A 144179-nucleotide genomic window follows, 5' to 3' on the forward strand; every position below is an offset into this window, starting at 1 on the left:
GCTGATATGCTTGAATGCTCTTATCGTATTAATAAAATTGCAGTTCCCAAATGGGTGCATGTGATATTTCCAGTGGATAAGGTGATGTATTTGTTATTTCCAGTGGATAAGATAATGTGTATGATACACACACTTATGCCCATTGAATACACATACACTGGTTAATAAGGCATTGATGCATGTGCATTGTTTATCCTGTTGATGAGATACACCATGATTAAGTAGCAAAGGCAGAGCATCCTTGACACAGAGATGTACACCTGGATAGTCATGGTACCGCACGTCACTGGCTGGTGAGCTGTCACAGGTTGTTCAGCATACAGGGGAAGGCAGCAAACATGCAGATTGATCCTCCTACAATAACAATAATCCTTGTACAACCATTTCTGGATCCCTCACAACACACAGAGAAACAGTTAAATAAGCAATTGGTTCTCATATGAAAACGAACAAAGTCGAGGAAAAATAAAAATACAACAACATTCATAAAGCTCCACACACTGAAGGGCACTGGGATCAGGCAGCCCTGCTGAACTGAAGGGCCTTTCATGCCACTTCATGTGTGCGTGCGAATTGTACCCCCATGAATTGCTAACTTGTCCTTTAGGAACAAGTTAGATAAATGAGATTCTAATATCAGAACTAATGCTCCTTTGAAGTGTCACTTTGCCTTTGTGCACTTCTGTTTCTGCATTATCAAAATGTCTTCCATGAAGCTTTATTATCACTGATAACACAGAACTAAGAGGCAAAATTTTCTATTCAAGGATTGAGTAGTTAAAAAAAACAATACTTCCCTGGATATCGGAAAATCAAATAGAAGACTCCAGGGCAAAAGGGCTAATTAAAAAAAAAAAAAAGTCTGCTTTACTATGAAAACCCTTGAGGGGAGATAAAAGCTGAAGGGAGGTGCATGCTTGAATAATAAAGTCTTAATGAGTTTGGTTCTGTGTCTAATACAAAGCATTGATTCTGACTGTTTGATGAAGTTAACTATTTGATTAGAAAAATTTAATTTAAATGGACACTGCCCACTAAGATCACTCTGTTGGAGAAGTCTGTATTGCTGTCACAAGTAACTACTATTTTTTTGAAGAAGAAAAGAGACGAGAAAAACATCCTTTGGGTAATCATTTTACTTCATACAGCTGGCAGACTTAGTTGCATGTCTTAGCTTCTCTCTTTGCTGTGTCCACTCCTCAAGTTTGTTTTGTTTCATCTTTCAGTGGCTCATAAGAGAAGATGGCTGGAGAAGTATAGTTTAAAAGAAAAAACAAAAGAGGAAGATGTGACTGTAAAGCATCGGCAAAATGTAGATGCTGGCTAGATAGAAGCCAGGGACAGGAAGCATTTCCATGACATTTTAAACACTTTACTTGAAACTGGGCTATTTCCAGTTTGAGAGTGCCCTATTAAGTAGGTGGGAATCAGACACATCATTCTCAGGGGAAATGTATTGTTTTATTTAGAAAGTGCAGAACAGGAGTGGGACTGGGCCACTGACACACCTCAAGATATTAAGAATAATGCTCAACTAGTCTTAATATCTTAAGGTGTTATCTCAACTTGAGGTTTGAGTTTCCTTTGTAGTAAATGGGAAGAACATGAGTCATCTCACGCCAATGCAGACATTTAAAAGAGGGCAAATGACTCATGCCTTACAAGTACCTACTTCACTGATGACAAAGGCCAGCTCAGATGGAGACATCTGATGTCAAGTGAGGTGACTCCCACCCTGACTGGGGAAACTACTGATGCAAAACCTGAAATTAGACAAATTAAAACAGACCTGTATAATATGTTACCCTAACTGGGGACTTGATGAGAAATTTTGTGTCCAATTGCTTTCTCACATCGATGTACATCAGCTGGAGAAGAAAGTCACCCTTCCTTAAGGGCTCTCCTGGTGTGCTTCTGCCTCATAGGAATGACCCCCTGGATCAGGTTAGCAGAGACAAAGTTGTGGGTTAAACCCTGTGGCACAGATTATGCGATTGTTCAGACTGGTGGCTGCAGCAGTTAATTTTAGTCTGAGCATCTGTGACAGCTATGCCAGCAGATACACCAATACATGATGTAGGAATATGAATGTCAGTAAGGCAGCAGGTTTTCAGAATTAAGACACAACCAAGTAGTTATCTCCTTTTCCAAACCCACCTGTCTTCAGTTATCATGCCTTGTCCTTCACAGACTCTGACAAGCGGTGACAGTGGCCACTGGCTCATTCACAGCTGGTGAGATCCAACAACAAGGGTCACTGAAGAGATCATCCAGAAACTCCTGTTTCTTGGTGACTGTAACACCTTCACATGCTTAGAAGGCAACTTCTGTAGCATCACCCAGGATCTTAACCTAATCATAAGTATCGACAAAGAGGGTTTTCCCCCAGGGTCACAATCTCCCTGAGTGGCCGGGGCCAGTGGTTGTCAAGTTTATCAGTCTTGACACCATTCCTTCAAATCAGCAGTAAATGCTGCAGTCCAAAGATAAACCTCTCATTTCGTCATCTACAAAGTTGTCTTTGGAATGAATGAAGGATTCAGGGCTCAGCCAAAATGACTGCATGTCTGATGCATGTTATTTCTGCTCTCCTCCCTGGATGGCAGTTTCAGGCTCTGTAGAGTTGCCTAACCCAGCTCCTGCCCATATTGGCTTCTGGGTGTGTGCTACATGAATATGTCATTTACACTAAGACTCTGTCTTGCCATAGTCTCCTCAGTGCCACAACCTTATTAAGATCTCAACAGCACTTCAACAAGCTTTCAGTGAGGACAGGCATCTCCTTTCACAGATAGTTAGCTTGGGGTAAAGAACCACTAGTGACCAAAACAGTGCTTTCAGAACACCCTGAAATCACCCTGCAGAGCCAGTCAAAATTAGTAACTGGGCAAAACTTTGGACACAGCATCTATTGACAAATCTGTGATCACAACTTTTGAGGCCAGCCTGGAGGGCAGAAGAGAGGAGAGGGTGCTTAAAGAGAATCAGTTAGCCACTTTTGCAGACATCTAAAATTCCTGTGCCCATCTTGTAGCCCTGAACATTCCTCACAGACTAGTGTGTTTTCATGTGACTGCATAAAGAGTTGATGCATTGGCTAAAATTAGCTACAACACAGCTAGGAAATGGGCAATGTAAAAAAAACCATTAATCATAATAATACTTGTCATAGTTTCCAAAACAAAACCTGTTTAACCATTCAAACGTCACAGGGAAATTCTGCTGTTAGGTCTCACCATCATTAAAAAGCAGACCCTGGTGCTGAAGCTGCAAGTGTTGTCACAGGCAAGCACATTGCTCTATCAACAGAAGAACAAATGGATATTGAATTCCTGCAGATTTGTGTCATATTTCCCCTCATCTGCCTCCAGCTATGCCTTCCACAGCATTTCCAGCTTCCGCCCAGGTCATCTGATAAAGTAACAAGGTCTATGGTGCTGTTTCTTCTGAGTCCATGCACAGATGGCAACTAGGGTTACAGAGATCTGATCTCTCAATCACTGTTTATCCATATAGGTTGAAATTTCACCACTCGTGCAAGGAGGGCAGGACAAAGGGAAGGGTCATGGCATGTGATTTTGCACTACTACAGAATCTGATATAGTACAACACTGCAGACACAAGAAACCGGAGCAGGAAAGGAACTGCATGTCAAATTTTCCCTTTTTTATATCAATAACAAGTGTTTTGAAATCCTCTATTTTAAAAACACTTTGGCATATTTGTTTTCTCTCTCTTAGGCTTGTTGGTGATGTTCAGTGTTGAACACAATTCTCTGTTTGCTCCATCCCTGGCAACTACTGAGTCCCACTTGCATGCCAGCAACTGTGGACAAAAGGGTTAGAGATCTAACTTGCCAAGTCCTACATTGCTTTAGTTCAGGGGCTATCAATTTTTATGAGCACTCACAGATTGTTTGGATCTTTTCTCTTAGCTGTTCAAGTGCCCAAATAGCAATATTGTTACTTATATTCATCAAGTCTCTCATTAATCCAAATCCTGCCCTCTAACAAAAAAAAAGGCCTCCAAAGGGAGGAGGTTTCTTCTGAGTCACTGGCAGAACAGCTTGTTTTCTGGTCTCACGGGCTCCCCAGCATATCTGGCCTTTAGTTCTCCCTCTTTCTGGTTTTATGAGTCCTCTCTTGGATTACAGTCAGCTGCCAGAGTCCTGCAAGGTGGCAATAAATGAACAAGAATGTCTGGGTATTTCTCTTAGAGCTGCCAATCAATATCAGTGCTTGTTCACGCTACCAAGTAGCACTGAACAGGAATTTGGGGCATCTCTCAGCAGAGAAAAGTAAAATTATGAATCTGTCCTTATTTTTGCAGTTTGAAGGCTGTTGGCCTGAAATAATTAAGCATTGAAATGTGTATGTTATAGCATGGCACAATAGCCAGCCATTCAATGACCTAGCTAATGAGGAAAGATGATCTCAATCAGTTTATGAGAAGCAAAATGCTTCCAGCAGTGTCCAGATGGCAAAACAACTTGGTGTTTGGTAGCATTTCACTTCCACATGACTGGGTGAAATCCTGTGTGAGAAACAACAATGTTGAGCCTGAGCCCTGGAAATCCTCACACATGTGCTGCACTGTCAGTGTACGGGCAATGCCGTCTCAGTCAAGAACAGAACTATGGCCTCACCTTCAAACACAGCAGCGACACTTGTGGTTGCCCACAAAGGCAAGTTACATTCAAAAGCTTCTTGCTGCTGGAATATGAGGATCACGGTGGGCCACTACTCTTGTGGTGCAAAGACTTGCCATTCTCTTGTGACAGTGATGAGTGTCTCTAATGAACATCGGATTTGCTCCCCTCCTTAGATGCCTGACCAGACGTGTTAGCATCACTGCTCACTTTCTGCTGAGCAGGACATTAACTCATTGTGACATTGGGAACAGTGAGATTTGGTTTATAGTTTTTGCTTGTTTGTTCTATTGTTTAAGTTGAGAGAACCGTAATGAGATAAAGTACCCTCTGGAAACAGCTAATTGGATTTGAATAGCTTAATTAATGGAGACAGTCACCTACATAATCTTTTTTTTCCCCCCAAATAATGGGGATCTGCTTTCTGCAAAGAGTCCAAATCAGCACACTTTATGATACAGTGCTGAGGTATTGGTTAACCATTAACATTATTAATGGTTGATGAGGAACTGAAAATAGTTCTTTTGTTCAGTTAAGATATATTTACATTCAAATGTCATGAGCCATACACCAAAATACTCACCACTAAGAACTGGGGAACTTTATAGTTTGCTTTTTATCTTTTCTAAAAAATACAACATGCTTATAAGTGAGAATTAAAATATGACAAAATTATCAACAATCAACTGATGTCTACTTTATGGTTGAAGTGCTGGTTGAAGGTCTTATGAAATGAAAACATTTTTTAATTTAACCTGCAGAAATTTTCTTGCGATTATTGTTAATTTGGATAAAGCTGATGAATTTACAGTTGTAGCATTCTGGGTCACACTTTAACTGTAGTGAAAGGAGAACATTTGTGCCAAATTCCTGCTGCCTGTTGGAGCAGGAAAAAGATATAGTCCAGGTATGGCTGTTCTCTAAAGTGTCACCTCCCATAGCATTCAGGAATCACCTGAACCAGATAGTGCTTAGCTGACAGTAAATTTGATAAAAGTCCTTCTCAGAATATACAGGGCACAAGGCAGTAGCAGAATACACAAGGCAGTAGCAGAATTTCCCCTCTCTCAGATTCCACAGGAAAGAGGTATCAGAAAACAAAGACTGCTATTTTAGGAAGTGGGAGTGAGGGAAGAACAACGATAGGACGGGACGTACACACAGCCGCTGGCTTGGGAGGGACTTGAGAGCTGCTGAGAGAAATATGTTGAGACACATTTTAATAGAAGCTACAGACCGTCCACGATTTCCTTTCAGCCTGCCATCTATCCTAAAAAGTATGCCTTGCCAGACTGGTATGGACCAAGGGGCAGACTTAAGGTTATAACACTGACAATTCTGGTGCTCAGTCATGATACTCTGTACTATTTTTATGATGTTATGTGGAATGTTTCTATGAAATACAGATCTTCTGTAAAGTTTCATAGGGTCTTCTTCTAAAGGAGAGCCATGCTCTCAATCTTAACAGCATTTCCATGGAACCAGGACTTCACTACCTTCTGAAGTCCCTGCTGACACCAAGGGAGCTTCAAGCTGTTGAGTCAGTTGGAATACTCTCACCTCCTGCCCATGGACAGGTATTGTTTAGCAGAGTTGAAACAGACATTTGGTTTGGCACTTACATGTTGCTAATTGTGGTGCTGACAGATTAGCTCTATCACCATGCTGTGAAATCAAACATGATCTTAATTGTCTTGCAGGATTTAGATTTTTTTAAGTGCTTAGTGCTTATACCTTCTGTATAGGTCTCTGGAGATCAGGTTTGCCCTGAAGATCAAGCTCAGGTCTCTTGCTTCAAGCACAAAGTACAAAAACAAGTTACTGTGCAACAGGGACATGTCCTCCCATTATTTTCCCTTTGATTAGGAGACAAAGGACTCTATGGCTGAACCTCTGCCACTTGCTGGATGTCTTTTTGGTTATCCTGCTAAACTGCACAAAACACTCTGACTTAATTTTCTTCTTCTTCTTTTTTTTTTTTTTCCCAGTTATAGTGGCCTAGTAGAGGGAGGAAATAATTGAATTGGTTGTTCAGCAGACTTCTGGACACTGTAACATGCTTTGTGAAAAGTCACATTGGCCTAGTGAGGTGTAATCAAGTCGTCTTAATGCCACTCTAACATTTCAGACTTCTGCAAGTCTGTTGAAACTGTATCCTCCTGCAAACAAGCTCAGAATCCCTTTAACCAATGTTATAGCTTTTTGAGGCAACAGACGCAGCTTCTAACATACGTGAAACCTAACCTGGCTCCTACTTGAGGGTATGGGTTTTTTCCAAATCTCCTGATTAATTTTCACCACCACATTTAATGCATTGGTCCTGAATAACCTTTACAGAGTAAATATGTTACATGTCTTCTGCTCTTGAAGCATTGTATCACAAAGAGGTTTTCTATGGAATATAACTGACATCTTCAAATTTGTCTTCTTTCCATAAATAAATCTATTCTAATGAGGTCTTTTGTGCCAAGAGCATTTTCTGTTCTCCAGTATTAATCCACTTGCAAGTCTCTTCAGGTCTGCAGAGGAATCAGTTGCATCATTGTTGGTGATCAGTCACAGCTTCTCTGAACAAACATGGACCATGGTGGTACTCAGACCCAGAAACCAATGTCAGGCTAATGAGGCAGTAAGAGCAGGTCTTTTTAGTTTACTGAACTCTGGGAAAGTGAATTCCCTTCTTACCCTCCCTAAGCAACTTGTTTTTTGACAGATAATGCAGAAAAATTTTGTCCCAGAGATACAGCTCTCTTCAGTATACCACCTGCACTTTATCAAGAACATTTGCCTACCAGAATGTCCAGGTTTCCTGCTGCAATGTATATTCATAAAAAATGGACAATCCATGCTGGGACAAGAAACCTGATTGCACTGTACACAGAAAAGGGATTTAAGACATAAGTGGAGACTGAAAAGGCCAGTCTGCTGACCAGGAATTGTACAGACAGTTCCCAGCAGATGTCCATTTCCCACAGCTAACAGAAATACTTGGGAAGCAGAAGATAATGTAGGACAGCCTTGAAGCCCTCTTGCCTTAGAGGGCTGAAAAAATAAAGAGTATAGCTTTTCCCACAACCTCACTCCAGGTACCTGACTCAGTAGGAACAGGGCCTACTTTTTACTTAGAAGGGGGCCTTCTGTTATATCCAGTCAACAAATTTATACAACTTATTTTGCAAATTTACCATCACAGAGATTAACAAAACCCAGAGGTGAAAAAAATTAATTTAAATGTAAATTAAACTCTTCCTCATCAGCCATTAAAACTACTGGTTTTCAAATGAACAGTATAAGCACATATACTTGACTATGTTTGAGGATGTACAAGAATAGGTCCTATGTCTGCAAAATGTCCATTTGCATAACAGCTAACTCTTTTTCTGAGAACTCATATCAGGAAACTATTAAAATAAAACACAAAATAAATGAATGAATATGTGTATGTGTGAAGGGGAAGTAAACTGACCATAAAACAAAACAAAAAGACATGAGCTCACTGTGGAAGGGCAGCTATTTTCAGTCAAATTTAAAAGAAACGCATTCTATTCAAGGCTTCATATGATGGTCTATTAAATTATAAGAGTGAAAACAGGTTCTGATTTAAGAAGAGATAGCACAGCAAGACGTGATGTGCCAGAAATGTAATTGTGTACTGTACGCTGATGCTTCGCTTGTCTTCAGTTTATTGGAGGCTGATCAAACGGGGAAGCTGATCATAGCCAGGAGAATCTTAACCCTCCAGAGTCCAATACTGTAGCTCTTGCATACAGCAGTAGTGTTTCCCCCCTGTGTAATCAATAGGGCAATTCACATTAGTTAAGAATTCACAGGAAGTAAATCTCCCAAAGTGCAGTTGTAGTCACTGGGGCTGGAGGAGAGAGCTGCCTCTGAAAATCAGGCCATAAAAATCAAACTCACAAATAATATAGGCATGGACAGTGTCCCTCTTAATGGCAAATGAAGCCTGGGTGTCTTGCAACTAAATATACATTGCAAATCTGGCTCCAAGTGTTGATAACACCAACCCTTACCTTACTCTGTTCCAGTAGAATTAACAACCCTCGTTCATCAAATCTCTTCATTACCTCCAAGGAGATTGCCTTGTCCCCAAGGTACTCATGACTTCTCTTGTGGCACAGAGGCCTCTTTCAGTCTCAGTCCCACATGGTTCTTTTGCGCCTTGGTTGCCAAAATGTGACATTCAGGCAGCTTGAGGAGAGGCAAAGAAATGTATGTATAAATAAAAAATGAAAGCTATTTTGCAGTTTAAATGCTATCTCAAACATAAGGTTTGACAGCCCTGGTATTTGAAGGGAAGAAAGGAAAGACAGATTTTGACTTCTGTGATCTAGAATGGCCAGTCTTTGGTTTCTTACAGTGTCAGTGAAGAAAGGCAGTGCCCAAGGAGCAGAAGTTGCAATACCAAATGAGGGGTTATAGTGGCCAAGCTCGGTGTAGTCTGTGGTGATCATGCCCAAAGTCCTAACAAAATCTTATCATGTAGGAGAGCATTAATTTTACCCAAATTTAGTCTCCTAGAAATCAAGCATCTAAGCAAACCTTGGCACAGAGCTTATCTTTATAATCAGTGGAGACTGACCACCACTGGCATCCTAAAACAGGAGTGTAAGCTGGGTGGGCTGAATGGCTTTTGGGAGATACCTATCAATGACCAATGACTATAAACAGAGGCTATCTACACCAGATAAGGTTAAGTGGAGGGTGCCAACCTTTTCTTCCTTAGTTTCAGGACTGATTTTTGTTCAGAAGTTTACCCTTCTAAGACTTTTAATTCCAGTCTGTAACACTGGAATGAATGAATGAATGCACAATGAAGGGAAAAGAGAGTACATTGCAAAAGAGACCTCCTTGCCCAGAGCCTTTCAAAATCACTTGAACCACAAGAAATTCAGGTTCTTCTCAAACTTTCCAGTATTGATAAGCTCTCCAGGTATCTCTGGAGTGAGGAAGGAGGGCTGAGTAGCCTACTCAAACTTTTTCTTCTCTACATGCTCTGAAAATGGACCTCCACACTGACAGGAAAGTGATTTATTGAAACCCACTTGTCTTCCATCCTTGTCTCGAGGTTTCCTCTGGTGCAGCAGGCACAGGCAGGTAGAGGGAGGTTCAAACTTCAACTTGCCAGCAGAGGCTTTTCCGTAGTCTCTCAGTGGTTAACAACAGCTTGTACTCATAAGCTATACTGCTTCAGCCATTCCAGTACAAACAAACTGGTATAGCCAACCTGGAGAGCACATACAGGATATACATTTATGCTGCACGAAAGAGTACTGAAAAAATACCTTAATTGGCTTTATAGGTTATCCCTCTGTGTCTTTTCACTGCTGAGTCAGAGAAACAACTCATTGATGCCCTACTGACAGCAGCAAGTGACTTTTCATTGGAAAAGAGATGCTCTTGGTGGCTTCTGAGGGGGTTGCAGGAAAATGTTGGAAAACTAACAGGTCCTTAACAATTGTTCTCTTATGGTTATAACCTTAGTGAGGACAACCTGAGAGAATCCTCACCATGCCAAAAAAACTCTGCAACTGTCCACGTTGCTCAGAAATTAGGACATATTGTATTTAGAGAGGAGTTGAGTAATGGACCCATTAAGCTTCAATTCATAATGCTTTGCTACTGAACTGTATGTATTGCTCAGGAATGGAACTGTTCAGGAAAAGTCACCCAGAAGAGCCAGCACATGGTTGCAAAGGACTCCTATTTACCAAGACAAGAACAAATAACTATTCTGAATAGGTAACAAATCCAAAGACAGCAGGAAAAATGGGAAAAGGAAGAAAGGAACTGAGCATTTAACTTGATAAACATCTCGGGAGGCTTTCCTGAGATCAGTTGATGAATACATGGGCTGTTTGGTGCTGTATTTACATCAACCTTTACCTTTCTTCTAGGTTCTTCCTCTTATGACAGGGTCATATTTGTTTGGTGTTGTCCACAAGGCAAAGGGCAGTTGATGATGGGTAAAAGATAGAGAGAAGACCTCAATAAACACTACTTGCAATCTGAGGGAGTAAATAACAGGCGTGACTCACTTTGAGAACAGTGAACTTTCTGAGCCACTGTATCCATTTTACCTGTAAGTCTGACATATTTGGTCATCACTACATAATTTTGCCTATGGTGGATGCTGACTTGCAGGTGTCTGGGAAAATAAGTTGGAGGGAAAACCAAATCAGGTGTTTTTCTTCTCTCGCATTCATGTTGCCAAAGGAAAATATAAGCAAAACATGCAAAACCTCCCAGGAGCCCCATGTTTCTGTTCAAATGGCTTTGTGCTTAGCACTGGTGGTGTTCTGGAAGCTGTCTGCTGTATATGATCCAGTCATTTCATCACAAGAATGTATTCTACATGCTATAAATACAATTTTTACTTCCTTCAAAGTTCTTTTTTGTCAATTTTCCTTTAAAATTGCTCACGTCCTTTGAATGCTGAACACTCTGTGTTTGACTTCACTACTGCATTAAACATAGTGAGGGCAGATCTAGGGATGTAATGGGACAACAGATTGGCCAGTATGTGCGCAGATTTGTAATTGCTTGTTCCTGCCTCCTCTGGAAACAATGAAGGAACAGAAGCAGCTGGCATGCAGAGGAGATGAGGCGTAACATCTCTCTAGGAGTGATGACTGCCCAAGCACCTCTGGCTCCGCCAGTCCTGGGCTGCACACTGGCGAGAGCAGGCAAGCTCAAACGGCTGTTTTTGAGGCTGTAGTCTGCTCTTTGGGCTGGAAGTCAGCTTAAAGAAGACAGAGGTTCTCTATCAACTGGCACCTCAGGAAGTCTTCCACCATCCCCATATCACCATTGGCGAATCAGAGCTCAAATCAGTCCAGCACTTTAATTATCCAGATAGCCTCATCTCCTCGGATGGTAAGATTGACGGAGAGATAGACAACAGGTTAGCAAAGGCATACAGTGCCTTTGGAAAGCTTCATAAAAGAGCTTGGCGAAATAAACACCTGAAGAAAAGTACAAAGATCAGTGTTTACAGAGCCATAGTGTTGTTTACTCTCTTATACGGATCTGAATCATGGGTCATCTACTGCCACCACCTGCGTCTCCTAGAATGCTTCCATCAACGCTGTCTCTGTACAATTCTAAACATCCACTGGTCAGATTATGTGACCAATACATCTGTTCTAGAGCAAGCAGCAGTCACAAGTATTGAGGCCATGCTGATGAGAACACAGCTGCGCTGGGCAGGGCACATCTCCAGGATGAAGGACCACCACCTCCCTAAGATCTTGCTTTATGGTGAACTTGCCACCGGCTGCCGCAAGAGCAGAGCCCCAAAGAGAAGATACAAGGACTCCCTGAAACAACATCTCAGCCTTGGCCATATTGATCATCATAACTGGTCTACTCTGGCCTCCAATCAGGAGGTCTGGAGACACACCATCTATAATGCTGCTGATGCTTTTGAGAAAGCATGCAGGATCACTCTCGAGGAGAAAAGACAATGCAGAAAGAATTGTGCCTTGCAGAATATATCTCCTAAGGAGTCTTTCTGCTGTGCCTGTTGAAACCAGACATGCCTATCTCGGATTGGCCTTTTTAGCCACCAACACGCTTGTAACAAATGCGGGTAGTGCCCTTCCCAAATCTTCATTTGCGAAGCCCAGCCATGATGATGATGATGATGAGTCTGTTCCTATTTGTCAACTATTTGTTACTATTGCCCAGCATGGTCATCTTGCTTTGATCCACAGTGTTGTTTGCTGTGTGTTGCTGTGTTCTCCATATGTTGTTTCTGAAAGTGGAGCAATGATGCTGACAGGGTTGGGTGTTAGACAACCTTGTAATTTGGCCCTTAGTGTGTTACAAGGGGAAAACAAACAGCATAAAAAGCACCAAAGTGTGGCTTAAACAAAAAGGCTTGATAAAGGCACATCTTTCTCCATGTCTTCAGCTGGACTTGCTGACTTCATTGACTTTAATAGGGTTATTCCAGTCTACACAGATGAGGATACAGCCCACTAGACTATGTAAAATTCCTGTGAATGGCACAGTTTATTTTTTCATTTGTTGGTTCTGCCATCTGGCACAGCCTTCTTGCATCCTTTTCCATTTGCTATCGTCTGAAGACATATTTTGTGTTGTCTTAGTGACAACTAAAAAGTGACTTCCACTTTTCCCTTGCCAAATATTAGCTTTATGACTGAACACTTCTTCTGATTCCTTTTGAAATCACTTCACAACATCACCTTTTCCCCCTGAGAATACCCTCAAGAATCTATTATGATGTTGTATTATGTTTCCAGGTACACTATGAGTTAAAAGAATACAGGTCCAATTTGGCACACATTTGTGCAGCTTCACAGCTTTAACAGGTCCCAGTGACTATAAATAAAAAAGGGGAACTAAATAATACACTCCTTCCTGTGACTCACATGTAGGTTCTTTCATGAAGGCTTGTGCTCATCTACTGAGTGATGGGATTTGGAATTCTCCTACAAAGATTCCCACATTTAATTTCCTTTCACTGGATAGCTACAAGAGGTTGTTCAATGTACAAAAAAAAAGTGTACTGCTGACCTCTTCTCTCTTTGAGACACACCTGAAGAAATGCATTGGTCTAGTTGGTATCTATCAGCTGACGGTTACAAACAAGAAATGTGGGGAGCAGATGCATCAGGGTGAAGCCTTTCAGTCCTGCTCTGGCCAGAAGAGTTAAGGCACAGCACAGGGGGTTACTTTGAGCCTTCAGTTGTCATGGGAATGGGAAATGTTCAGCAGTTCTTGGGTGGTCCTCAGAGTGTTCCAAGACCAGGGTTTTTTTAGGACATTATGTATGAGTTAAACCACTTAGAGTGACTAAACAGCAATTTGAAAATAGGTTATGAATGCCATGTTCAGATTAGGTGACCTCCAACAGCAAATAAAGCATAACTTTTGATCTTAAGATGAGTTCTTTCTCCCCTGGAGGGTGTCCTTTGATTCAGTCTGTGTAAAACAATTAGAGAACATGGTTAGAGAAAATGATATATATTGCAAAATACCAGGACCAGCAAGAACCAAACACAAGAGAAAACATTTAAGCACAAAGGCAGGGGTGGCAGAGGTGCCATACAGAGAGAGAGAGCTCTTCTCCATGTCATTGATATTTCTTTCACACTCGTACATATATCACTGAGAGATTCGGGGAATAAAGTGAAAACAAGGATGTGATGTAAAAAAGAGGAGTTATGATTCCCTAATAACTGACTGGTAAGCTGGTGTAGCGGGTCACTAAATGCCATGAATCATTTGCAGACCAAGATCAAAGAGTAAAGAGGACAAAGTTCACCTAGCTGGGCATTCATGCAGGGCTTTGATTACCTCAAGCATTCAACAAACCACTGTTTTTTTTCTTCTCATTTCTAATCTCTTTTCACCTCTGTTTCCTTCTAGACTCAGCCATGTACTTGTTAGTCTACCTTGTCTATTTTTTACTTTCGTGTTAATGAAGAAGCCAATTTACAGCTCATTTCAATTGTTTTTTACCAAGAGAAAAATCATGCCTAAGGATTTCTATTATTTTTTGTTCCCTTTCTTCCAAGTGCTGAACCTTGTATTGGGTGAAATAGAAAAAAAAAAAATCTCCTTTTGGGAAAAATAAGGAATGACTTTTCCTGTAGCTGATCCTATTTCATATTTTTGCCTCCAACTAAATGTAGTGCCTTGTAATTGAAAGACCTATGGAACTGGCAGTCAAATTATTCTGTATATACAGTTCATATCCAAACAGTCAGATATGGGCAACCCATAAACATAAATTAAATAAATCTGTTCAGCAGGAGAAATCTGTCTTATCCAGATATCCAGAGCTGTCAATATATGCCTGAGACCTTTCCTAAAATCAAAGTATGATGCACAGCAAACATCTTGGAAGAAGAGTAGCAATCAATACATCAAAGACAAGAAATGGAAAACAGGGCTGTAAATTTAAGCATCCCTAAATGCCAGAATACTTCTGAAGCAAGTTTGACAGAGCTCTGGTTTTTTTATGGATACAGCAAAGTCATACCTGAGATTTTCAAAATCCCCACTTGAAGCTGGAGTTGTCAGAGTCTACCTGACCAAGGTTGCTGTTGCCCCTTGACTACTTGCCCCTCTGCCTCATTACACTGCTGACTGGATTTTTTGTCTCTCCTTCGCACTGGCAAAAACATACCTAATCCTTCAGTGAGTTGGTTTGGGGAGCTAAATTGGAAGGAAATGCTTCTTTCCCCTCTGTTCCCCTCATGAAATGAGCTGCTAGTTTGTCTCCCTTAACTGGCTCCCTGTATCCCTGATATTTGTGTTTATCCCTGATAGCACAAATATCAGTGAAAAGAAGAACGGAGGGAGCATCCAAGGAAAAGTGGAAGTCATCTCCACTTAGATGCCATACTAAACTGCTGCAGAATTACAGCTTTAAGAACAAAATCCCACTCCCAGTCATGTATATGTGTGTATGTGGATATTTCAAAGGACGTACATGTTCACTTTACTGCAGTGATGTATGTTTGCTTTGATACAGTATTCTTGAAACACTTGGGTCACCTCGCTTCATGAGTTAGCCACATGGAACCACCATACTCTTTGGCATTTAATCTTCAATTAAAGTAAAAAAAATGCTCTTATCCATCATGTTTTTTCAGGAAATCTCCCTAGTAGGACCAAACTGTGCAGTGTTTCCTTTCTTCAGTCCAAAAATAGTCTGAAACGATACTGATGAGACATAAATGCTGCCCAAATTGCTTGTTTCTATTCAGGCTTTGACTCAAAACCTTATTGACAACATTATAAATGTCAACATTTCATACATAATACATGAATGCATTTTAGCAGATGGAGAGGAATGGAAATGAAGCCAAAATGCAGTTGAGGCTGGGTTTGGAATTGCTGGAAGGAGTAGGATGAAGAAAGGAGAGATGCCAAGAAGGAAGTAGAGCAGAAACAGAGAAAGGAAGATGGGAAGGAAGAGAAGAAGAATCACTCCTACTGAGTTCTGCTGAATCAAATACTAACAGAGTGAAAGGATAATAAATAGTACATTACCTTCTGTAGCAAAAGATGAGGCTTTGCCTTTGTTCATTCTTTGAAACTTTCTCTTTGAGACAAATAGGAGTTGTACTGTGGACAGAATGCTCACCTATGCTCATATTGTAGCCCAGTCTCCATACCCAGGGGTGGAGTTTGTTCTCTTCCACAGGATGAATAGGATGCCCCCTTGGTCAGAGACATCGTAACTAAAATAGCCTCTTAACCGCCAATTTTAGATTAGCAAGAGTAACCCACTGCCTAGAACTAATAGCTTTATCAATACTTCAAACTGCACTAAACTTCTGAAAGGGTTTTGCCATAATTAAAAATTATGATCATTCTAGATTAAATAGATATGTGATGCTACCATTCATCATTCAGGCTGTAAAAAAATTCAAACTTTTTCAGAAGGCTCATTGCTCTGCAGCAGAAACACATGCCACAGGGATGAACTGCCTGCAAAACGTTTGTTCCAATCTACCAATGCTAACTATATTTTTAGGGTCTAATGAAAAGATGCCAGAGGACAAGATGAGACACAATGTGAAAGCAAAGGGTAAACATAATTTTGCACTCTGGGGACCAGGCTACGAAGAACTATTATTGTTACCCATGCATCAAACAGGCACAGAATGCAATTTTCAGAAGTCCCTTTACATTTTCCAAAGAGGAGCTCATATGAATCTTCTATTTTCTTCCTTTTCCCATGTTGTTTTTGTGCTGAATATTCACGCTTCTTTTCTTAGAAACACAGTTCATTTGTCCCAAAGTGTCTGTATATAAAACATAAATATATTAATTCATGATATACCCTCTTCTCATGCTTTTCTTTCTCAAAATATAAAAGAACAACAACAATTCAATATTCAGAACAAATTTACCTAGGAAAACAAGGAATCTTTTCTATTTTAGATCCTTGATAGCTCCATTTTCGGAGTGGGTCAGTTGGTCTGCTTTTTGGTCTCAGATTTGCTTTCCTAGCCTTCAGCAACTGGTATGCACAAGTACAAGTCTGACAAATTTGATTTATGTTAAGAAATAATTTTTCTGTTGTCATAGAAACAACTGTGAGATGATCCAGGCAGGAGTAAAAAGTAACAATGAAAAGCAGGTTGTTGGTTTCGCCAGTAAAATTCTTCTCTTTGTTGATGTCCCACCAGCAATTTCCTTGCCCCCTAAGGCAGAAAGGGCAAAAAGATGGTATCTGGAAGGATGGTTGAGAGGAAAAATTTGCCCAGAGGGTGACTTTAGTGTCACAAGGCAGGCACATGTCCCAGCCCAAAGGGGGTGTGCAGCCAGTACAACTTCTCCTGCAAGACTGCAGCATGGTAAGCAAAGTAAATGTTTCGCTAGAACAGGGAGCAAAGCCAGACTAGAAATCCCCCAAGCCTGTTATAGAGATGTCCATGGCATGGTGGAGAGAGATAGAACAATTTCCTTCTCTTATGCTACGGGTTTGCTTCCATCATCAAGAGTGAATCATATCCATATTTTAAAGTTTACACAGATCTTGGCACTGCACTATGCATAAACAATTTCTACTTAGATAAGAGGAAGCATTCACCTGGACAGCGACAAATATAAGGGAGTAAAAGAACCAATGAAGACTGATTATCATGACATGTTCATGTAGAAGCATCTTCACCCACCCCAGCACTGCCTGCCCATGAGCTCCACGACACAGCGTGGGCAATTACAGCCTGCCCAACACGAATGCTCATTCATTGCCATTTTGGCAGAGAGAGAGCACAGGGATGTATACTGTGTATTACAACACCTACACTCTACTCAATCTCCACCATCAGTCATTGACATTTTAGGGGTGTTTATCCCCAAGATTTACAAGGGCAATGAACATTGCTAGTACTTGCCACTATGGCTGTCAGACTGACTTGATTTTATTTCCCAAGGGAAATCTGTTTCTGCATCTGCTACTGTTGGTTCAGTTTACAACAAGCTTTCAGATAAAAGGTTGTTGCTGTGGATCCATAGCCTCACAAAATGGCACAGCAAAAGTGTTGCTGCAAGAAAGTCAGAAAACCTTTAACATTTTGTGCAGCCTTTGAGTTCCTCTAAGTGAAAAGCCAGGGGATTTCAGTCCAGAATCCTCCTCTGCTGCAATTAGTACTGGGAACAGTCCAAAAAGAGGAGGACGTTCATAGATTACAGCTTCTTTTTGCTTCTAATGCTGATTAGTTGTAGTATGTCAATAATTAGAAGAGAATTTAGTGAACAAATATTGCCTCTTTTTCTGCTGCTGCACTGTCCAGACGGTATTATTTCCCCCCTATTATTTACCATTTGAAAATATTTGCCAGACAATCTCTTCAAGTCCTTTCTGAGCTGAAGCTTACTGGTATTAATTTTGCAAGTGTAAGAAACAGAGGCAGGTCTGGCACTGGTTCTGATTCCTGATGAAGTGAAAGCAGCTTTTAGCACTGGATGTGTCATGGATTGTGGAAAGTGAATTCTGAACTGATATTTTCCAATAGTGTCTGTAAAATGCATTCTTGTAGGCTTTCCATGAAGCATCCTCCCTGTTAATAAAGAAAAAAATACAGAATACAAGTGGTAGGAAGACAGCTGAAGCAAACTTGCCTGATGATTTAAGTGGATATTTGACAGAGTATTTTTGACAGGGACCACTGGAGCCTAGTTACAAGAATCTGAATAGAAAGCCTGGTCATTTGCTTCTTTTCTCCAGAGATGCAAAGGTGTGTGGAGGGTGGAAAATTATAACAGAACTTAGTTATTGTCATGATTATTTTTGCTAGATTATAAGAATGTGCCTATCTGCCACTTCTCCCATATGTGCACATGTACATGTCTCTTTTTATGTTCACTGCTTGTCCACAGCTTGTCTCATACATGCATCTCTTTATGTCTCATTATCACATTTCATTCCCATGCTCTTTATAGTGCAAAACTAGGTGTGTATTTGGTTATGAAAATGCTTGAGGCGGTTGAGGGCATTTTTGCATGGGAGATGCTGTATTACCATGTCAATCATTGCTCCTTCTCTTTCTTAGTCTTTGCAGATTAATCCTGGATGAGTCTCAGCTGGGATGCTTCTGGCACAGGGGAAGCTGAGATTTAGATAGCAGGTTCTCAGCCCAGGTCCACTGGCACATGATTTACATGCTGTTATCAAATTTGCTTTCCTGCCACCATGCTGAACATCGGGTTTAGAGCTAAGCATAATGGGTTGCTGGGGGAAGATGGTCTTTTCCAGTTGAACTCTTTCACTCTGGGCCTACACATAATCTTTTTTTTTTTTTTTCTTTTTCCTGAAGAGGGTTGCTGGCTATTAACCAGCCTAGCTGCCATAAAAGAAGTAGGGGAGGGAGATCACAGGCTTCTTCTCCAGCATTACTGTATCCACTGATTCTGGCTGGGCATGTCATTTCTACCTGTCATCCAGGCTGCTGCTGCAGCTTGTCCCCTGTGAATGTGAGTACTGATCAACTTTCTGCTGCCATAGTCTGCTGCTGAGATGATTCCCACTTTCTCTTTTGGCACGAGTTGTGTGTTTGGACCTGTGTTCAGCAGGGGATACTATTAAACATTGGGACCTAAAGGCTGCCGGGGTCTCTTGGAGGCAGCAGGACATGCAGAGATTATAATGGGAAAGACCTAGGCACCATAGGAATGGCTGGAAGCAGAACTGGAAAAGCAGCATGGCAGCATGCTCAGAAACAGTAAAACAAAACCCCTTTCATCTGTAACAGCAACGGCTCTTGAGCAACGGTGATTGCTGTGACCTGAAGTGTAGGCATCATGTGTTCAGCTGCGTAACCTACGCTCCCCAAAAGGCAGTGATTCCTGAAAATGAGAGCTTAAGTCACCTACCTGCTCAGATAGCACAGCCTTGAATGCTGCATCCTGGGGCAACTGCAAATCCAGCACATTCATCAGCTGTTGATAGAGGCTCTGTTACGGAGAGATGGAACCGGAGAATGGTTGTGGAGAGGTGAACAGGAGAATGCTTGCAATATTAGAAGAAGAGTGACAGCAGCAGGCAGGTCTGTGGGAGAGAAGGGGTGTTGCATTTGCTGGGATATGGATATAAAACGTGCTGCTGTCAAATCAAACGGTTCCTCTTGTTTATTTCCTTTTTTGTTTTTTTTTTTTTGTTTTTTTTTTTTTTGTACAAATAACCAGCAGTGACTTAAAGACAGGAAAACATAATAGTATGCCCTCCTTTATATTCCAGAGCGTCCTCCTTCTCCCTGCTGTTTGGCATCTCGCCCATTTCCAGCAGGCACTTTCAGATGCAGATTTCTCCCTGAATAGGTATGGCTGGGCTCTTTGTCCTCATCTCGCCTACCTTCATTAGCGGATCTGCTGTTGTGGGTCTTGCTCAGCTATCAGAGGGACCGGGTCTGGGTAAGAAGCAGAGCAGAAAAGGCCCCCTAAATACTGATTCATTACCATACAAATGGAGGGACACCCCAGCTATGCAGAGGGCGGTATCTTTATAAAACATACGTAAGTAGCATACAAAACCATGATTACACAGCGCTTATGCACCAGTTAAAATTCATCCTGAGTAGGTTGGATAACGCATATCCCTATATGCTAAAACGGATTCTCTTTGGATCCACAAATGGTTTATAGTTGTCTCCTGAGACAGGGGCATTGCCTGCGGCATGGTGGGCATATCAGCAGGGTAACGTATCAGCAAGCCAGAGAGCCGTGACAAGAAGACAAATGAGGATAGGCAACTGGAGTTGATCCCCCATTTGTCTGTTATCCTGGCTTTGGCTAAATATTGAGAGATGTCCGTTAAATGGCAACATCTGTGTCCGTGTGGCTCAAAGGCCAGCCATCCCTGAGGAGTCACTCGGGGTGCTAGCTGGGTTGCTACACCCAAATGTGTCCACAAATACAGACCAGTTCATCCACGTGTTTCCTTTACACTGCACTAGGCTGGGTCATAACCCAAAATCCTTCTGCTGTCAACAGTCACACTGGCAACTTGAGGAGGGACATTTTGCAGGAAAACCATTTAAAATGGGGAGTTTCTAGTTATGGCCTGCAGTTCATTTGAAACAAATGACAGAGTATCTTGGGTTAGTATAATGCTGAGACCTTTGGGATATAACCACAGCAGTTTTGACACCAAACAGAAATGATAACCAAATTGCTTGTACAGTTCTTCCACCTTTCTTTGCCTGTCCTCCTCTCCTCCTCCTCCATTTGAGTGGGTGATGGCACTTGAATGCAGCTGTGGCTGCACATGCTCTGGCTAGGTCGGCTGCACACTTGAATCAAACCTACTGTGGAGATGGATCCTGAGGGGATAAACCTTAACAATTTGGCCTAGGAAAACCTGGTTTGTCAATTCCAAATTCTTTCTTCCCACTATCAAAACATTTTCTGGGAAGCATTATATAAAGTTTACCTATGCAAACAGCCACACAACATGCTGGATTTGTAACCATATAATTACAGCTTCCAGAATGATATATTGTAGCCCTCTAAAGACCTGAACAGTAAGGTTACATGCACTGTGATGACAAGTACTCTGGAAGGACTTCAAAAGCACAGTCTGCTGTGGAGAAGAAGAGGAACTAATCACCTTTTCTATAACCTCTTTGATTTGTGGGGAGGAAAAAAAATTTTTAAAAAACACCATGTTTTTTGAAAACCAGCATAAGGCAATACTTGCCTATAGAAATCTGCTTTATATCCTTCTAGGTTCTCACTTTTCAGGCATATGCATTTGCTGGTATGTGAAAGACATGCAAGCCTCTCAGTAGCAACTATGCTTTCAGATCTTTATTAGCCAGTAGAACTGGGAGACTGGCACATTCCAGATCTGTAAGAGGAGGACAGGGAAAGGATCTTCTGGGCTCTGTGAGACCCAAAATTTTGAATATAATTCAGGATTTCTTGCAAATATTGACCAATTGACCTGCACGTTGGCCATGTGCCAGGTTGTAGCCTCATGAAGAGATTCCAGATTAACCCTACACCCCTCAAAGATGCATCTTAGTGAGATTTTTCTGCAAAGACTATTAACATGGTTCCAGTTATGTTTGACTCTGGTAAATATAAGGGCAGGATTTTTAGCATGTGTGTTACAGAAAGAGGTGAAGAGGTATGTCAAGCTAGTTTAACCACAATTTCAGCACCAGTCTGGCTAAATCTGTTTCTAAATCAATCTAGTTCTGTTACCTCTGTGACCAAACCACTCACAGAAAGGCCTTAAAAACTGAAGTGATAAACCCCCAAGGACCAGCAGTTTATAATGAAAACAACAGGGATGATAATTAAACTTCTACCAGTGGTCTGAGTTGGCAGTCAGTTCAGTTAGCAAGCAGTAATAGAGACACAGACCAAATTCTTTACTGCGTGTGTGGGTCTGATCAGCCTCGACAATGTTTCACCCTACCTCTCTAAAATGGGGTGAAAGACTCTATTCAGGAAACAGGCAAAGCTGTTTCCATCTGGCATATTGCTCCTTTCTCATGAGCTTTCTTCTACTGTTTATTAAGGAGCTGTTTTATACAAACCTCTCCACCCCATTTGCCTCTGGACTCCCATCTCATTCTTGTCTCATTACTTCAGTTTTAACGCCCACAAGAAATTTTAATAAGAATTAGTTTCCTATCTGAGAAAGCCCTAATACATACCACACAGTGATATTAATGTAAAATATTAGGTTCTGCACAATCTGATTTCTGGGCCTTTGTGATTAATTGTGACAGCAGCATTAACAGTAAACATGTTTGGTTTACGTCAGCTGCTGATTGGAAAAAATATTTATTTATTTTCTTCCAGTATAGGTTATATCTATAAATTGCCAGGTGAACTGAGAAGTGGCTTCTCAGGCCACTACAATCTCTACATGATGAAGTATTTCTATGACTCATTTTTTCAGATATATCCTGCAGTATATGAACTTACAAGGTATTATTTTTTCAGAAATACTTATTGCACGTTCTGTGGTTCATGGCTCTGCTTAGCAGGTGAGCATTAGTGGCAACTTTTTTGTGACTGGCATTTCCATAACATGGATACCATGGCTTTCCTGAAAGTTCTATATTTCCAAAGCTTTTCTTATCATAGGGATCTAGTACAAAAAGTATTCACCTTCTGTGCTTATTAACATACTTTTACTTACTGTGTGAGCTTCTTGCAATTTGTAATGTGTTTTATCCTGACAAAATGATTAAGAGGTAGGGAGTAGAAAGAGAGGAACTGAATGAACTAGAGTCAAAGTGACTTATAAGTTGTCCAAATAATCAAGCCAGATAGATGAAAATCAAGGACAAGTTTTCTTCTGACCAATGCTGCTGCTCTCCAAGCATTGTACCCTCTTTCCTGTTTCTTCCACTGGGAAAATATACCCTCTTTCCAGTTTTTTCCACTCTGAAGGTATTCTTCATGTAAATAATTTTTGATTTAATTTTATTTTTAATAATTTTTAGCATCCTTATTCAGCTTGGCTTTTTCTCTTCTCTTTGCAAAATGCCCTTCATAAAAATGGAAGTGCATTAAGATTTCTCCTTCAGTCTACACTGCAAATAGGGACCTGAATCAAAGGCCTGGATTGAGCACTATTAGTTGAGGCACATCAGATCAGGTGGGTTGCAGCTGATGAAAATGGCACTGTAATATTGTCAGACAGAACAAACTATCAGATCATCAAATGTGATTTTAAATGAAGTCTGAAATCTGAAAGGATTCTGGAAAGAACCATTTTCAGATAAAGGCGAGAATTATTCAAAATATAGTGAGGGAGTTAAAAAAAGATTTAAAAAGGCTCGTCAGCTTCTTCAGTTCAAGGGCTTTTATTATTATGCATTTGTGAATTTTCTAAAGCATTCTTTGCCTCCACCATCATTGTCTAAAACAGCGCACTACATAACCATCAGTGTGCATTTACATTTTTCTTTGTTGCTGAGGACAGCCAGCTTGAATTAGAAGCTGTTCATAGCCAAATTTTGAAGTATCAGGATATTAACTTGGATGTGGCAACGGAATAAAGCAGGGCTCTTTCACCCCTTCTAGCCTCACACGGGAGGGTGTTGAAGGGTCACACAGCTGCTTCGGAACTGCCACTGTTCCTGACTGACATATTTTTTGCTTTACTTGAACACATCAAGCTGTCTGGGTCCTTCTGTCAGCTCCAGGCAAGGATGCCAGCCTCTAAGATAAGGGCAGCACAATCAGGCAAGGTTGGTAGTTGTGTCAGCCACCCCAGCTTGATCTGCTGCAGCATGGGTTTGTACACTGCCAAAACCCTGTCATTCCTGTCTTGTGGGCAGCAACTGTTTGTAAAACCAGTCTACTGCTTTACCAAAGCTACTCCTTTACCCCAGACTGGGAATTTGTTGAAATCCTGAGTCACTGAGTCACTAAAAGGGCCAATAGGAGCCCTTTGATTTGGGTCATGGTCCCCCAACCCTTGTTGAAAAGTAGCCCTGACTCATGCTGGTTTTGTATGAACAGGAGTTTTCCCTTCACTAAACAACACTCCTAAGCACACGGCAAAAAATCAGGTGCGAGATTTAATCTTAAGTATGCAATGCTAAATTATTACCATTCAACCTAACTCACTGGTCTCCAAAATATATTCAAAATTTTATTACAGTAAATAGCGTTCTGCATAAAGCAAGTCAGTGCTGTTAGCTGGCAATCTATCTGTTATTGCCTAGTACCATAATGAAAAAAACCGCTGATTTCCATACAGTCTTGTTCCTAAAGGCTTAGGAACTAATGTCAGCTGAATATATTTGTACTGGATATTCAATCACTGCATCAAATATGCTCTGTAAACTAGTCACCTTTAAAATGTTAGTGGCATCTTCTTGAATAATTCACTACCACCAGATTGCATGTCCTTTGGGTCTTCTTGGAAGCTGAACAGGAAAGGATGGACAGGAACATGATATGATGACAGCAGTGTTGAAGTGATTTAATTCAATTCTATTAATATACATTTAGAACTTCCCCCCCCATGTTTTTAAATGTCTTCAGGGAATTTCCCTAAATTCCTGCATTCTTTTCATGGCATTTCTTTCAGTGTTTCATTTTCTTTCCCTTTTCATTTCCTCTTTCCTTTGTCCCCTTCATCTCCTTTTCCATTTTCTTTTCCTTTTCCTGTTCCTTTTCCTTATTTTTCTATTCTACTCTAGTCTATTCTACATTCTTGGCTTCACTATTCTATTGCTTTTTATTTCAAGGAAATTCTATACATGTGACACAGTTTTGCATGCTTTGCATGCTCCTAATCATTGTTATGGGTCAAATTTTGCACCCTATAAATTTGGATAGATAAATTTGGTGCAATTCCACTGATATTAATGGAATTTAAACTGGCATCAGACTCTAACCTGACATTTTAATGATTGATTTGCATGGTCTCAGCTGCGAGACAATTTGTCTTAAGCCCCCATTAAATCAGAAAACGAGTGTTTCTGACTGAATATGCCAATCATTCTAGCTTATCTAGTGAGAGATGCCACATGCTTTCTCCTACTTTAGCCTTACTTTTTGACAGCTACTTATGCTACTTATTGTCTAATTGGGTCTGCCAATCCTTCCTGCACATCCCAATCTGTCCAGCCCAGACACAAAAGTCTGAAACATTTCTAAAATCTGCATACTGTTGTTGATTACAAGAGATTAGGTGGGGCGGAATGCAGCCTAGATGTGACAACATGCTTACTTGTATGTAATTATTTCTCAGAAAAATTAAAAATTGCAAAAATTGAAGGAAGAAATTATATCTGAATACTTGGGCTTTCTGACTATAAGGGGAGGAAGGGTTTCTTCCTATGGACAGGAAAAAACTATGTTTTCTTCTGAGACTTTCACACTCACAAGGCAATAAGGGCTAAATCCTGCCATTTGTTGCTTGCTGTGCTGTGAAAGGTGAGGAGGTAAGAGCTATTCCCCAGGTAGTACAAAATGGTGGGAGATACAGCTTGCCCATGTGCCTCAATGCACAGTGCAGGGTTTCTGGAGGAAGAGGATCCCCTCACACATAGCAATGACTGGTAGGGTAAGACTTGCTTTGCCTCCATGCAGAGAGACAAGAAATCCCCTGTGCTGGGTCCTGCTGTGAAATTGTACTCACCAACACCAGGATTCTCTCCATGGAGGATACATCTGGCAACTTCTGCTTAACCTTATGGTTGTGGCTTGCCAAACAGCACGCCAGCATTTGGACTACAGTTTTTCAGTAGGGCTGGCAGAGCTCTGACATCCTCTGGGACCTGATCCAAAGCTCCTGGGATTTAATGGGGAAAAAAAAAGTCCATTGATCTTGGTGGCTTCGGATCTGTCCTTTTGCTCATCTCCTTTGATGATTTATACAACACTAACATGCATATTTCAATTCTGAAGCACACAGAGCACATGGTTTTAATCTAACCATTTCCCTGGTGACAGGGGAGGAACTGTGCTGGCAGCTAAGATACTGAAAAACACTCATTATTCTGTACATTATGATTACTTCTTACTTTCCCATGGAAGATAGAAATTACGATAAAAAAATCACAAATATTTTCTTTTACAATCTTTGCCTGCCCTTAAAGGCACAATAAAATATTAAAAAGTGCAAATTTTTGTGTGTGTGTAAAAATGATGAGAATGTTTTGTATTAAACTTGGAAGTAAGATAATATCAAGGACTAAAAGCTACTGTTAAACAAATGACCCCCTTCCCTAGAAAAACCTTAGAGTGTGGAATCTTCCGAATGTACCAGGAAATTCTCTTCTCGGGTTGGAAGGTGAGAACATTTCATCCTTGTGAAGTCTTTGTTTGTAAAATCAAGATTACCAAGCCATTGGCAGCAGTGGTCTATTAGTTATGTAGCTCCAGACCAAGTCCTACAATAGCAGTGACTAAAAAACAAACTTAAAATCAGCTCTAGATTGCTCATGTACCCAAGAGCAGTTTTCAGGGGCAGCCAGGGCTTGCTATGCTGTCTGGCTGTCAGACCTGATACCCTGTACATTTCTCTAAGGGATGTCCCCATAGCACCCAAGTTCATGGAGCCAAGCACCTCCTGCCCACTGGACAGAACCACAGACTGTCATTTTCATAAGGCAGGAGGGATGATTTGCTATATTTTTAGATTTTTCATTCCAATCCAACATATTTTTCTTCTTTGTTTCCTCATTGGCTAGTGCAATTTTTTCAGCACTAGATGTCAGTGTGGACTTGCAATACCAAATTGCTCTGTATTGTCAAAGACAGGAAGAATTGCCACCCAGAATGAATACAAGTTTTTCCAGCCTCAGGATGTGCTTCCTACAAAACAAGTCTTTTGTTTACTATTTGAACTCCACGTGGAAAGTGTACAACTCCATTCTGTCCTTGACTGGGATCAATATGGCTGTAAAAGGGCCCTATCTATTTTGTGACCATATCATGACTGAGTTAAAGAGGAGCTACCGTAAGTCCAGAGCAAAAGCTTTGTTTAGAAAATAACAAAGAATATAAGCGGTTCTGAGTTATCTTGATAAGTTGTGACCCTGCTAAGGTAGCATTGCATAGGTGCTCCATGGGGATGATTAGCCCTGTAACTAACAGTTTGCATCTCAACAAGAACCTACTGACAAGACTGAGTCTTTGCATTCCTACTGCCTAGAAAGACATTGCATAATCTAGAAATGTTTTGCTACACCAGCCTGTTGCAAGGACTGTTCTAACTGGAACTTGATTTACTGTTTGCTTGGCATTTTCTGAATACTGAACTGAAACCAGCCTGAGGCAGAGTAACCAGCCAGGAAGTGTACATTGGCTTTCTGAAGTGGTGAAATGACTGGTTCTACCATTCTTTGGAAAACATTTTCTTTCTTTAAGAATTTTAATTCCTTTAGTCTAAATTGTGAGTGGTCCCTGTGCTGTTATGGGAGGACTGAGGAAGATGCATGAAGCATCCCCACTCCCCTCATTTTGCAAGCAGCAACTAGAACAAGACACTGCCTCTCTTGCTCCTGGAGAAGTACAAACTGGGGAAGGGCAAAGTAGGGAGAGGAGGAAGTGGGTTCACAATTCTGATTTCTCATCTCTTATGGGTTCTGGCTTCTGTCAAGTGGATCTGAGCCAACACGACAGATGGAGCCTTTTACACCACTCTCGTGCTTGGTTTACACCAGGCGTGATGCACAGAAGCCGCGGCAGAAAATGTTTCTGGCAGAGAACACAAAGCGGAGCTCTCTGACATTCCTCCCAACTCGGTCTAGTTGCAGCTGTGATCTAGGCCTTCAAAAAAATTCAGTTATGTACTTTTGTATTCTTCACTATGCATTAGTTATTAAAGTATTACCCTGATGCATACATTAGTATGCCTTGCTTTTATTATACTTTAAGGTTGTTACTGTCCCTTTGAATTCTGTTGCACAAAGTCAGTGCAATGTGTGACTGCCCAAGCAGATGTGCTTAACATTCCTATGAGTAACTACCTAGGGTGTTTTTGTTTCTCATTATTAGGCTTATCAGTAGTAGACTGAAAGTAGGAGGCTATAGAATATTAATTAAAAATTAGTAAAAATATAAAACATTAGCAAATACTGTGCAAAAATAAGGACAAAGGTAATTTTTCTTCTGGATTCTGAGAAGTTAAGGTAATATTTGGCAGATAATACAGAACCTGAGAGAATACAAATTGTACTTGGCAAATCTAATGTCACATGGCTCTACCACCTGCTTTGACTCCTACATATTTCACTGTTATTTTTCTGTAACACTGTTTTCCATTTACTCACCTCTTCCTCTAGATATCTGGCATTCAGGCAATTAGTACCAATAACAAAAGATGTATCCTGTAAAAGAGCTTGCTTGAAATCACTTTCTGAAAACTGATTTAACTATGTCACATCTTGAAGTGCCTTCCTTATTAACTATGACAAACTGCTCTAGATAAGGCTCTCTGTAAAGCCAGCTGCCTCTCTAGTTGCAGAGGGGTTTCACGGTCACACCCCGCATTGCAAAGCAAATTAGTGTAGTTCAGGAATATAGCTTGAAAGACTAGCATTATTTCTCTCTGCCCAAGTAAAGGGAGCTTAGGTGACCGATAGTCCTCCCCCAACTCCTGAATCCACATTCAGCTGGCATTGCTGGGCACCAATACACGAGATCTGAAAATAAGAGAGTAAACATACTTCCCATATGCTGGTTTGTCCTCCACCCCCTCTTCTTAGAAATCACAGAAACAGAAAAATGAGCTCGATGTGACCTTTATATGTCAGCTCATCTGCCCTGGACTCACATCCCACGCCTTACCCAGATAAACATGCATTGATGTCACTTCATTTATGAATTGGTGCAAATGCCTGTAGTGTAGAAATGGGCATAGTCTAAGCAGCTACTTGTCTTCTGTTGTTCCTTGAGTATATAAGAAAAATGAGCTGCACAGTAGATTCTAAAGAAAGATAGCATTGGGGGAGCTATAGCTGCATGAAAGGTCAGTAAACTACACAGTAGGATAACTGATTCAAAGCTGATAACAAAAAATCCCCACCAACGAGCAAAACTAATAGAGTTTATGGGTGAACTGGTAACAGTACTGGCCTGATCATGTACTAAAATGGCAAGTTCATATGAATAGCATTTGATATTGCATTTGGTTACCTACACGGGTACTCCGTGGTTACAGTAATACAACTGTGAATGTAGAACAGCTTAGAAATTATTATGGTGAATGCCCTTTCCTATGAAAAATCTTAGACTGAAGTATATTTCTTAAAGTACTATTTTGTAGCATGTGATAATGAAGTGCACAGCAGAAGTTGCCATTTCTTGAAGTATGTTATTTCCAAGTATTTTTTTCTGTACCAAATGGTCAATCAATAAGGCCAGTCAAAATGTCAGCTTATTTTTAAGATCAAGTTATCTTTCCTGTGAACACCACTTTCCTCTACGGGTACCTCTAGTGTAAAAATTCAAGCATACTGTCTGCAGTGTGATAGAAATTTCAAAAAAGCATAAACTTCAAACAAAAGGTAGATGGCTTTAACAGAATTTTTATTAAGTAAGGATAAACTTCCTTATCCTTGTAAGCATCACCACACATTTCCAGAATAATTTTACGACCTAAACCTTGAGCTTGAAAGCTGCTTATTTTTTTTATTCCATGAAGACTGATCACAACATGTTGCAGAACTGTTTTTCATACGTCGGTGTAAGCATATGCATAAATCTCCATAGGATTAAAGTCAATACATACAAAAAGTTATTCAATGCAAATAAAAATCTAAGATACTGGATAACAGGGTCTCCTGCATTGAAATACCAGTCACTAGCCGAAGATTCACTGACACTAAAATATATCTAAAGAGATTCCTACAACAAGTTTATGTATACTTCATGGGTCACACTGAGAGGGATAATATGGGACCTATTTCCCTTAGGATACAGATGTGAATGTATAAAACCCTTGCCTGCTGGATGGCTTACTCTAGCTACAGATGGAAGGCATGTGTCTTTTACACATCTTATTTCAGAGGGACAAAGTGTTCTGTTTTGTTTTCTCTATGAGCAACAGAACACATCAGAAGTGTCTATTTTCAGGATCTGTGCAGAAGCGGTGCGCAGCACTTTTTATTTTAAACAGATGAAATACACAGTAATGTAAAAACTGCACTGATCTCTGCCAATCACATTGTGCACTTCTAGTTTGGTAACTGCTCAGAAAATCTAGTTGGCCAAACCCTTTTAGGAGCCCACACTAGCTATTATAAAATTAAGCTGCATGTTATGAGTCTGTGCTGCTACTTTTTAAATCTTTCTCCTTTAGAAAAGAGTGTCTGATCAGTTCTGAAGAGAATGAAACTCTGGCTGGCTTTATTAGTGCAGGGTCAGATGCTTCTGTCAGAAATGAAACCTTGCTTAAATCCTTGTTTCAGTGTCCCTTTAAAAGCCACCAAAGAAGGGGGCAGGGAGGGAGAGGGGGGCTGATCTGTCTGCATAGCTCACTGTTGAGTAAAATGCAGACCCCTGTTCCATTTATCAGCACACATTTTCCAAAATGTGCAATATTATGAATTGACGGCTAATTTTGTATGCCTAGGGCACACCTGCCACTTGGTATGTTCAAGGAAACTGGTCAAGAAACAAGTTCATTATTTTCAGTTGCTGATAGATGAGGTGGTGTAACCAGAACTGAAGTGGAGGTATGCAGCTTGTAACAAAGAACAGCAAGTATATTTGCCTGTCTAAACCAGTTTTTTCCCACTATCCTGGACAAGGAACAAGTAGTGCTTATTTAAGTATGAATAAGAGTCCCTAGATATGTTTCCACAGGAATAATAGCAGCATTCACCCATATAGGCCTATCAAAGTCAATTTTTATATAACTATCTGCTTTCCATTGAGTCCTTGAAATCTGTGGAAATATGGTCAGCACCAAGATATTCTGCTTTCTCTCTGTACTGTTTCTTCTCATCACTAGTTACTTTTTTTTAACTTAGGAATTTTTTATGCAAACTATTTCTGGAGTGTGTTAATGAACAAAGGGGTGGAGGTTACAGTGCCAGGTACTTGCCTCTACAAGACTAAAAGACTAGTAGACATTTGTTAGAAGAAACGTTAGCCTGAAAACCTAACTGTACTGTTGCTGATATAAAGCAAATTTCGATATGCAGAAAAATCTCTATTCAACCATTTTTAAGAGAGACGGGGAGAATAGAGGGGAGAAAGCTGGCTCAGAGGCATGACACATTGCTTTTCTGAAGATCTAGGTGTTCTTTGAGATATGTGTCTTGTTTAGACTCACACTTGATAGTGGGAGAGCTGCAAATATGTCCTAGATACAAAACAAAAACTGAAGCCTTCAAAAAAACAAATAAACAAACCAAAAGCATAGGAAACAGTCATGCTCTCTGAGAAGGGAACACAGGCTGGACTGTTGTTGTGACTTTTTTTCTGTCACATATCCTATGCTGTTAAAGGTAATTTTCTGACTGTTAGACAGTAACTGGCTAGATATCTTAAGAGCTTTTTTTCCCCCCATAGATTTTATATTTTAATCCTAAATTGAATAAAAGGTTATTCACAGTCAAATATAATCTGTATTTAATACCTGCTCAACTCTTAGATCCACTGTAAAAAAAATACAGAAAGTACTGTGGTACTGTGTAGCAATGTACTACTTTCAAAATGCTGTTTATTCTAGCAGCTGACCAGCTCTACTAGCACTCAGTAGTGGAAATTTTAAAAACTCCATAAAACTCTGAGCATGCTCCCTCTAAACCTGCTCCAATAGGGCTCAACATGCCACAGGCATTCTGTGAGCAGCAGAAATTATGAGTCATGTTTGCAACATCCCTTGCCTGAGCAGATTCTTGGAATCCAGCAAGATAGGAATTCCTACGGTAGCTTTCCTTTTGGTGGGAACATTAGGATCTCTATCTTCTACATAACCATTTATTTTCTATACAATTAATGTCTCTGAGATTTGGCTGAAGCTGGACAAGGATTTAAAAAGTAATCAGTGGTAGAGCAGACAGTGTATTCACACTGATTTTTTTTTTCTGTAGAAAACAACTAGAAAGTGCTCATGATTGATCTACTTTGGAGTATCTACCACTGCTAGGAGAGACTGCAGCTTATAATTCACAAGTGGGGATGACATAGCTTGGGACGGCAGATTATCGACCCCAGCTGTCTGCCCAGCACCCAGCACACAAAGGACCAAGCTGTTCATGAGACAGCTGTGGAATCACTGCCTCTTACTGAAACGGGCAATAGTTTACAGCAGCATCCTCTAAATGGGGTTCAGATTATTCACAGTGTCTCAGCTATCCAGAAAAGTGGTGTTGGAATGAAGAGTTGGGGCTAGTAATCTCTTGTGCCACCCCCAACTATGGTACCTCTTTTTGCAAATTCAGCTGTGAGCTGCACTGATGCCAGAACACAACCACACGCAGTTGTAACAGAGATGGTGAAAGGAGGGGGAAAGGGAGGCCTTTGTGCCTATTTGCATCTGAGGAGGAACATCAAATATGCCGTAAGTGTACATGTAATGTTCCATGTAAATGGAACATGTACCTGTAAATGTTAGGTTTGTACCTTATATATACATAATACATGTAATAATAACATGTAATACAGAAAACGTTACATAATACTTTGTGTATTAATTAAGGTTTTGATCAGTTTTATTGTGTTAATTGTAAATCAGCTTGGCTTCTATGCCATTGTGACACAGGCAGGAATGTAGTTGGGGTCCCTACCGAGACAGTATGATGGAGAGACCTGAGTCGGTGTGTAGCAGTGCTTCATGGTGACATACCTTGTATTAGAACAGACAGTAATCCATAAAAACAGTTTTCCTTGAATGAGTGATTGTAGGAATCATATTTATATAAATTCAGTGTACATGACATTCAACATCACATACCTTTAAAGAACAAAATAATTTTATGTCTCTGATAATTTTGTCAGGAGCAAACCAAGCCTGTTATCCACATGGATATTATTCACTGGGCCAAAATCTTCAGGTTAGTCAATTCTTGTGTAAAAATATGAGTTTTTCTCTGAGTGAGAGACTGAGGTCTACGGAATTTTCCTGTATCGCCTGTGAACCAGAGACACGAGATTTTCATCCTTCTTGTCCAGTTTCCCCATACGTCCCATATGTCTCCTGGTATGCCGTCATTCCAGGAGAGCCGAGACTGGCAGCAAACCGCCCAGGTTGGAAGCCCCGGACCCGGGAGAGCTCCCGACGGGGCCAAGCGGCCCTTATACTGCCCGCCCCGCCAGCCTGGGACTCGGGGAGCGGCCCAGCCGAGCAACCAGGAGCCGCCCCGGCCGCCGAGGTCGGGCATCCGGGCGTCTGCTGGAGCCGCAAGAGCAGAGAACCGGGCGGCAGGAGGGCACCCGCCGCCCCGGCCTTGCCCGCCCCGCCGAGCCGCCTCCCGCTGCACCGCTCCGCTCCTCCTTTACCTGCCGGGGCTCGAGGGGAGAGCGGACCCAGGGGCCGCCTGCCGCCCTCGAGCACCGCGCTCTTGCTCATTCACTCCTTTCCCGGCAGGGCAGCCCCTACGGGCAGGTGGACAGCGTGTATGTGTGTGCGTGCGTGTCTGTGTGTCTGTCTCCAGCAGAGGGGACCTCCTTACCCACCTTAGGGAGCACGGCCGGAGCCCAGGCGGGGCCTCACCTGGTGCTGCCCCGCACCTTGCGGGAGGAGCGGGGAGGGAGGCGGGGCGAGGCGGCGGGCCCGGCTCGTTGCGCCGCCGCCGGGGGCCGGTCTCCCGCCGGGCGCGGGGAGGGAAGGAGAGGCGGCGGCCCCCGCCCGCCGTAACCGCTCCGCACCCCGCCCGCTGGTGCCGCCCCCAGCATGGCGACACGGTAGAGGAGCGGCTGCGCCGGGCGACCGCCCCCTCCCGCCTCCCTCGCACGGGCACGGCGCGCCGCGGGCGAGCGAGCGGCCTCGGCGGCGCTGCTGCCGCCGGTGCCCCGCACAGGGCTCAGCGGCGGCGGAGGAGGATGGCGGCGGAGGTCGCGGCGGCGGCGGGCACAGCAGCAGCAGCAGCGGCGGCGGCGGGGCCAAGAGGCCGCGCGGCGGGAGCCAGCACCGTCCCGAGCAGCTCATGGTGGCGCCCCGGACCCGCCAGCAGCGGCCGCGCCGGGGCCGCCAGCTGAGCCGGATCCCGGCGGGCGGCTCTCCCCTCTCCACACCGACCCACCGAGCGACCCGTCCCCCTCCCCCGGCGAACCCTTTCCCCTCTCCCCGGCGCGACCCGCGCCTCGGATCGCCCCGCCGGGGCCGGACTGCCACCACCCCCCGGCGCCGCGGGGAAGGCGGCGGCGAAGGGCACCGGGCAGCGCCAGGCGGCGGCGGGACCATGGGCGCGAAGCAGAGCAGCCCCACCGCCGCCAATGGCCGCACCCGGGCGTACTCGGGCGGGGATCTGCCTTCCTCCAGCAGCAGCAGCAGCGGCGGCGGCGGCGCTAACGGGACCGGCGGGCGCTCGGCGGGCGCCGGCGGGCGGTACGCGCACCTGGCGGCGGCGCCTCACGCCGCTCCGGGCGGCGCGGCGGCGGCCGGAGGAGCGGCGGCGGCGGGGGGTGCCGCGGGGTCGGCACCCCGGAGCAGGTCCCTGGGGGGGGCCACGGCCTCTGGCGCCCGGGCGGCGCAGTCCGCCCTAAACATCCTCCACAGCGTCGGCCCCTACGGCTCGCAGGACTCGGTCAGCAGCACCCCGGAGGAGGGCGGCCGGGAGCGGCCCGCGGGGGGCGGCGGCGGCGGCGGCTCCTCCGGCAGCTCCTCCGGCGGGCCTCGGCTGGTGATCGGCTCGCTGCCCGCGCACCTCTCGCCGCACCTGTTCGGAGGTAAGGGGCGCCGGCCGGGCGGGGGGGTTTCGCTGCCTCTGCCGCCGCTGCGGGGCTGGGGGCGCGGGCGGTGGGATGTGAGTGTGGGGGGTCTTTCCCCGGCTCTCGGCCCCGAGGTGGGACTCCGGGACATCGCTCGGGGGAGAGCGGCGGCTCCTCCACGCTGGTGTCCGCCGGAGGGGGCATGGGTTTGGAGACGGGGCTCTCGGGCCGGCGTCTCCTATTGTCTGTAGGGAGGGCTGTGAAGGGGGGGGAAGTTAAAAATGAGACGAGCCTGGCGGCGGGGGAGGAAGCGGAGCGTCTCCAGCCGGCGACTTTAGGCTCTAATAGCTGTAATCAGTGCCTACTACTTACATAATTAGAATTTAATTGGATCATGTGTCTCCGCCGTTTATTCTAAAATCGGACCAAACTCCTCTTTAGGTACTGATTAACGTGTGGCTGATGCTTGTTCCTCTTTACGAGTTCTCTGTTCAGAAAGTCAATGAAGAAAAACAGAAGTTAAAATAAGTTTCCTTGTTCCTTGTTCCTTCCCCCCGCAAGAGATGAGTTGAGCCGGATAGCTGCTCGTGCCACTGGAGTACAGGCTTGCAGCACCGCTACCCTGTAGCCTTGAGGATGGGCACACGTGCTCTCGAGGCATGAGAAACATTCGGCTAAACTGAAATAACCGAGAAGCTGAGGCCCTTTCAGAAGCATATTAAACGTGGAGCAAGTAGTAGGTTTTTGTCTCTCCTGCGATACCGAGATGAATTGGGCTGTATAGGACGAGCATTTTGCTGCCCGTGTTCTTTAACTTAAAGTTAAAAATCTTCTTGGTTAGTTGCCAGCTGCTTTCAAAGTTGCTGACTGCTTTCAGTACTGCTTATTCTAAAGGTCGTTGCTTATATAGGTCAAACGTTAATGTGCAAGTTGATTTTTTAATGGATGCATTGAATTGATAATTCACATATATGCACATCTATTTTAACCTTTCTAAATACTAACTAACTTCCCCAAATGCTTTTTTTTTGGGGGGGGGGGAAGAAGAAGCTAATGTAAAACTCCAATGTTTCTGTGTTCTTGTTGATCCGTTTGTAAATACTATTTGTTGCAGGTTGGTTTTCTTGTCTTCTGTAATTCAAACAGTTTTTAGCCAAAGCAGAGTTGTCTGGGGTCTGACCCTCGCAGGGTATGTGAGGTTTTAGCCGTATGACCTGCCGCCTCTTGTTGGTGTGTTGATTTCGAGACACATAGCTGTTATTTCCTATTTCTAAAACTGCCTCATCCCAGTGGTCAAACCTTAACAGAAACCCGTCAAACCCCATTATAGTAATATTTTCTCTTTAGAAATTAAACGTAACTATTACCATAGTACTAAGCTACTCAGTAGGAGTGCTTTGTTGGAAGGATGCTCATTACACCATCAAGGTAGCTTGAGGAGGAATAAGGTGCATACGTTTCTCTTGGTGATGAAAGGATGCCCCTGTCATGGAGCATTGTGCAGCTCGGGCTAAGCAAAAGGGAATTATTAGAATGTGTAGCCAATTGTTGCTCAAAGGTGAAACTTTTTTTGTCTCCATTATATTACAACCTGACTTGCTGCCAGGAGTGAGTTGTTTAAATGTAAATGTGATGAGGATCAATAACCTTGAAAGTTTTGTTCAGATGCAGGAAGGTCTCTTCAAAGTAACTCTGAATTCGATCTTTTCTATGGCACATAGTAATTTTTTAATTGCTCTACTACAGTGTATTTTGTCCTTTGCAAATCTTTGACACTGTTATATTAAAGACTATAGAGGCTGAAATTATGCAAAGCTTGTTGCTTTTACCAGTGCAGGAAGAATGCCAGGAGGGGTGTACACTCTATCTACTCACTAATAAATAAGGAGTGCTATATGTGAAGAGCGTGAGTAGCAATTTTCAAGATACACTGCCCTTACGCGGTCACAAGATGGTCATGAATCTACTTCTTCGTTAAAAATTTCAGTATATCTTATTGGGATGAACAACTCTTTAATCATATAACACTGCAACACCTATGAAAGGATTCACTTGAAACATTATTCATTTTTTCAATTTAAATATTTTGTGATATCAGTGATACATCACCCCATATCGCACTCAGTGTTGCCATCCTTATTTAGTTGCATGCTTTGTGCTTTCTTGATTCCTTGTAAGAACTGGATGCTTGGAGCAAGTAGCCCTGCTGGAGATCATACATTAGTAACATCAGCATGGTGAAAAATAACTTGAAGCATTGTTTTTGTCCTAATGGTAACTAGCTCAAGCTTGTCTAGGTGTGGTATCTGGCATTTGTCTTGTGTATCATAAGCATGCTTGAAGTCCCCTCCCTTGTTTTGTAACTTGCAAATTAGCTGAATTGTTTCTTCTTATTTCTTTTTATCTTGAAAACTGCCAAAATTAATTTTGAGGATTTGTATAGCAATTCTATGAGAATTAAAATAAAAAAGAACGAGAATAACTTCTGTAAGTTGAACTGAATCTCCAACTATGTGTGTTTCTAGGCATACTGCTTGGCTTCATCAGTCAGTGACACGTGGGTGTTGCATTTGTTAAATTACAGTCATTAATTTGCCATTAGTAAATTACACTCTATTGTCACTTTTACTGAGTTGTTTTGCATGCTGAAGTAATGTATAAATACTAACCCTCTGATGTAACATACTTAAATTCATACTATGCTTGTTAATATGCCATTTGAATGAAAATATAAAAATTATGTCAGTGTATTGGAAAGTACGTTCAGTTATTGTCTATGTTCCTTTAATAGGAACTGTAGTAATAAAAGCCTTTCCTGACTGTGAAGGTCTCATGTTCCTGTCTGACCTCAGGCTGGTGCAGTTTTATGAACAACATACAGTGGAGTAAATACTGCTCTGTGATTTTATGCCTCATCTCTAGGAGAGTTCAATTCACTCAGGAATTAGGGGCCTTGGTCTCACAAAACAAATATATGTGTGTTTAGCTTTGTGCTGTGAGCATGCCTGAAGTAGGCTTAGAGCATTAAGTACAGTGAGACCCAAATTCCTTAAGATCTTATGGCACTCCCAGATGCAGGGGCCAAACCTGTGCGTGACATTCAAGAGCTTTCTTGCAGCACAGTAACAAGTTCCAGCTTCCTTTAAGGTGATAACACTTATCAGGAATTTTGACCAGTAGTTTCCCTTCTCTGTTCCTCAGTGAATGGGACTTCCCCAAAGTAAATATTCTTACCTTCTGTTATGAACAGTGTGTAGAAGAGTTGACCCTGAGATCCACAGTTAGTTTTTCCACTGTGTTTTTAGGCATTACATAGTGGTGTGTACACTGTCAGCACTGCAGCAAAGCTACTGCTGTACTTACAGTATGCCTTGTTTTTGTCAGTGATGCTTGCAGCAATTGGTTCAGCTAAAAATGGATGGTCTTTTAAATTTTTTTTTTGTTTTGGGTAACTGCTGATGTGTTACTTCATCACTTAAAATGTTGACAGCTCCTCAGAACCTGCTTTGTGTTTGTGTTCCTGTTTCTGGGTGGTCATAACTGGGAGAATTCTTGGTGAAAACGCCTAGGTGTTCAAATTTAAAGCTGCTCTTGGGAAGGTTGTTATAATACAACAAAGGCTTTAAACTTTTTTTGTCTGAAGAGTATCTTAGGGAATAACATATAAAAATTCAACTGAAGATAGCAGAAACTCACACTGAGTTTTTTAATTTCCACATCAGTTCTTTATTCAAGTTGATTGAGCAGAGACTGTACAAATATTATCAAAATCTCAGATCGTGTTGTATACAGTCATATACAATTTTTTATCATGTATTTATAGACAGGTTTTTAAATCTATAGTGTTGTCAGATACAACTGTTAACAGCTTTCAGGCATATGCCAAGATTTGTAGTAATAATTTGGAGATTAAGTTGCATGTGCATAAGAGTTGCATCTCTTATTAGGAGAAGGAAGTTTGTTATGTACTTCTTAAGCCAAATAATGATCAGACATTTTTTTATGAAGTACTTTACAATGCAGGATTTATCACTAGCTACTGAATGTACGTTGCACAGTATGGGTAGAAACTTATAGATATGTTATAGTAGCATCTATTTGTAATAATAGCTGGTAGAACTAATGAATCGATTCTTCATTCTATAAAAAAAAGTTTATGAAAGCCTCAGGTTATAACCTGAATTCCTAACTGGATTGTAGGAAGCAGGTATCAGTAGAAGAATGATGTGAATTCTCAGAAAAGAAATTTTTTAGACATCTCTCAAACTGACTAGAAAGTCACATCTTGTTTGGTTTCCCATCAGATCTGTTTAGTTATATGATGCATTTGGATATGTTCTTGAGGTTCTCATTTTTCCCACACCTTTTTTTGGAGAGTATGACTATCTTTTGCTCACTTTCTTGCCCTTCTCTTCCAGTATGACACAAGTACTGTTGCTCTGAGAAATCACGAAACTTTTAAACAATTCAAACTTCAATGCTGCTCCCATGTTACCAGCCAAAGGAGTTGGAATAGCTCTGAGGTTTTCACCCCCTGAACTGGGAGAAGTGCTGTGAAGCCAGCCTTGCAGTGAGACTGTTGGGATATCCTGTCCATGTGAATCACGTTAGAAGCAGTGAAACTTGCTATTGTAGTTTCAGCCTGTATGTCTTGGTACCACTAGATGTATCTTCCTGGCAGTTGGAATTTTTTTTATGTTTGAGGAAAGCCAGTGAATCTTTGATGTATTTCTCTAAATTGCTTCCTAGCCATTCAGAATGAGGAAAGAGTGTAAAGATTTAGTCTAATGAAAGCTATAACAAATTCTGCCCTTTTTTAAAGGTATGATTACATTTCTATTTGCTGTTGTGAACACAAAAAAAATCCCATGTGCATTTTCAGATAGTTTTGCTGTCGTACTTCATAGGTCTTACAAGGTGTAAAACAGTAAAAGTGAAGGAGCTGTCTCTGCTTTGGTGTTTTGACTTGTTTCTATTCACTTGACTGTGCCAGTGAAACACAATCATATCCATGTTTGTCCACTTTGGAAGAATTAGAGGCTGGCTGAAGTGTGCTGATTGCAGAAGGTTAAAATGGAGACCAGTCTGAAAGTTGAGAGAAATACAAACATGTCTGTATGCATACACATAACTTTCCAACCACATAGCTGGAGAGGGAAGAGATAGATGTGTGCCTCATTTTCTATTAGTTATAGCAATGAGTTGACTCCAGAGGAGAGACAGGAGTCAGTTTTGCAGTCTCTGAAGATATGGGAGATTCTGGAAATGCATTAACATCCCCTTAACCAAAACACAGACTGAAAAATCCAATGTGCTAGGAAGGCAGTCCAAGGATAAGTCTATTGATAAGGGGCTTCAGAAGAGCTGTTGGGACAAAAGGGTTTGAGGAATCCAATTCCTTTTCAGGGTCTCACTGTTCCTGTGTTTAGTGGGCTCTTCTGTTCTGCATGCATTCAGTGTGTAGCATACAGTTCCTGGCTGGCAGCAAAGGTGTAAACCCTCCTAAAAAGGGGACAAGAAAAAGTAGCAAATGTTCCAAAACCACCAACTGCCTCCTCCAGCTCAGTCTAGAGAGTGCTTTTAGTCTCAAATGTTAAGTGTTTGGACAAAGTGAGCTGAAAGAACTGTTTGGAGCTTCTAGTAGTGCTCCTGAAGCCCCTGGGAGCCATCTTTCATTTCTTTCAGTTGGAGACAGGTCTCTGTGATAAGGAGCCTGGGGCAGTGAAGTAAAGACTGAGGTGTATGATAGAGGCTCTTTGAAGGGCTTCTTTTTTTTCTCTTCCTTCATGGTAAACGGAAGGGGTTAGAAGAAGCCAAATAATAAAAAATACCAACACTGCATTTGTGGGAGAAATGTAAATAGTTAACCATCTGAAGAAAAGGAAACTACCTAATTGTAATGGCGTATATAAATATTTCTTTTGGCTATCAAGGCAGTGATAATACCTGATTGAGCCTTTGCAGTGCCAGTTCAAACAAAGGCCTTCCTCTTTAATGTCTTCTGAATACCTATCTTGCCCAGATATTCTGTCAGGGTGTCTCTCTTCATGTTTTGTCACATAATTGCAGACTAGTCTCCAACAACCTCCCAAGTAATTTCTTTGTCTTATAAAGAAAGCCGTTTGTCACTGCTAGAAATTCAAAACTATTTTTAGAACACATTGCCTACACATCTGTTTGGGTAAGTTCTCCTCTCCTGTTCTTGCCAGCTGTTCATGGAAAACTTGATCATGCAAATGTTCTTGATTTGCTGTCTTATTCTTGCAGGAAACTTTTAAGTTTTGAATAACGTTATGGAGATTTTTGGGTAGGTTTTCTCTGCTACTTGCATACAACCTATCTTATATTTTTTTAAAATATTTTCTACTGTGTGTGTGCTGCCCGTTAATAGCTTAATTGGTTTCAGGAGAGACGTGTGGTAATTTCTACAGATTGTGTTCATTTACTTTGGTAGCAGAGTGTGCTTTTCTTGTAGATGTTTAACCCATGAAAAGAAAGTGAGAAACCTTTGAAAGCTCTTAGTTTTTATTGTGAAATATCTTTAAAGACATGCATCTTACCAATCAAAAGAAAACAATATGTATAAAATCACAATTACCTGAGTAAAACCAGAACAGCACTTCTTAAGCATCTAGGAAAGTGTTTTTACTGTCTGTTATCTGGGATTATATAATCCCTAAACAAGTGCCTGTGTTCCCAAAGCCACCTTTCCTTTGTAAATGATCATTATGACTTTCATAAGGATGTCTCGGTGTGTATCCAGATCTCTTTGATGTCTGTTGTTTGGTAGGCTTCAAATTCCTGATGCTTGCAAAAATGGGAGTGTAAGCCATAGAAAGAATGAGGCTGGTTCTCACTTTCACTCAGGACATGCTTCTATTTTCTGCGTGGAAATTGAATAGTATTGACCTAGAGAGATCAGGAAGCACGTAGGAAAATCTCATAGGGCTTAGGGTGTCTGACTGCCTGCCAAACAGAATACCAAGTGTTGTGTGGGATTTGACTCTTACTCTTAGTTGTCTTTAGGAACTGACCTACCTGGGTGTTTTCTTTTTGCTTGTCTGCTCTGTCTAAAAATCAGACCACCACAGCCTGTGAAGTGTCCCTAAAGGGTGGGTGTGCTGCATACCATTGGGGATATTTTTAGTAGATTGTGTTTGCTGACTGACTTAGTGTGCTATAAATACAGAGTTCTCATCTGGCATGCACTATGCGTGTCTTCTAGTAACTTATAATAAATTCACCTAAGAATAATGGCAAGAAAAAACAAGCTGTTACAATTTATTTGGCTTTCCATATGAAGTGTCATTTGTATAAAGCAATTATTTGGTCACATTTTAACTGTAAATGGCTTTTAAAACTAGTGGTATTCCAAAACACTTCCTCGTTGGGCTCCCATAATTAATCCTTTTGTCAGATTGATTTATACTGCATTTTCATTATGGTTTTAAAAGTTGAAGGTGGAGTTTTTAGATAGGGAAGTTAGTTTAGCATCTGGAATGCTATCAATACTAGCAAATGACAACCTTTGTTATGTCAATACTAGCACATTGCTTGAACATGCATAAAGACTATTCTCTGGGGAAAAAAATGAAGCCTAGTTATGATTCTCCTGGTTTTTTTTTTCCTAAAGTATTGGTGTATATACAATTTTTTGAGTTGAAATGTAGTTAAGGCATTTACCACGTTTTTCAAATTGTCAGGACTCAGTGCAAAAAGGGGAAGACCCCATGTCTTATTAAAATACAGATGCATCTGTCTTTTAGTATTGAAGATGACACAGAATTGAAGGATGGGTTTTTGCTGAATTGTGCTGAGTGTAACCTAAATGCAGTTTTTCTGTACTGCTAAAATAAAAACTGCCAGAGCATACAGTAATAGATGTGAAGTTTTCCGTGTGCAGCAAAAGAAAAGTCTACTTAGAGGTGCTTTCTGCAGATTGCTTGAACACACAAGCAGTCTTTTGAGAATCTTAAATTTCTGTTATAATGAAATCCAGACCGATCCGGTGATAGTTTTTAGATAACTTACAAAATAGATTGTCTCCCTGTCAAGAATCAAAGATAGTTCCCTAAAAATCATGTTACTTTTTAATCCTGACTTCCTGCAGCTATTAGAAGCTTTACTTATTGTGGAATGAAGAACATCTCTCCTCATATTCTTCCGTGTGGATTGAGTGTGAATATGGATTGAAGTTCCAGTTTGGGGAAAAAAATCTTGCTTATCTTGAGAAAATGCTATGATGCTACCAAATAGATCAGAGCATCATCAGTCAAGCAAATTTCAGAGAGATAATGATGGATGATCTCCAGAATATAAAGAACAGTGACAATAGTAAAATGCAGTTGTCTGTGGTCATTTAACTGCTTGCACTGTGAGCAGTCCTCTTCTCATTGTTTTTGCTGTATCAGCAAGGATGACCAGACTACTCTAAAGCAAGGATGACTGAATTAGCCTAAGATGCCAGACGTGAGAATTTGCTGTCCATTTACTTGTGTGTAGTGTTGTCCTTTGGGAAGAAGGAGTTTAAAGTCACACACCTCCATTCTGAATTCTGGAAGGTGTACTATGCTTGTGCAGGGGGGGCTCAGGGCTTCTACAGTTTTTTAAACCAGGTAATCATGATTCATCTTCAGAGCTGTTTGTGATGAAGTTTCCTGAAAGGTAGTATGACTGAGTTCAGCTGTAAAATGCCTAAATACAGGGTCAGCTATGCAACTGTCTTCATTTTAATTTTTGAATGTTGTGATTTTTCAACCTTAATGGTAAATTAGGGCTGGCTTGAATGTTTTGGTTTGGGGATTTTTTTCACTCCCTTATCCATGTGAGTATAGTTGTTAGAGGTAGTCAGATCAGTGTGGATAGATACTTGTTTTTGTTTTATTATAGGAGTAGTGCTACCTGAATGACAATTAGCTTGACTGGCCAAGTACAGGGCAGAGCAAAGAAGACCTGGCTTTTTGTTAAAGCTCTAGTAATCTGTTAATGAATTACAGTTCCAAAATAATAAAACATAATTGTAATACTCGTTCTTTATTTTTAAAGTACTGTGTAAAGAAAGAAAATACCTTTTCCACCCATGCAATACTGCCATAAGGCTGTTGCTGGCTTAAGAGAAATGATCTACTAGAACAGCACATGAACGAAGCCAGCATGAAAATCACATATGTAAAAGGGCTGCATGCTATCAAAGAAACACCCTTTGAATATCTAATTTGGCAGTCCTAAGATTTGCATACTAGATGAGTGACGTTTAGATACTAGACGACAAGTGTACAGGCATTGCCTCGCTTCTTAAGGACTGAAATACATTACTCTTAAGTTAATTTTAATTGTATGTTTGCTCCAGCTCAGCCTTGGATTAGTTTATATCCGAGTGTCTCATATCTGTGAATTTGTGTGTTTTGTAAGTGATAACATTTTCAAAGACACATGATACCGAGCTTCTTTGTAACCATGGGTGTGAAAAACTAAGATTTTGAAAATGCTATTGAAAATAAAATACAGTACTGAAATAGCTTCTGGTTTGGAGAAAATACAGATTCCATTGCTAGCATAATAAACTGTGTACCAGAATAAACTAGTTTACACACATTTGATAAGATCAAGATCCAGTGACAGCATAAAACTGGGGAGTGGAGGAAATGTTCTGTGGAAACACGGGACTAGTTCTGCTGCAAACAAAGACATAAGAAGGCTAATGCAAATAATGTGTTTTATGTTGTGCAAATGGGGGAAATGGATGACTGGTTCGGCCCAGGTTGTAAAGCACACAGTTGTGTTCAGCTGATCAGATCAAAAGGAGGTGATGAACACATTTAGAACTGGAGGGCAAAAGTTCCTTCTAGTGGGCTGGGCTGGTGTATATGACTTCGCTCTACAGGTGTCCAGGCAACCAACCTTTTATATGTATTTAAAGATTTTGCTTTAAAGCTTTATTTCGAAGAAATGTATGAAAGAGTTTTAAGCTTGGATGATGTAATTTCTTGATGTTAAACTGTTTAATACATTGGGGAAATCTGTTAATTTATGAAAAGAGAGCTAGAATTAAGTCTGCTGAAGAATGCTTGGACTGACAGCAGTGTTGAGATTGTTCCTATCCACCCATACTAATGTATCCTATCCACACATACTTATGCTGTCATAGAATCTGAGGTCATGGAGCAGTTCTCAAAAGCATTCCAATTTTTAAATTCTGGCTAGTGTTGTTTCTCTTTTAGGGGTTGGCTAGCTGTAGTTTTGATCAGTGACTAAATCACTCTTTAAAAAACGTGTTCAATATTTGACCTTTTAACTTACTTACTGTCAGAGCAAAAGGTTTCCAGGACCATAGCTGTACTCCTTGCTTTTAGAATAGTCAGTAGAAATTAATATCTGTAATTTCTTTCAACTCTTGGAAAAAATTCTACTCTGAAGAGTCTTTATCAATGCTAAGAATGACTTGCCTTATATTTGTTGTAACAGACATGTCAATCTTTCTCTGTAGAATACTTGCTTATGTATGGCTGTTGCCTGATTATTAATAATAGTTTAATGATATTGACCTCCATCTTAGGTGAATTGGTATTTTATTGATGAAAAACATGTACTTGGCAGCAGAGCTAGAAGTAGCCAAAAGCATCCAAAAATGGATCCCTGTTGAAGTGTATTGGAGAATTGATTCTCGTATTTTGCTATCCGAAAGTTGTTCCTTCCATCTCTGCCATACCACAAATTGCTCTTTAACTAATGAAAATGGCAGTATGGAGGGTATAGACTGGTATTGAAGGAGGATGCAGGGTGGTACTGAATGCTGTTGGTTTTCTGAGTCTGAAAAGCTATACAGCCATGTTGTTGGTTTGGTGATACACCTGGATTGCTAACTATGCTGAGAAACAGGGTGCTGAGCTAATGTAGGATCATGGATCCTACACTGATGATCTTAAAGATCATCTAGTTCCACCCCCCCTGCCATGGACAGGGACACCTTTCACTAGATCAGGTTTCTCAGAGCTCCATCCAACCTGGCCTTGAACACTTACAGGGATGGGGCACCTACAATTTCTCTGGGCAACCTGTTCCAGTACCTCACCAATGCTGAAAACATACACTAGAGAATGTGGGCTACGTGGCTGTTTTAGTATTGGAAATTACTGTACCTACTAACTCTCCTATAATGAATGGGAGACCTGAAGGTATTCTGGTCCAGATGACATGACAACAATTTGGTGATTATTCTGGTTTTCCCCTTGTTTTGTTCAGTAAATACCGTAGCTTGCAGGTTAAGAAGGCAAGAGTGATGCATAATTTGTCCACATGAGGAAGCCTCTTCAATGCTTGGAAGTAGTCAAACGTTTCTATTTGTATTTAACTGTAATGTTTGTAACATGGTCTGTGTTTTCCAAAGTGCTGCAAAATATTAGTTATAAGATGCACCTCTAGGGATTCTATTTCTCTTCATTTTCCCATCATGGATTTGCTCTATCTCTGGGCTGTTTAACAGTGTCCCATGGCAGCCCATTCTTAACTGTAAAACTTTGTAAGCTGTAGCATGCAAGTGTTCTTTGAAATATGTTTAAAAACAAATGCTTGTATTCAACAATGGCCTGATGCTATCAACAAAGATGCACAATTAAAATGAGTGAAAGACAAACACCCCAGCAAATGTTACCCTCACAGGAAATCCTTTGGAAAGGATCCCAAATTTGTAAGCAAGAAAGAGGAGGAGGAAAGGTCTCTATGGAATGGTGGTGTTTGTTACATTACTCTTACTTAGAGGGAATCAGGATACATGGATATGGGTGCTGATGCAGTTGTTTTCCAGGCTCTTAAACTACGGTACTGTGACACTAAAGCTCTGTTTGTGTCACTTATTGAGTCCCTCTCCTCTTTTCTTCCTTTTTCCTGCCCTTATGCTGTTTTCTGTGTGGATGAGTCATCTTAGTTGCAACACCTTTATTAGTAACTGAAGTACTGGTGTAAACAAAAATAAATGTGCAGAAATACTGATTTAGCTGGATCTTAAAAATACATTTAAAGTCAAAACAGTACTTGAGTTTCAGAATTGTTTCTTTTTTTACTTGAAAGACACAATTTTGGGTGTTATATCCAATTTGGATTTTAACTGCATTATCCTAGTTTTATCTAGAAGTTGTTATATACCTGTAGTGCTAATGGAGGAGTGACACTGAAGAGAAACACACTGAAATAGATAATTCTAAAGTTCTATATCAAAGAGAAAAGAGGCCATTTTGATTAAATTCTTTATTTTAGGGATCTATTTTTAGGTATTTTCTTGTCTCCAGTTTTTCTAACTTGCATTTCCCCATGATTGAAAATTGTGATGTAAATTTTCATTAGCAGTATTTTGAAGCACAGATGAGTTAAAACTGATTACACTTGCTTCCCCAAAGATCTAACCATGTAAATATGCTGTACATATATCACAAGGCATTAAAACCTGGAACTTAAATGTCAACGTATTAAATTCTAATCCTTTTGGTTTTCTGTTTATGCTTTAAGGATTTGTAAATTTGCAAAATTACACGCTTGCAATTTGATTTCAGATGTGAAATTTCATATAGAAATAGGAAAGGAAGAAAAGCCTCAAGACAGTACCTTATTTTTCTTACATTTTTCCTCCCGTAGTTTCTCTCTGACATATTTAGCCTTGTACTCCTTCAGGAGGTGATGATAAATGTACTAGGTATTATGTTTTTAAGCTACTGGTACAGCTAAAACACCCTGAAGACAGCTTTACTCAAGTCAGTGAATCTTACACGTGCAGAACTTTTGATATACTCACAAATCTGCCTTGAAGAGCAGAATCCCACTTGTCTGGAATTGTCATCTATAACTTACTAGGATTCCTTCCTCTTCTGAAGGGAAGGAGCTCTTTCTGTAATCTCAGTATTCAGATCCTTAAATTGTTAGATTTGTAACTCTCTGCAGAAGGCTACAAACTGCAAGCAAATTTTAATGGTGCTTTCCTATCTCTGAAAGTCAGTAAATGCTATGGCAATAACTGAGGAGTAGGAATATCACCACAAGTACTTGTCCATAGAGAGGTAAATACAGAGGAAAGATACAACTGTTATTGTTGTATGCAATACTTAAACATTGCATGTTCCTTTCTTACAGAGTGTGTCGGAAAGCCATTTGACATTTTAAATTATTTTCATGGTTATTTTTAGGTTAGTAGGCATAGAATGACTTTCCCCCCAAAATTTTACCCAAAAAGGGTTACAAGAACAGATTTAACTCTAATGAGTGATGTGTGGGCAAAAGCTTCCTTGTTGATGTTCTTAGCACTTGAAGAGAACTTGGGCTTAACAGTTCCTTCCTGGCACTGGAATGCAGGATCAGCTATGTTTAGCCCATTCCGAGTGATGATGTTTGTCTATTCTTTGTTATTTTCTTAATGGACAACCCTTTATTTCCTCAGGTATTTTATTTTGACAACTAATTTTGCCATTGGAAAAATTCCTAATGAACAAATTACTCTTAGTGTTTCACAACTGATTCCCAATTTTGAATGCAGAAATTTGCATTTGATGCATTTTTATTAACAAGTAGCTCTTTCTGCACTACAAGCGTAAAGGGTTCTTTTTTCCTTTTTAATTGTATGTGACTCTTTCTAGCTATTATATACAATTTCATTGAGGTATATAACTTTGAAATGTAAGTGAAAGGGCATTTATTGCACTGTTAGAGTTCAGTATCTCTCATTTTTTTTGTCCACCTACTTTGAATTAGGTTTGTAGAAAGCTCCAGTTTGCTATGTGTCTGACAGAAAAGGACCAGGATGGTAATGAAGAAAACATCATTGAACAATAAAGTAACTGTCTTAAAAAAGTTAAGTTGCTTGTTTCTATCAGTGGCTGCCTGCCTAGCCAGATTCAGGAGGATAGATTGGTAAGAGAATTCATTAAAAACAGACTTGTGTAGAGAGTGATCTAGTGTTATTGTTTCTGTTAGCTAGTAAACTTGAAGCTGCTGCTTCTTGTATAAACAAGAAAGCCAGAAGCAATTATTCTTTAAAACTCAAAGCAGCTGTTTGGGCTGCGAAAAACCTTTCCCTAACACAGACAAAAGTACCATTGTGACTGTTTATACAAATTGGCACTGGTGCTGTATAAACAGAGGGGAATTTCAGGGATTTTTGCATTTGCATATACCTCATCATCCTGGTACACAAACTGAAATTTTTATCTTTGTGCTCTTGAGCCATGATTCTTGCCCAAAGGCCTAGAGTAAAAACCATTGAAAGGGCTTGATTCTGGCCTGGCTGGAGAAGACTGACCTCATATATGTTTGTGTCACTGTTGTGGTATTCGGCTAACTGCACTTAATAGCAGGATTAACAAAAGACTAGTAATCAAGGATAAATTGTTCGGGGTTGAATACACCCTCCGTCGAAGGCAAGGAGAGGAGAAGCCGGCGCCCCAGGGGAGTCCCTCCCCCGGCAGAACCTGTTCAGCACCCGCGCCCTGGACAGCTCAGGCGGAGCCTCGTCCCGCTGCCACTCCCGGCCAGGTGCTCCCGCCGCCCCGGGTATCGATAGCCCGCAGGTAAACCGCGGCAACTACGGAATTGTACGTACCATGCTGGCCCAAAGCTTTCTGGTTAGGCTACTGAACTGTGTTTAAAAGACCAAGAGTTTGTGGTAGACTCATTTGCCCCGGTACCTTGTGGTACAGAAAACAGCTTTCATAGCCTTGAGAGTAGACCAGATAGGCTTCCCTGGCTCTTTGTAATTCTTTCTAAGTCTGACTCATAGGCCTGCAGTTCCTCTGTGTTTTTTTTTTTTTTTTTTTTTTTTTTTTTTTTTTTTTTTTTTAGAAAATCTTATTTAGGTTTCAGAAGTTCAATCTTCATCTGTTTGCTCATTTTTATCTTAGAAAATAGATTTCTTGTCACAGCTTTCCAAAATGGTGATAAGCTGGCTTCCTTATTCTTAGTTTCATATCTGTTGTTTATTTTTCACATGGTTTAAGGACTTTCTGGAGCTAGTTCTCATTTTCTGCTGAAGTTTTGTTAGGCTTGTAGTTTCAACTTGACTTCCCTGCTTGGTTCTTTACAGTAAGTGGAAGTAGAAAAAGAAAAAGCAAGCTATGCAGATAATTTCTGTTCTCACACTGTCTGTTCACTTTTCTTTTACACTATGTGACACTGCTTTTTTAAATGAGGTGATTAAAGTGTTTGATCTTAAATGTTTAAAATCTGGAGAAACTTCTGATAAGTTTTGAGTTAGTATTAGAAAGATGCCTTGAGTAGTAGGAGGCTCACTGAAAGATAACAAAGATTAACCTTTTGAAATAACATTAGTTTTTCTTGATAAAAAGATAAAATCTACAAGGTGATATTCTTTTGAAAAGGGATAGTTTTGCATCCAGTAATGTTGAGCTAACAAAAGAAGATCCATCTTTTGTATGGAGGAAAAAGAACAAAACATGTAAATAATTAATTTCACTTAATGGCTTTCAAAACCAAGATGGAAAACACAGTAATACTGTGATTCATGTGTGAAAACAAGTTTTGTAAATACTTTAGTGACCTTTTTCCTTTTTTTTTAATGACTCTGCTGCAAAGAGCTATGCACTTTGAATATTTTTTTCCTATCATTAACTTCTGTTTATTTAAGATAGTATGTGCTTTTTTTCCTACTTACTGCTACCTTTTCACAAATGTCTTGCAGGATTTTCCTTGGGGGTAGGAATCCTAAGTAAATATTAATTCCTTTTTATGCTGAAGATCTTTCGGTATACTAACATACCATATACCAGCTTCTATAAGAACATTGGCAACTTTATTAATTTTTCTACTAAACACATGAAAAAAGAACCCATGTGCATTTCTTGCACTCCCTCCCTATTGGAAGAAATAAAGTGAAATTCATGAGGAAAAGAAAATAAACTGATTTTGCTATTTCAATTGTAGGAGTACATTTTCTAAATGAAAAATGGAAATCTATCATTTAACAAAAATTAGTGTTAGAGTTTTCTCTGTGTCCTGGAAAAGATGTGTTTCCAAACCACTTGTCCCTAACATGGGTAACTTTGCTTTGTTTAGGTTGGACCTCTGCCATATATCTGGGAAGTGTGGCAAGTTGTTGGGTAATTTCCAGGGTTGCATTCCACCTTTCAATATTATTTTTTTTTCCTCCCCTTAAACCTGCTTCATTTGAAAGATGATATGTAACATGATTTTATTTATATGTTAAAGGTTTTTTTTGAAATCACATTCTAGAAGTTATTTCCCTGGTGTTCTGATTTCTTAAGTTTGGTATAAGGACAGCTTATTCCCTGGGTAGTTACAGAAACATCTGGAGATTGGACAGTGAATGAAATGCTGTTCGTGTTTGCTTGGTTGGGTATGGAACCCACCATGTGCATTTACAGTTAAATAAATTTAAAGCCTACTTTAACAGATTAGCCAGTGCAAGACAAAAGCTAGTAGTTTAAAGGTTTTTTTTTTCCTTGCCTCACTTTAGTTTTTTTTCCTGTAAAACTGTCCCTGTGGGAATAGGAATTGATAATACAAGTTGTCATAACTGGTACTTTAGAAGACGTTCCTATATCTTTTATAACTTGCTTGTGTGCAAGCCATTTGTCTATGAAAGAAAGGCAGCTTTGTAGCTGTCCGTATTAATACATTTGAGATCAGAGTTTTTGTTTAAATTGGTTTTAAAGATTCAGTTTTGTGTAGCTTCTTGCTACAAAGAGTACTAATAGATTGGAATACTGTATTGTTCTTTTAGTACTTGGAATTGATTCCAGAAGGCTTGCTGTTTTATTTCTAGATGGTACTACCCTCGACTTCTTGACATACCAGCCTAGACCAAGACTAATAATAACATACTGCAGGATTTATGATCCTGCCTATGTTGTAGGTTAGAAACATGCTGCGTTGACACAGATGTGTCTGAAACATTTGATTTGGCTTTTCCCCTTGAAGCTGTCACTGTGTCATTCTAGAGGGTGAAAGTGTAACAAGAGCAGTCTGTCTCAAGTTTTAGTGCAACCCCTATGAATTTTGTTGCAGGTAGAAACCTGGGTAATGAGTTGAAGTTTTTATTTTTCTTCTGGAAGTCATTGTGTAGACGTTAAGTGCTGTGAACGCCCTTCCTTAATTAAGAGCTTAATTTTCAGTATTGTTTTGAATGTGTCAATAAAAATTGTCCTACTTACACAATAGTGAAGAAGGACAATTTTCATGTTTATGTTGACTTCTACCCAAAAAAATATTCTCAGTATAAAATAATTTTATTCCTATGTCTATGACATAACCCTTACAACTGCATCTATTTTTCCCTTTTAGGCCAGCTTCTGGACATTTTTAGTACAGTTTAACTAAGGACTAGTTTTACACAGGAGCAGAATTTCAATCTGTCCCACCACATTTTTGCAAAGTACCTGACAGACAGTGTGTCAGGCTGAAGTCTTCTTGTTCACAAAAGAAGTTCAGCATTCACTCATTTTTCAGCCTAGAGCTGGAAGAACTCCCTGAAGGATTAGGGAGCTGTTAGTTTTCTGTAGCCTGCCCACTGCCCTGCAAAGATGTCTTCCAAACCAGAAACTGTTGTTGTAGATTATAGGATTAATAGAATGAATGGTACAATGTCTACACACTTCTGGAAAGCAAAGACATAAGTTAGTGATTTAAATGGCATTCTCATTGCCCAAAGTCAGGAATTGTATTGAGTATTGCTTCATCTCAAAGAAAAAAAACCGTAAAAGTTGGTTTCTCTTATTGACACATCTCCCAGTTTAATAATATCTGATTTGATATAACAGCTGTAAGGGACAGGTATGGCAAGACCTCTGAGAGAGAGAGGAAAAGTGTGCTTTTGTGATGACCAACAGGAATGCCAGGCTTCCCTTAGAAGCTTTTATTAGGTGTTTTTGAAAATGATAGTTAAAGGCAAGTTTTAAAAAAGTTGCAAAGATAAAACATCAAAGCCTGGAGGCAGAGGCTGTCCTTTACTTGCCTATGGCTTACTTCTCAGAACTCTTTAATATGGATAGAGTTTGCTCTGGAAGAGCAGAAACAGGTCTGTCTTTTCACCAGAGCTGGCTTAATCTTGCTGTTTTATTGGTGGTCATGCTGTGAAATTTATCACAGTTGCTGTTACTGCACTCATCTGTGTGCAGTGGACTTACCTGCCTTCTGAGGGCTTCTTCTGAGGGGATTTTAAGCTGGTGTCCATGAGGGAAAGAGCTCCTTTGACCTCTCCTAAACTCCAAAATAAGAAAACCTTCTTAGAAAACTGGTAACAGGGTTTAAGTGTGAGAGATTTATCCTTCAAGAGCATCATGGGGACTTTTATAAGACATTTAAAGTAAATCTTCTGTCTACTGAAACAGGAGTCTTTTTGAGGGACTAATGTTAGTCTTAGATAAAGGAGGAGATCTAATTTGAAACAACAAAATACCTATAAATTATGGTAATTGTTAATTCTTAAAACCTGGTTTGTGCAAAGTAATAATGTGACAATTCATTCCTCAAATACTTAGCAGTATAAAATCTTTCTTGTTTGGACAATGGTTAGCTTAACTGCAAGTGACTTTTGAAAATGATAGTTTTCTTCACAGAAGATTTTGGAAATTTGTAATTTTTTTTCAACCTAGAATGAAAAACTACTATGGGAAAATACATATAAATCTGTGTCTCTAATAATTGTGATATTTGGTTAGTAGTAGTAGTAATAGTCCTGAGTAGTGTCATCTCAGGACTTTAGATGTATGAAGTGATAAAAGATTTATAAATTATTTCTTAATGAGTGCTTTGCACTTCAAAAAAGCTGGAATCTAAACAGAATTAAATCCTTATTGTTTGATGAGGGCTGGGTGTTGGGTTATTTAACATGCATCATAGAAGTTTTATTTTCTCAAGTAAGGTTTTTACTGCTGAAGTAGGTATATAGTACATATTTGGGTGTGCATCCTTCATTTGATTGTGTCTTTTTCTAGAAGTCCACAGTCTTTTGGTGTGGGTATTTTTTTGCTTGGTTTGTTTTGTTTATATCATGTAAAGGTTTACTTAAATGCAGCTTATTGGTCTTTGCCCTCTGGCTGCTGCTTTGATCCTGTCAGTCTCTGAATTGTTGTATATACTCCTGGCAGGCGGGCTAAGAAGGTGAAGGGATGAACATATAAATAAGTTGGGGGGGAGTGCAGGCTCAAACTCTGGCATTCTTTATGCTGCAAAACCCAGAATGCTCTTTTCATTGAGCATTTTATTATAGATGTTTTAACTGCACAGTCACTGGATTTAGGAATCTGTGGTAGAGCCTTGCTAACTCATTAGATAAGGCTCTGGTTAAGAAGGCAGTGCCACGTGGAAAAGCAGAGCAAATTTATGTCATGATTTACTTTTTCTGTGCCCCTTTCTCAATGTCATTGTAGGCAAATAAGCATTTTTATATAGAGTGACACCTAGAGACTTAGGAGAATTGTTTGACTTTCTGTGTAAGGCAGGGCGAGTCTTACTGCCTTTCTAAAGTATATAATGGTGACATTGTTCCCATTGTAACCATTGCTTTTCCGTGTCTGTTTTGGAGTGCAAGCTCTTTGGAGGAGGGACTAATACATATATGCGCACAAACATATTTGCAGCATGTGGCATGCTGTGATACTGATTTAATAAGGACATTCCTGAAATAGGAGCAATCATAGTCACTAAAAAAAAACCAAAACAAAAATCACAAAACCCAAACAAACCCCAACACCTTTTCTTCTTAAAATATAATTTATTAGCATGTTGCAGTTGCAGGCTATCTCGGTATTCAAACTCAAGACAGTGTCTCCTTTTTTTTTATGAGTTTTTCTTATATATATGTATATCACAAAACAAATCGTGATTGTGTTTGAACAGGGAAGAACAAAACATACTTCTTAAATAGCTGCAGGTTCTCTTACCTTCAGTAGCCTTACGGATGAGTAAAGCAATGAAAGCATATAATATTTTACATAAAATCTGTAATTAGATAAGTAAAAGCATTTAAGATGTCACTTTTCAAACTGCTGAAAAGTCAAAATATCATTTAGTCTAATTTTTTACAACTGTACATCCCTGTTAAAACTTATTTACAGTCTATTATGCTCTGTGTGTGTGTGTATGCAATGCATATGCGCATCTTATTAGCATGATCTAGTTAATGTTAACTAGATGTTTCTCTTCTAAGCATAGATGTTTAAAATAGGTAACTAATCAAATTTGTCAACAGCTTGACAGATAGACCAATGCAGCAGTGGTAAACAGCAAAAAACAGAAAATGCTTAGTAGCATTCTTTGCAAAGGTTATTTAAAACGTGAGTGATAGAGAAAATATTTCTTAACAGTTTGCTCAAACAGTGACATCTTGCACATGAAAAGGTGAGAATTACATTGGTAATTACATTCTTACCACTTAATTGCTGTGGTAGGAATGATGCAGCATGTCATTTGAAAGTTGTGTTGGTTTGTGATTTATGGATGTTCTGGAAGATTTTGCAGAATATGGTATGGGTGCTATGTACTTGCTTAATAGAGGTAAAAGAGTAAAATAAAGACAAATATGTCATGATTTATATGTTTAAAGCATGTAAGTCAATAGCTTGATTTTCTTCAGCTTTTATTGACAATAGTTAAGAAAACTTGTTTGGGGGATTGTATCTCTGACTTCAGTTCTATCTTCTTCTGAACTAATTATGCATCTTCTTTACTGTTCCTCTTATTAGGCATTTTGTGTCTTTTCTTCATGATGGTACATCCACAAATGTTCTTAAAAGGTTCTGCCTTAGAGGAACTTTTGCAAAACTAGTAATTATATTACATAAATGTGTGTCATTCAAACTCCAGAAACTGCTCTCACATTTTATCAAAATTTGTATATAATTCATGTTAAACACTTAAATTACATTAATACTGAGGGATTTAATGGTATAATTCCAGTGTACACTTTTGGAATTACGTGTTTTGTAACCAACCCTTAGACCTTTCCTTATTTTATAATATTCTCTTTAATTATGTTAAAAGGCTGGTTTATTCCAACACCCTAGTTTCGGCAGTAGTCCATACACTAAGGTAAATATTTTCCACGTTTGAAGAATAGAGGGGTCAATGCAGAGTGAAATTCTCCTAGTTGAATTTTCCATTTAAAAACAAAAGGCTGCTTTATGATAAGCAGAGACGTCAGTACTTCTAAATAAAAAGTTAATCCTGAAACAAAATTCCTTTGTGCTAAGGATGAATGGTATTTTTCAACCTGGACTTTTCTAATAAGCTCAGTTCTAATAAGCCATACTTTTACCCTGGGAAAAACCCAACTCAAACAAAAAAACCCCTCCAACAAATCCAAATAAAAAAAGAAACAACCATACCTACTCTACTCTCACCAGTTTCAAGTGAATGAAAGTAAATGAGTCCACAGGTTAGAAGTTTCCCTGCTGAATTAAGAAATTGATGTCTCCTGTAGAGGACTGGTATTTTGGAGAGTTAGAGGGAAAATATAGAATATCATAATACAGGAAATTCTGCTGTTGTGCTTAGGTAATAAAAATTCTGGTATGTGTGATTAAAAAATGAGATGAAAAGCACAAGAAAACAAATATACATTGAAACATTTGTCCTTGACTTTCTTGAAACTGTACTTTTAATAGATAAAATTTTTATGTTATACTGAGTAACAAATGTAATGATAAGTATTTTTGGTATATAATTTAATAATGCTGTCAAAAAATGAATCATTATTATGTTTAGAATTAATAAATACACTCCTGGGAACATCCCACATACTAATTTAAGTTTTTACTTGCATATATTCTTCCCAGATGTAATCTTTTCTATTTTGTACTTTGACTTTTTTGTCATTGATTGGTTTTCCCCTTTTTTTTTTTTTTTTGCCACTGCTACCTCTATTTCTGCAGGAACAAGTAGGTTATTGGTAAGTATTTCAACTAAATCAGACTTTACAAAGTTTTGCCTTAGTGAGGAGTTATTTTTTTCGCCCTCACTTACTTTGGTAAAAACTTTGTAGACAACAGACCAATTGTCTGTAAATGCTGTGCTTTCTCAGGTCTCCATTATCGTCTCGTTTGTGTAGTAGAGTAATAGTTCTCAGATTCTCCGAGAGACTTTGTCTTCTGCATGCTTTCAAGCAGCATCATTATCTGTGCTGTCTTCCAAGATGCTGCCTTCTCCTGGGGCTTGCTCCTTTGTTCCTGTCTGCTGCGTTTCAAGTGCAGTGTTTACTTTGTCTCTCCCATTTCTTTTTTTCATAAGACCTCGTATGCGTTTTTGCCGGTTTGCTCAGAAGACTTCTCTGCGTCCGACAAGATGCTCTGTTTCACGTGTTCAGTTTAGTCATCCTCGTTAACCATTATTCAGCCATTTTCACATCACACCTCTTCCCTTTTAGCTATCGTTAAACATATTCTCAGCATGGTATAGCCACTCTCTCCTCTCTTATCGTGCTTCGTGTAATTTTGATCAGATTTGTTGCCATGTACAGCACAAGTTTTCAAGATATTTACGTCTTTGCATTTTGAAAAACTAGGATTATTGCTTCTGATCTTGGAGCAGCTCTTCCTATATTCTCTTTTCAATTATGTGATTTCTAATGGAAACTCTTTCTTTAACCCTAGTATGTTTTTGAAAGTAGTGACTTTATTGACAGTGCAAAGTAGGGCAGGGGAGTGTAGACAAACTGGTACCCTGCACTTAAAAATTTGTAGTTGTCTTGCCAAATTACTCAGTTACTCAGGGAGTGCCTTCTTCTGGCAATAGAACACAACTGTCCTTTGTGTCTTCCTCAACTTGCATTGTGAAATGATGAGTGGAAAGACCTTTTTCAGGTGTTTGAGGAAAATGTTGCTCTGGGCAATAAGAGAAAATTGAGGGAGTAGCAAAATTAAGGAAGAAAAAAAAACAAGTGTATAGGTTCAGGAGAGATGGGGAATGAGAGAGAATTCTTCCTCCTTGAACTGTGATGGGTGAGTTATGAGGAAAAAAGCAATGGGAGTATGGGATATCTCTGAAGTAAGAGTTTCCAGGCATTTCATTTGCATAAAGTTTTCAGACCTCCAAGCTGGCCTGCGGTGAGTTGTCATCATCTGGTAATGCAAGAACTGAGCTTGTTTGACAGGTTGATCTTGTCTGCCGTGTGTAAATAAAATACTTTTGTGCCGCAAACTGTTGACTATGCTTTCTGGCTACTTGTTTTCTTAATAAGATAGTCAGTTTGGCTCCAAAATGTATCACCCCTGGCTGAGCTGCATATTCAGACAACAGCTCAGGTCCATAAGATTTCACTGCAGTGGCAAGAGCCCCCACTTGTGTACAGAAGCCTCTAAATTGGTGACAGGATTAGTTTCTTCCCATACTACTGATATTACTCTGCCGGTGTGACTGGAAGGGGACTTTGCTCTTATCTCTGCTTGCAGAAGATCTGCAATGAACAGACATGAGAAAGAGGAAAAGCATCTTTCCTTTGTTGCCCCTGAGTCATTTTGGAAGAGACTCATCACACCCACATAAAAGAGAGAGAGGAAGTGTGTTCCCTTGGGTTCTCTACCCTGCTCCCCTCCCTTGGGAAAGATGCAATGGAAATGAATGGTATTCTTCTGTGGAAAGTCATGTTGTTGAGTTTTTGGTTGCTAGTTGAAAATATACTTCTCGAGAATAGCAAGCAAAAAGCTAAAATCATCTGAGTTTAGGGTGTGGGTGGAGCCTTTTTGCATGAAAACTGATGCTTGCTCTTGCCTTTAAATCTGCCAAATGCAACACCCAGCATAGGCTTATATTCACACTTGTCTGTCTTCAGCTGCTTCTGGTCCATTGAGAAACTTCTGGTGTGGATCTGTGATGGGAGGGGTGTGACTGTCTGAAATGCAGGTAATAAAGTAGAGTGAATTAGTAACTTGCAAGTCACTTTAAAAACTGTTCTTGTTTATGTGCTTGTCAGTTTGAAAGTGCAGACACTCTAGGACTGTGTGAAGGGGACTTGAGCAACCTCTCATATAGGTTGACTACAGATCCCTGTGGGTGATGGGATGGCCAGGTGGGGGGGTGGCAATCCCAAACACAGGTGGTGCTAAGGAGGTTTTTCCTCCTCCCACTGGGTTCTTGCATCAGTCTGAAATGTCACTCTTAAAAAGCTGTTCCTCTAATAACAGCTCTTCTTATTTCTGTATTGAGTTGAAATCAGTCTTTCCACGGGTCTTTCCCACCTGTAATTTCATCTCCTGTTTTGCAAGATATTTTAGAATGGGCCTTTTTTTCTCTCTTTTAATGGATGTATTTATTCAGTTTCTAAAAGTGTGCGGCTCTCAATTATAATCATCATCACATGTTACTTTTACATTGATATTAGACACTCAAAATTGTGCAGTTGAAAAAAGGCTTTATTTATGAATAAATAATGTGTCTTGTTCAAATTCTCTTCTTCATTCTATACTGTATTATTTTTCAGTGATTCCTTCTGAAGATCTCAATTTCCCAATTATGAAGATGAAGTGAGCTGAAGAAGTTATATAATATGATTGTGTCAGTCATAACTTTTTGCTTAGGAGATGAATTATTATCCAAACATATTTTATCTAATTATTCTGTGGGCTCCTTAATTAAAATACTTCAGGTTTGTTTTTATTTCCCACTTTATATATCCCCCCTTTCCCACTGAATGCTGTGGGAGTTTTAAGTTGGAACATACAAGAAAAAATACTTTTTTTCCCCTCAAGGAATTCACAAGTTTGTTTACTTTAGTTTTACGGTACAAAAGTGGGGAAGAAAACCCCAGTAGATCATGAGCCCCAAATCAGTAAGAGCTGAGAAGAAGATATTATTTGTGCTTATCCTGATTCAGTTTTCTATAAAAGACAGAGCTTGGAACATTTGTATTTTGTTCCTCATCTCTATTTGATTTCCTATTCTTTCCCAAATTGAGGGGAGTATTTCTTTATTTCTTTTAATCTCCAGAAGTCTTTCCAGATGGTGCGTGTTCTCATGGCTTAGACAATTGACAACATAAGGAAGGATGGAAACTAGAGAACTTGATGTATCTTTTCACCAAGACATTTTCTTCCTTAGCAAAAAAACTTCTGTACATAAAATGGCAAATTTTTTTTGAGTGGCCACTTGTATTGGCAACTACAGCAGCTAGAAATTCACCTGTAGAAGGTTCCCTGGGAGTTGATAATGTTCTTTTTTTATTTTTCCTTCTAACTTAGACATTTTTTAAATGTTAGTTCTTTGTTCTTGAATTTACTGTGAAATAATTTTCATATTCTCTTTGATGGTTAGGGTAAACTTGCTGGGTAAGATGTGAGCTGTGTTAAAGTAATATGCTTTCATGTACAAGGCTTCATGGTTTTGAGCTTACAGAATTACTCATTCTATCTTTCCACTTCAGCTCTCTGATGAGAAGACAGAATTCTGTACATTATAACTTATAGACCATGTAGTCTTTACTGAACCTTCTTTTTTTTTTTTTCCTTCTTTAATTTTTACAAATTATTTTCCAGAAGGGAGTAACAGAATTTTGGCTTGAACAGGACTGTTACTTTACCAAGAATCTGAAGTATTTCCATTTATTTTTCTGCTGTTCTACGATCTCACTTCATAATCTTCTACACAATTGAATAGAAAATGAAGAACCAGAAGAAGTAGAGGCATTATACTTTGCCTTTTAAAAAATGTTTATGCTATTTTGCTTTATATTCTTATTAGGCAACTTAGGGAACATGGTCTAGGTGAAAAAGTAGGTGGATGCTGAAATAGTTGGGAAAAAAGTCCTGCAGCTGCTCTAGGAGAGCAGTTCGAATGAAGTGTCACAGTGGTCTGCTTTGGGTCTGTTTTCAGTCAACTTTTTATTGTGGAAGCATTGTTTTTGGCATGCTAGCATTCTAGCATTGTTTTTAACACGCTAGAAGAGTGTTCATAGTTGATTAAAAAAGACAAATGAGAATTACTAAAGGTAAGCAGAAATATAACACTATATAACCCAGGACTTGGCTACTACCAGTTCTGCTGAAGATTTAGGGGTTGTTGTGGGACATGAGAGGAATGAGCCAATCACCTGTTGATTTGCTTAAAATGTACCTACCCTCATACACACACATAAAGGAGGTATCTCTATGTATAGATGGATGTCTGTATAGCTATCTAACACCAGGTGTAATGGAATGATATGATAGGTAACTATTAATTTCTGCTTAGGACTTGTGAAGTCTTAGCCTGAGAGCTCTGCCCAGTTCTTGGCAATGCAATACAGTAAGGTTGGAGAGAGGCCAGAGGACAACAAGAGGAATAAAAGGTTTAGACATCAGGGCCTGTGGGGAAAGATTAGAGTAATTTGGTTTTTTTTCAGACTACGGGAAAAAGATGAAGGACACACACTTTCTGGTGTGAACATGTGTTTTATACTGAGCACAGTTGCTGCCTGTTTTTCATGTCTATTGAACACATAAGAAATAGTGAACTTTTTTTAAATGTGTTGTGTTGTTTCCTTTTAGCATTACTATGCAGGCTTTATTTGTGTGACAGTAATTTTGCATACCACCCTCATACCATCATATTTACTGGTTGCTGTGCTACCAGATTGTCTATACCTCTTTTTCTAAGTACCAAAGAAGAAGTGTGAATATGTAAGTAACATTTGTCAGGCATTTTATTGTGATATACATCTTAGAAAAAGTGTGTGGATGCAAGGATTTATCTTTTCTTATAACTTCTTTAAATGCAAAACAAAGTAGATTTATCCATCTTATTTGAAAACAAAAGGATACAAAGACTTAAAATACTAATATATTGCATAATTATTTTAAAGGAGCAGCTGCTCTCATTATACTTTTAGGTTGGCTTTGGCAGTGTTCCAGTTGATGTTTTCTGCTGAAATGTTACTCTGATCAGGCTGATTCTGTCTTTTGTGTTGTTGCAGGTTTTATTTGTGCTTACTTCTTGCTACAACTCTTTAATATTGGCAGAAATAATCGTCCATTCTTCTGTGCAAGTCTAATACTGCTTTAACATGTTTCCTTCATGTGCAATTCTGTGACACACTGCACTGTGTTGTCTGGAAGCTCTTAACTCTTCCTTTTTTTTTCACCACAAACTAGATATTCCAGAATAAGTGCCAGTATGATTTTGCAAAAATTTATAGGTCCAGGAGTTTGTTATTTGGATGCTTTATGTTTGCTCCACTATGCACTGAACAGGAAGTGAAGCGGCCTGATGTTTGCAAAGCATGGCAAACACAGTAAGGTATCACTAACAGGTTGAAACTGGTACGGATAGAGTGAGTGGCCACCCATTGACCTGTCCATGTGGATAGTTTCCAAGCCTGCCAGAGAAGGAAATCATAGGTTTGGTAGATGAATGTGAGAGAAAATGGGATTTCTGGGCTAACTAGAGGTTCACTTGCAAAAGATGGTGATGTTATCAAGAAAGTGATGCATGCAAGAGAGAATGAGAAGACAGAATTCACCTCTGATATAAGTCCTGATACTTAGGCAGGTTTAATTATTTCAAACTTTCTGTGCCACCTTGGGATTTTCTAGTAACTGTACTGCAGCTTTCTGTTCTGTCTCCATTTCTTGTAACTGTACTTTTTTCCAGGATTTTGGTTTTGTTTTAAGTAATGTGTTACTTTCAATATTGTAGTCAGGGTTGTGAAACTAGATGCTGGGAGCCTGTAAGAATTTGGTTCCCTGCCTGTTGAGGATGCAGTTGGAAAAGTCAGCTAGAAGTGTGTGTTTGCTCAGTTTTGGTGCTCAGTTCTTTCCTGCTGTACTTCTGTATGTAGTGAATGGGGTGAGAGGCAGTTCTTCAGCTGACTTAGGTTGTATCACTGGCGTGTTCTCTACTATGGTAGAAGGAAGGACAGCTTTGCAGTGATATGCTGACAGTGACAACACTAATACAGATGTGACAGTTTGTCATCTTGGGTTTCATAAGGAATGCTGTGAAACCAACACCTTCATAAGAGATGGATATTTACCTAGAACTGTGCATTATCTCTTGTGCTCTCCTTGTAAATAGAGTGAGCAAGTAGTTAAGTGTCACAGTTTTTAGAAGACACTTCACGTGATAGTACCTCATCTGATAACTACTTCCTCTTTGTTTTCCAAATGTCTGTGCATGCATTGTTTATCTACAAAACTAGTAAAACAAGTCACGTAGAGTGCAAGTTATTTCTGACCTGTTGTTGATTGTTAAAGTCATGTGAAACTTTCTTTAAGTTATTGGAATTGTTCCGTGAGACTGATGGTAACAAACATAGGCTATAAATGTTGTTAGCCTGCTGGGCAGGATACAATAGAATCTTTGTTCTTACAAAGTACTTAATTGTAAACTGGGTCGTGAAACTATTGCCTTCTGATTTGAGAAAAGGTGGGAAAATACCAGCTTTTTTTTTAAGAACCTTTAACTGGCTTGTGGACAGTGTTGATTTTTCACTTATTTATATTTTTCAAATACAGTTTAAAATAAAGTAAATATTGTCTGTGCAGTCAAAATAATCTGTTCTTTGGGGTTACTAAGCGAGTTGGAAATATTTATTTCCTTCACACTATACATCTTCTAGGAAAGATGGCTAAATCCAGGAGCTGGTTATTGCAGCAGAACATTGTGAAAGAATGAGAAATTGGATTTCACTTGTATTTGAAAAATGTTTCAGCAAGTGTTGTGACCCCAAGGCTCTTTTTCTGCTATTATGCTAGTCTTTGCTATGCAGCTGATTCTGGACACTGGAAAAACATGTTTTCCACAAATATACCTTTACCCCTGTCAACTAATTTGTCCTTAAGGCTTAGTTAAGTATGATGTCCTCTACTCTTTGGGTACTTCAGTTCCACATGCCGAGTAGAGCTACAGCAGTCAGGTATCCCAGACTTGCTGTGTCAGGAGGATATTTGTAGTTGTTTAACCATTACCTTCAGATCCCCCTTGACACAGGACAAGCCACAAGATAATGTATTGATAAAATATTTACTATATTACTAGAATGCAGGATGTATGTTCTTTATTAATAACACTGTTAACTTTACCAGTGGTTCTAAGGACCTGTTGGTGGTTGTCGTTGCCCCCTGTCACTCCCAATTACATGTGTTGATGACCCTGGGAATAAACTAGAAGAGTTCTGTCCAGAGAGCAGAGGGAACCTGTTAATGACTGTCTCCATGCTTAACTAGCCATGAACATAAATGTTAACTTGCTCTAATGCAAATACTCCCTTCTGTCACAGCAGGACTCTGTCTGCAGCATAGAAGGAAGTTACCAGCTTTTTCACATCAAACTATGTTGTCAATTATAAATGAGAATAATGCATGGGACTTAGGTCTAGTCAAAGCCTGGTAATCAGCTGCATTAGGCTGATAAAGATGGAGAGAAAATTTACCCGTGGTCAGTTTTTGAGGAAACCCATAACAAAACAGTAATGGGAGGTTTGGGTGTTCAGAGGACTGAGATACTAATTTCAATTTTAGTCATGTTGAGATGCATCCTCGGGGAAGGAGGCTACACAGTAGCTGAAATGTCACAGATAAAGCTTTCTACAAGTAAATTAGTACTTTCAAATTTTTTGTTTGTTTTTTTCCCCAAAAGATGTGTTTGACTGTTGTGTGCTTACTAACCTGTTTGTAACTATTGTTTGTAAAGATGTGGGTTGGGGGAGGAGGATTAAAAATATGGAGAGAAGAGCAGTATTTAAACTGAAGTGTAAGATTGACACAAAGAAGAAATAGATATGAATGGCTTATGACTAAAATGGGAGGAATCAGAACTGTACTTTACCTCAGGAAGTGGCTTCCAGTACATGTTCAACTGCTGCCCTGAGTTCCTTATGGTTATGACCAGCTGTCCTCTTTGACTTGCTTCCTATTAGCTGCACTAAAGGAATAAATCATTGTCTTGATAAAGGAAGTGCAGTACTTCTATCAAGTGCTAATGCTTCAGATTAGTTGCTACATAATAATTAACAGTAAAGATGAAAATTCTCAGGCATCAGTAACTTGAAAGTGCAGCATCAAGTTTCTTGTCATCCTTGACTGACTCGGTTCACTGTGGACTCTCAAGGTTAAAAGTACAGAAGGGGCAACAAACTAAAACATGTGGGAGCAGGCCCAGACGGGCACGTTGCTGGAAGGTGCAGTGGCCTTTTATACAGGCTTGCATCGTTATTTTCAACAGCATGAGAGCAAAAGTTGTGCTTGTGCACTGAGTGTGGACAAAGATTAGATATTTTTGCCGAATGTTGTCCTATTGGACAACCTACCTGTAAGGATGCTCCTCAACAACTGTTGTGGATCAAGACCCCTGTTGGTGGCTTTTTGTCTCTCACTTGTGTGTTAATTATTCAGCAGATCAAAATCAATCAGGCTTTTCTCAGACTTTTCTGTGGACTGTAAATCTTGTCCAGCTGATCTTGCCCTTTAACTGGAAGACTGCTGTCTTTGGCAATGACATAAATTTAGGTATTAAACACTTTTGTCATAGACTGTTATGCAGTTGCATCACAATCCAGATTGTCTTGGTTATTCTTTACCCCATGTTGCCTGAGGCTGTGACCTCAAAAGCTCAACAAGTCATGCTTGGCTAGGATGAGAGAGTCAAACAAAATCAGTGCTACAGGAAATATTAATGATTCAGTAAGTGAGGCAACACCCCTGAGTTAATGTTTTTCCAGTGCCCCAGCCTGGTAAAAGATGCTGCTGCTTGTATGATGAGATGTAAAACTGAGATCCTTGGTTAAAGTTTCAGTGCAATTCCTGGTAAAAACAGACATGTTAATTCAGAGGTCTTGCCCAAGTTCAGATTTTCATGACTGTGTCCTCTACACATTTCTAATGTCTGTTTTACTAGTCATATTATCCTCTTGCTCCTACCCTAAACTGTTCTTAGGGTTGTTGGGAAACTTTGCATTCCAGACGTGCTGACATGTTTGCAATTGGCAACAGAACAATTTCCGGAAAAAATGATCCATTTTGAGATCTTTTGAAATCAAGGGAATTATATTCCTGTAAGAAATATCAGGTCAAAGCTGAAAAGCTTCCAGGATTTTTTTTTCTTTCTTTTAATGTGTGCAGAATAACTTTTTGACTTGAATACATGTATTTGCTGCATGGTTGAGTGTACTCACACTTATATATTTTTATTTTCCATAGGATTCAAGTGCCCTGTATGTTCAAAATTTGTATCTTCTGACGAAATGGATTTACATCTTGTGATGTGTTTGACAAAACCAAGGATAACCTACAATGGTAAGAAAGAAGTAAGCTGATAATTATTTATTCATTTTAAACATTACTGTGATAATAATTCTTTGCATAATAAAGATACTCTGGTAACTAGTTAGTGAACTCAGAAATTAGGTATGTTTTTTTACTTGTAGTTTTTTCAAATTAATGCTTAAGAACTCGGTCTTTTTATACTGCATGCCAATATAATTTGCACTGTGTTCTGAAAATATAAAATTATTCTCATTTGATTGTATGCATTCCGTTTTTTGACCATTGGTCAGTGTGCATTTAGTGTCCACTTGAGATGTGTGTAGCTTACATGTCCTCTCGTGATTGCCTCAAGTAGTGAGGTGGGTCAGTCAACTTTCCTGGGGATTTTATTAAGAACTGTTACTTGACACACTGTGCATTTGCACATTATTCAAGAAAATGACCCTTTCTTGAAGGAACTAAAGAATTTCCTCCTTCTTCAGCTGATTGCATATGTGATAGTTCATAAGGACTGGTAGATACATGTGTTTTTGTTATTTTGATCAAACTGGCCAATATCAAATGAACCACCTGTAGTAGCCGTTTTTCCTCTACTACTAAGCTCTCCTTCTAGGCAACTTTTGATGCAAGGCAAACAGGACTTCTGCCACTGAGACCAAACCTTTCTATCACTGTAGCTTAGGCTGACACTCAGTTCTATGGTGAGCACACAAAAAGGCTTCAGGAAACTAGGACTTCAAAATTTTACTGAAATCCTAGCACCTGCTTTGGCAGAGCTGCCCTACTACCAGAAAATCTTACGGTGTCTCCTCAATGAGATTATTGCTCACCAGTCATCAGATGTGAGAACACAATGCAATTAGAAGGGAGTTGTAGAAGAGAGGGAGCTGGAGGTTTTTTTGGAGGTGCTGATGCTTGCAAGTTATATCAGGGAAAAATCTGATTCAATGTAAAATAGAAACGTCACATAATGAGGGTGGTCAAACAGAGTAGCAGATGCTCGAAGAGGCTGTGCAACCTCCATCCTTGGAGATGATCAGAAATTAACTGAGCAAGGCCCTAAGCAATTTAGTCTAACTTGGTCGTGCTTTGAGTGAGGGGCTGGACCAGAAAACCTCCAGAGGTCACTTCCAACATAAGTTATTTATTGCATAAGTAACCTGCAGTATTATGGCTCTTTGACCCTCCAGGCACCTTGCTGTTATGGTACTCTGTACTGGACTTCTTTATTGGAACAAGTCTTGAAGAATGGTTGGGCCCACCTTATTCTTTATCCAGACAGCAATAATTGCAAAAATAATTTGAAATCATATGCTTAGAGTTGTGAAATCCATTTCACAGCACAGCACTTGAGAAAAGTAAATATTTCTTTTTTTCTTCCTGTTGTTACCACATGTATATTTGAGAAGGTTGACTTCATCTAACAGCGAGGGCTTTTTTTTCTCTTTGTTTTTCCTTTTTAAATTTCGGACTGAGCGTTATTCAAGATAAGTTGTGTACTGGGGGATGTTGGACGTTGGAGAGAAGAGAAGCAGGTTAGTCACCCCAGTCAAGGTGGATAATGCTCTTGGAATCAGTTAGGGTGGAGTAGGAGGAGGCAGACTGGCAGAGAACAAGCACTGGCAGTAATCCAGCTGATGGAATGTGCACAAATTATGAGTTGACTGACTGAAATCCTCTACCCCTGCTGCTTTCTACATGTACATATGAGTGCACTCAACTGACTGACTTGTTGAAAGATACAGCAGTTACGTAAGGTACTCTTTCAGTGTGGTTTATGGTGTGTGTTTGTATCACAGCAGTGCCGTGTGTTCAGGCTCTTTTTTTCGTTCCTGAACTGTTGCTCTCAACTGGCATACTACTGGTTGGAGCTCCTTTGGGCCACCTTGTTAACTTTGTGCAGTTATTACCAGCAACATGTCATTTCTCAATTTAGGAGTGTGTCTGCTGTACAGTGAGCCTCAGAAACTCATTCTAGGAAATGGTTATATAAACTCGGAAGAAGAAAACTGCTAAATTAGGTAGGCAGGTTTGAGAGAGACTCTTACTTAGAAGTATGGTCTCATTCTTATAAACACTTAATAGAAGTGTGCATTGATCCTTGTGACTCCAGTCAGTTAGCTCCTGGACTCATGGACTAAATCTTAAATTATAGCCTATAGCTGGCTATTTGGATTACTGCAACACAAAGAAAACGAGAGTATGGCTTCAGAGTTGTGCAGTGCTCAGTTACTACTTTGTGGTATGGTTGTGGTCCCTTTAATCAGGATAGTAAAAGCAAATTAACTAGCAGATTGGTAACGTAACACTGCCGTGATTTCAGGACCAGAACTGCATACATGCTTTTTCTGCTTGTCTATTTTGCTGTTTGCCATGGTGAGATTAGTGATGAATCTGCCTTTTTGTCATAGGCCATAAGGAGGGCATCTCAAGTTTTGCTTGAGAGAAGAAAAGATGCTGCTCAACTTTTGATACCCTCTTCCAAAATGGAAGGCATTTCTTTAAACTTTACTTTCTCATTGTTTTCTTGGCCTTGTGCCATACATACTCAACTAGAGCCAACTAGGCACCATTTGATTGTGTTGGTCACTGATCATTCCCAGTCCTGTTACCACTAGCAAGAAAAATATCTTTTTTCTTTCCTTTTTTCCACCTCACCTTCTTTTGTCTCTGACTTTTGTGTTGAAGGAAGCCTTAGACTCTGCAGAGTCTATTTAGAAACTGAGCAGTTGGATCGAACTGTACTTATGTCTAGTTCTGTTCTAGATGTGTTTCCATATGATACTGTAAATGTATTAGTTGTTCTTTCTAAGAAACACCAGGGAACAAATTCTATGCATTTTGTCATTCTGAGAAGACAAACTTCCTTCTTTTTAAATATGAGTCTGAGGCATACAGTCTCCCTCAGAAAAATGCTGTAAGACTGTTTAGTTGTGATTTGAAGTTTAAAAAAATTAATGAGTCCTCCCAGCCAATCTCTAATTGCTTTCTGAGCTACCTTTGTGCACTGCATTTGGCAGTTGAAAGGGTCAGTGAACTGCAAACTCGGGCAGCTGTCTGATTTACATGTGTTTTCTGAAAGAGAGTGGTCACAAAATTGTCCCAGTTCTATGCTGCAAGTTACACTGATTTTCATATAAATAAATCGGTACATTTTATTAGCTTTATTCTTTCAAAATCACATGACTTGCCTGCAACAGAGATCTCATTGCTGATTCAATTTGGCCTGTAAAAAGAGCTCTTTCTTTTTTCTGTAGAACTTTGTTCCACATCTCTTTAAACTACTTGTGGTGCTCACATATGAACCAATATCTAGGAATTTTTATACAAAAACTGGTTAAATCAACGGTATTGTGCAAAAAACATTGTACTGTTTGGTGATACTGTCTTAAAGAGTCCTCCTTTTCTTAACAGTTAGAAAATACTGTTACTTGCTGAGTTGCTGGGAAGCTAGAGTAGGTCCTATGCACTGGTTAACCACTTTTATGAAGAAAGAGGGTTACTTGCTAGTTGACAGGGGTTTTTAAAAACCACTGCTAAAATATTCTGTAGCCATACCTATTTCTTTGAGCTTCTCCGAAGCGTTAAACGAGGCCCCTTGCACCACCTTGTTCAAATTTGCCATGGTGAGTTACTCAGGGAGCCCACTTCAGGACTACTCTGCAGAAGGTGTTGCTTACATGTTTTGGTTGGGCTGGAGCATTTATGTGAATTTACTCAGTGCTTTGGAAGCAACATGCCTTTGATTCCTTGCTGATGATTAGAGCTATCTGGTGAAGTTTAGGTTTTGGATATAATTGTTGTGCATTTTGTGTTGTTACAGTATTGATTCTTTTTTCACTGGAAAGTGTTCTATAAAAAATTGAGAAGACGCCTGAGAGACTTGTGACTTTAGAGGCATCATTTTTAGATGCTTTGCAACAAATGAACCCAATTCCTTCTGAAGAAACCTTGCAGTTCGTTCTGAAATAATTCTGATTTTCATTTTAAAATTCCTTTGTTTGTTTCACAGAACACTTTGCAAGACAATATTATTTTTGTTATTATTAAAGGGCCCCTCTGAGAGCAGGGACTAGCAGCCTGGCACCTGGCCAGATGGGGAAGCCAGTGACCCCAGAGAGCTGGGGAGAGCCAGTCAGCTCACTAGACTGGTTGGCTGGCTTGGCGAGCCGGCCTGTCCTCTTTCAAAAGTTTTGATTGAATTAGCACATTCCTGTGGAATATTTTGGGTTTCATCAAGTCAGCACTTTCTGTTGGAATGGTGTTCTACTGGAAACTTTCTAAGCCGATCTCCTCAAAGCCGCTTGCTCAGGGGTGGTGCTGCTTTGACATCAGTGTTGCTTTCACTCAGACCGTTCTGCATTTAATTCACATGTGGCAGTGGGTCTGACTGTTGGCCAACATATTTACTGAGGTTCATTTTGAGGGGAAAAGCTTTTACTAGTGTAATTCAAAGAGGAAGAATGTTGAGACACCCAGTGCATGAACTGCTGGAGATTTTTTCCTTACTTGAAGTAAGGACTTTGTAATTTTTCTTTTTAAATTCCAACAAGTGAATTCTTTTAGACCTATCATACTAAAAATGAGCAGGAGATCAGACATCACAGATAGCAGGGATTACAGATATAATTTTATATTAGGAGTTTATCCAATTTCTTTGAAATCAAGAATTAGTATGTGGAAAACTGTTACAGACAGAATATTGCCTGTATTCTGTCTGTAGGTGTACCTACAGACAGATAGGTGTACCAGAAGGAAAAACATGAGCAGAACTCTGGGTGCTCTTCCTATCTGGCCATGTACTTTGCTTTCTGGGGTGTTTGATCTAATACCATGCACAACTATCCAAGAATTCCCATGCCATCTAAGTGAATTCAAATTGACCTGGGCCACAGCACTGCAACTCATTCAGATTAGCAAGGATGCAAAGGGTTTTGTCATGATTTAAATACACTGTTTATTCTAAACCAGTTTGAGGTATTGGGTTGTATCTTGTGAGGAAAGCATTTCTTGCTGGGACTGCCACATGCCGAGGCCTGTCTGTGAGCAAGTGTCAGAATCTTGAGCTGGAATCTGTGTAAGCAGTAATCCTGGTAGAGAAGTTGTCAACATCGAAATGGCAGCCATAACATTTGCATTTTGATCAAAAGTAGAGACTTAAAGACTGGCATGAGTCACTTGAGGGACTAAATAAAAATATTTTGGAAATGTTCTTTGTGAATGGGGCTGACCTAATTTATTTCTAACACAAGTTATAAGCTTTATTGATTGCTGTCTGTTTCAACATCTTTGGGGCAAGATACTTATGCCAGAACTTGATGAATTTATATTGCTCAGTAGAACAAAATTAAAATATTGCACCTTAATCTGATGTTTGAACCACCAAAATACATTATTCTGGTAGTCCTGCCCAGTGACTGCAGTGACTTGATTTCCTAGGTCACTTCTGTGCACCCAAGAGTATTTTACTCTGCAGGGATGATGCTCTCAACTATTTTGATTGATGCACTCAAAACTTCAATCTGGAATGAAGGGAATTACTAACCTCAAATTCACTTCTCTTCCAGGGTTCCTGAGATCATACCCTGAAAGACCTTGCAAAAGGGCATCTTGCCAGTCTGCCTGGAAAAGCTTAAGCCTTCCTCTTTGTCTTCATCCTTTAATAGGACTAGACTTTCAGCAGAGCAGTACAAAATAATACTAAGGCAGACCAGTTCTTTCCACTTTATCCAAGGTGTAAAATTCTCCATAGAATTTCTCAACTCTCCCATTTTTAAAGTTTAACAAGATTCTTCAGAAGTTTCTAGCTTCTTGCTCTGCCTTATGTAGTTCTGTGCTCTGTCCTCAGGGATGCAGGGGAAGAACCTTTAAAAGATAGTTTAACAGAACATGTAAAAAAAAAACTTATCCTGTGCTTGCAATTAAAATAGTGATATTTACTCTTTGTTTTGATCTTATGTACTCCTGAACATCCTCTAGAGTATGTAGGAGGTTCATTCAGTGTCCCTAATGCTTTAAAACTGTTTTCTTCAGTAGTTCTTGAAATTATGTAGGGCTGTTTTAACTTTGAGATTTTGTTTAATGTGGTGACAGTAGAACATTACTATAACAAATAAAATTTTCATCTCAGACATTTGCACAGCTGTTCTTCTGTGAACGGATATAATATCAGCCCAAACTTTCATAGCTTGTCATGTACATCATTGTTATATTTAAGGAGGGAATTGTCATTTTAAGGAGGAAAATTGTGTTTGAAGACCTTGATTAAAATATATTGACTGGTTTATACTTTATCCCTTTGGGAATTGTTGGTAATGTTTGAACAAAGAGGAAACTTTCACTTGTGTTCACCAGTGTATGCCATGGATAGCTACTTGTCCAAACCAGACTGCCAAGAGGAGCAATGTCAAACTGTAGTTCTTCCTCCCTTTGTTCAGTAAAGCTGTATTTTTGTCCCACCATCCCACACATCTCTCCTTCAACAGTTTGTGGTGCCTCTCAAAAGAGCATCACTGCAAAAGCAGCCTGTTATGGTTCAGCTTTTTGTGAAGGGAGGTTGTTCATTTGAAAGAGTAATGCTGACAGATGTCACTAAAAACCACACTCCATTTCAATTTGTGCCTGCCTCCTAAAAGGGGTAGGACCTGCTTCAGTGACCCCATTTCAGCCTCAGTCACTGGATGAATTGGGTCAGTCTGTGGTAGTGTGGAGCTGCAGCACTTTTAGAGGCCATAGTCTCGTCTCTTTCCTCCACACTCTTTTCTATGGAGTCAGGAAAGTAAGCTGTGTGTTTGTAATGGTGTGGCTGTGAAGAAAGCTCATGAAACGGGAACACAGTGTAACTGAGAGGGAAGTGCTTTGTCTGTCTGGAGCAGCAGTTCCCAGAACTGCAAATTGCCCCATTTATCATGATAAAATAAAATCTCAGAGGTTTAGTGGGGGTGGTTGAGGTATCAATATTGTTTATTATTTTAATTTTCACACAAGAGAAAGGGAGGTATAGATTTGTAAAGAAGGTATGACAGCTCACTTTCATGGTTCAGGTTGGAGATGCTACATAGGTTATGCTGCATTTTCTCTCTGTAATGAAGTAAAGTTGACATGCTTGTATCCTGCTGAGAAGGACACACTGCAGAGATCACACCTATTAATATCTTAAAATTTTCTCTGATTTGCTGTGCGTGTGACTTACTCTTTAATGAACCTTTGAAGAGAAGGATATTTGGTTGGGTGATTCTCTGCATACTTTCCCTTGAGCCAGGCCTAAATCTGCTAGACTGAACTTCCTGTGACAAAACCATGGCCAAAATAGCGGCAATGTCACCTCATTCTGGAGAGTGGGACAATAATTTTTTTTCTCAGTACACTGGAATCACCTTTATATAAATACGTACCTGTGTCACGGGCATATTTTATATGCAGCACTGGATAAATACAGTAAAGCTTTTGACAGCTATAGAACAACCCTACTTGTTTCTGAAATAAATAAAGTGGCATCATTCATGTGCTGAATAGCTCAAGTTGTTTCTTTTGCTTATAAGCTACTCCTTAACCTCAGATATTGCCGTTGTCTTTCCGCTGTGCTGACAGTGCTGCTCAAGTCAAATGACAATTGTTGTCCTAGAAAATTACAGCCACACCTGTGAACCAGTGCCACAAAGAACACCTGCGGGTGACACGGGGAGCGATTGAGATCGGGGGAGCCGATCCTCTGCGCTGTGTCACCGTGTTTCTCTTACATAATGCCTGCGCAGTGCTGCCTGCAGCAGAGAGCCGAGGGACGGTCCTGCTGTGCCGTGACTCCGCATCATGTGATGCGGGCAGACAGGAGCTACCTTCCATGCCTTACACTTAATCAGTCTTTAGCTCTGAGAGGTCATTCAGAGGATGTCATAAATCGTGTCTGCAACTGCTGCAGTCTTGTGACTGCTGGGAACTTAGCTCCAAGGGAAATAACGTTCCTAGTTTTGTATGGTAATTCTGCAGTCTTTAAAGCTGATACCTCTAAAACCTTAAGATTTTACTCATTTGCTAGCAACAACCTGCCTTCTTTTTCTTTTTTCTTTTTCTTTTTTTTTTTTTTTTTTTTAAAGTTGCTCTGTGGAGACAAAACCTTGAAAATACCCCTTTTCTAATCTTAGAGAATGGATTTCATTGGCTGGATTTTTAAATCAAAGTACTTGAATTCATTATGTTTTAAAACATTATTACCAAACTATATCTCATTGAGACTGAGTGATCTGTGCAGGAATTTCACGGTGTTTTCTTCCCTAAATTCCTCACTGCTTTACAGGGACTAGTACAGATTGTTTGCAGACCAGGATTTTTTTTTCCCTAAAGAAATACAAAAGAATAAGGGGCACTCTTCTTGCTCAGAAACTACCCCGAGGGCAGATCAATTTGCAAGTATTGCCTGAAATGTCATTTGTAGTTTATTTTTTTCTTCATATTAAAATCTTACTTTGAAACCAACTACCTTCAGATTATTTAAATAGTCTGTGCTTCTGAGTTGCAGACTCAACCCTTCAATGTAGAAAAGAAGTCCATCCAGCTTTTGCAGGGAATTTCAGTGATAAAACAAGCCTAGCTTCAGAAACAACCTGGGGGAAAACATTGTTACTGTGGTGGAGTACTCTTACTTCTAAACTGGGGATTATTATTACTGCTTACACAGGGGAAAAGATTACCCATTTCTAGTATTTTTAGCAAAATCCAGTGATTCTAGACCAGGCTCTAAATTGCCTACTGACACAGGTACAAAATACTAGACTTGCCTGTTGTAGCCTCCCTGGAGGAACCTCCTTGCTCCTCGAAGTTTGCTTAACTTTGTCTCACGTGGCTACAGATTTGCTTGGCTACAGAAATAACCCCAAGTTTTAACATACAGCTGAAACATAAGAAACTTTATTCTTATGTTTCAGCTGTACGTTCAGCACTAGATTTAGTGCTGAACTATGTTAACACTTAGGAAACCTTATTAAAGTTTCCTCATAAAAATATCAACTTCCATTTTAACACTGCACTAACAGCTATCTGTAATTTAAAACCATGTCAAATTTTCATCATTTTGACCATGTTCCTCGTGCCCTCCTTCCTTGTGTGAAGTTTCATTAGATAGTCTTCATGTAATGTTAGGTATTGGATAGCCTCTGTGTAGCTAAGCAATAATGTAGTATTCTTTGATAATTTTTAGCCCATAAATAATGTTTATTTATTTGGAATCAAGAGATGGAGGGAATCAATTGTTAATCAAAGTGTTAATCAATTGTTTGATTAACACTTACCTTTTTTTTTTCTCTCCCCAGTTCCAAGGAAGTCTATTTTAATCTATGGCTTTATTACCTGAAATACTTTGTTGTTATAATGGCATCCAATTGTTTTGCTAACCTGTAAATTGAAAAAAAATAGGAGAAAAATATAACTTCAATATGGTTGTGGAACTATACTGCCAGATTGTGGGCATATAACTTGGAACAAATACTGGACAATTGTCTTTGGGGACTTTTGTTTTCGTAAACACATCTCCCTTGTTAATCTTTTTGTGTTATTATTTGTGAATGATCATAGTTGCTGAATACTGTTGAAATTATATAGGTGTCTTGTATTTCAATTAATTGCTTTAAAATTTAAAGGAAAGCTTATGGGTAGTTTGTTTTTTTGGTGGGTTTTTTTTCCTCCTCTTGCAATTAAAGACCCATATACTCAGCATCTTACTGGTATAGTAATAACCTGTAGGTATATGTTAGCACCAGAAATTCTGTATCTCAGTGCTTGCTGGAATAAATTATAATAGTGGATAATGGGTTAGTGTAGAGAAGAAAAATGGAGATAGCTTTGAAAACTCTGACTCATTATTTGATGTTATCAGAACCCTTTGCATTCAGACATGTTTTGCATTCCATCTATATCACAAGGATAATTGCATTTAAAATAGGAATAGCTTGGAAAAAGCAGTCTGTCTGCTGAGAACGCTAAAGACAGACAAGTAAAAATTATGCAGTGATTTATATCCCTGTCCCGTGTATACATGTTAACACCAGACATTCAGTTTTAACTTGGAGAAGGCTGGTCTTGAGCCTGCTGGGAAAAGCACCCTGTAGGCCTAGCACCTGGCAGTGGGGTTAATAAGCCAGACTTTATGCACGCTGAGTTTTGGCAGCAGTGTTTTCGTTGTGTGTTGCTCAGTAATACATCATATCTTCCCTAAGGATACTGTCTTAGTCACACACAACTGTTTTTTCTCCCTTCCTCCTGTTTCGACCTTAGGCTCATAGTTTCATCTTTCATGCCATCTTCCTTAGTGGTGCTCCCTATGCGTTCATTTTGCATCAGATCAAACTAAACTCCTCTGCAAGCTTGCAAAGAAATGAGTCAGTTACTTGGCCAGTGTTAAAAGACTGGAAAAAAGATTTGGCAAAACTCATTGTGCTCAGGGCACCTGTAGGAAGCCTGGAATAGGAACCTGAAAAAGGACAAAGTGAACAAAACATGGAATCAAATCCTTCATCCAACTTCAAAACAAGTCACTGTTAAAGTAACCAATGTTGCCCAGAGTAATAGAATAGCTAACTTGATCTGAGCTGCTTCTCTTCATTCCCTCTCTGCCCTATCCTTTCCTTCTGTGAAGTTTTCTAATGGGCTTCCTTCATCTGCCTTCTGTCAGATGAGAGTTCTCACAGATTTCATTAGGCCAGCATGTCCCCATCACACTCCTGGTTCATTGCAGACCACAAAGAATGAAACTTCTTAATTGAAAATCATTGCAAAGCAATTTCTCTGGCTTCTGACTGTAGTTTCAGTGATGGTGAATGGTTGAAGACTTGCCATTTGGAAAAACTGTGTTCTGCAATCTTTTTGGTTTCCTTTCGTGTTAGGGATAAAATAAATTTAACCACTTAAAAAAGCTGACAAAGCAAAAGGTATTTCCTAACCTCAGTGGGGATCTTTTTGAACAGCCACATCCACATCTTGCAATTGCAAGATCTTATCCAATTTAGATCTTTCCTTCAGCTTGATCAGAGACACTCATTTTCGGTTGTACTTTGCCACAGCCCCACTCTGCCTTGCTTGCCCAGTTTTTATGAATGCTGTTGGCAGTAGCATCTAGTTGTGATTTGGAAAAGTTGCTCCTTTTAACAGACTTACACATCTTAGTTAAGTCTTCCTTCCAATTGTAAAGCTATTGGAAGAGATATGTCTCTGCACAGTATGAAAGGAATTCTTCACTCTCCTCGTGACCACAGAGGGATCTTTTCCTGATGAAATCATTAACACAGATTCCCATACTACCGTAAGAAGTTACTATAGGTAAATATTCTTGGGGTTATATGCTTGACTGGTTGTGGTGTGGCTGATGGTTTTGTGTTTGTTTGTGTTTTTTTGTTTGGTTTGTTTGTTTAGTTTTGGTGTGGTATGGGGTTTTGGTTTATTTTTTGTTGTTTTGGTTTTTTTTAACTTTTGATAAAGAAATTATCTGCTGTGCAAACCAAGCTGGACTTCAGGCCTCTCATTTCTCTTGAATGTACCCTGCTTGGTGACAGGACCTAATCTCTGGCCATTGCTCAAGGGGAAGCTGTATTGTTCAACCACCTCTGAAATGGATCTCTGGATTACAATCGCAAATTTTCAGCAGGTCTAAATTGATTTTTCACCTATCATAGTTTCTTAGTACTGGTACGGATTGGCAAGCACATATAAGTAGTGCTTAAATGTTTTGCTTTGTTTTACACCACGAAGAACAAAAATGATATAATTTATTCTAGCAAGCAGAGAGATATAGTATTTCTTGTACTAACAAGTAGCTACCTACATGTTATTACTATCCCAGTAATATAATGAGTATTTGGGTCTTTAATTTCAAGAGTGGGAAAAACACCCAAATGAAAAAAGATCTGTGTGTTTGGATCAAACACTGGTATTCCTTCTTGCCTGCTTCTGTGAGTTTCCTTCATCCAAGCTCTCTCCAGCTCCCTGTAAGAAGCAAACTCTTTGTCAGCAATACATGCTGGTTGCCTCTGGCCATTTAATCAACCACTCCTCCTTTTGTAGCATATTTGTGGTGTAAGATCCTCTTTGATGGTAAACTCAGCCTTGAGAAGTGTAAATCATTCTTACCTGATGGAGCCAAGGAGTACGCATTCCCCAAGTGATACTTTCTTACGCTGTTTCCTAAGGTATCTTATTTTGCTGCTGTTTTGTTTCTTGTGGGTTTGCCCCTTTACATGCTGCTTTTAACTCCTGACATTCAAGATTAATTCCCGATAACCTGAGAGGTCATGTAATAATGATGAAAAATCAAGAAAACAACCTGAAGACAGCTTCTTTATTCCATGTGTTGCAATAAGCAGCTTTCTTTCAGAAAGCACGTGTTGGGGTACACCATTCGTGATGGAGTTTCACGGTGGAGCACTAGTTTGGTACTGCTGCATTCAAGACTTTTTCTCCCAGTTGCCTCCTGATGAGACAGTATTTAGAGGTGTTATCATTTCCTAGGAGTAATGTTTCCGAAGGGAGAGGAGGAACAAAACACAGCATGCCAAGGAAGACTATTCAAGAACAGGGTATCCCTTGGGTCATTCAAAACACAAATATACATCAGTTCAGTTGGAATGGGGACTTAGTACGGAATGGGTAAGGCTGACACACAGTGTCTTTGCATCATGTTCTGGAGGACAAGACTATTTATTTGTGGTTAATTTATGAACAGGTGCAGCTCTTTGGCCTGTATCTAGACTAAAACTTGACAATTTAAGGACATGGTACTTACAAATGTGATGGATGAAACTTATCTTTAGAAGTCAGTGCAACAGGAGAAAGTTGTTTAGCTATCTTGAAAAGATTTAATGTCTAAGGGCATCTCAAACTGCAAGCAAACCTAGTAACAGAAGTTGGAAAGACTGTAGCTTAAGCAGAAGTTTCAGAGTCAATCAGATAACTGTACTGAGAGCAAATCTTGAATCACTGTGGAAATGTATAGACACCCTGGCAATAAATCTCAAGACAGGAGCACAAAGATGTTTCATGTCTAATTGGGCTGATAAAATTTATCTTGTATGAATACCTAATTCACCCCAACACTTTCAACCAGCAGTACAAATATGGACTGAGAAAGCTGTTACACTGATCCAAACAGCATAGGAGTGGCTGTGGATGTTGTTGCTTGGAAGCAAGGAGTTTTATTTCACTGACTACCTGGCCTTTTTTCAAAGCCTAGCTTTTCACTGCGAGTCCTGGGATGCAAACATGGCTTTGTCTAAGACCAAGGTATCTTAATTGGACATTGTATTAAAGCTGTGTTATTTAAACTTGGGGTTTAATTTTCTATTCCCCTCCCCCCTGAACTGTAGCTTGTATTGACTCTATGTATCATACAGTTGCAGATAGATTTCCATTGTGGCCACTGAAGCAAAACTTCTTTGTGAAAGAACTGTTTTCCTCAGTGCACAAATCCTTCTCCCCTCTATATTAATTAGCTACCTGGATGCATTTGTAAACTAGACTGTTTTATACTAATCCTGCTCCCTGAAATGTATTTCTGTCACTACTATGTCAGTTTCTGTCTTTATTCGACAAGAAATGAGTGCTTTTTTCCACCATACACCTGATCATTATCTGTGAACAGGAAGTCTCTAGCTGTTTCTCAGAATTCGCTGCTGAAAGCTGAGAATGTCCCATGAAAATCTGAATCCAGTTCTTCAAATGTGGGTTATCTGAGAAACAGTTACACTTCTGCAGCCACTTCCTTCTAGCTCAGCCTGGTGTTGTGATACAAGTGTTGCCTCTTAGGTCTTATTCTGTAAATATTTTTCTTGTGCGACTTTCACTTTGCTGTGTACTTCCTCCCCTTTGCTTTTGTGTTTTAAGAAGAGGGAGAACCAAAGACTGTAGGCAACCTTTGCACAGGAAGTCTTTCATGATGGGTGTCTGTTTGTATATAGCTTTCTCAGTCTTGAACCAACTCTGAGCAAGGTGAGAGGGAAGGGGAGAACAAGGGTAACGCTTGGACTCTTGAGTAGGAAATTGTAACAGGCTACCATGTGACAAGGGGTGAAGAGTGAGATGCCAAACAACATCATCACCAACAATTCATCAAATGCTTTGTCAGTATTTGATGAAGTGTCACATTTGTTGTAGCTGACTAGTTTGTTTTACAGATGTTAAGTTTTTGTGTATTGTGGTGGGAAAGATGTTTTTGGCTTGCTTAAATTCTATGTATTACCACATGAGTCATGAAATGGTGTTATTGTGCCTCTCAGGAGCGCACAAAAAGTTGCAACCTGTGCTTGTTTGATTAGCACAATGGTGTTAGTTTTTTTTCAGCAGCATAAAAGAGAATTTGGATTGAAGTTATTCAGGACAGCTGAATACTCAACTTTGTGGTGTTGTGAATCCTGAAAACTGCTTAACTGTGGTACAAGTGAAAACACTAGATGTTGAAAATCTTCCCTTTTACATCTAATTTAGAGGAGCTGGCTTGTATTAGAACAACAAGAAATGTTTTTAGTCAGAAATCCACTGCTTCTTCAGAAGGTGTGTTCCTTGCTGAGGGCAGTGCAAGTTTAACTTCTGCCTGTGAAGGTACAATCTTCCTTGGTGAACCAAGCCGATGGCTTTAGCTCTACCTTGCTTGGTCTACTGACTGACACTGTAGCTGGGAAAGCTGAGTGGCAAAATAAGCATCTGCAGTGACAACTGCATGATCTTTTTCCTGCTATTGAGAGCTCTGAGCACTAAAGAATCAGCTCTCCTTCAGTGTTTATCTGCCTCAACTTTTGAGCAGCAGCGGATGGCTGACCTGGTCATCCAAGAATGACCCCTAGCGAATCAAGAGTGTTCCTCTTGTGGCAGTCAGAATTCTGAAAGACAGTTGGAATGTCAAAGAAGTTGCTTGCTCTCCTAGTGCTTAGGATGGACTGGAAAAGCAGCATTTGCTTGCAGCCAATACTGGTTTGCAAAGACAGCTACTGAGCTACATGAAAGAAACATCCTGCATAACAGTTTTCCTTCCATTCCATTGTCTACTTCTCCAAGGATATTAACCCTGTACAAGAAGGCTGTCCATCAGATAATAGCTAATAATATTATTCTTTCTCCTTTCTCCAGTGGTTGCATTACAACAGTAAGTTAAATAAGATGTTGGAGAATAGGAGGAGTGGTAGAAAATATGGGTCTCGAGACAGTGATATTTTGGGGGAAATGAGTGTGAAGAGGAGGAAAGTGTAGTAGGAGATGGCTGGAAAGAAATGGAGAGGGGAAAAAAACAGATGCAGCAGAAGCCAGGAAGATTTAGTAAATCAAGTCAGTGACATCTAACAAGAATGTGTTAATCACATACACACATGCTTGCTGGCTACTGAATAGTAGGATACGTGTGGAACATGCAGATTCTCCTTGACTACTTGTGATATCAGTAAAAATGTAGAATAAATTCTGCAATATGGGTGAATTTATGCTATACTTGTGAACATGTTGGCTATTAGTCTTGAGCTCTACATACTCCATTTAAAAACAAGCAAAGACAGTCTCTAGTACTTTACTAAGACAGTTTTTAGTAATCAGCTTCAAAAATTAATGAATGTGTAACAGATACATGGTAATATGTACCATTTAATGAAACTTCATCAATATTTTTTAACCTCTTATGGCTTTTGTTTTACCAGTTTTAGTTCTGATAAGATACTGTTCCAAAGGTGTTTCAGTTCGGTTTCTGTTGAATTCCCGAAGGGGTGGACTCCTGTGGTGCCCTTCACTGTTAAGCTAGTTATGGTGGCAGCTTCCATGGGCATTTAATGTTTTAAATTTTAATAAAAATGCATGTATTTTGAAAAAAATTTTATTTGATTAGGTCGGAGATGTTTCTAACTTGGTCTTCTGTTTCCAATGAATACCTAGAGAAAAATAAAATACTGCAGCTATAAAGTGATATCTCCCCAAATACTGTCAACATCTCCATGATTTGTGACTTGGTGTTTCTTGAGCCTAGGGCTATATCTGTGTTTTAAAAGGAAAAACAGAAAGCAGGAGCACAGATTTTAATGACTCATTCCATAAGGTATGTATTGCATGTGCTTTTGCAGTCCTCAGTTTAAAGACAATTTAATCACAGACATTGCCTATAATCCTAACCATGGCTGAGTTAATGGCTTTTTTAATTGTTGGACATATTTTCAAAAGTTATAGAAAAAGTTTTTAATTGTTAAAGTATGTGTAAATTTGCCAAGATGATTGTATTTTAATTCAGTACTACCTATTTTGCTATAAATGCAGGAGTGGAGTAGAATTTATTTTCCACTGAAGGTAAAAGCAGAATTTCAGGAGGAAAAAACACTGACAACCAGAAGTTAAAACAGTAGTAGTAGTAACTAGAGATAGAGGAGGGGAGGGAGAAGTACTTGAGCAGACTCAGGAGGGAAATACTATGCTCTTTTGCCAGATTTCGTCTTTGACACCAGTTTTTGGCTAGTGTGTACTTGTTCAAGTAGCTGGGAAGGCGGAGGAGTGTTTATCTCCTATTTGGTACAAGGCAGATGGATGTGGAGGTGTGGTATTTGTGTATGTACCCACATGTGGGTGAAATGGAAAAATGCTTGTTTCCTCTTCCCACTTCCATTTAGGTAGTACACTGATATAAATGTTTTAATCATAACATTGATGAAATTTTGAACTGTTTCACTGGTTTTTCTTTTGGTTTTTGTTTGGTTGGTTTGTTTTTTTAAGAGAAAAAGGAAGAAATAATGTGTAGCTGCTGAATCACTCCGCTGAAGGAAAAGATGAAAACAAAAAAACTGTTCAGACTGCAGTGGTTCTGTGCAAAATGATTTACAGATTTTTCTGTAACAGATATGTTTAAGAGTCATTGTTAAATGGCCCTTAAACTGACTTCCATCTGACACAAACCAGTGTTGATACAGGAGTGTGAAATAAATACAGAACAAATTCTGACCAGATCCAGGTCTAACAGGATTATTCACTCCTCTTTCTTTATCTGAACTGATGATCTGAATCACCTAAAATGGTCAAAAGGTAGCAGACCCAAAGTGTCATAGGTCCATGAAAGATTTGATTTTGCTGTCGTTGCTCTACATATGTAATTAATTATGAGCTTAATTACATGGATTTGGAGTCTGCTAATAGGTAGTGCCAAGTTACATGTGGACATTTATAGCAGTTGGGTGTTTGGTAGTCATTCCTTCAGTATTTATGCACAAGAGCCTAGCAGGATTAATAAGGTTAACATAAGAACTAGGGAATGCTGACTCCTCATTATTCCAGAGGAAGAGGAGCATTGAAACCTGTTAACAAAATCTCTTTTGCAGGGGTGGCAGAACTCCACCGTGTTTCTGAGGCCCAGTCCATGCCAGCCGTCATCAGCGTTCATACCAACTCCCCCTGGCGTGACTAGGCAAAGCCCAGTGTGTGCCTGGTGGCTCATCCCAGTCGGAAAGCCTGGGGTGAAGCCAGGGAGGGCAGCAAGCTGTTTGCCAGGGACTTGGGCAGTAGGGCCAGTATTGGCAAGAGGGAGAGTACAGGAATACTGGAGGGAAAATAAAAGGAGTGTCAGACACTTGCGCCAGGGCTGGTGGGAGATACAAATGTTTAAGTTGGCATGGTGCCCTAACGTTAGCCAAAGGTGCAGAACATTGTTAAATTGCTCAGCGGGAGTTCAGACCCGAGTGTTGTGCAATCTGGGGAGCGCAGGATAAGCCAGACGTGTACAATAGAGAATGATGGGAAAGCAGTTCACACGAGTGCTTCATTTTATGAACTGTATTTTTATCAGACAGCTTTTTAATTTCTGCTATCAAAGCTTGACTAAATGCTTCCCTCTCAAGAGTGCTGAGGGAGCAAGGCTGGGGTTTAATACACTGGATGTATCTTAGGGCCGTTTTGTTTTAGGTAGGAGTTGCTGATCTGATAAAGGGACTCCACGGAAAAAACCTGCTTTTATTAAGTATGCTTTGTGTACATGATACATGCTTGCATTATTAATGGTGCTGCTTCCTGCAGCCTAACTGTGGGAAGAAAGCAGATCTACCCATAGGACTTTTGGCGAAGTTCTTATGCAAAGAGGCGGTCTAGGAGGGTAGTGTCTGAGAGCCTCAGGCAAAGATTAATATCTCTGTAGCAGGACAATGCTGTCTGGAGAGTATGTGCCTCCTGGTGTCAGAGATTGGAATATCTTTTTATTAAAAAACAAAACAAAACCAACCAAAAAAACCCAACAGCCACCAAAAAACAACCTTAAGAAAGTATTTATCCCAAGCACCCTCTTCTGGGCAAGTTGACAGAGTTCTTAAAATCTTTTGTATTGTTTTAAATTACTTTGTCTCTGAAGTATCTCTAATGTTCTCAGAAGCTTAGAGCTTCTGATAGAACAACAGAAGCAATTTTTTAATACAATGCCTTCTAATAATGTTACCACATTGAAATACATTTTTTAAATTTTCTTCGTTATTTTGTTTTGAATATTCTTCTTTATAACAGTTCACTTCATGTTATATATTTTTCACAACTCCTCAGGAAGGTGGCATTATATGGTGTTTTTAGCATAACTAATTAATATAGCAGAGACTGAAATAAGCACTGTTTTAGAAACCCAAGCGCCTGCAAGACAACTTGCTGTCATTTAATGGAAACCATGTAGACCTAATTTCCTCTCATTTTTTTTGCTACCATGATAGCTTTGTAGTTGTCTGTCATTTTCTGTGTTTGGAAAGCCAGTGGTGAGTATTGGAGCCACTGGAGAGAACAGCATAGAGTGCTGGTTTCTCAGTCATGCCTGGAAACGGGTATTCTCCATAAACAGTCGCTTTAGGTGCTTTTGGTAAAGAAGGGGAACCTTTTCCCATGAAACTGTGGAAACTTGAACACGTGGGCTTTATTTTACCAAGTGTGCACCTTTCTAATTGTGCCAGGGACTGCATTGCCAGCTTGGTTGCTATGTGGTCCCGTGTTGGGAGTGCTCTGTGGGCTGTGTGAGGATGTGTGTAACTGGGACTTTTAATCTACTTCTGGCAAACAGGGCCTTACGTGATCTCCTGTTTTGTGTCATACTAAGACTGAATTCTGCATCCCACATTCTGGCTAAGAGAAGTGTCCAAGAGAGAAGGTTTTTATTAAAAATGATATGTTTTCCCAGAAATTTCTTTTCGAAAGCCAACTCTTTTGCATTCCTAGTAGCTTACTTTTTCCTCCTTTGTTAAGGGACTTGATAATGCTGCAAAAAATTCAGTGTCTTCAGGAGTTTAGGGTCATTGGAACCATACAGCACTGATCTTTCCCTGATGAAAATCTCCCATTCTTACAGCTAACAGTTGGATACTTTACACTGAGAAAAAGGTGGATGGGATGTAGAACTTGCTACATGGTGAGAAGAGGTGAAGGGTGTGAAATTATGAACAAGGCTGGTAAAAGAATGCCAGATGGGTTAGGAGAGTTAAAAAAAAAAAAAAAAGATAGACTAAGTGTTTAGAAGTTAGGAACAATTTTATCTAGTTACTTACCTACAGTGCCTTGTCCAGAGAAATGTTACATTCAGGCTTGAGCTTAGCCTCCATGTTGAAAACTGAGCATAAGGAAGAAAGTACAGCTAAGAAAAACCCACTTAGCATGAATCCTCAAAGCAGTCCTGGAGGCATTACATACCACCTGTATCCAGAACCCAATTTCTCCGATGTTCACCTCTTGGGGTTGGCAAACACAGTGTTTGTCTACTGTGGCTGTGTGGTTCAGAGCCTGTGAGATGGGTTATAGATCTGCCATCACAGCATAAACTCCAAAGGAATGCTGACTGTTGGTTATGGGTACCCTTTTTCTCCATATGGGTGTCTTCCTACAGGACTTCATTTTGAGCTATGGCAGTATTGTTCAGGCAAGAAATAGCATCATAGCCATATTGTAAATTGAGCTGCTAAGAGGTCTCTAATCATGAATCAGCTGGTGTGTCACTTAACTTTACCTTGACAGGACTTTCTGCAGAACAAGAAATACCTTTTTCTGTAGCTGTCCTTGATGTTCTGAATAAGGAACATTTTGCCTGTAGTAGCCTGCTTTTTAACCATTTCACTTTGTGCTCTTTCATCAGAGGATGTGCTGAGTAAAGATGCTGGGGAGTGTGCAATATGCCTGGAAGAGCTGCAGCAAGGAGATACTATAGCACGGCTGCCTTGCCTCTGCATATATCATAAAGGGCAAGTATTCCTTGGGGTGGATATAAAATATGAGAAGGTTGCATTTACTGGGTAACTCCTTAAGGGGCGCTTGAAGGAGCTTTAAAACTTAGTTGCTTTTTACATTTAAAAACAAACAACAACGAAACGACAGCAGCAACCCTAAAGAGGTTTTTTAAATTACATCTCTCTGCATGTTCACCATGTATTTGAAGTTATTTTTCCCTGCTATAATTCTTGCAAAATCATTCTTGCAAAATCACCTGTATGGGGAAGGAGTGCACATCATGGCTGAGGAGCTTAGTGTGCTTGTTTTGTCAAATGCTAATAGATGTGGGCAGGGAGGAGGGGGAATGCTTTTTAAACCTGTTTCATATTTTGTTTTCACAAGTGTCTGTAACTACGAGAAGTAAAATGTCAATAAATTATATCAGCAAAATGATAATGTTAATAGTGAAGTAACCTGTGTAAAAAAGCTGGATAGCAACTCGTAAAATGCTTCCTGAGAAAATTTTAACACTTAAGAAATTTAGTTTTTCAACAGTGTTTAATATCTAAATATTATTGTGGTTTGGGGTTATTAATTTTTCCAATTATGGGTGTGTATGATACACTTTGTATAATATAAAATCCTACTAGTCATTGAAATTACGCAAAACCAATTTATATTCATATGTTACTGCTAAATGTTTCTGATATTCATGTCAATTGTTTTCATTTTTGTTTTGTATCCAACAGCTGCATAGATGAATGGTTTGAAGTAAATCGATCTTGCCCTGAGCATCCATCTGATTAAGACAAGATTCATGTTTTTAGGTAATGTTTATTTTTAGACATGTACATTTCAACAATAAATGTCTTGATTATCTGGAGTAACTCTATGCTAATTTTTTTTTCATTTGTGAATTTGCTACTGTGTCTCAGAACTGTAATATTAATCAGTAAGCATTGACATGTATTGCAATATAGGTAAAAGGTTTCTGCATCCTACCATGGTATGGTCTGAAATATTGTGTTCCAGTTTTAGTACTGGAAAGCGGCAAGTAATGGCAATTTAAAGCTTTAACCATTAACTTCTAAAGAATATTTTTCCATGGAAATGAAACAAAATCAAAATAATATAATTGTGTAATTTTGGATTGTTTCATGAGTACTGGCATTTATTTCTGACACGAAGCTTTGGAATCATATGGAAAAGTTAAAACTAGATATTTTCAGAACTGCTTTCATGTTAATGCATTCCAGAATGTTTAAAATATGTAAATAAATAAAAAATGTTGACCTGTTTCTATCCATCCCATCTCACAGAGGTTCACGTATTTCCAGCTTATGTTTTGTTTTAATGATTGCAGATCTGCAATCAGTGTCAAAACTTTAAAGGATAGGTTTATTCTTTTTGCTGACTAGCTCAAAAACTTTATCTTACATTAAACCCCTAAGCGTTGCAAAACACACTAACAATCATCATAATTCTTAGAGACATAGAGATATCTGAAATTCTAACTGGTGTCTGAGGGTTTGGTTTTGTTGTTCTGAGGGAAACTGGCATTTATTTGTGCATTTATTTCATGTTGCTTCATGAGTCTTTGTTGCAGGGGTAGCAGAGAAAACCTGAAGGAAGGTATCCTGCTACAGGGATATTTGTTTTAATCTCAGGGCAATGTTAGCCAAAATTAATAAACAAATGCATTTCCTATATTGCCCCCAACTACTGACTGTGGCAGAAACCTACATGCTGTTCATGAATGCCTTTGTCTCTGTACATGCTCATGGGTGTCTAACCTCATATTAAATTCTATTTGCTTTGTTTACAGCAGAGATGATGATAACTAGGGGCTTAGGAAAAAAGGGAAGGAAAACACGGTGGTTGTACTCATGCTGTTTGAGTGTGTTCTGTACTGAAATAGCTGAAATGATGGTACTTTGTCTTCTGCTTTTCCAACAGCTGCTTCCACTGATCAGAAAACATAGGAGATGTGAGGTTCCCTTGCTGAACACAGCATGCCTGGCTTGAGACTTAGAGTTCTTTGTGGCTGAAAAAGGCAAAGATGGACAATGACATGGAAAAAACATTGCAGACACCAGTTACTTGCCAGTAGTGCTCAGTATACCAAACACTCATGCAAAGGACATACAGGGATTTTGAAAATGCTGCACATCCTGTAACAATCGACTCCCCACAGACATTACTGACGCTATTTTGTATCGAAGGCCAAAGTTCCTAATTTCAGCCTAACTTCTGGTTCTGTGAAGAAGCGAGTTATTGGACGTTTCCTACTGCCTCGAGTGGAAGCGGAGATGTTCGATACGTGCTGTCTGAGACCCTTGCAGGAGGATGGCCCCAGATTTGAGTGGGAACGTTTTCACCTTCTCGTTGGCTGAAGAATAGTAAATGGCAAACTAAATAAATTCTAATAGTGTGACCTTAATTTACTGAATTCACACCCGGTTTTATGTTCTTCACTTTTTTCAAGAACAGAAAACATAAACTGCTCTGCGTAGGAATATTTCAAAATTTTGTAACTAAACCTTTGTCACAATGCAGTCCAAAGAGTAAAACCAAGACAGGTAACTAATTTATATTGATCAAGCTATAGAGATTGTTGAGATCTGCACATTGTATTGCTATTTAAGTAACTAAAACATCTCTTTTACTGCTTGTGAGTAAAAACTACAAAAAAAAAATGCAGCAAAGCAAAATCTTACAGCTATGCAACTTTTTTTAAAATAGGAAAAAGAAAAGAATTACCAATTTTAAGTGCTGCCAGTTAAGGTAATTTGTTTAACGGGTATTTTTTTAAAGATGTTTCAGGTAATTATTTTATTGTACTACTCTCATCTCCAGGCTGCCTCCTGAGGTGTAAATGAATAACTGCAAATGTGGGCACAGCGAGAGGTTTTTATAGGCACAGGCGAGAGAACATCGAGGTGGGATTTGTGTTTAATTTTTAAAACATGCACAAGTTCATGTTTCCTTGTTTGAATGTTTTTTTGGTGGCAGGATCTGTAGTACTTTGCATCTAAACCCTCGGTCTCTTCATGTGGAGACCAGCATTTGACAGTGTGGTTTGTTTTGGTTATTTTTTTTTTTTAATGCATCTGCATTTGTTTAATTTATTATTATTTTACTGTATTATATTGTTATAACCAAGGCTCCACGAAACACAGGATGTCTCTGGGTGCGTACATCAAGTAAAACTGTGTATAAATATTAGTTCCCGTAAAGTATCACAGTTAAAATAAAAGAAGACAGAGAAAAAAAGACAATAAACTGGAACAGATATCAGGGCTTAGAAGCATACTTTTTATATTGAGAATTAATTGTAGTGGTTTCTGAATTTCACAGCACAGGGAAGAGTTTATGAATATTTATTAGCAACAGCATTCATAGTGAGTTTCAATAGTTAAAATAAGTTGCACAATACTTCAAACATTTTTCTTGTACATAAATAATTCTGGTTTTCTTTTTTTTGTTTAAGTACACATTTCTCTCTGTTGCTACTGTGATTCATATCAAAAAGGGCAAAGAACAGGAGCAACTGCTGCTATCTGGAGAACAAGTGCAGTGCGTGTTCTTAAACTCTCCCATCTTGCTTGAAGAGCAGTTCTTCCCTGGATAACATTTTCTCCTGAATGTTGCTCTGTAAAATGCCTTTGTTATGCTGCAAATCTAAAGGAGTCCAAACTAGGTAATTGTCATAGTTGCCAGTGCAGTTTCTACATTTATGGGCTTGCATCACTGGTTTCAGCGGAACCTGTAACTATGGGGCCCTGTTGTATTCTCTTTTTCAGTGGGAGCAGAATCATTTTGTCACACGTTCAATTCCGTAGTCACATCAAATGTACAGTTGTTCCCTGTAAAGAGCCCTTTCTCAACAAGAATATTTGTGTTGCCTTGTATTATCTTGGGGAAGGGAGGGAGGGGATGAGGAATTACAGCACCTGTTATACTCAAATAGTGGTGTTGCCTGCAGGCCCACTTTTTCAATGTTTTAAATTCCTGATACCTTCTGAAAGTAAAACTTTTGCATTTGCATTGATTTAATGTTTACTGTTGGCTTTATGCCTACAGAAACCTGTAGCAATGTAAAGGGGTAGGTAAGTGTTTTGATGTCCTGGGCTCTGAGGTCATAGATAGCCTTTGGCTTGGGGATTAAGTAGGTAAATATTATAAACATGAATCTGTTTACAACTTGAGCTCAGTTTTGGTAGTTCGTGGTAGTAGCTGATTTAAAGACCCAGCCATTATCACTGTTGTCCCATGTTTAGGAACAGTGTTAGAAAAGCATGCCACAAGCCAATGCACTGCGCGTGGTTTTGCAGGCAAGAGTCCATCGCTACTTCCATCAGCACAGTAGAGCAGCAATACCTTGGATTATTTGAGGAACTGACGTGAGGTCAGCCTTAGTTTGACATTCTTGGTATCCATGAATCTCTTCTGAAAGACTATGGGGGGTTTTCTTGTATCAAAACCTGTAATAGAGACCAAGCCTAGAATGACCCTGGAAGCATGGCAGTGATGCTTGGGTTTGAAAACACCTGTGGAAACTCACCTAGGTAAGCTTTCTGTCACCATCAGTGGCTGATGACTATGCTGTAGGCATAGCTCTAGTCTTAGGCAACACCTTCAGTTTGAAAACATCCTCACAGGGGTGCTGAGTCACTGCTTCAGAAGGGGAAAATAAACCACCAAACAATTCCTGTGTCTTGATCAAGGAAAACCACACTTGTCCACAAGAAGCAATAACTTATATTATGGTGCGATATGCTTCTTTGCCTGTAAATATCTTGAGATTGCCAATTCTGTGCTGTTTCAGAGTATTTTTCTGTCATCTGGCCTATATCTTCCCTAAGTATGTAAAGGTGTGAAATAATTCCCATACTCAGGTCTGCCATAAACATGCTGCTTGCCAGCAGGGGAAGAGTAGACTCGACACTGTCTTGAAATGTGAGATTTTTCTGAACTTGTAACATACCCATGTCTCTTCAGTAGCAACTTGTGTTTTGAAGTTCATAGTGGAGGTGGCTGTGAGTTGAATTGTATATAACCATATCCCTACAATACCAAGAGAGTCACACTACTGTTGGCACAGGGCACCCTTTGTCCTATCTCTTATGAGTCAGTATATCTATAATAACACTTCCCTTTTAAAGGAAGTAGCTAATTTTCTTTCAGCGTGTGGATTCAATGATGAGTTCAGTGGGATGTAAAAGCAAAAATACAAAGCACACCACAAATTTTTGATATTTTATTTTTGGGAGGAATAAGGCCAAAACCAGATGGTCTTATTTGTAGTCAAGGTAGCTGTCATATTCAAGGTTAAGTGTACTGCGGTATTTTGAAAGGGACAACATATAGGTGATGTACAAAAACTTGAGTATGTACTTTTGACCTTGGTTTTTTTCCTTGCTCCCCCTCTTTTATGATGTAAAGGGGGCTTATGACTGAATGTCAAGATTCAGACATTCATCCTACTTCCTAATGTTAGGAGCATTGGCTTTTTAAGTCTTTCCTGAAAGGCTGGAGAGCTGGTAAAATGGACTCCCAGAAGACTAAAATCTCAACAAATATGAGAAAGATAATTTTTATTCAGAAATGTGGATATTTGGTGTTTCTGGATGGTTAATGTCTAATACATAAGATGTGCTTATGGATGCTTTTGGCATGCTGCCTTTTCCATGTGTGGGCTTCAGAAACTTGCTCCATTTCTTCTGTGTTCCACCAAAAGCAAGGAACTTGGTGGTTGAATATTACTATTCTCTCTACAGAAACAGCAGCAAAACATATTGGTACAAGCCATGATCTCTCTGAATTTCTGTGGATTTTAGCTGCTTTCCCACACTGAAAGAGAACATTCTTATGCAAATTTGGTATTGCTTTGTATCTTCTAATTTTGCTGGGAGTTTCCTGCTGAGAGACTCCCATATACCTGGGAATGCAGAAATGCTGCTATGGGATCTTCCAGCTCACCTTTGCCAGTGGAGGATTATCTCATTTTTTGATGAGTGCTATATTTTATGATTTACTTTCCACCCTTCCAGGCTTAAAAATCATTTTAGTATCAATTTCTTCTCTTCTTAGCTGAAGACACGTTATATTTTAGGCCATATTCCCTCAGTCTTTGGACAGGCTTTCCACTGGCATCAGCAAACATAATGTAAGAGGTTGTAACTGGAAGGGGAGGCTTGTTATGGGTTTCCTACAATCCAGCCAAATATGATTTTTTCATGCAACTCGTGCTGCTTAACTTTTTGTCATTCAAAACATTCTGTGTGAGCAGGTCACGACAGAACTGTGTCCAGGATTTGTTTCCTGAATGTAAAATTCTTGATGTTTCTGTTTCTATATAAATTAACCTGCTTGTAAAATCAAGTTGAAGATGTTGTAGCCTGTTGGGGGTTGAAAAATCCAACCCAGTCCTTACTCTCAGATTGCATTTGGTTATCGTACTACACATTGTAGGCTAGCTTCCCAAGCTGCTGTAAAGTCATGTCTCAATTACTACATCAGAGCTGATGATGGGATAAGCTGTAAAATGACCTCACGGTGGGGCATTATTAGTTGTTGAAGACTTGCTCAGGTAAACTACTGTAGGAATATCCTGCACCTGAAAAAGGTTGGACTTCATTCTGGTTTTGATCTAATAAGTTGCCAGTGTACAAGAAGTAGAAGGCAGCCAGCCCACTAGCTGATCTTTCTGGCAGCTTTTAATCTATGTGTGTTTGTCTGAGAGACTTTTGCCCTTGGGTGTGCTTTGGCAAAGATTTTGCAACAATAAATAGGATTTGCTCGATTCTGGCAGAATTTCAAATGTAAGTAACCCGACATTGCAGGAACATAATCTGTTGCTGAATCCAGTTCCTCTTGTTTTCCCTCAAATCTGTCCCTTTTATTGCTAATTTCTTCTATTTAGTAGTAAACACTTCTCAACATGACTGGTCACAAGCTCTCAAGGTGTGAAATGCTAAGAGGAAGAGACATCAAAGCTTGATTCTGTGCTCTACTTGTATATATTAAGATGAAGCCTGGAGTATTCGTTACCATACAGTCAAGAATTCTCCCCAGTGATATTGCCAAAACACTGTTACTTTCAAGGAAGAAGGGAGCTAACTTAGCTGTAGAGGGGATGCTTTAATGAACTACTTAAAATCTACTTGTAACAAAGTTTAAGAGCTCCAGTGTCACACTGACACAGTGGTGATCCAGGGTTAACCTTGTCACTTGATTGTGAATCTCATTCTGGCTCTTCCTAGCCTTTGGCAGGTGCCTGCTGGTAGGGAGCAGAGTGTGCATTCCCTTTCTTATATGCCTCTTCCTACAGAGCTAACCCTGCCCACAGCAAGTTAGAGGGAACTCCATGCTAGCTTCTGAAATGCCACCCGTATGTGCAGTGGTAATGGACAAGATATCTTCCTTCATTACCCAGAGCAGAAATTGGAATGTAATTTGCAATGTTTAATGTAAAACATGTTTGTTTGTTTTGTTCGGGTTTTTTTTAATTGAGCAGTATGATTGCAAGTTGACTTAAGTTCTTCTAAGGTACTCTTTTCAGTGGTTTGCCAGTACATAATCATGAATGAAAATATTTTTTTATTGATTTTTAGGTTGTATGTTTAACATTCCATTCATGTAAAATATGTACAAATATATGTAATAAATCTTTTGAAGCACAGTTTTCCTCACACTTTCAGGTGGTGGTTTTTGGGATTTTTTTTTTAGTATTAGTAAAAGAGGCACTGCTGTGGGACAGAGCTTCTGTATGTCTGTGCTGGAGACTGAGCTGAAGCAGAGGAAGGAAAAGCAATGCATGGTGTAGAGTCACAGCTAGAAAAGCTTGGTATGTCACCTGTCTGCAGTCCTGCAGGTAGGAGTGCAGACCCTCTGGGCCAGCCTCTGGCTCCTCCAAGTCCCTCTCACTCTTCGCCTATCCTGCAAGCAGTGATGTGACAGGCATGTATCCATCTGGCCAAGGACGATCTCAACAGAACAGAGCTGATGTAGCTCCTATTTTCCTGGAGTGGCTGGAGGCAAGATGTCTCTGGTTGATGTGTCTTCTGTTGATCTTCAGCAGATGTGATGGCCTTAAAGGTTAGCATACATTAGAGATGCCAGGTCAGAAGGTGGGGAATCTCATGGGTGGTTTCAAAAGAGAAAAAAAAATAGTGAGGAGAAGAGGCTAGCAAACAGCCCTTTCTCATCACCTGAGATCTGGGAAGATCCATCAGAGCATCAAGGTACCTTAATACACTCCTCTTTCCTTCAGTTTCCTCTACCCAAATACCACTCTCACTTCCTCCCAAAACACTTCATAGTTTCCTCTTTAAAACTGACTCCCTGCCAGCTTACCCATGGCTGGGCAGTGCATGGATTTCTTCATCCCCAATGGTCACCCAGACTGTCCTGTCTGTCCCTAAACAGTTGGGAGGAGGCTACTATAACAGGCTCCCACAGAGATGTGGTGCTGGAAGAGGGAATTTCTGCCCAGAGCCACTGCGGACTTTAAATCGTTCTCTCTGGCAAGGGTGGGGCACTGCTATGGCAACTGCCTGGAAGCTTTCTGCCGGGGCAGTGACTGCAGCTACCCAACGAGTCGGGTTGCCTCCAGCGCTGCCTGCAGCAGGGAGCTGGGGGTGTGAGAGACCTGGCCAGCTGCGTTATCACTTCAGATCTTCCTGCCTGCCCTGGCACCAGCTAAGGACCTGCAGTCCTTGTGCTAAAAGTACATGAGATGAGGACAGGAGTACAGATGAGCCATGTGGTTTTAGATAGTATACAGTGTAAGTCTCCTGCGGGGAGAGTGAGATTTTAACACCTCTCCACCTACGTTAGTTGTGAATGGATCTGCGGGTGCTTTTAACAAAACAAAAGCACATTTCACCAAGGTTATGTGGAGAACATGGGAGAAAATGAAAGGAGTTCACTCTCCGGGAGAGAAATGCCACCTCTTACGTTGGTGTGTTGCATCCCGACCCAACAGGGTGCTGGTCCAAGCCAGGGGGACTGTCAGTGATGCATGGATTTATGGCTCAGGTTTCTCTGGGTGTCCATCCTTGCTTGCTCCACTTTTGAGATAAGCCTTTTGGTGTGGCTGGGGGTAGCTGAATCCATTGCTAGAGCACAGTGACAATTGGACCATCACAATTCTCCCTGTGGGAGATGATAGTTTTAATGCATGAATTATTCAAATCTGCACTGAGAGACAGTTGGATGTAATTATTGAGGAACATGTTTGTATCTCTTGTTAGTGTAATTTTTTTTCCACTACCCCAACCCCCCCACCCTGATTGCCTTTTGGAAAGCCTGAATCCCTTCACTGCCAGTAATTTCTGTGTTTTTCTCCTCAGTCTTGAGCTGTATTATGGAAGAAATTGATAACCAGTTAGAGCCGAGTTTGGCTTTGCATCAGGAAAATCTGCTGGAAATCCTTCTAGTTCAGTAGGTACAGGATTTCATGTGTGAAATTTAAATTAGTGGCATCTGTTGGTATCATATTCTACCTTCCTGCCTACGGCTGGGATATGGGACATGCCACCTCTGCCCCAAATTGCTTGCCCCGCAGGGTGAACTGGGATGCTGTGCTGGCCCCAGGCTGTTCCTGGGAACTCTCAGCAATAGGTAGTGATGTTGCGTGTGTGTGTGTGTGTGTGTGTGTGTGTGTGTGTGTGTGTGTGTGTGTGTGTGTGTGTGTGTGTGTGTGTGTGTCTAACTCCAGCTACCACACGCTGTTGTTTGTCCATGTCCACTTCTGGATGCTGCACTGCTTTCAACAGGAAGGGGAACACAATACACAGCCTGCGGCAAAGAGAGCAGGGAGGGGGTAAGAGTCCCCTGCAGCAGCTAGAGCTGAACGGGGAAGTTTTCTCCCCTTGGCTTTTGACTGCGCTGTGCTGGAAGGTCTTGTTCTCCTCCTGAGGCTATGACACCTGAGCACTGTCTGTGCCTGGGGAGGTGCAGGCTGGAGCTTGCTGGTGTCTGCAAACATCCCCTCTGCGTATTTATTGAGTAGAGGAGGTTCCCAGCTCCTTCCACCCTGCAGGGAGAGGGATGTCTGTGTCCAAAAAAGCCAGGCAAGGCTGTCAGTACACTGCTCGTGAGGTGCTGTGCAGCTTGTGCCTGCTGTCTCCTCACCAGCCAGCCACTGGACAACAAGGAGCCTTAGCAAAAGCCAAGTGAGATGGAGTTTTCCAGTCCTCATTTAATAAAGCATCTGTTTTCTGAGGGGAATGAGATCAGGGATGCATGGAGGCAGGGAGGAGGGTTTGACATAAATAAATAATTGCATAAAACCCATCCTCAGTTGACGCAAGATGACTCACTCCTCGTAAAGGCAGGAGCGTAGAGAAGGCAGATCGCAAGCACAGGAACGTGTCCTCAGCTAGCTCGGTCGAAACTGCAGGTGCTTGGTACCTCTGCATTTGGCCCGTTATCTTTTGAGTCATGTTTTGTGCTGAGCTTCTGCCCTACTTTCGTTTTCACCCTGTTTACAGATTTCTTTGTTTGAACCTGTGTTTAAATTTTAACAAAACCTCCCTCCCCGCCCTTCCCGTCCTAGTTGCTTCTTTAAGCCAGCTTCAAACAGCAGGAAAAGCAAACAAACTCTGCTGAGCCCCATCAGGCTTTGTCACCGAGGAGAACAACCACCGTGGGGCTGTTTCCCCATCTGGTGGTGGGGTTTCCTCACTTGATTCCTGCCTCAGCGGACCCAGGTGTCTTCTAAAGGGAGCAGTTTTCCTCTTCACAAGTCACCCGGGCCAGGATTAACATCTGCTAAACTCAGGATTAAAGAATCTGGCAGGTAATGGGAGCATGAAAGCTTGACAGCTTCATTTGCTCCAGTCCGTGAGGTTCAACTCTCCCAGCTTGCGAGGCTTTAGCAGATAATTAAGTTGCTGCCTTCAGTGTATCAGATGAATACCTGGATACAAGAGGTTGGGCATAATTTATTTGTTTGCAAAGGGTTTTCTGGAGCTGGAACTCTAGCTCTCTGCCCCATGGGAGCAAAGGGGATGCTTCCACACCAGGGCTGGTTTGTTCTTGGGCACAGCCACTTGCTCCAGTGGTGGAAGTGGCCCATCAGCTGTGCCACTGGCAGCCACCTCATGAGCCAGCCTACCTATGCTGGGGGCTGGGATAGGGAAGCATGGCACCTGTCTCAAGATGCTCAAATCCAGGCTCGCCTGCACTGCACAAAGCACAGCCTCCTGGGACTGTTGGGAGCCCCTCTGTCAGCAGCCCTGGTGCCAGCCGTGGCTGCAGGCCCTGTGCATGGCAAGAATTTATGTATTGCCACCATAATGGGTTGCTTGACCCCTGCAGACACTTGACCCCTGCAGACCTCAGGTGGGTGATGTGGCATCAGCCCTGCCCGAAATGTGCTGCTTGCCAGTGCAGTCACCCCAGGGACTCCCAGTTTGCACAGGAGTACAAGGGCACAGGACATCTTCTGCTTTCCCAGTATAAAGCAATGGCTGTAGTTTTTGCCCCTGGCTGAATAAAACCAGTTTTTATTCTTCAACCTGCCTGCAGTGATCTCTCATGACTTAATGCTTCTGAAGCTGCTATTTGCTCTGAAACATCATCCCTGCTTTCACGTCCCCCTGCGTACCTGAAGGCAGTTATTTCAAACCTTTGCAGTTCATGCCCTCAGCTCTCCTTTACCTCTGGGAGTGGAGAATGAACACTGGCTAACCTGGCACTGCCAAGCTTCGCAGGGTATTCAAACAGCAATTTCCCAGGGTGAAAGGGCAGATTCCCCAGTACCTGTAGTGCTCCCTGCATCCTCTCAGTTTGCCCCCACTCGGAGAAATGAGGAAGGACTTGCCACTATTACTATTTTGTGTTTTTAGAAGCCTTACCTATCCCACAGAGCAACTGAGATCCCTCAGCAAGCAAGCAGAAACCATCTTCTGTGAGTAAACTTGGAGTCCTCGAGTGCAGCAAATAGTTCCAGCCTGGCCTCCATTTTCACCTAGCACAATTTTGTTTCTACCTACTAAAGCAGCAGTCAAGACCTTTGAGTACAGCTGTAGCTTTTTCCTGCAGAGATTATTTGTTGCATCAGTTGAAAACTGAGCAGCCTCTGTAGTGCCCTCTCATTCCTCACAGCAAACCCATCCCTTGCTGCTGTTGCCTGGCTCTGATGCCTTTGCTCTCGACCGCAGCCATTTGTACAGCTTTGCAGCAGTCTCCTGTTTTCCTCTGCTGAACTGAGGTAAGGGAGCAGAATGAAGCTACAGGGAAAAGGCGTGGGTGTCTCACTCTCTTCAGCATCAGTGCTGCTCCCATGGCATGGGATTGGGATCCTGCACTGGCTGTGGTGGAAGAGCAAAGGCTGCACCACCCTGCAAGTCCAGCTGGGGTCCAACACCTGGAAATGCATGTCTGACACAAGTAAGCAGCACCAGGCTCAGAAAAACATCCTTTCCTGAAGACCTGGTAGTGTGTGCCGGGAGCAGGACTGCACTGTGTTGCAGCAGGGCTCTCTTGAGGGCCACTTTGTTATTCTGGCACCAGTCAACACACACAGCTTGCACCAACCACATACAAGTGGTAATACCTCGAGCCAGCAAGTCTTTGCCCACAGCAGTGAATGGAAACACAAAGAACTTCTGCTGTCAGTGTGGCCAGAGGACTGTGGAAGCAGAGCATGGCAGCAGCATGTCCCGGAGCCACCATCATGGTTTCCCTCAGTGCCCCTAACTGGATTGGCACCAGCTGCTGGAAGGGTCCCTTAGGGGCAGTGGCAGCTGTGAGTGGCCTTCTCTAGCTGCATCAACTCCTCTTTCTCGTCTGCAGCCAGAATTAGTTGGGGTGTCACTGTCCTGTCTTGATCTAGCCAAGTGTCTACTTGACAGGGCTTAGCAAAGCCAAAGCACTTGCAGGCAGCTTTTTCTTTACAAAGCTGTTTATTATCACAGTGGATGAGTGGAAAAACATGACGCAGTGTACAGAGATGGCTTCAGCAAATTACAAACAAGTCTAAAATTAAAGTTACAGTTGTCTTTGAATTTGAATGAACGAGGCTCTCACTGCAAGCTGCAAATGTGTTGCTCCAAGGCGCTCTACAAACAGGCCAGTAAGGCTACAAAGCGCTTCAGCCAAAAATGCTGTGCTGATAAACAAGGAGTGTCTGGCTGCTTCCAGAGCAGCAACCAGTTTCCCCAGCATGACTCCCAAAGTTGTGATGTGCTGTGTGAAGCTCTAGGTGAGCTGGGAGCTGAATGCTAGGAAACCCCTTGATTTTGTCAAACCCAGACTGAGCTGTGCTCAGACCTTCAGCCCAGTCCAAACGAGCACTTGCAGCTGCCCAAAATCGCCTCTGAAATGAGTGGCTATGACTGGCACTGTAATCAGTGCCAAACTCTGTCTTACATGGAGCTGGGCTTGATCCTGCCACTGCTTACTCTGAGGCTGCACTTAGCTGCTGCAGCGCCGTAAATGCTGCTGCCCCTGAAAACAGCACCCTGGATACCTGGCTTGTAACAACCAGGTATAGAATGGGATTTGCAACAGGGCCGAGAATGTTGTGCAACAAATAGCGCCAAAGACTGCTCTAAATCAAAAGAGGGGCAGATGTGTCTGCATTGGAAAGCTTGGGGGAGGCTGTTTTAGTCAATCAGTGAAATAAGGACAGGAGCTGGAGTTTTAAACTATTTTCTACCTGGTAAAAGAGCAAATAATTCTGTGATTAGATCAAACTGGGAGCACACTTCCCTCCAACACAGGCAATTGATGCCTCCTGTGAACGCCCTTCCTTACACCAGTGTCTTCTCCTTTCCATCAGAGCGGGCTGGCAAAACACAACATTTTGACAAGGTGCATGAGTGTCTGATTTGTTAAAGTCACTGAGAAGTCTTTAAAGGCTTTGCTTTGGCAGATGTTTTGGCAATTGAAATCCAGCTCATCTGTAACTGTGTGCCCTTTTGCTTCAGTAAACAAATGGCTCAGGTGCAGAAATCATTCAAGTTAGCTGTCTTTCCTCTAGCATGGTTGAAAAACTTCATCTGTCTCCCTGTGAAAAATCAGAGTTGATACCACAGGCACAGAAGAAAAGACACTGAAAAATAATAAACACTAAGCTGGTTTTCTTCTTTTTTTTTTTTTTCTTTCCTTTTTTTTTTTTTTACTGCAGGTTTTGTGAAAAACTTTATGAGTATTTTAAAATGTGTTAGGGAGCTGAAGGGAGTAGACAGAATGGGGAGGCTGGGAAAGGTCAGCTACCATGTAGGAAATGGAGAAGCTCTGATCTATAAAGCAAACCTTTTCTCATCCTTTCTTTCAGGAGGCAGATTTGGGACATGGGAAGGTGAGGGTTCATTGGTTTGGCATTTTAACTGGAGATTCTTCTTCCAGCCTACCAAGATTTTGTGGGCTAGTCAGCTACTGGAGAATTGTTTCTCAAAGTTTTGGCAGGTGGTAACACAGGAGAAGGAAGGAAAATGGCTCATGCTTTTCCATTTTAGGTTCCTACACCATGGGGTAGTTTGAATTTACAAAGCATGCCTAATCCCATCCCCCCAAAAAAAGAGAAAAAATCCAATACCTCACTCCTTTGCAAACTGGTTTCTTTTAAGAGCATCTAAAGTTACACTCCCTAAAAAATAATTATTTTGGGGGGGATAATGTTTTCTTGCCAGTCCTTATTATTACTACCTGCCTCTTGCCTTGCTCTTTCCCCTAATTCAAGCTTAGACTAAAAGCTTTCCAAGCAAATCTCAATTCTTCTTTGTGCTTACATGTTGCTGGGAGAAGGGATTTTTACTTGACGCTAGTGATTGTCAATTGTCCTTCCTCCCCACTGAACCTGGGCAACGTAATATTGGTGTATTGCCACCAGCATAGTGTCTAGGCCAAGAGCCAAGGCAATGAACAGCCTGCTAATTAATTTTTCACATTTATCTCCAGACCCCCTCCCCAGAACAAACACTGTGAAAACAGGAGGTAGCCGTTTCCATGCAGCCCTCTGGAAATTTTAAGCAAAAGTGGTTTACTGACAGTTTTATGGTTTTGCAGTGAAGGCAGTAAGGACTTCTGGTTGTATAAAAGAAAATGGATTGCCTTCAATATGGAAAAAAAGATTACTGAAAGTAATCTGAGCCTGATGTATCCGTTTCTACTCCCCCCAAAAAAACCCAAACGAAAAAAAAGCAATGTCTACAATGCTACCTGTAGTCAGTGGAGAAATAGAGGCCTAATTTCTAGGCAGGAGGAAGGTATTCATGTTGAAAACATTCATACCAACAGTATACTGTTTCCAGTAAAGCTACAGATATTAATTTTCAGTTCTGAGGCAGGTAATACTGTGAGCTGGTGGAATTTGTGCATCTTGCACCCTTTCTTGCATATATATATGTGTGTGTGTATATTTATGGATATAAATAAGTTAGAAATTATTTACATCACTGTACAGAATAAAACTAAACTCAGTTATCAAAATGCATATAACAGTGGATTTACTCTGTTAACACTTTGCATTTCATCTTCAAAGCACTGTACAAACATTAATTATTTACCCAGGCAACTTCCCACTCACCAAAGGATTAGGAATAACAAGCAGGATAAGGGATGGAGCTGAGGGAGAGCAGCATGTTCATAAAAAGGCAGCTAATCATGTATGTCTCTCCTGCCATGAGCCCTGTAGATTTCTGCCTTTATAAACTCTGTGGTCCAAGTGTAGGAGTAACCTTTGTTAAATGAACTTGGCAAAATGTCCTCATTCAAAAGCAAATGATCCGTTCTTCATTTTCAAAAGCTTTGGACTCTTCTTGGCTTATCAGGTTCCCATTCAAACTGGAGGGGAAAAATAAAAGGGATGTGAAAGTAAGGTAGTGACTTGCCCATCTTCTATTTTTCCAAGGTTTTGGAGCAGAGATCACAGGTTTGCAATGCTGTGTGAGCTGCACACTTCTCAAAGGCATGCAACCGGGAACAGGCATCAGACAGGCCGGCTACAGCACTGCTGTTCCCACTGCACATACAGGGAACAAGGCTTCTCCTTCAGAAATAAAACCAGAACACACACATAAACTCCAGTAACTAAACTTGGTGTTGGAAACCCATCTGTTTGCATTTCAGCAAGCACCATATAGCTGACAAAGGTTCTTATCATGCAGTGGGCTAGTTTAAAGACATTTAAATAGTCCTCAGAGCATTCTGTGTCTTCCCTGACAACAGGGGAAGAAAACTCTGTGAAGTGCTCAGGCATTATTAATGTGAAATGACCAATAGAAAAATCTTCAATTCCGGCTATGTAAAGTGAATCTACACTGATATTTACACTCCTGAAAATAAGCAGCCTGGTTAAGTGCTGCTTACAGAAATGTTGAAATCTATTAAACCATTAGACTTATGAAATTGTTTGGGTTAATGAATGCCTCTGAACAGTCAGGCCAGAATCAAAAGACAGATTTCATTTTGAAGATTTAGAATTATCTGAGTGGGAGTTGATGCCTCTTCTACAAATACTGACAGTGGCTTTTGAAAAAAGCACCTCTTCCACATCTCCAAGGAATACACCAGTCAGACAGTGAGTCATTGTCTTTTTAAGTAAGAATTCAGTGTCCTTTCAGTAAAACAAATATATATATTTAGAAATAAATTTCATATTCAATAATAAAGTAACAGTGCTAAAACCAGCTCAGTTCTATTGACTTCTGAGCTCCCTGAGGTGAAGAAAGGAATGTGGTATTTGGCTTTCTGCCTTAAATGCACACGTGTGACTATGTGATGCCCACCTAATCTAAAACAAACAAATCCTACAAAAAGTTAATCTTCTTGCAGCTTAGCACTTTCAGTGTGTTTGGAGCACCGCCCAAAGAAAATCCAAGCACAAATTCTACAAACCAAATTAGTAATGCTGATTAAATATAACCATCTCCTGCTTGTTGGGATTTAGGTCCTGAAAAGCATGAGCACGTTCAGAAGTTTAAAAGTGAAAAAACAGGACAAACAAAACTTGGTCTATAAATTTAGGCCCTGGTTCTGCAAACCCACATGTTCTGCAAATCAGTGGTATGTGAACTAAGAAAACTGCTTGACATTCATAAAAAAAAAAGGAAATGTTTAAATGGCAGCAGCTTTTTACCTATTGGAAATCCACAGCTGGAACTACAACCCCTGCCTCACATAAACTTGCTCTGAATTTTTTAGGATGGAAAATAGTAAGGCCAGTAGTGTTTTAAAGGGAAAGAAAGTTTACAAGTGAGCCTTTGAGGAAGGGACCTTTACCAGATTTCTTTAATGGTCGTGTTCTCCTTGAGAGCTTCGCTGAGGCACTTCACCCCTTTGGCTGTAATTTGATTCTGTATAAGCCTAAAAAGAAAGCATTTCATGTCAAACTAACATGCAAACTAATTTGCAGCGCATGCATAACCTACACTCAGCCTGACATCAAGGAGCAAAGCTGTCTGCCACAAGAAGGTGGTTATGATTTTATCCACGAGAATGGTACACAGTATTGGCCAAATGCCCCACATTTGAGTATTAGTCTTTTCCTTTTAATCTTGCATTCTGGAGATACTGAGCTTAATTACACAGCTGACAAATTTCTGCTATGAACTGTTCAGTAGTGGTACGAGATTGTGGTATTTGGACTCTCTGAAACAGATAAACCTCTTAGCACTTTTTTCTTACTAAAACCACTGTGAGACATTTTTAAGTGATGTACAGAAAATTCTGACTATAGACTCTGTATAGGCCTAGTGTTTTAGCAGTTATGATCCAGAGGTTGCCAAATCCTCCTGTCTTGTTTATCAAATCAACAAGATCTTTGAAAAATAAAGCACTGATTTTGACTCCAGCATGAGCAGGCGCCAGTCCCAGTGAAGCCAACTTAGCAGGTAAAAATTATGTCTCATCTGAGCTTAGGGAAAAACAAAAGACACATAAAATCCTCAGGTAGCCCAAGTGATGAAGCAGTAGGTAGCTCTTATTAACCACTGTAGACCATCTCCAAGTTAAAAATGAAGAAAGTCTTGTCATCTGCATGAGTATAAAAAGTCTCATCAGTCTATCCTAACTCAATACTCATCTTTCAGTCTACCATGGTGAGCCCCATAGCTGTACCATTCCATGTGACTGGTTGCATGAATCTCTCAGGATTCAGGATGAGGCTGAAAATTGCAGTGTATTGAACAATCATTCAGGGAGGGAGGGAGGGAGGGAGATAGGTTTTCCCATTAAAGGACTTTCTGCACTTGGTAAATGAATCAAAATGCAAAGGGTTCCAGCAGATTCTTTCAGCTACTGGAAAAAGATTTTTATTCTGCCTCAAGTTCAACTATCTATTTAGGTCACTGCTTTTTGAAGGTATCCAGTGGTGTAACCAACAAAGGAGGATATAAATTTATCTACTGTCAGAAACCCATGGACAATACTGAGAGTCATGGTAAAGACATGTATCTGCTTTGGTTGGGGAAAATTTCGTTATGAATTCAAACCAAACTACTCAGTGAATTATATCTGCAGTTGTGCACAAAGAAATCAAGCACTTCCCCCCCCTCCTTTTTATTTTCAGGGTGATGGGCACCACAGCTTTTGCTGCTTTCAAAAGAGGCTGCAAGTACTTGGCACCCATGACAACCAGCATGCTTCCTAACGGGTGGAAACTAGGATTAATACAGGCAGCGTGCTAGAGTGTGGTTAGCAAAGTCTTCGTAAAGCCTGTAAAGGGACTCCATTTCTTATGGTCTCTTGATTGCTTGAAATGAATGGATGGCTATTTGTTTCAGAGCCCACATCTGCCCAACCCCATTCATCAACAAATTCTTGTGAACCTCTGGATTAGAAAAGCTAACACTATGTTTTCTTAGAAGTGTAACAAGTCTCATTGTGATTGCTAGAAATAATCCCTGGTTTCCCGGGGATTTGTGCCTTAGAGATGAGTGTCTTGCATGAGTGTATTTCTAGCCCTAGAAGAAAGCATCAGACAAATGCAACATGTATTTAAGTGTCTGTCATGTAAGTTCTTGGTTGAAGGGTAAGAGCTGAGCTAGCTACTTTCATAGTATGATGATAAATAGAAATAATCATAATAACCTTATTCTATTCTAGCTGTCTGGTTATGTCTTTTTTTTTTTTTTTTAAACCTTTGAGTTTGAGGCCAGTACTGTTCCCTTAATGAGAGATGAAATCAATCAGTAGTTTGAAAGTTACCAGGACACACAAACAGCTTAAACTTTACCCTCTATAAAAGCAGGTTGAAAATGCTAGACAGTAGCTTTACTAACTTCCTGTTAGAACTGTCTACAACCAGTCAGCTGCATCCAGACCATGGACAGAAAGCTTACTGTGACCTACATAGCCTTGGAAGGTGAAGCTTTAATGTAGTGACTGCCAAAGAGCCTGTGCCACTGTGGAATGTAACTCACCATAAATGCACCAGTTTCTTGTTGACCTTTAGCATCTCTGCAAAGCTCATTGCTGCCTCATCATCCAGTTCGTTTTTAGTCAACCTAAGTGGGAGAAAAAATGTTCACTTAGGATGTAATTACTTTTCAGCCCCCTGTTTTTCCAGCTTGACTGTGACTTAGATTTAGACAGCCAAAGGGCTGTTCCTGCCCTGAGCAATTTGTAAAGGCTGGACACAAAGAGATACTGAAGAGAAGCCCTGGAGGTAAAAAAGACAAGTATCAGATATTAGTTTCTCTGAGCAATGTTCTAATGATACTTTCTCAAGATGCTTTAGTGTCTAAAAGGTGGAGGAGGTGTAATGGGAAAAGGTAAAGAGGTAGAGACAACTCTTAAGAGGTGCAAAAACTGGGGACAAAGAACTTAACTTCAGATGATGGAAATGAGAGAAAAAGGGGAAAGCAAGATGAAGGGAGCAGAGTGAAGCATAACATTAGGTCATTAGAATATGTCCCAAAAGACAGGTGCTGCTGATCCATTACTCATGCCCTCATTTTTCCAAAGGGATAACTTATAGCTTGCTGGTACTGAAAGCATAGCGGATGAGGGAAGGGAGAGAAGAAAGGGAGAATAGCAGGGGGGATGCGATTGGAGGAAATAAAATTAGGCTGCAGTTTTCTCTGAAGAAAGAAGAAGAGGAGAAGGAGACCACACTGTCAAATACCAGAATATTCTCACGGAGTTGTTGTGTTGCATAGCTTCAGCAATACTTTTGCCTCCCTCTGTTGTGATGCCATTGAATGCGAGACTGTGAAGTAAAGATACAAATGTGTAAGAAACAGCATGACTTGGCCCTTCCACTGCCAAATACTCCTGAATATCCCGGATGATCTGCTTCCCAGTTGTACAGTTCAGCATTTGTGTGTTTCAAAGGCTCACATACTTTGCAAACCAGTAAGTCCTTATGATTTACAAGTGAGAACAGTTCACGGGCTGCAGCCTGAGTGCAGGTCTATCATAGAGGCCATCGGGTTTGCTGTCAGCGAGTGGTGCTCTTGAGACTGACAGAAGAGTTGCACCCAGTGATTTTGAGAGTCAAGGCTTTTAACAAGGACAAAAAGTTACACTTAGCAGTACATAGGTTTTTACATGCTTTTTTCATCCCAAGTCCCTGTACGAACTGGGCACTTTATCCTTTCAGTCCTTCAGATGCCCCAATACCTCATTCATCTTCCAAATACAACACCTTCTGCTGTGTATGGAGAGATGAGCTTGTAAATACTTTCCATTACAAACCACAAACATTTCTTAGTCTGCCCTTCATTCTTTGAATAGACATTGGCAAAATCATCCAGTTAAAGTTATGTTCCAGGCTTTCAAAATTCAAAAAGCATCTCCCCTCTCAAAATAATTCAAAGTCTCAAAAAAGGTATAAAATGGAATCAAGTAGAGCAATTACACAAGTATGTATTAGCATGAGTCCCTCCTAGCTTCAGCTGAAACTAGATATTCTCAGTCCATAATGACTGGGCCTAAAAAAGGCAAATAAAATAAACTGATGTAGTAGGGATTATCTTCCCTTAATCTTCACATAAAGCTACCACTGGTGCTAACTATGAATTCTAATCATGGAGCAACATTAACCAGTGGAAGATAAGAAATAAACCCAAGTGCAAGTACAATACAGAGCAGAGGATTCACACTGCACAAGTGCCAGCAAAACCAAGTTGGAGATAGCACACTTACTCCTCCTTATTTTTTCAAACACATTCATCAGCATATTTGCTCTCTGAGAATCCCTGAGCTCTGATTCAAGTTCAAAATGTTTTCTTTCAAGTCTGATGCGTCTGGATGGATTGTGCAATTATGGGAAGATGACTATTTCAGATGGCTTTTAAGTTCAAATATATTTAGGTCACTGCACCTGTTCAGCTTTTAATTTTTAAATTCGACTAGCCGCTTGCAGAAACGAGGACAAGACACCTGCTCTGAAATCCCTGGATCTGAAGTGGCAGCAATAAACTCTCCAGAGATCCCCAAACTCTCAGAGTATTTCTAAAGAAACTAGTGCCATGTGCCACCTTGTGGGGAAACTAAGGAGCCTTGTTTGGGCCTTCACTGAGAAGGCCAGTGGACCTGGGAGACAAATGAAAAGGATCACCCTGAACACAGTGCTCCAGCTGTGTGAAGGGATTCCAAAGGAGCAGCAGCTGCCACAATATGCATCTTTAAATCCCCAGCCAGCATTTGGGAGTCAGGAAGGGGATGGGCTGTTTAACAGTGCTGACTTCTCCCTTTGCTATACTTCCAACTTCTCCCACATTAGGGCTTCCAGAAGGCTAGTTTGAGATGCTTCACTGTACTCCAGTAAGAACTAGCAGTAGCACTGAATATGTGGTGTTCTAGCTCCATTGGAGTACAGGATGAGGCCAAATGTAAGAATGTCCCAGTCCCTATCAAGTTTATCCTCTTAAAAATTAATTTGTTAAAAGCTGCTCCACTTTTGCAATAGGAACTGTTAACACTGAGCTCACTTGGAGCCCGATTCTGTGACACCCTTCTGCTAGTGCTCCCAGATCAAAATGGCACCCACTGACCATGTGCTTTCATAAATGCCAAGAACTCCGTGCAGCATGAGGGGAAGACATGCAGATAGAGGAAAGGATGCCAGTCTTGCAGTATTTTTAACTTGCTTAATGGCTGCACAGGGCTTTTTGACTCAGTCTGGACTCTTGCTTGCACCAGAAGCCTCTTGGTTGCAGCAAAGGCTGCAATACCAGATGGCATTCCAAGCTCTCAGTTGGTAGGGAGAGTCATTGCTTCACAGCATGATGGAAAAGCCACCCCTACAACAAGCTCCCTGGTTTCGACAGTGTTTTACCTCACGTTTGTTAACCTGGGGTGGTTCCTCAGGGCCTCTGCAAATGCCTTTGCTCCTTCATCTCCAACTCGATTACCCCACATCCTAGTCAAGAGAGGAAACCAGGAGATATCAGTTGTGCTGCCCTACTGACTACTGGCATTGCATTCTCCCTTTTTCTCTCCTCTCCCCTCCTCCCTGATTACTTCCCAGTCTTTCAGGATTGTGAGACACCTGGCAGGTACCCTCCCTGCTGAGCCAGGTATGTTCCACTCCCTGCACATCACACCACCAGCCTCTGCTGACTCACCAGTACCCTAAGGCCACAGCACAGAAGCAGCTCTAGGAGACAGTCTGCTGCAGCAGGAGTGCTTTTTGGATCACCTTGCACTGGGAAAACCCTCTTCAGCCCTCTACCCTTATGGGGTAAAGGTGTCTTGAGGTCTCGTACAGCGAGCTGATGTGAGAAACACACCAAGTCCTAAATCCTATAATTTTCTGCTCAGTGTTTCCTTCCCATATCCTGGCTGTGATTTTTCTGTTACCTGTTGGGCACAGACTGGCCTTTACACAGTGCAAAGTACAAGTCCTGGAAAGACTCCCAGATACACAACTGCATAGGGACCCACAGCCAAAAAGGAGATTTTCTGAAGTGAACTACCCTACAGGCTCCTCTTCTCCTTCAAAATAGTCTGGTAAAATGGTTACTGTCACTTCAGCATTATACCCAAGGGACATCTCCTCTCTCAACAGCTGCCAAGAGAAAGATCAAAATTTCACAAAGACAGTACAACACTGGGCTCTTTCACACATTTGTGGAATAGTGTTTCCAATGGCAAAACAAAGCAAAGGTTTAAGAGAAGGTAACATGGTACAAGCTGGGGAGATTTGATCAATATTTACAAGGAGTATCTGATTAAATTCTTTCTATGCAGACTAACCACTTTGAAAATTCACCCTCTATTATGAGGTTTGAAAGCACCTCTACTGAGGTCTGAGTCGTTGGATTTTTTACAGAGATCATGGCTTGATGACTCAGAGCCACACTCTGATTGATGGGTAATTAGTTGGCAGCTCTTTTAAAATCAATTGAGCTTTGTGGCATCTAAACACATGGACTTCCAGTAAGTTCCCCAGAATTTCCTTGTCCTTCAGACCCAGTGCAGTTTGCTCTGTAAACGTTGAATATTGAGCTATCCTAAATCCATTTGGAGTGATTATTCCTCCACAGGAGGAAATAGGAGTCCTTCACTGAAATTACAGCAAGTACAACACAGCAGACCCAGCTGTATGGAAGTGTGCAAGCTGTGCACTGTATTTTCAAATGTTGTAGAACAGAATTAAAGGCCAAAAATCTGATTGTTCAGATCAAGGTTACTATAATTTTTACAATGGCCAAACAGAGGTTTCAATGCCACGTATTTAAGTATTAAATTTTAAGAAATATGTTCTCCTGTAGAGTGAAAAGAGAAACTGGGATTTGCCAGAAGGGGGAAAAAATAAATAAAATAAAATAAATCAAACCTAGCACCTTTCCTGAGTAAGAGGGCAGGAACTAAAGGTTTAGAGTACGTTCAGACCTACAGTAATAGCAGACTCTCCAGTTAGGGACAGACTAGAGGTGGATGACGTGAATTCCTTTTTATTCTCTCAGCTCACAACTTTATCAGGATGTCATGCAGAAGGTCTGACAACGTAACAATGACACTCAATAACTAGGTACAGTGCCAATAGTTATAAAACCACACAGACTTAAAAATAGCCAGGTATCTCTAGAGGACCTGTGTTGCCATAAAGTGGCTATCTTTACACACTGTCCTCTTGTTTGTCTCTCCTTTAAGGCTCTGACAGAGCAGTGAAAAAAACCAACCCAGAAACCAAAACCCAAACCAAACATTGTGTGAACTGAAGAACAACAAAGCAGCTCTCCTTTTCCATGGAAAATGTGGCTGTGCTTCTACACTTGTTTGTTCTAATGCTGTTGTTGAGGGGGGAAGGAATAGCAAGAGAAGAGAAGGTAAGAATGAAAAAAGGAATCCTAATGGATTTATAGATGCCCTCCCAAAATCAAGCCCCAAGGTCTGCTCCTTAGCACCAAACTTACCCGATTTCAAACATTGTCTTGCTCTTCTGGATGGCCTGGGCAAGGCACTTCCCTCCTTCACTAGTTATTTTGTTTGCTCCTATTCTGCACAAAATACATGAATTGATGAGGTACATCACTTACAACTGTACAGCTATTAGAACATCAGCTCAGAAAGCCATACAAGTAATTAAGACTAATTAACTCTGGAGGCTAGCTACAGTTATCAAATATTAACCTAGAGCAAAAAAATACTGCAGACACTTGAGTTTTGATTAAAAGACATAATTTTATGTTGTCTTTTGCTTATTTTGCATGTCAGTGCTCCAAATCAGAAATATTACAGTAGAATCTTGGATTTGGTGCTCAGTGTGTTAGAAATGAACTTTAGGAACTGATCCTCAAGGCAAGCACCCTGGCCTAGTTTTTTAGTATAGTTCATAGTATCAGCAGTTGCTACAGAGCACATGACTTAAGTGCAGCATGTTTCATGATGCCACAGGGAACAGAATATTTCGTGATTGTGTGGTTTCAAGGGAGTCTGCAGCTGACAAGCACAGACTGCGATAATTTCGTGTCTTTCTGTTCTAAGCATGGGCTGTAGGCAGTGGCACAGGTCAATGCAGCAGTGAGTGTCTCTGGCTGGCATTCTACAGAAGGCCTTTTCTATTTTTAGCCTATGTGGATATCAAATGGCTGGAGTTCAAGGAAGGGATAATTGCATATGGATGGATGTAAAGAACAGACCAAACTCCCAAACCCCTCAAGTCACTACATTGACATAAAATTGGCTTGTTTGACTTCAGGCACATGAACATGCACTCTGTCTCAAAATAATTGCTAGGATTACTATGAGAGTTGAAAGTAACCATCTGTCAACACAAGGTTTTTTTGTGAAAGTGAGATTAAATAAGCAAAGCACTGTGTCAAAGCAGCAAAAGAACCAAAGTGCTCTTGGGTTTCAAAACTCTGCAAATATTTCAAGTGTGAAGGATGTGGCTATAGTGGGGTTTCAGATCAAGTTAGTGGTAGAACAAGGACTAGAACTAAAGAGTCCCTGGCTGCCAGTTGCTACACTCATACCAATAGCTGACATTGCTGCAGTTACCTCTGTTTTCTGCTATGGTCACAATTAAACCATTGGTTAATGATCTACCTTTATGTCAAACCAGTGTTGTGCATGGCCAGATGCTCTTATCTGGGGAAGTTCTAGGAATTAAAGGGAACAACTCACCATGTGAATTTGAGTTGAGCTATGACACCAGCACAGCCTGACTCCAGTGGCCCATGAAAAAGCAGATACTAAGAAGCTTGGTACTAAGGAAATTTCCCTTGGTACAAGGGAATTTGCCTACTGGAAGCGGCAGCAAGGTTCATGCACAACTTATGCCTTGCTCAGGTGCTCAGACTGGATTTAGGTAAAGAACAGGTCTCATGCACTCCTTTAACTTACTGCTATATTCCAGAAAAGACTATGGATTCAAGTGTTTCCCCTGCTGCCATCCCCTGCAAAAGAACATACAACTGCAGCCTAAATTATATTTTATTTCAAATACAATTTTTGTCTTCTGTCTACTCTCCCTCGCCTTTCAAGTTGCTTTACCTGGATAAAAGAAAAAAAGATCCAACATACTTAACATATTCCAGGCTTGAACACTCTTCAATTAGTTTTGCAACATATTTGGCTCCGACATCAGTGATTTGATTGCTGTATAAGCTTAAAAAAAAATCACATTGGTAAAAATAGGTTATTCCTGCTGTTAAATATTTAAAAGCTGAATATTTTATGACGCACACATAGCATCTATCTTTTTTCTATGGCTTTGTACATATTCACAGTTGCTTGCATTTCTATTTTGATATATAATTCATATTGTTGAGGGCTAGATAAAAAATACAAGGAGACCAGACTGCAAATCATGAGAAAATATTTATATATTTTTTTAATAATAAATCTCCCCAAGCAAACAAAGCTTCCCTTTATTCCTGTGTTAGTACAGAAATAATATTGCCAGAAGATAAGTCGAAAAAGGAAACACTATAACACACTTTTGGTCTTTTAAAAGTCATAAAATCCCCTTGTAAATATTACTGAAGATCAGATACCTGAGCAGTTGTACTTACATTAGGGCACTTGAGGAAGAAAGCTATTCTTGGTATTCATATTCACCTTTCAGAAAGTCATTTTTATGTAGCTACTTAACCAAGAGCTGGCAGTCAGAGCTAACATGCCTTCCAGCTTTAATTTGATTAAGGACTAATTAAGGTCTTGAAAGAAATTGGTACCATGAGCAAGACACATGAAAATCTATGTTCCTGATACTACTCCCTACCAAGCTCTATCTGCTTTGCATAGTTGAAATAAATCAGTAGAGAAAACAACAGGCTCTAGCTACAAAGCACATGCTCTCTTGCTTGTACTCTCTTTCCCCTCCACATCAGAAGGCTTTAGGTATAAAACTATGATACCCACACAATTCAGTAACCTGACAGTGGTCTGCACTGTGTCACAGAAGGGTCTGATGTCAGCAGGAGGCCAGCCCATGAGGCAGTGTGATGGGAGACGAAGCTGCGGACCACAGTGAACTGTTACAGGGTGGCAGCTGAATAATTTCTGACACAAAATGCTGCTTTGCTTATGGTCAGTTAACGAGGAGGTAACTGTAGTTTCCACCCCACCTCTGCTGCATTAGTACTGTCAGCATTGGAGTTTTATTTTCTAGTTTCAATATCTAGCATTCTGGTCCGAAATGGTACATACCCCAAGAAAGACACAATTCGGTACTTGGAGAGTTCTTCATACAAGGTCCTTACGCCATGATCTGTGACGTGATTTACACTGAGCCTGGAATGAAGGGAATGAAAAGAAACTTTAAATCAATACAGATTACAAGTGTTCATCACCCCTGAGTTAACAAATGACTGAAAGTCTATGCATTTTCCTCTGATATTTTAACAGGTCTGTATTAAAAGCCGTTAAGGGAAATGTGAGCTTAGTTTCATATGGCTCACTTCAAAACCAATAAAACCCAGAAAGCTTCAAATCTCCAAGGTAATGCTCTGGAACCTTTCCACAGAACTGAAAACAATAAAACATAGGAAGTCAGACACCAGATAAACATCTCACCTCCTCCTGCGCTTATTGTGATTTCAGGAAGAAAGTCTGCCTAACACCCTAGCAAAATCAAGCTGTGCAGACTACTACTCTTGCAACCTTCTCTCTGAGTACCTAGTGAAAGCCAGGCATCTTGAAAGTCTCAACACATTCAGGCTTCACAGAATAAAGATTGTGAAAAGCCCTGGCCAGAAAACAGAACTGCAGTCCCATGGGTGTGCTAGACATTTCTAATTTTGTTGTCCCAGCTAGACATGAAACAAATCAACGTCAGTCATTCACAGAATAAAAATACTTCTTCTCACAGTTGGGGTTTTTTTGTTGTTGTTGTTTTTGTTGCTTTTTTTGGTAACTTCTCAAGCTTTTTCACCTTGACTAAATGGACAAGTTCAAGTGAAGTATTCCAGTTCTGAGGAATCACATTTTGTGTGTAAAGCTGTCCCTGTGAAAACATTTTGATCAGCTTTAGTTACAACACAAACAGTAGCTGAACATTCACTGCTAAGAGTCCCTTATCATCAACAGCCTCCCTGGCCTTTGCTAGTTAGTAACTGGGTCCCTTTGGAATGCATGAGCACGTAGGAGAAATTAGCCAGTTTCTACAGATCAGAACAGTCTGCTTCTTTGACAGGGATAGTTAAGCTGCTGAAACATCGTTGCCTGGCCTGCAGAAATTGGTCATTAGAAATGAAAGTCCTAACATCTGAAGATCCATAAAGACAAAAAGGCAACCTAACAGATGGGTTTGGTGCTAGGTATGGTGCTAAGATCATACTGGGTATGGCATAATCACACAACAGGGACAAAGAATGAAAGGCTGGCCTTTTCTTCTTTTTTTGTTTTACATACTTATGCATTTTGCCCAGAAGTTTCCTTATTGCTTTCTCTTGAGAGGCCAGTCAATTTGCAACTAACTGGAAAAAACAAGAGTCACTTCCTTTGATTTAGTCTTAGAGGAAAACAAGGCAGAGCACAGCCAAACAGGAGGAATAAATCCAGTTGTTAAAAAAATAAATTCTCATGGGCTGAAGGAGCTTTAAAAAAGATATATATGAAGTTCCTGATTTTCTGTACCTAAGTGTTTGGACAAATAAGATATAGTTAAATAGCACAACCTCAAAAGGTTGAGGGTGAAACAACATGGTCTGTGATATTAGAAGTGGAGTTAGTTCTCCCTGATCACACCATGTCCTCCTTGATCACAGCCATGTCCTACCTCCACATCACCTCAGGGAAGTACCTCACCTACAGACTTCAGCTACATCTTTTCATGGAGTACTACATGATAGCTTTTTGTTCTGTGAAAGCCAGACATTTTGGCAGGATGGAAAAGCAAGAAATTCGGAGCTTTTGATCATGGGTTACTGTGAGTAGTAGATCCTTTCTTTACCCCATATGACCAAAGGGCAGAGGTAGGCTCAGGCAATCTTCAGATAATGTGGGATGCACTTCCGTTTCCTTTCTTCTCCCCTAAACACTTTCATAAAAATCCTCTTTTGAGACAAAAGAATTCGAGATGAAGCTGACTAAACCTACAGGTTTAAACAGTCCTGGCTTCTAAGGACTTCTTATCACCCTTTCCATTTCAGTTTCCAAATTCCCAGAGTATCCCTGCTCCTATGACTGGATGAATGAAGATTTCAGAAGATCTGCAATTTTAACTTCCAGCAGCAGTAATTCCCATCTTTTTCTACTTCTGAGATCAATTCCTTCAGCTCACCAGTTTGTGAAATTAACCAAGGATAAGAAAGGACCTGCTTACAAAGACTCCTTACCTGATCACTGCCAGCTTGCTGAAACAAGGTAGTAGCTGTTTTATTCCATAGTCATTGATGTTGTTGTTGTCCAAATCCAGAGCCAGGCGCTTCCGAAAGTGATGCACCAGAAAGGAGATGGCACTGCAGTCGGCAGAGTAGGCATTGCAGTACGCCAGCTTGATGTAATTGGCGTGCATGCGTTTGGCAGCCATCTTCCCCACCTTCTCACTCTGAGTCTCGTAAAGGCACCTCAGCATCCAAACAAAGTTGGGCTGCACCTGGATCTGATTGTAGCTTGTAAGCCTGGACCGAGTGTAGCCTTTCAGGTGGGATTTCATGCTCCCCCCAAGGTATGTGATGAGTGTTTTTCTCTTCCTCTTAAGGACTGCAGGTGAAACTAAATGCCTGAAGAGCTTCTGCTTGGATCCAGAAAGAAGGCCACAAAGAAACATGTTGGTAAAATTAAAGTGTTCCTTATTTCCGAAAGGATCCTCCCCTGCTAGTTGTTTCTTCAGCCAAGGTATGCGAAGGCAAGTAGGCTGGGCAGTCTCAGTGAAAGAGCATTCATTGAAAAACTCAAGTAATTCCTTGGCACCCACTTTCTCCTCAATAACCAAAAACAAAGCTGTGAAAAAAGACTGAAGGGTTACGTGCAAGAACTCGTAAGTGGCCTGACTGTCACAACCACTGTAACCTTTAACTGTCCTGAGAAAGCCCAATTGCAAATCTTCTTCAGAGATGTTCGCTGAGGAGACCTCTTCCTGCTCAAAGATAAAGAAAGAGTTCTCCAACCCTTTGTATGCCATTTTACCCAAAGCTAGAAGAGTTTCCTTTCTTGATTTGAACATCTCTGCTTGGCTCCTGATGCTGTTCTTCAGCAAACTTGTTTTCAGAGATCGGTTCAGATGAACTTCAATCATGAGCAAAAATACATCTGTCAGTGTAACGGAACTGTCTGGAAGCTCATGGTTGTCAAGCACGGAATGGAAGTGTTCATAGCATTTAAAGATAATCCAACAAAATAAAGGCACTGAACACAAACTGCAAAGATTGGGGTTAGCTTCCAACTGGTTCAATACCAGTGTTCGTTGCCTCTCATCTTTGAAAAACATAGCAGTGTATTCTTTCAGGTTATTGCTGGAGAAACCACGGAGCAACACTTTCTTTTTAATGATGTTTCTTTGGATCTCAGTTCCTGTTCTCGCTGTAAGAATTTTCTTGGATCCCTTAAGAAGCTTTCCCCTGAGAAGGCTTACCAGCAGTGCCAAGGGGTGAATGGGTTCATGGGGTGAACATATCTCAGGTACACTACTGAGATCAAAGTTGGCATAGATCTCATCAAAGCCATCAAACGTGAAAAGAACTGTATGAGGGAATTGCAAGATGTGATGGAAGACTTCTGTGGGGTCCTGGTCTGGGTAGCAATTATATTTGAAGAGCAGGTCTTTCAAACATATGGCTTCATCTTCCTTAAAGCAACTAAACATCCTACATCGAAAACGGAAGAAAAATTTGGCCCCTATATCCAATTCTTTTCTGGCCCAAAGGCTTTGTATCTTCTGCAGCAAGATGGATTTTCCAATTCCTGCATCACCACAGACATAAACAGTCTCACCGTCTTCATTAATTAGTCCAACTGTATCATCAAAAAGGGCTTCTAATTGACCCACCTGGCCAAGACTCTCATTGGTAAAACTGATCAGCTCCATAATGCTGTTAGAGTAGATTTCTTCAAGCAGCATTTCCTCCCTCTGAGCGTACGACATAACAAACTTGGAGTCCTGTCCCAGTTCACATCTGAGTTTCTGGCAATACCTGCTAACTAAAAAGACAGTGAACTACTATTAAAAAGCCTATATAGATGATGACCCATCTCCTGGGAACTCAGAGTGGGTAATAAGCAAAAGGAATTCTCATGTAAAAACAGTTCTTTGTCAGATTAGTTCTATTTGTGCTGCCATCATCACTCATTGGGGAAATTCAGGTGCTAATGAAAGGTCACTTGAGTGCCACTACCTGAAAGCCACTACTGATGCTGCCTTGGCTTAAGGGGCTGCTATCTTTCAGCTGAGACTCAAAGCCAAGCCCCTGACCCTTTGTTAAAGGCTGCTTTACTTGCTGCAAAGGCTTGTTCAACTTGTCAGTCACTGAATAGCCTTTTCACTTTATTTATATTCTACCTGCCATTCTATCCTGACTTGTTTGGTCACTTATATTACTGTAAATAGAAGGCATGCATTTTAGAAACCAAGTCCCAGGCACCTCAAAAGTTTTTTTTAAGATGACAAAAAACCGAGAGTCTCAGTTATTGTGCAATGTTGGCTTGTGTTTTTATTGCACCAGAAACTTCACTTCAGATGGGGACAAAGTAAGTCTTGTATTTATGTAGTAGGAAAAAACCTCTCAGGAGGAAATAATTTATTTCTGCAGTACCTAAACTCTGACTTTCAGTATAGCTCATCATTTAGGATCACAGAATAATTCAGGTTGGAAGAGACTTCAGAAGATCTCGTCCTACTTCCTGCTGAGAATAGGATCATTTATGACATCAGATGAAGTTACTCTTCTGTCACCTGATTGGAGCTTCCTCCATAGCAAGGTAGTTCTAAGGGAAGGGATAGAGACGTATGACCTTACCTGGATCTGTATTTACCACAGGTTTACTACTAATATTCTCTGAAGGCTCGTAACCTATTTCGTCCAGCCAAGGCTGAAGTTCATAGTAAGCATCAGTGACTTTCTGCAGGACATAGATGAAATATTCTGATACTTCTTCTCCCTTGCTTTGAACCAAGTCTAGAATTTTGCGAACCTGAAGAAACAGCACGTGAAAGATCATTGATAACACAGCATTTGATGACGGTAACACTTGTGACTGCTTTAGGATCCCTTCCGGACTGGAGCAGGGGACAAAAATCAAAACTGGTACTTCAAAAACATGAATGCAAAATCTAGCTCTGAATTTGAACCATCATAGAACTCAATAGCTACTTGTATTTGGATGTTGCAAGAGAGTTGGCTCTGAAGGTCTGAACTTGTAGCTAAATCATATGCTAACCAGAAACGAAACGGATAAATACCACTCCTCAAGAGGGAACCCAAAGGATTTCCTCAGCTTGGCTAGATGGTATATTTTAAATCCTTTGCCGGTTAAAATAAAAAAAAGGGAGTGGTTTCTCAATGCCCTAAATTCACCCTCTGTTTCATAAATACTCCAGTCACATTTGGGTTTACCTCAGGATCCATCCAGATCCAGAGCAGGGTAGGCAGAATTCCCCTCTGGATCTTAACGCTGAGCCAAAACTCGACAGCTCTTCCATTTAACACAGTAACTCAATTCTTCAGGCTCTGTCTATACAATGGCCTTGCAGCTGTCACCAAAACTAATGGCTACCAGGCAGTGGCTGGAGCAGTTCAAGACTAAGGCAAGGTAGAGTGTGATCTCTGTGCACCAAAACATGGCAATCCTAGTACAAGACCCTCCGCAAGACAGAGCAGTCATCTGGGGGCACATTTGGAATGTCTGGGTCCCCTTGCCGGAAATGAATGAAGAATTCAGTCCTAAACCACAGAGAGGGTTTCTGGAGACTGTGGTCTCTTGTGAGCTTAAAGCAGGGTGAGGTACATGCAGCACAGCAAACACATGGAGCTTTTTCTGACAATTTGTATGCTCTAAAAAGCAATTTTATGCCTTCCAGAGAAGTTCCCACAGAGTCCGCTTCACTTACGCTACTGTGGCCTGCTCTCTGTCTCTGCTTAGACTCCTGATTCATGGCCTCCCCCTCAGCTTTGCTACAACAATCATGCATATTATGCTGAACAATAAGAAATTGAGATAATCATACAGTGTGCATTTATTCAGCTTTGACCCTATACACAGAGTGAGCACTGTGTTACCATTTCAATGTGCCAGCAAGAATGATTATTCTATGAAAATCTGCACTGTTAGTGAAGTCCAAGGTCTCTGAATTTTTTATGATTTGCCTGCCCCTAACTGTGACAGCATTCTGAAGCTGAATGATTGTTTGGTCTCGGAAACAATCTCCTCAGCTGTTTCAAGTTATGATGCAAACAGCAATTGTGTACATGGCAATTTTCTCCTAATGAAAGACCAGGAAATAATTTTTGCTACTGATGTCCAAAGATGAATTAAAATCCCAAATGTGCCAGGATATATCAATTTTCCATAACATTTACAACATACATAGGTCTTCAAAGAGAAAGGAAGGTGTGCATACAGACAACACAGTCATTAACTTCTAAAACAATATTTAATTTCTGTCCCTCCAAAAGCACGATGATCTGTCCCACAGCATCCTAAAGCAGATTCTCCTTGCAACACTCTAATAACCATTGTGGACACCTCCTTAGCAGAGTACAAAGCTGCAGCTGGGAGGGACAAAACAGCAATTACCACCTTGCTCATTCTTACAGCTGCCAATGGGCACTACAAGCAGTGCCAGCCATGTTGGAAAGAGATGTGCTGGAGACACGCATCCAGAAGGAACGGGATGGGGCAACTCCAAAATAACAAAGAGTAGAAAATACACTACATGTAAAATTGCCAGATAAACCCATAAAACCTGGTGGTAAACCAAAAGTAACCAAAAGCTTCAGTGGCTAGTGAAATAAAAATCACACCTTATCTGCTTGAGTAGGAAACTGGACAGCAATCTCTGCATCTTCAGTGGAGAAGTAGTCGTTCTTAATCAAGTTATCAATCAAACACTGAGTGTTTCGGATTCTACTGACCAGGAGCTCTCGGTGTACCTTCAGCAAAGCAATGAAGGATGGAGGGCTTGCTCCTGGAGGTTTTTTCACAGAAATGTCCAGGTTAGCACAGAGCTGGCCTTCCATAGTTGAGGTAGTGAGAAGCTGCTCCACCAAGCCTCATCTTTGAGAAACTGTCCACTTGCAGTGAGAGGTCAGCTTGGAGTTAACTTCACCAAACAGGATATTTGTCTGTCACATTATCGAGCCTGTAAAACGTAATTGCATAGAACCTCAATTTAAACCTTATCCTACGCACATATACCCTTCATCTAGACATCAAAGAATGCTTCCAACCTTTGAGTAATATCATGACCAACTTTTTAATAAAGTTTCTTCCTTAGGTAATTCCATTTATTTGGCCAGGTTTTGGAAAATAAAATGTCTACAACAGGCAGTCTCTCTTCTGTACCAGTACTTTACTGTAGCTTGCCTCGACAATACCACTGGCATCTGCTTTATTAACTGCCTGTTCTTAGTGCATAATTTAATACTTTTTATTAGCTTTTCATGTTTCAATAGACAAAGGAGGGCATCTGTCCAAACATAATCTGGACAAGGACATAAACGGAATAAAATTATACTTCATAGCAATTAATTTTGTAGGAGGAATTAATTTATAGTAACAATTAACCTTGGTTTTAGTTCGTTACAACAACAGACCCTGTATACAGTGTTGACAATATGATACCTGTCCCTGAAAGCAAGGCCTTGTGAACTCTCAGACAGTTTTAGCTAAACTAGGGAAAAGAATTTAGCTTCAGGGCACCTGGTTTGAGAGGCAGTAGTGAGACTGTGGAAAAACCATCGATCAGCTGTTCCTGTTAAGAAAGCAAAGAGTAAAATGCTGTTAACAGTGAAAAGGCTGCTGTAGATTTCAGAGCTAATACACCTCTTAGGGGCACAGAGCACTTCACGACTCCTAAAGCTATTGGTTCTGATGTGTAAAACAGAAAACGTATCATTGCATTGGTTACTCTCATCAAGTTCAGGTGAGCAACTATAAAAGCTAAAAATAATTTTTCAGAATCTGAAAAAGAACAGTGCTACAGAAAGGACTAAAAATAAGTGATTGTCCATATACAGGATCCCACCTCTTATGACACACAAAAATTCTGGACCTCTCCCTGAGCAGGAATTGCACAGAATAACTGAATTCAGAGACTTTTTCCTCATATGATGAACTAGGCCTAGAAGATGGTATCACAGCTCACATTCTTTGGGCATACAATGCACCTCCATCTTCATAAAGGGAAGAGACTGCACACAATACAGCTTGTAATGAAGACACCAATTTAAACCCCGTGGAAACACAATGCCTGACCTCAGACCCTGTATGTACACCTAGAGACTAAACATGGTCCTCTAACTCAGACAGCTATGGGCTCAGGAAACCCTTTAATTGCTGGAGAGACGTTGTTTTGAAAACCATACTCTTCAGCATGAATGCTCTCTCCTTGTCTACAAATACATATGTGGTGTATGTCCTTATTCTCTACACCATCTCTTGGGAGCTCTTATTAGATGGCCATTTATTCACCCTTTTCTCTACAAGGCAATAAAGCAAGAGGAATCAGGTTCAGACTACTCTCTATTGTATTGTTAAAGCAGGATTTTTTTTAATTGCAGTTAATATACCATATAGCAGGCATGGATTTATACTGTAATTACAATTCAACAATAAGTTCATTAAGGTACTATTTAGGTACAAATTGGAACATACGATTTCCCATGCAAAGATCAAATTTCTTGCAAGATCACAACTGAATCACCTCCACACAGACAATGAGAATTTGCATGATCAACACAAATTACTGTCATGCTCCAATGACAGTTAAAACATACTCGTGCTTCAAAGGATATTTGGAAGAATATTTTTAGATTTTGATTACAGTCAGATCAATGAAAACAAAAGATGAAGCCCTTCTTCTACAATTCTGTAAAGGTACTAACTCTGATGCAATAAAATTCTCACAAGAAGTTTACAGTGATGGCAAACTTTCCAAACGCTCCCCAGATAAGCTATAACTGATCCCTGCCAGCTCACAGATTCTTCTAGGTGACCTGTTACTGAAACAAACTCATTTCTATGGGTTTTCCATACCAGAAGCTGCAGTCTGCATCAGTAAAGCTTCTCCTGCTTGATGTTGGAGAAAGACACAATTTATGCATGTTTAGACTGCATTTTAGTGATACTACCTATCTACACCCACAACTGCAAGGCAAATTAGCTTAGCTCCTCTGAATTCCTGAGAGGTCCTAACTTATGGTTGCTGACCTGCACAGATGCAGATAACTGCATTAAGAGTTGGGCTCTCCAAAGACTGCCAGAGCAGGCAAATCTCCAGCACAACTGCTTTGGATCACATCCAGTTCCAAAACTGGCAAAACTCTTTCAAACAGATGGAATGTGACCAAGTGATCTGACTTTCTTACCACTTCAGTAACTGACTGCATCTACTCAGACAAATCAACCTTTCATTACGCCATCCATATGACCCACCCAATGAAGTGACCGATTTCTGAGTCACTCAGCTTCCCAGAAGCCACGCTGGCACATCTCTTTGTTCAAGAAAGTTCATTTCTATGAACGAACTCTACCACGAAGGTCAAACAATGTTGAAAACATCATTTACCCTAAAGATTTTGCAGGCTTTTAGCTAAAGAGACAGAGTCACCTTAAAACATGCAATAGAAATATTGACCCTTCTCTTTCAAGATACTGCATCTGCCCAACATTCCCCGATTACTTTGGCTGTTCTAGGACCACATTATTCTAATGCATTTTCTTTCTTCCTACTTTGTGAGAAGAACTGAGACAAACATTCAGAAAACCATAAGAATGAACCAAAGCTCTGTCATGTGTACAAAACAAATAGAAGTATTTTCTTCACTCTTTCAGTTCCATCTAAAAAGAGGGTAAGAAAGGAAAGAAGAAATACAGTAGCAGGACAGAACATGGAAAATATGGAATGATCAGAACATCTCAAAGATGTCTGCCCTGCATCTAAGTTCAAGTCAGTACAAAACCTGGTTGCAGCTGGAAGGGGTGTGCATACATATGCTGCAGGACAGAGCATGTTCCCTTTCACACAGGGTGATCTGCAGGAGAGTGAAGAAACAAGAAAGCAGTCAACAAGGTGTGTGTGTATATGTATCTGTATCTGTATCTGTATCTGTATCTGTATCTGTATCTGTATCTGTATCTGTATCTGCATCTGCATCTGTATCTGTATATGTATATGTATGTATAGAGAGTAAGGCTAAACATTGAGGAGAAAAGGAGAAAGAGGAAAAATGCCAAGCAGGGAAGTCAGAACCAGCAATATGAATTCTGTGTACAATGACCTATTCAGTGATATTTTCAGTGACAATATTAAGTTTAAGGCAAAAATACACACCACCCAGTACTGGAGTACATTGTACTTTTCATCAGTCCTTTTTAATAAGAAAAAATGGAAATTTCCACCATCCATAGACTAAGAAAATGCCATATCAGATGAACAGCTGAACACCTTAGTCAGTGCTGGAACAGAGGCAGGTATGTGCATGTTTGTAGCAAAGTGTATCAGCTCTATGAAGAAACTTCAGACTACTCAGACTAAAGAAAACACAAAAATTTTCTACAATAGCAGTTCCAGGAGCAACAGCATCTAAAAGTTCTTCCTGATCAGCATGAGAAATATGCTTGTTCTTTTAGAGAAGCACACTGCCTGTAAGATTCCGACATATATATGATTCTGTTTTGCTAGGGCATGGGGTTTTTTCATTGTTGGTTTTGTTTTTATTGTTTGGTTGGGGGGTTTCTTTGATTTTTTGTGTTTTGGGAGGGGGTTGTTTGTTTTTTTGGTTTTGTTTGTTTGGTTTTTGTTTTGTTTTTTTAAACATGAGGCCAGTGTGTGACACCACGAGTTCTCCAGCTTATCTGCAAGTGCTTCACCTCTTTTTCTGCAAAGAGTCCCAGCTTCCATAGTGCTTTAACATGAGTTTTTTCAGTAAGGGATCACAAGGTTACAAAGTACTAAGTCTCTTGTTAAAGGAAATGTTGGTGTTACAATGCTAGGTTATACATCTAGTATGTTTAAAGGTAAATGCTTATGCAGCTTATAAATAGGCATTGAAAACATTTCCTTGGCAGAGTGCATACGGTATTCTTTGCCTTATCTCAGGCACTCCAGATGCTGGATTCAATTCCAGTGCAATTCTTGTGACTGATGTTGCATCAGTCATGGGGATGCTGTTAAAAAAGACCGAGACATACACTAATGTGAGACACATCAGTGCACCGACCAAGGTCTAAGAACATCCACTATTGAGAACTACTGCCTTATTTCTGGAACTGTTCCATTTCTGAAATGGCTAAAATGTATAAAATAATTTTTCTGAAAGCCACCTTAAGGCTTTCAGAAAAGGTAAGGACAGATCACCTGCTCTAACAGCAATAGCTTGTGAACACATCTATTTAGAGAAATGAGCAAGAGAAAGGGAAAGGTTTGCAAGCTTGGTAGAGTAGCTGAAACAGCAAAACACCTAAAGGAGAATGGAAACAGACAAGAGAGATGATACCTGAGCGAGGAGGGCGTCTAATATGGGGAGATAGCATGAGAAACACTCATGGGGAAAAGCCTCCAATCTGGGCACAGAATGGACTTCTTGTTTCTGAGAGGAAAAATAAAAAACAATTACTTACTCAAGAGGCTGCCAATGATGTTGGAGAGGCAATTCAGTTAGCCCTTTTGAGGACAGCAATGTCGGTCAGGTGAAGAAGACAAGAAACAGAGTAGAGGAGATTAAAAAGAACCAGAGAGCAGAGTGCTTACTCACCGGCTGTAAAGGCAAAGAAGGGCCTTGACCAAATGAAGTGTTGATGGGGTCTGAAGTGATGTGAGAAGCAACATCAAGTGTGGCAAGAGATGCATATCATAAACCTGCTTAACTGAGAATAACAAAGAGGAAGCAAGATAGGGGGCAGGCCAGGGATAAGGAGGGAAATGAAAAAGGGAAATGAAATTTGTCACAGTAAGAGGTATGGTAAAAGCACCGGTTCTTACAAGCAAGGTTTCATATAACCATGTGAATAAGCTGCAGTGGTGATGGCCTCTTCATGAAGGCACTGGCACATTTATCTAGTGTTCCTTCTGAGTTCCCTCTATTCTCAGCATTGTGCAAGCATATATACCTCCTATCTTTCCCGGCCCTACCCCCCTAACATCCTCTTTTCACAAAGCTCTCTTGCTCTTCTTCTAAGAAAACTGCTATGCTTGTTCAACTTCCAGTGCTGCTAGCCCCCTGGCAGCAAAAAATATGCTGGTTTATCACAACAAGGTCTTATCAAATGTAAATGCTGTAGATAAAGAGGCTGAAGGATCTTATAGAATAGCTAAAAACCAATTCCACTTCTGGGTCAACTAGGGAATTGACTCCTTATTGTGCTGGCTGCTCCCAAGGAGATTGTGTAGGATGAAGCAGTAAAGGCAATACAAGGAGCAAATTAGTAAACAACTCTCCCTTAAAGAAGTTGATTTAAGACCAAACTAGAAGATATCTGAAGAGCTGAAAACTCAGTTAATAATACTTCTTCTGTAGTCTTGCTATTCTGATGAAAACGGTTCCTCTAATTGATAAATGAAATAAAGTCCTATGCTACTTACCTAGGTATCTGCAGCCAGTAGCTGGAATATCTTCAGGATTTTCACAGCACCTTGTAGCCAGCTCTGGCTGGACAACAGTGAAGCACACACACAGAAACCTCAGTGCCAGTCCAGGGCTAGTGGAGTCCCTGTTGACATAGCCTTCTGTCTGCAGTATTCAAAATGCAATTATTCTTTGAGAGGTAGCTGTATGAAAACAGTGCTCCATTTCATATGAAAGTCTGTGCCCTTTGTGTCTCCAAGTCAGATTTGTTTCCTGAGAAAAGCTATTTTACAGTGACAGCTCCCCCACTGCAGAGTCATTATAGCAAGAGGAGGAATGAAGACTTTGCCATGCTTGGTAATCTGGACTCTGTCAGGTCAGTCTAAACTCGACCTTTTGCTATCACTGGGAGAGACAGAAGAGAGGCTGATTTTCCACATCTTATTTCATGTGTGCCACAGCAGTCAGTCTTTGACTATAACAACTGAATAAGACACAATCTATTTCTACACAGCAGCTCTCACTTTTAGAAGAACTTCAGCTATTTTACTATTTTACTTTTACCAGTAAAACATGAAGAGATTAGAGGCAAATGGGCACATTAAAAGTCTGCATGCTCTGATTAGAAGCAATGCAATGCATTTCCCAGAGGTATTAAAAAATCAGCCTTTTACTTTTATAGTAAAAATGGTGCACTGGTAGAGCTTGTACGGAGTCCCTGTACTGATCTTAAATTATTCTATTTCTGTGAGTTAAAGCACACTCATCATACCCTAGTTCACAATCTCTGTGTAACTATCATCACTGATGCTACACGTCAATAAATGGCCCTGGGAGCCATATGTTGACATCACGTTAGTGTAAATCCATTACAGTTCGTGTGATCTTGCATTGCTCTGGGGTCACAGAGATCAGCGTCTTTCAATGGGTTTTTTCCTCCCTCCCCTCTCTCTCTCCTCTGACTGTAGCATAAGCTTTAGTAGCCATCCCCAGGTATTTGAAGAGCAGCAGATATAAAAGAAGAAATTCTTGCTGCCTCCACCTGGTAAAATGACAAGCTCTTCTTTAAAAGGCACAGGCTTTGACAGAAATATTTGTATCCCTCACAGGTTTTGTTACTACATATTGTAACAGATTACTTTGTATAGAAACAGAACTTTATATACAGTGCTTGGATGCATTAACAAGCCCCTGCCAAAGAGATTTTATGTGGTTTCCTGATAACTCCTTTCTGGTGCGAAAATTTCAATAAATAATGAGAAGCCACTACTAAAAAGGAAAGAAATTTTCTCTAACCAGAGAACTCTTGGGGATTTTTTTTTTAAGAGATAGAGGAGGAAGGGGCAACTCACTGGTGTCTATAAAAGTGGAACCGCTTTTCTACTGTTCCTTACTATTTTCATATTCAACCAGCAGTGAATTCTACCAGGAAAGCTGCAATTGATGGAATCACGGCATTGATGGAATCATGGCCATGCCACGGGCTCCCCGCAGCCACGGGGCACCTCCCTGCCCAGTTGAATCGCTCCCTCCTCCCTCAAAGCACTGGAGCCTAAACGACTCCCGCGTGAGTCAGCGCATGGATTCGGGGAAGTAAATGCCTTACTTTACCCAATTACCGTCACTCACGGGGAAAGCGAGGAGGCGCAAGAGCAGGAGGATCCCACCTCCTCCGCCCGTGGGATCTCGCCACCCTTCCCCTACAGCCCTCAGGAACACCACATCCCCGTCAGCCTCTGGAACGCCATGTATTCCAGGTAGCGCTGCTGGGTTTTTGTACGAAGGCGTCGTCCCCCCGGCCGAGTTGCTGCGGGCGCTGCTCCTCGTGCCCCCTCCCCGCTCCCTGCGAAACGCTGCCCGCCGCCTGCTCCCCGCCGCGGGAGGAACCGGCCGGAGGAAACGGAAAGGATCCCCGAAGTTTCCAGTTCAGGAGTGGGAGCCGTCGGGGCGCAGCCCTTTCCCTCCCACCCCGCAAGCCTTTCACGCGGTAACACAAACTTTGGTTTACAAAAAGCAGAAAGTTGGGCTCGCACCCTCCATCCCTGTCCCGGCACGGCCGCTGACCCGCAGCCCGACGACCCTCCTGCGCCCCCGGCCCTTCCCCGGCACTCACCGCGGCGGCGAAGGGACGGCGGCGAGGGGAGCAGCGGGGCGGCGGCCAGCCCACGGCTGCTTCCCTGCTTCCCACCACTCCCGCCCCACACACGGTCTCTCCGCCCCGGCGGGAAGCGGCTCCTCCTCGCGCAGGCATGGCCCGAAGGCTTCCCCTTCGCCAACACCTCCCTTCCCTCCGTACGCCCAGAGAAGCGCCAGGGGTCCCTCTGCAGCTCCCACCGTTTTCCTCAACGGGAGGCATTAAGTACCTTCTGTCAATCCCCATTCCCCACAAAGAAAACAGAAATAATATTCTGGCACCCTCTTCTTGCAAGAGTGAAGCGCACATTTAAAAGTCCAAAAGCTCAAAGGAGCACGGTAAGGGTAAAGCAGAAGAAGTGGTGCTGATGCAGAGGGGTGTGTTCACGCAGTTTTGCCCTCCCTACTGACATTATATCCATTAAAAAAACACAGACAAGGGAGGCTTCAGTTGCATCTCCACATCACCAGCTTTCACTTATATATGCAACACAGGCTGCCCAGGGAGATCATGGGGTCTCCCTCTCTAAAGACATCTGGGTGGCATTTCTGTGTCACCTGCTCTAGGTTACACTGCCTTGGCAGGGGAGTTAGACTAGGTGATCTCCAGAGGTTCCTTCCAACCCTAACAATTCTGTGATATTCTTGAAGCATGCATTGAACAGGCAGGGGAGGGTTTTGGTAATCACAGTTTTATTTACTCAGTTTCAGACTAGACAGTGCTAATACAGAAAGTACCATGTTTTACAGTAGCCACCATGCCCAAATCTGGAAACAGGCATATGACATGAGGACAGCACTTACACATACCTGGCAGAAGTGTATTTTATACAGAGAAGACACAGTCAGTCTGTTGCTTTATCAGTTGTTTATCTAAGCAGTCACACAGTGACAATGACTATATCTTACATCTCTCTGTACATCAATAGAAAAAAATACACCCTAGAGAAGATAAACCAAAGTTCAGTGATTTGACGTCTTCCAGGTTGCCAGTTTCTCCTTGTTGCCCACAGACTAACTACAGGGGTTGCCAAGTACCATGAAGATAAGTACTCTGTATCTTACAAAAGCTTTCAGTTTTGCACAAGATTGTCAAAGCTGTAGGAAAAAAAAAAAAAAGCCAAATTCTGTTCATTTGGGGTTTAATAGACAAACAAAACCACAAAACAAATGTGCTAGGACTCACAGGAGACTTTCTGATTTCACTGGACATGAGACCAAGGCCTAGATAGGTACAAAAAGGTAATTTAAGAAAACTTGGAAATATTTAACTAAAATGAATTCTTTATAAATCTGTTGGTTATAGCTAAGCAGTTCACCTATGATGACTACTAAACATAGAAAGGAGGATGCCATGATGCTTTGACCCAGATCTTTTGTTGACTGTTGTCTTCAGGCCTGAGTTTCCTTTTGGACTAACACTTAAACACATGGAGGGAGTTAAAAAAATATTTATTTTCCTTCTTGGTTAACTATATAAACAGGAACTCCACAGCATCAGATAGGCTGGGCTTTAAACCATTAAGAGAAGTAGCAGAGAAAAAGGTTTAGAGTTTTGAGTTTACTTTACACCTAATAAATCTTTGAAATTCTTGATATTTGTGTATACATCATTTAAAAACAAAGGGCCTGATCCTGCAGCCCTTATTCCTCAGAAAGTAACAGGTGCCAAAACTCATCAAGATGGCCTTTTTCTTTTAAAAAGGTCAGTAAACAAGACATGAAGCACAAACTTGTGTGCAGCACTGCACGACAATTACAGAAAGATAATTTCTAAATCTGCAAAACCTTCGGCATGTACTCAAGCTATACATACAAAAAGAAGTTACCAATGTCAGCATGTCCTCAGACTGCAAATTATATTTAATGATTTACTGTAGATGCACAACAAACTCATCTTTTCTTGATAAATAAAGAAACTGCTGATCAGCACAGTGAGGAGAGGTATCTAAATCAAGGTGAATGGCCAAGCAAATGCAGATGTATTCTATGCAGAATTTATTTTCTCTGCTTTAATAGCAGCTTCAATCTCTTCCATTATTGGCACCGGTCCCGCATAGTTATTAGTTTCAATAGCTTCTAATTTCTCCAGGTAATCAATTGGCAAGCCATTCTGTTTTGCACCCATGCAGATAACCTGTAATCAAAAGGGGAAAAAAAAAAAAAAAGACTTCAGTAATAATGTTAGAAAGACTCCTCCAAACATTTACTCATATAGAAAGAATGTAACAAGAGAATTACCCCCAAATAACACTACTTGTACCCGAGGATAGCCAAAGGCTTCTGGGAAACCACTGAACACCAGAACAGCGTGAACAAAATTACTCTGAAAAGGCTTGTACTACTGCTAAGAATCTGGAGTGTTACTAATGTGCACAAGATTCTACAATTAAGCTGTTATTCTGTTATTTCATTCTTTCTTCCAGTGAGGATGAGAACTTCTTTTTAAGCCTTTAGCCAGCCTTAGTATCACACCTGAGTGAGAAGCAGCATATATTACTGAAGCTATTTTTAAAACTAAGCTGTTCAAATCCACAGCACAACAGTGAGTACCTAGACAGGTGTAGGAGTAACAGAAACAGACACTTAACTTTGTTAGTTTGTTAGATTCCTTAGTTTGTTACTGCAGCTTTCCTACCACACACAAAATAAACTTAAGTATTGGTGCAGAAGAAAAGATGTGACAGTGAGAGCAAAAGAGGAAGTTGTAGGAACCAGGGCTTGAAGGAGACAGCAGCAAGCTTGCATATAGAACTGAGTATTCTAAATACTCTTTCCTGCATTTAACAGCATGAATTTAAAGGATGAGGTGTCTAGAAAGAATGAATTTTGCCACAAAAAGCACACGACAGAAGATGGATGTAGTTTGGTCACTGTGTGCTGATGCAGTCACCTATATAAATTTTTAGCTCTCCTGCCTGGTTAACTTCAATAAAAGCTGGGGACAGTGGGGTAAGAACAGAACTAACAACTGATCCTGACAACAGCAAGGGGGAATGTTTAGCTAGATAAAGTTGCCAACAGTGGAGGTCTGCTCTTACAGAGCACCAGTGAGAGCTCCCACACAGCAGCAGACTATGTATTAACCTGCTGAAAATCCCTAAAGATCTGTTTTGCCAAGAGGTGGGTTGGCAGGGAGAAGGTTTGTGGAATAGCAGAGCCTGCTTTCTAAGCAAGTTTCTCTTCAGCAGTCCCACAGCAGCTGGCCTTAGCTATGCTCCTGGAAGCTGATTCATAGGAGCAAATTCCTCAGTTCAGAGAGGACGGCACACTTGGAATTTAACAGGCTCAAGCCCGGTTTCTTTGCTTTAGGTAGAAAAAGCCAACATGCTACAGTGATATGTACCTACAATTGCCAGTAGCTGCATTGTTCAGACATGCAGTCTTGCCACCCAAGCAGGGCCCACATCAGATCTCACAAGCTAAGCAGGTCAGGCCTGCTGCGTGACTGGATCATGTGTCTCTATAGAGTCAGTCTATTGCAGAACAGTGCTGAAACACTTCTGCCTCACCAGCCATCAAGTGGGAACCCTGCAGTGCTCTGCAAGGCTGCTGGAGTCCTGCAATATACTGATGATGCATCTGCTAAAAGGCAGCAAGTGGACTCCTGTATTAAATGATAGCAACTGCTTCACAAGACAGTAAGGATAATCCACATCCTTGAAACTACAAGCCAGGTGCTGGGTTTTCTCCAGGGAAGCTTCCCTCTGTCCTTTCAGTGGAATACATTAATTTTTCAAACACAGAGAACTGCTGCATATATGTAAACAACATCCTTCAGAAATCCTTGTGTCAGTCATAACTAATTCACGAGGTAAACAGAGGCTTCATGTAAGGCATAGCTAAGCCAAAAAGCCAAACTGATTTACTAGGCTTTTAAGAGCTAGCAATCTTCTGTGAGCACGACCACAGTAGTACATTGCACACCAGTTGTTATACCTTTACAGTAGAGCAGTCATGCCTCCCATCCACTGTAAGCAAAGTACTTGTTAAATAGGACAGAAGTACTGCATTATAAATCTCTGTTCATTCTTCCAAAATTACAGGGATGCAACACCTACCTTTTTATACTGCGGAGAAGGGGGACCACAGACATAGTCCTTCATCTGGTAGCTTCGACAGGTCAGCACGTTTCCTGCTTGAGTGTAGACATTAACTTCTATTGGGACATAAAGACCATCTTCAACTCCCTCTTGCCTGTAAAGGACATATATTCCTTTCATGCCAAGTAACTGATGCATCTTTCAAGCAAAGTGTGCAATTAAACAGATGGATTTATTATAATAGAATTTAAGGCAGGACATTGGTCTGTGCTGTTAACAGACAAAGAAAAGCAAATAAAGCAAAACATATTTCAGTACTTTTTGTGCAAACTTGTTTCACATCCGAAAACAAGTTTATAAAGAAGCAGCAGCATTCAATTTTATCATTTCAGGTCTGTAAGAAAGATGACCAGTGGGTCACTTGCAAAGTTAGAGAGAGAATACTTGTAAATTAATTACTCTAGACTGGTAGTCTGAAAGAGAAACACAACCAAAATTAATGAGTCAGGCACATATTATTCATTACCTGCCACTCAGACAAAGAAACAATTGCAAACTATCTTGCCCATTGTGTTACATTTTAATAAGGGGGAATTTGCACAACTCTTGCAATGCACTTTCCAATGAATAATCCAATACACTCTTTAATTTGCACAAGACGTGAACAGCAAAAATGAGATAGGTCAGGGCAAAAAACATGGTTATTTTTTATTAGCAAAATCATGCTGTCTTAGAAAAACAAAAGCAAACTCAAAAACAAGGCTACTTATTGTCCTTAACTACTGGCATTCAGCCACCATTAAAAATCTGAGGAAATAGTAAGAAGTAAACAAGAAGCTTAAGCAATACAAGACAGACTGTATAGCACAATTAACTTTAGATAGGAGTCACAGCATGGTTTCTAACCCTGCTCGTCAAATATAATTTTGAAAATTCATATTTTTTTCAAAGACTGACTCCCATTTCAAGTTATTTAACGTACATAACACAGGCCACGTTACGTGAGTAGGTTAAGTGCAAGTAGAGGCTGGAAGCTAACTGCAGATTCAAGGCCAACAGACTACAAAATAAGTCACATGGTTGTGTGAGAACAAGAAAACTGTTAACTAACATCCTAGGACCTATGAGGAATAAGGGTCATGATTTAGTCTGTAACTTGTAGATTTGTGAAGTACGGAGGACAAAAAAAAAAAAAAAAAAAGTAAAACTGTCTGTGGGACAGCACCTAAAATGCATTTGAACCCAAAGGATTCAGCCATCTAAGCAAAAGGTTCCTCTCCCATATTTGTTTTCTATATGTTACATCGTTTTACTAGTATTTCAATTAGTCACATGCAGCATTAGTTATACATTTCCTCCTCTGCTTCTGGATAACAAAGACTTCTTTACAGAGATTAGGGGATAAAAAAAAAAAAGCGGGGAGGGGGCAATAGTGATTTTTTTTTCTTGACACATGGCAATTCCAGGAAATAACTTGCTTCAGGACTTACAAGTATATCTGCTTGCATGCAGCCAGAGAATCTCAAGACCTTCAGCAAGAACACATGCAAGCTCATTTGAGGTGGGTTAGGAGCAAGCCTTAGAAGAACGCTTTGGACTATCATTGTTAAAGCCAAGAACACATCCCATTTCCTTCCATTTCCAGTTCACCTCCATGGCATCAGTGAGGCAGCTAGGAAAAAGTAATCTTTAGTGCTAGTGTCCATCCTGCAGCTTTTGGTGATGTTACAGCATTAGAGTTTATCCACTGTCAAACAAATGCCAGGGATTTGCAATTCTGCAGTATGTCAACTCTAAACAGCACGTAAATACTTCTGGAAATCATAATACTGCCCCCATGGAAAAGAAGCAGGCTGCTACTATCAAAAGCAGATGCTGTTGGACAGGATTATCATACTCGTGAAGTTTATGCTTTATGAAAGCATAGTAAATAAGGAGATTTCAGTAAAGATCAGCAGAAAAGGGGTCAGGATGTTAAGTGCTAGTGCAAGCAACAGCAGGGGAACTCAGGAGATCATAAAGCACAGACATGTGAAGCCCTGCCCACCAACTAGATGCTCACCTGCTCTGCTTGGGATTAACACTCTTAGCCAGGACAAGAGTGCTGAGACTGCCCATTCCCATAACATGCTAACAGACCTTGCAACTGTTTCTGCATTTCAGGTTCACTGTAGGCAATGAAAAGCACATTGGAACCAAGTTCCATGGCCAGGGTTGTAGGCAGATGTCTACACAGCACAGTGCAGCCATAACCAAAACTGCAACAGTACCAGAGGCAGGAGAACAGTAATACTGCAGTGCTTTCACTGAGTTTACTACGCCCTGCTTCCTTGTTCTCACTTGCCCAGACTTCTACTGGAATTAATTGACAGTGATGAACTGCTCTGAACAAACTATCCTTGTGTACCAGAAGCATCATACTGTGCAGGCACTTCCTAAAAGCTGCAACAAGCACATGGCACCAGACAAAGTTTTGGAGATTACATTCTTAGTCCTGCCTGAGACCCTGAAAGAAGTCTTGCTACTCCTTGCTTTGTTTACCCAGGTGGTCCTCCACACTTCAGCCTGGGAACAACTTGGCTCAGTTTTGGGAGCCTTAAACTTCTCTTAATTACCAGGCACAGACAGAACACTTTCCACCATGCATTGTAAACGTGCAGGCAGGCTCTCCCATTCAAAGAGGGAAACAATTACAGCACAGCTCCCTGCTTGGATCTTCCTCAACCTCACATAAGTTTGAGTGCTTAGAAGACATGGCATGTTAAATAACCTCCTCAAAAGGTCCCTTTGCCTGTAATAAAGATCTCTTTCTCTCCTGCAAAGGCTTGTCCTCATTCCTTCCTTTTCTGCTATAACTGAAGTCTACATATGTATAGATATAGAAACTGATGTCAGTCTAAGGGAAGGAAATTCTCCCTAAAACAATGGGAAAAATGACATAGGACAAATAGAGAGTTTAGAGTCATTTAACGGGTATGACATTGAGAAGACAGCGTTTGTTGTTGGTTTTTTGTGTTTTTTTTTTAAAAAGGGGCCTGACCAATATATCAGCGTCAAATCAAGGTCCATAGCTGCTCATTAAAACACCCCTAAGTAGCTTTAGCTTGAAAATAAAGCCATGTTAATCACAGAAGTGGTAGAAGTCAATACACATCGCGTCAAGTGAAATTCACAGATTAAAATCAAAAGTGTCATCTTGATTCCAACACCAAAGCTTCCACACAGCTCTTTATCAGAAATTACCTATGACTTTTCAATCGCTATTCAAAGCAGTATAAGACAGCAAAAGTTAAGTCACCTACTTATCCAGCGAACTTAAATTGCAAGTGTTCATTTTCCACACTATTCCCCATACTTCGTCTCCAGGGCTCTGAACAATGGTAGCTGTACCTCCATGCCAGACAGGACTTGTCCTGCCTTGATGATGGCCAAACTCGAGCTTAAAATCCTGCAAATGAAACCAATGCAGAGAATCAATTTTCACTTAAGCTAAGGGCTGTTGGCTACTCTTGATGTGAAAAGGGCAGCTAAAGGACAGTCTACAAGCAGTCAGTTGGGGCCACAGAAGGAAGAATGGACAGGTAGGACATGATTCAGCTCCCACTTCAGGAGGGGCTGAAGTCAACTTTTTCCACCTCCCCATGAGAAATGGCAGCCTTGGGACAACGGGAAGAGAGGTTAGGCAGAGAGCACCACTGATAAAAGGCTTGGTCTGCAGAGACTTGGATCAACACCCAAACCTCCTAGTTGTCTGGCCTAAACAGCAACCAACCTCTAGCAGTGAGAAGAAAGTGGAGGCAGCCCTTTCTCAAGAGTAGCACACATACCTAATTTTCCAGTAAACACAGCAGTGCTGAAGAAATGTCACCTTGACTTTTGTCCAAGTTGGCAGTGACAGGACTGCTGATGTGCTTACCAGAAGGAGGGAACTGTCTACTGCCTTCTTGTTCCCATCAAAAGAAGTGCCTACCTGGTGCCCATTCTTTTACAGCTTTTGGTGCTCTTATGAGACTTAAATGCTACTATGTAGGATCCAGGAAAATAGAAAAGAAGTCTAAAAGATGGTGAGCTCTGGGACTTGTCCTCATGCACTAATAAAATTACCCAATTATAAAATACATCCCTCATCACCCAACTGGAACATTTTTGGGTATTTTTAAGCCAAAGTAAATGCCTCCTTCAGTGAGCTTATTCAGGTTTTTGCAAGTAGAAAACATTCTTTTAGAAATCAAGTATCACTTTTTCTTACAAGTATACTTCAATATTATTATATATGCAAGAGAATAATGGATTCTTGTATTTTATGAGTGTAATTTCCTATCTGACTCCATACACTCAGTTTCTTTTCCTACTTATTAGTCAATTTGTAGGTCCTCCCCTAGCAGTGGAGAAGAGGGAAAAAAAAATATCAACCCAAATCAAAACCCAACAAGCTTTAAGGAATGCTACCTGCTTAACTGCAACAACAAAATCTGGCAAAGGCAAAAAGGACTAAGAACAACAACAAAAATAAAATCCAAACCTACCCAGCCCTACAGCTTTGCTTATTTCTCTTGATCACCATGCTTTAAGCTAGGAGATAACTTTGATTTCAAATATACACATGTATATATCAATATTCCCTTTGAGACATATCAGCTTCTTGTTATATATCCTAATAGATATATAAAGGTTGCAAAAAATTGAGCAGTTGGAGGTTTACACAAAGAACAGCACTGATCAGGACACAATCAATTTGTGCGTGTGTGACAATCAGCAGCCTGGCAAAGCCACACTGTTTACTCCATCAATAGAGACATCTTCCTTCCCCATAAAATGTCCCCTATTAAACTAATTTCACTAGGAAGAAAGTTTACTTAGATGCACAAAGTTATTTGCACACAAGTAAATAGTCCAGTCACATCACAGACTGAAGCTACAGATGTGGACAAGTGCATGTAGGGCAGCACCAAGGAAATACTGGGATAGAATCAAATACTCTCACAGCAGTCTAGGTTGGTGGTGTTTTTTTGTTTGTTTGTTTGTTTGTTTTTTCCCCACCATGTGGGCAACGGGAGTAGACACTACTCAGAAGAGAGAAAAAAACCCACACGAGATACTTTCTTGGGTTAAGAGATTGGTCCTTCTTCTAAGTACCAGTGTAAACCCCTTTCTGTGCTTGTTACACATCCCATTTCTTAACAGCTTTTCGCTGAAGATTAAAAAAAACTGTAAAAAGTAAAACCAGAGGGAAATTAATTTAATACTTTAGTTTAGCATCCAAGGTACTCTGGTTACAGGCTGATTTTCCTTTTTTTTTTAAGCCCATGTAGCATTACCATACAGGAATTAATAGGAAGCAGCTCCAACCTTTGTTCACTTCCTCACTCCCAAGCATCAGTGATTTTCCAGCTGGATGCAAGGGAGTGAAGCCACCCGGTGTTGGCAGGGAACATAGCAATTGGGCAAAGACTGGCGAGAGAAACCAGGGCCTGTCTGCCTGCTCTGGAACAGCCAACCTGCAACACGACAAGAGGTGCTAACTGTGTAACCTGGAAATCGACCTGAAAGCCAGGAGGAGGGCTGAAGCTTTCCTTTATTCAAAGATAAGTGTGCAATACTCCTGCTTTCCTCCTCACTTTCAAGGTCTAATCCGGCAAGGTGCTGGGCTCCTGGCACGTTCGGCTCAGTGGTATCTCTTAAGTGCCACATGCTTTACAGGTGCAGGCCTCACGTGCCAGGCTGACAGTCCCAAGAGACACCAACTATCTGACTGCAGGGAGTTTATTAATGACAAGGTTTCAGAACTTCTTCATACACTCCAACACAGACTATTTCCTGCCAGCTACCCCAAGAGAACCTTCAAGTTATCCTTAAGTGGTATCAATTGATGCTCTGCTCCTCCAAGGATCCTTCCAGTTGTACAGGTCTGTGTATCAACAGTTTAATGACCACAAGCTCGTGTTTCCAAGCCTACACTAAAGCCAAGCTGATACACTAGCATTTAATAACTCAGACTGAGGAGAACTGCCCTAAGGCGCATAAGAACGTGTCAACTGCAGATGTGCAGTGCTGGATGAACTCATGACATCTCACATGTGCCCCATATATCTCACAAGGGAGGGTTCCTCACCTGTACCCAGAGTGGATGACAGGAAGGAGAGATTTTGATTTTTTTTTAACAAAACATCATCCTTTTAAAACTGGCAGAAGCTTTTCCCATAAACCCAGCTGAGCACCTAGAATCACAGAATACTTTGGGTTGGAAGGGACCTTAAAGACCACCCTGCCATGGGGGGGGGGGGGGACGACACCTCCCACTAGACCAGGTTGCTCAGACCCCCATCCAACCTGGCCTTGAACACTGCCAGCAATAGGGCATCCTATGTGGGCAACCTGTGCCAGTGCCTCACCACCCTCACAGCAAAGAATTTCTTCCTGTTACTTTATGTTTCCAGGTCCATAGTGCTTTACACGCAGGGTCACGGCTGGCAGCCTGGAAGGTTAATCCCGGTCAGATAACCCCGCAGCGGTGGGACTATGCCAAACGCTCCTTCGGCTGCAGGCAGCCCTGGCAGCGGGCCCCAGGTGTGTCAGGGGCGATGGGACAGAACCGTTAGGGTAGGAAGGGTCCTCTGGAGATCATCCAGTCCAACCCCCCTGCCAAGGCAGGGTCATCTCGAGCAGGTGACAAAGGAACGCGTCCAGGTGGGTTTTGAATGTCTCCAGAGAGGCAGACTCCAGGAACTCCCTGGGCAGCCTGTTCCGGTGCTCTGCCACCCTCAACGCAAAGTTCTTCCCCACGTTGAGGTGGAATTCCTTGTGTTTTAGCTTATGACCACTGCTCCCCGTCCTGTCGCTGGGCACCACCGAAAAGAGCCTGGCATCACTCTCTCGACCCCCCCGCCTGAGCCGTGCTGGGCTCCCCCTGTACCCGCAGGAGGGACCGGCCGGCTGCAGCACCGGACCCCACGCAGCCGTGGGGGACACGCAGCTCCAGGGGGACATGCGGGTATCCTCGGGGCATGCGGGCTTCCCCAGCCCCCGCTCCCCCCCGCCCCGCCGCCCCCCGCACGCACCTGCAGGCGCGCCAGGGCGCACAGCGCGGCCGAGGGGTTGCGCAGCAGCAGCCGCTCCCGCAGCAGGTTGCTGCCGTACGCGTAGTACAGGAAACAGCTGCTCTCGCCCCCCGGCTCCTCCGCACCGCCGTCCGACTCCATCAGCCCGGCCCAGCGCGGCCCCGCTGCCGCTTTAACACCGCCCTCCCGCCCCGCCTTCCTCGCGGCTTCCGCCGCCGAGCGGGGCCGTGACGCAGGAGCGGCCGGGAACGCCTCGGGAACGCCTCGGGAACGCCTTATGCGGGCTCCTGGCGGGGCAGGGACGCGAGCGGGGAGGGTGCCTTTCCTCCATCCATCCGGGAGCAGGGAAGAGCGGTACCCCCGCGGCCGCAGCACCGCGGGATGCGGAGCGGGTGCTGCGGGGGCTGCGGGGGCGAGGCGCACAAACCCTGCCGTGAGCTCAGGGACTAGGTGTCCTCGTTTGTCAGTCACCTGACTTAGCTCGTAACATTTAAGTCTCGGTTTCAATAGCATGCAAAAGAACACGAGCTTGAGGAGAAAACTTTCACCTTGTTCAAAATCTACATGCTTTTCGAATGAAAAAACATCACAACTGCTGTTGAAACTCTCGAGTGTTGAGAAAAAATGGCACTTTTTTTTTTTTTTTGTGCAGAATGTCAAAAGTTTCAGTAATTTTAAAAGTATTATGAAAGACTGGTTTGGGGTTTTTTTTTTTAGAAGAAGGCCATTTTGAGATTAAAGAGTAACCATTGTTACATGCCTCATTACAATTCCTATGTAAGATTTTTCTGTTTAGAAAGAAATGTCCACCTCAGCTCACAAGGGACAGCTCATAGCAAGCCCAAACAGGTAGCTGGAAAACGTCCCGTTCAGCTGCTTCCCGAGGAGCATCCTCTGTGGGGAGGAACATGCCATCAGCGAGCAGGTCCTGCGGACCCTGGTACTGAAATGGGCATCCTGGCTGCCTCTGAAATAAGCAGTGATGATTTGTAAATGCATTCAGTGAGAAGCAAAATAGTGCAGCTTTTCCCAGCTGGGAGTGCTCAGAGCAGAGTAAGCTGGGAACATGCAAGAGTAAAAGGCGAGAAGATGGGGGGTGTGCACAGGTAGAACTGCAGACCCACACACAGAGGCACTTCCTCTCCTTCCCTGACATAAGCAATGCTCGAATGGGACAGGAGGAGCCCTGATTGCTGGCTACCCCGAAGCATGAGCTGCTGAAGCAATACATACATATGTATAATACCACCATGAAAGGCTGTAATGAACAACAGCGTAACAATTAATGGTGAGGCACCACTCAATGCTGTTAAAGTAGCCCTCAGCCTGAGCTGGCTTCCTGAGCAGAGGCAGCTGGTGTAGGATTTGGCACAGGATCCCTGGCAGCACAGTGCTCAGCCTCTCTGGGCACATCCTTGCTCATGCAATATGGAAGGGAAAGCAGCTAATTCCTTTAATGATGTGTGCAGCACTTAATTTGAGTCCCTGCTTTTGCTTTCCCAACACAGGCATTGGGCAAGGCAGATTCATCATAAAGCACATAAAGTGATAAATGTGATTCTGATCCTTCCTGACTAGCAGCTTTCCATTTTTAGGGATTATTTTTCTTATGTAGGAACAAGTATTGTAAAGTGAGAGGGGTTACCCAGGTCATAGGATTATATAGCAAGACTTCTTCACTCTCATTTCTTACAACAAGCAGTAGTTGATCCTATCTTTTGAAAATCTGCTTCTGGTACTTGCTTTTAGCTCCTTTTCCCTAAGGAAATGCAAACTCCATGAGAAGTGTCTCTCTCTCATCTTCCATCAGCTTCTGGACTGTTGGTTAATTTCAACCAGAAAGGAAAAGGTTTCAAAGATAACTAAGTTTCTGCTGGTCTCAAGAAAAGAGGCAGGGGACAACTGTGAGACAGCAGGGATCCCACGAGAAAGTCTTCCAGAGGGGCCCCCAAAACCCCAGGGACCAAGCCTGCTGGTGGGCACGTTTTCCAGGCCTTAGTGTGTACTGTGCTACATATCTGGGCTTGCTATGAGCTGTCCCTTGTGAGCTGAGGTGGACATTTCTTTCTAAACAGAAAAATCTTACATAAGAATTATAGTGAAGCATGTAACAATTTACTCTTTAATCTCAAAATTACCTTCTTCTAAAAAAAACCCAAACAGCCTTTCATAAGACTTTTAAAATTATTGAAACTTTTGACATTCTGCACAAAAAAAAAAAAGTGCCATTTTTTCTCAACACTCGAGAGTTTCAACAGCAATTGTGATGTTTTTTCATTTGAAAAGCATGTAGATTTTGAACAAGGTGAAAGTTTTCTCCTCAAGCTTGTGTTCTTTTGCATGCTATTGAAACCGAGACTTAAATGTTACGAGCTAAGTCAGATGACTGACAAATGAGAAGAACGAGTCCCTGATCCCATGTCTGGGTTTGTGCATGTGGAAACCTTCATTAGGAAAGACAGTTAGCAAAATTACAGTCACATTTATGGAAGGAGAATCAGTTTAAAACACTGCCACTTACAATGCTAAGTATTTAATCCCCCAAGAAGACCTTTTCAAATTAAAATCTGTTGAGGTTTCCATTTTCTGTAGTCTGTACTGAATACCAAACCTATTCTATGACAAAGGAGCAGTAGCCAGTATTTCCAGGAGCATGGTTTTGGTATGCATGGTGTCTAGATTTTGATTCAAATGCTATTTGAATTATCTAGGTAAACTCCAGATATGGTGATTATTTTTAATCAAACTGAGTCAATCAATTTGCACTTCTGAAGTCCCTTTCTTCCCCAGCATGGCCCACGGCAATTTGGAAACAACACATTGAGCCTCTCAACTATTCATGAGGGTGACAGACATGAGACTTGAATTGGAAGGGCTGACACTGCCAGTGTGGGTCAGTGTTGCCATCAGCTTTGGCTTTAAACTATCTGGAAAATATAAACCTCGATTCCCAACACATTTCATTAAGGTTTTTTTTATTATAGCCTTTATTAAAACTAATAGATAGAACACACAAATGTGGACTGTGTGCCCTGAGCCAGTGGGCAGTGAGATGGCCATTATCTACCGCAGAGCACTGGACAACTCATAGAAACGAGGGCTCCTGTGTCTGCAGAGTATACAAAGCATACTTTAAAGGGGGACTGTTAAATCTGAAACCTACTGTGAGAAAAAAAATAAATAGGTTTTTGGTGCTAAAAAGATGCAAAAGCATCTTTACAAATGCTCATTACAAATCAGACTATCTGTAGCTTCTCACCATAGCACTGTGAGGTGGCACAACTTAGATTTCTCTTTGTTTTAATATTCACAGACATGAGATGGAAGAAGAAGAGTTTTCTATGAGCCAGAAAAGGGACAAAATGCCCGAGGCAGGGCTGCTGAGGCATGTGGCATGTATGACCCTGGGAGGGGCTCCAGCCTGAGTCTCCCTGGTGTCATCAGTGCAGCGTGGCCAGTCTGATGGCAAGGCAGCATGGGATGGAACTGAGTTTGGTCTGGAGGGAAAGCTTTGCAAGTCCCTTCTGCTGATGTATGTCCAAATCATGGCCAAATGGCTGTGCGTGTGTAGGAAAATAGTTGGTCACTATGGGCAGACCTTGCTTTGAAAACAAGTTTCCAATTGAGAAAACAGGGTGAAGGACCTTTCCTGTAGCAATTTGAGTAGAAACCTGCTGGGCTTTGGTCATGCTACTAGATTTCACACTTCTGGTTCACGACTTTTTCAGGAAAATTAACTCCAGGAGAGGAGGGTGTTAAATGAAACCCAGGGGTTTTTTTTGAGTTAAATCAGTTCTAGAGTCAAAAGTGATCTCCAGAGCAGCTGATGTGAGACCTGTGTTAACCTGTTTGAAGCCCCAAACAATTTGGAAGCATTGTTTCCCCTTGCATATAACTACAAAACCTGCGCAGAGTAAGCAGTCAGGAGTATGCCTCCTGTTCGGGACCTTCCCAAACATGGGTGAAAGCTCTGGATATCCACAGCTATTTGTGTATTGTCCATGGAGAAGATCAACAGGATTACTGATGCACAGAAAGCAGGAATTTGTTTCCATCACGTTTTTATCCCTAGATGCAATATATTCCTGAGCATATCTGACTTAGGTTTTTAGGGAAAGAAAAGGGAAATCATTAAAAAATAAGAAATTAGGAAAAAATGCAGTGGGGTAAGTTAAAGCTGCTGAAATGTCTGCCAGTCACTCAATGTGACTTCCCATCACTCCCTCTACACCCCATGGTTGTCACAGCATGAGCCATAACTGATATTGAAGAAGAAAAAGAAAACCTGGAGGAATAATAAGGGCAACTGATGCAAATGAACTGCGTGTGCAGTCCCCCCCACAGCTTTTCTCTCCTCCCTGAGGAGCCCTAGTAGGATGTGCTCTGCAATTAGTATTTCATCGAAATTATACCTTTTTGCTGCAAGATGGTTACAGCTGGTGGTAGCTTCTTAATACAGTGTGCAAGGTCTGGGGGTCTGCAGAGATTTCATGTTCATGCAAATGAATGCAAATGATTTTACAAGGTGTCATGATGTTGCTGTGCTTGTTCCTTCTCTACAATACAGGGACCACGCTGTCCTGTAGAAACCCAGCCTCATTCCCCACCCTGCCTGACAGAATAGCCACCCGTGGGGCTTGTGGCTCAGCCCCACTGACAACCAGAAGGGATAGCCATCATTTATTTTGCAATTCTGTTTTTATAGAATGTGCAGTCATTTAGGAGAGATGAACTGGGTCTGTGCATGTGTCCACCTGCCTTTTTTTTTGGCTCTGCCTGATGCCAGAGTTTTGGGCCCATCCTGAAGCAGCCCCAAGCTCTCCCTGGCTGCTGCACACTTGGTGTGGTCCTGAGATGTCACTGTGTGATCAGTGCCATCCGAGGTGGAGGAAGGGGCAAAGGGAAAGGATGGTCATGTGAATCCCCCCTCCAGATCAAATGTTGGAAGGAGGAGGACGTGTATCTGTGTCTTGCTTTTACTTGTATCTCCTGGAGCTCAAGTCTGTGCAGACAGACTATGACAAGATTCTTGCTGCTTGAGCTCCTTCTAACTCTTGGAAGGACAAAAT

General features: G+C 40.9%; 3 protein-coding genes and 2 long non-coding RNA genes across 14 annotated transcripts; 1 reads left to right on the forward strand and 4 right to left on the reverse strand.

Moving 5' to 3' along the window:
- Positions 1–10556: 10556 nt before the first annotated feature.
- On the reverse strand, positions 10557–33900 carry LOC127471772 (uncharacterized). 3 transcript variants are annotated; one of them, XR_007904762.1, is made up of 6 exons: positions 33801–33900; positions 25770–25922; positions 24475–24549; positions 20007–20061; positions 19529–19703; positions 10557–10674 (listed from the first exon to the last, which is right to left on the reverse strand). It is a non-coding gene; the product is annotated as an uncharacterized LOC127471772 (long non-coding RNA). The 3 variants fall into 3 exon arrangements; XR_007904760.1 differs by lacking the exon at positions 20007–20061; XR_007904761.1 differs by lacking the exons at positions 20007–20061; positions 24475–24549.
- A 178-nt stretch (positions 33901–34078) lies between these two features.
- Positions 34079–93982, forward strand: ZNRF2 (zinc and ring finger 2). 2 transcript variants are annotated; one of them, XR_007904759.1, is made up of 6 exons: positions 34079–34975; positions 66076–66171; positions 86225–86330; positions 87048–87125; positions 88255–90836; positions 90867–93982. XR_007904759.1 is itself a non-coding variant. In XM_051789048.1 (5 exons), exons 1-4 carry the CDS (start codon positions 34234–34236, stop codon positions 87103–87105), a joined length of 1002 nt encoding a protein of 333 aa, XP_051645008.1. In that variant the 5' UTR covers positions 34079–34233; the 3' UTR covers positions 87106–87125; positions 88255–93982. The 2 variants fall into 2 exon arrangements, 1 of the variants encoding a protein (XP_051645008.1); XM_051789048.1 differs by having other exon boundaries at positions 88255–93982.
- On the reverse strand, positions 54800–65558 carry LOC127471776 (uncharacterized). The gene is made up of 3 exons (XR_007904765.1): positions 65187–65558; positions 64706–64801; positions 54800–58799 (listed from the first exon to the last, which is right to left on the reverse strand). It is a non-coding gene; the product is annotated as an uncharacterized LOC127471776 (long non-coding RNA).
- A 7674-nt stretch (positions 93983–101656) lies between the features above and the next one.
- On the reverse strand, positions 101657–128083 carry NOD1 (nucleotide binding oligomerization domain containing 1). 7 transcript variants are annotated; one of them, XM_051788963.1, is made up of 16 exons: positions 127990–128083; positions 125894–126041; positions 125067–125178; positions 124809–124901; positions 121012–121063; positions 120114–120451; positions 118110–118284; positions 115491–117294; positions 113362–113445; positions 112234–112317; positions 110622–110705; positions 108539–108622; positions 106382–106465; positions 105678–105761; positions 103537–103620; positions 101657–102099 (listed from the first exon to the last, which is right to left on the reverse strand). In XM_051788963.1, the coding sequence occupies exons 6-16, from the start codon at positions 120327–120329 to the stop codon at positions 102027–102029; spliced, it is 2856 nt and encodes a 951-aa protein (XP_051644923.1). In that variant the 5' UTR covers positions 120330–120451; positions 121012–121063; positions 124809–124901; positions 125067–125178; positions 125894–126041; positions 127990–128083; the 3' UTR covers positions 101657–102026. The 7 variants fall into 7 exon arrangements, with proteins under 7 accessions (XP_051644923.1, XP_051644926.1, XP_051644925.1 ...); XM_051788966.1 differs by lacking the exons at positions 124809–124901; positions 125067–125178; positions 125894–126041 and having other exon boundaries at positions 127990–128076; XM_051788965.1 differs by lacking the exons at positions 124809–124901; positions 127990–128083 and having other exon boundaries at positions 120114–121063; positions 125894–126032.
- Positions 128084–128685: 602 nt separating this feature from the next.
- On the reverse strand, positions 128686–139296 carry GGCT (gamma-glutamylcyclotransferase). The gene is made up of 4 exons (XM_051789058.1): positions 139111–139296; positions 135355–135500; positions 132071–132206; positions 128686–130146 (listed from the first exon to the last, which is right to left on the reverse strand). Exons 1-4 carry the CDS (start codon positions 139249–139251, stop codon positions 129997–129999), a joined length of 573 nt encoding a protein of 190 aa, XP_051645018.1. The 5' UTR covers positions 139252–139296; the 3' UTR covers positions 128686–129996.
- Between the last annotated feature and the right edge of the window lie 4883 nt (positions 139297–144179).

Source organism: Manacus candei, unplaced genomic scaffold, assembly GCF_025592945.1.
Source record: "Manacus candei isolate 608988 ecotype Guabito, Panama unplaced genomic scaffold, ASM2559294v1 h1tg000026l, whole genome shotgun sequence".
Taxonomy (NCBI): Eukaryota; Metazoa; Chordata; class Aves; order Passeriformes; family Pipridae; genus Manacus; species Manacus candei.

What these genes read in the sequence shown, in the direction of transcription:
- ZNRF2 (XM_051789048.1), top strand. Translation starts at nt 34,234, where the DNA reads ATGGTGGCGCCCCGGACCCGCCAGCAGCGGCCGCGCCGGGGCCGCCAG. An exon ending in ACCAAGGATAACCTACAATG is followed by an intron (nt 66,172 to 86,224) that starts GTAAGAAAGAAG and finishes CTCTTTCATCAG; the next exon opens with AGGATGTGCTGAGTAAAGAT. An exon ending in CTCTGCATATATCATAAAGG is followed by an intron (nt 86,331 to 87,047) that starts GCAAGTATTCCT and finishes TGTATCCAACAG; the next exon opens with CTGCATAGATGAATGGTTTG.
- NOD1 (XM_051788963.1), bottom strand. Translation starts at nt 120,329, where the DNA reads ATGGAAGGCCAGCTCTGTGCTAACCTGGACATTTCTGTGAAAAAACCT. An exon ending in TTCCTACTCAAGCAGATAAG is followed by an intron (nt 118,285 to 120,113) that starts GTGTGATTTTTA and finishes CTGTTTCTTCAG; the next exon opens with GTTCGCAAAATTCTAGACTT. An exon ending in CGAATTGTGTCTTTCTTGGG is followed by an intron (nt 112,318 to 113,361) that starts GTATGTACCATT and finishes TTTTTTTTTAAG; the next exon opens with CTTATACAGCAATCAAATCA.
- GGCT (XM_051789058.1), bottom strand. Translation starts at nt 139,251, where the DNA reads ATGGAGTCGGACGGCGGTGCGGAGGAGCCGGGGGGCGAGAGCAGCTGT. An exon ending in AATTTAAGTTCGCTGGATAA is followed by an intron (nt 132,207 to 135,354) that starts GTAGGTGACTTA and finishes TGTCCTTTACAG; the next exon opens with GCAAGAGGGAGTTGAAGATG. An exon ending in CTTCTCCGCAGTATAAAAAG is followed by an intron (nt 130,147 to 132,070) that starts GTAGGTGTTGCA and finishes TTTTGATTACAG; the next exon opens with GTTATCTGCATGGGTGCAAA.